This window comes from Stenella coeruleoalba, assembly GCF_951394435.1.
Source record: "Stenella coeruleoalba genome assembly, chromosome: X".
NCBI lineage: Eukaryota > Metazoa > Chordata > Mammalia > Artiodactyla > Delphinidae > Stenella > Stenella coeruleoalba.
Genome location: NC_137152.1, coordinates 37,220,697 through 37,363,186, shown reverse-complemented (window position 1 = coordinate 37,363,186; position 142,490 = coordinate 37,220,697). Strand labels below are relative to the sequence as shown.

At 45.0% G+C, this 142,490-nt stretch overlaps 6 protein-coding genes across 8 annotated transcripts; 4 read left to right on the top strand and 2 right to left on the bottom strand.

Moving 5' to 3' along the window:
- Nucleotides 1–8,843: 8,843 nt before the first annotated feature.
- Nucleotides 8,844–15,348, top strand: UXT (ubiquitously expressed prefoldin like chaperone). Of its 2 annotated transcripts, XM_079911120.1 has the most exons (7): nt 8,857–8,944; nt 9,122–9,228; nt 10,197–10,278; nt 10,415–10,482; nt 10,751–10,858; nt 14,976–15,039; nt 15,255–15,348. In XM_079911120.1, exons 2-7 carry the CDS (start codon nt 9,131–9,133, stop codon nt 15,303–15,305), a joined length of 471 nt encoding a protein of 156 aa, XP_079767246.1. In that variant the 5' UTR covers nt 8,857–8,944; nt 9,122–9,130; the 3' UTR covers nt 15,306–15,348. The 2 variants fall into 2 exon arrangements, with proteins under 2 accessions (XP_079767245.1, XP_079767246.1); XM_079911119.1 differs by lacking the exon at nt 15,255–15,348 and having other exon boundaries at nt 8,844–8,944; nt 14,976–15,114.
- Nucleotides 15,349–16,409: 1,061 nt separating this feature from the next.
- On the top strand, nt 16,410–30,638 carry ELK1 (ETS transcription factor ELK1). Its single transcript, XM_079911067.1, has 6 exons — nt 16,410–16,655; nt 23,855–24,098; nt 26,761–27,210; nt 27,905–28,372; nt 29,055–29,156; nt 29,242–30,638. The coding sequence occupies exons 2-6, from the start codon at nt 23,889–23,891 to the stop codon at nt 29,338–29,340; spliced, it is 1,329 nt and encodes a 442-aa protein (XP_079767193.1). The 5' UTR covers nt 16,410–16,655; nt 23,855–23,888; the 3' UTR covers nt 29,341–30,638.
- A 4,711-nt stretch (nt 30,639–35,349) lies between these two features.
- On the top strand, nt 35,350–40,925 carry CFP (complement factor properdin). Its single transcript, XM_079910354.1, has 9 exons — nt 35,350–35,663; nt 35,747–35,897; nt 37,080–37,255; nt 37,728–37,898; nt 38,036–38,227; nt 38,418–38,591; nt 38,843–39,034; nt 39,194–39,305; nt 40,721–40,925. Exons 1-9 carry the CDS (start codon nt 35,588–35,590, stop codon nt 40,869–40,871), a joined length of 1,395 nt encoding a protein of 464 aa, XP_079766480.1. The 5' UTR covers nt 35,350–35,587; the 3' UTR covers nt 40,872–40,925.
- A 4,072-nt stretch (nt 40,926–44,997) lies between these two features.
- On the top strand, nt 44,998–88,678 carry SYN1 (synapsin I). Of its 2 annotated transcripts, none has more exons than XM_079910769.1 (13): nt 44,998–45,532; nt 56,430–56,487; nt 56,591–56,682; nt 58,578–58,734; nt 58,906–58,995; nt 82,265–82,327; nt 83,630–83,772; nt 83,870–83,944; nt 84,033–84,135; nt 85,449–85,595; nt 85,950–86,037; nt 86,136–86,727; nt 87,726–88,678. In XM_079910769.1, exons 1-13 carry the CDS (start codon nt 45,156–45,158, stop codon nt 87,751–87,753), a joined length of 2,013 nt encoding a protein of 670 aa, XP_079766895.1. In that variant the 5' UTR covers nt 44,998–45,155; the 3' UTR covers nt 87,754–88,678. The 2 variants fall into 2 exon arrangements, with proteins under 2 accessions (XP_079766895.1, XP_079766896.1); XM_079910770.1 differs by having other exon boundaries at nt 87,688–88,678.
- TIMP1 (TIMP metallopeptidase inhibitor 1) lies at nt 74,342–77,931 on the bottom strand. Its single transcript, XM_079910271.1, has 6 exons — nt 77,792–77,931; nt 76,819–76,947; nt 75,987–76,066; nt 75,677–75,803; nt 75,304–75,428; nt 74,342–74,612 (listed from the first exon to the last, which is right to left on the bottom strand). Exons 2-6 carry the CDS (start codon nt 76,937–76,939, stop codon nt 74,442–74,444), a joined length of 624 nt encoding a protein of 207 aa, XP_079766397.1. The 5' UTR covers nt 76,940–76,947; nt 77,792–77,931; the 3' UTR covers nt 74,342–74,441.
- Nucleotides 88,679–88,739: 61 nt separating the features above from the next.
- ARAF (A-Raf proto-oncogene, serine/threonine kinase) lies at nt 88,740–99,086 on the bottom strand. The gene is made up of 16 exons (XM_079910772.1): nt 98,978–99,086; nt 97,486–97,640; nt 97,243–97,346; nt 96,379–96,481; nt 96,134–96,288; nt 95,923–96,021; nt 94,373–94,514; nt 94,241–94,268; nt 94,016–94,161; nt 93,719–93,921; nt 91,830–92,006; nt 91,681–91,727; nt 91,023–91,141; nt 90,653–90,784; nt 89,522–89,656; nt 88,740–89,316 (listed from the first exon to the last, which is right to left on the bottom strand). The coding sequence occupies exons 2-16, from the start codon at nt 97,579–97,581 to the stop codon at nt 89,182–89,184; spliced, it is 1,821 nt and encodes a 606-aa protein (XP_079766898.1). The 5' UTR covers nt 97,582–97,640; nt 98,978–99,086; the 3' UTR covers nt 88,740–89,181.
- Nucleotides 99,087–142,490: the final 43,404 nt, after the last annotated feature.

Sequence of the window (142,490 nt, the reverse complement as noted above, 5' to 3'; positions counted from 1 at the left end):
TTCAAATATATATATATTCCTCTGTTTACGCCCCAAACAGCATGTAACAATATTTGCTTTCCCACATAGCTGTCAAGTGCGGCCAACGTGGAGATGAGCCTGTCAGACTCCTCTTCAAGAAAGGACTCATTGCCCAGCTTCGAGAGGTATGGTTACTTGAGAGTCTCCAGTTGTTAGCTCTGCTGCGGTTCACCTCAGCTTTAGTGCCAAGGTCCCACTATCCCCAGCCAATTACTGAGCAATGAGGTGGTTCAAAGTGTGAGGCAGGACTCCTCTAACAGGTAATCTTTGCTCTGGAGCTCCTCGTTCGGCTAGCTGCAAATTTGTCAGGCTGGCATCATGGTCTGACAGCTTCCAATCCTGCCCAATCTTCCTTCCCCCCTTTTTCTTTCACAGGTGTTACTGCCCAATAAACCTGCACTTCTAACTCCATCTCAGCATCTACTTCCCAGAGAACTTAAGCTGTGACACCAACAGTATATAGCTGACCCTTGAAGAACACAGGGTTTGGGGTGCTCCCCATAAGAATCCACATATAACTTTTGACTTCCCTAAAACTTACCTACTAATAGCCTACTGTTGACCAGAAGCCTTACTGATAAGGCAAACAGTCGATAAACACATATTTTGTATGTTATATGTATTATATACTGTATCGTTACAATAAAGTAAGCTAGAGAAAAGAAAATGATATTAATAAAATCATAAGAAAGAGAAAATACATTTATAGTACTGTACTGTATTTATTGATAAGTTTAAATCATCTGTTTACAAGATGAATCGTCTGTCAGTACCTACATCAATATTGCCTTATATGATACAAAGCACTGTAGGGACTTCCCTGGTGGTCCAGTGGCTAAGACTGCACGCTCCCAATGCAGGGGGCCTGGGTTCGATCCCTAGTCAGGGAACTAGATCCCACGTGCTGCAACTAAAGATCCCACACGCCACAACTAAGACCCGGTGCAGCCAAATAAATAAAGAAACATTAAAAACAGAACACTGTAGATGTTATCTGTATTACTAACACTAGACATCAAAAATGAAAAGATAATGTGAAAAAGATATTCATATTTATTTATAGTTATGTTTCATGCATTGATAGTGAAGAAGCACAATATGATTGCTTTATGATAGGCTAGTATAACTGATACAATTGTTTCACAGTAGCCTAGCCTATACACTAATAAATGAATCATTATAAAATTTTTATGGCATACAGTATTTGTCATATTCATAATACAATATTAGAAACACTGTTACTTTTTTATTTTTACTTTTTAAAAATTTTTTAATTAATTTTTATTGGAGTATAGTTGATTTACAATGTTGTGTTAGTTTCTGCTGTACAGCAAAGTGAATCAGTTATACATATACATATATCCACTCTTTTTTAGATTCTATTCCCATATAGGCCATTACAGAGTATTGAGTAGAGTTCCCTGTGCTATACAGTAGGTTCTTATTAGTTATCTATTTTATATATAGTAGTGTGTATATGTCAATCCCAATCTCCCAATTTAGAAACAAGTTTACTGTTAAAAAACCAACAGTTACCTGTGATTATAGGCTGATACTCAGTTTCTCCAACTGAGAGAGGAGAGAGGAATACTGTATGGTAATGTTATTCTTTGAAAGCAAAGTTATAAAACAGTAAGAAAACTAACACTATTAGTTTTATATTTATATCACTCATCTTATGCCTGTGTAGGGATAGACCAGTATCTACATATATTTTACACATTCATGATATACCTTTTTCTTAATTTTTTCAATATTTCTAGGCTACATGTTTCATCTGCAAGTTTTTTCAAATTGTCGCAAATCTCCAAAAAATTTTCCAATATATTTATTGGACCCATGCAGATCAAACCCTAATCCTGTTGTTCAAGGGTCAACTGTATTACAAATCTTTCTGGTCTTTTCCAACCTGATAGATGAAAAACAGCATTTCATATCTTTATCTTGCATTTCTCTTTTATGACTTAGGATGAACACATTTTCATGTATTTAAAAGTGATTCGTGGGACTTCCCTGGTGGTCTAGTGGCTAAGGCTCTGTGCTCCCAATTGCAGGGAGCTCAGGTTCAATCCCTGGTCAGGGAACTAGATCCCAAATGCATGCCGCAACTAAGAGTTTGCATGCCACAACTAAAGATCCTGCATGCTGCAACTAAAGGTCCCGCATGCTGCAACAAAGATTGAAGATCTCGTGTGCTGCAACTAAGACCCGGCACAGCCAAATAAATAAATAAATAAAATTATAAATAAATAAAAGTGATTTGTATATCTATGAATTGTCTCTGTCTAGTTCCTTTTAAATTATTGGCCTTTTATATTGATTTGTAAGAGCTCTTTATATATTAAGTAAACTAGCCATTGATTGTATCTCTTGCAAATTTTTCTTCACATTTGTCATTTGGCTTTAAGGCTTTTTAAGTTAATCATGCATACATTAATTTTATGCACACAATGTATCAATATATTCTCTCATGACTTGAGAATTTTATGTCATGATTAGAAAGGACTTCACTCTGAGAGAATAATAAAAGATTCTTCCATTTATTTCCTTCTAGCACACTCATAGTTTTATTTTTACATTTAAATCTTTAATCCATCTGGAATTCATTTTAGTGCAGGAAGTGAAGGAGAGTTCTAATTTTATAGTTTCCTGCTGAGTGCCATGAAATATTTCCTTCTGCTGATGAACTGGTATGCTTTTCCTTCATAAACAATACAAATCACATAACTGATGAAAGAAATTTTCACATTCTGACTTACTTCACTCTGTATGACAGACTCTAGGTCTATCCACCTCACTACAAATAACTCAATTTTGTTTCTTTTTATGGCCGAGTAATATTGCACTGTATATATGTGCCACATCTTCTTTATCCATTCATCTGTCGATGGACACTTAGTTTGCTTCCATGTCCTGGCTATTGTAAATAGTGCTGCAATGAACATTATGGTACACGTCTCTTTTTGAATTATGGTTTTAAGTCAGAAAGAGAAAAACAAATACCGTATGCTAACACATATATATGGAATCTAAAAAAAAATGGTTCTGTTGAACCTAGGGGCAGGACAGGAATAAAGACGCAGAGGTAGAGAATGGACTTGAGGACACGGGGAGGGGGAAGGGTAAGCTGGGACAAAGTGAAAGAGTAGCATTGACATATATACACTACCAAATGTAAAATAGATAGCTAGTGGGAAGCAGCTGTATAGCACGGGGAGATCAGCTCCGTGCTTTCTGACCACCTAGAGGGGTGGGATAGGGAGTGTGGGAGGGAGACGCAAGAGGGAGGGGATGTGGGGATATATGTATACATATAGCTGATTCACTTTGTTATACAGCAGAAACTAACACAACATTGTAAAGCAATTATACTCCAATAAAGATGTTAAAAAAGAAAAAGAAATTTTCACATATTGAGGTATAGGGAAGTCATCCTGGCATATACATAAGTTAACTTGAATTTTATGCTAACTAAAACTGCCTGTGGCCTATCAAACTTATATTGTGCATCTGCTTTAATTATTAGGGAAAAGGGTGCATTGACCAGCAGTAAAAAATGTCCATGTTAAAGATAAAGATTAAATGCCTCCCCTCCTGGGTTGCCAATGGTTGTATTCCAATGTTTAAGACGCCCTTCCCAGGTGTCAAGGCTGTACTGACTCATTCTGTACGTGCTGATCTGTTTCTTTTTTTTTTAACTTTGAAGGAAGTATCCCTGACTTGTTTGATGTTCTTTCTTCTGACATGATATAAAACCAAGCTTCTCCGGAGCAGTTCCTCAGAGTTATCTGAGAGAGACTGCCTTCCAGGCTAGAGTCCTCAATTTGGCTCAAATAAAACTCTTTTCTATTCCTATTATATTTAGATTGTTTAATGATTATTTTCATCGACATAACTAACCCAATTTCCTTTTTGCTATGGCTGTGGGAAGATCAGAGAAAAATTCACAGCTATGCACAGATGTGAATTTCATACCTACTTCCCAATCTTCTTTGATGTTAATCTTTTACTTGCTTTATATTTTCTGTGATCCTACCTTTACTTTTCAATTTAATGGGATGTATTTTTATCAGGTTCCAAATATCCAGTGGAAAATAAAGTAGGTAGTGAATGAACAAATGAGCTATAACTCACCTGGGCCTCAGTTATTTCTTACTCTTCTTGGGTAAAGGCAAAGGCAGAGATCTCTAAGTCAGAGCTGGGGGAGGTTAGGGAATAGGAGGTTGGACGGGAGGAAGAGAAAATATAAATAGAGATATAAGAGCCTCATATCTCCCAGAAGCCTGAAAACGCCCACCCATAAGCCAGTAAGAGGTCACAAGTTGAAGCCAGGGAGGCCCGTGTGCTTATTATAGTCCCAACCTATGTATTGGTGACTGACATGATTGTATAGAGCTAGGATTGGCAAACTTTTTCTGTAACGGGCCAGATAGTAAATTCTTTAGAATTTTTAGGCCATATGGTCTCTTTGGCAACTACTCAACTCTGCCATTGTAGTGATGACAAATTGAAATTATAATGGAGTAATCACAGTTCAGACATACAAAAAATGGAGTCAGGCAGCTGTTGGGGATCTGGTCTCAGACACATCCCTGCACCACTGAGAACTTGAATTTTCTCTGAACTGTATCAAACTCAAGGACACCAGGGGCCCTTTTCAAAACAATATCTGCTAGCAGCTGCTACTTGCAACCTTGTAGTTTCAAAGTCCCCCCTTGCCGAGTTTTATATCTTGTCAGAACAAAGAATATCAAACAGGTCAGGGTTACATTCCTTCAAAGTTAAAAAAAAAAAAAACAGATCAGCACATGCAGAGCAAGTCAGTATGGCCTTAGCACCGGGGAAGGGAGTCCTATCACTGAAGGAGTACCAGCATTGGCATCCCAGGAAGGGAGGCATTTAATCTTTATCATTAACATGGATATTCTTTACTTCTGGTCAATGCGCCCTTTTCTTTAATAATTAAAACAGATGTACAGTGTAAGTTTGATAAGCCACAAACAGGCTGTTTTGTTTTAGTAAGCATAAAATTCAGGTTAACTCATGTATAAGCCAGAATGACTTCCCCATACCTCAATGTGTGAAAATTTCTTTCATCAAAGTAAATGAATGAGTGTGGCTATGTTTAAAACTTTACTACTATTGGCATTTTTCACAGAACTAGAACAAAAAATTTCGCAATTTGTATGGAAACACAAAAGACCCCAAATAGCCAAAGCAATCTTGAGAACAAAAAAAGGAACTGGAGGAATCAGGCTCCCTGACTTCAGACTATACTACAAAGCTACAGTTATCAAGACAGTATGGTACTGGCACAAAAACAGAAAGATAGATCAATGGAACAGGATAGAAAGCCCAGAGATAAACCCATGCACATATGGACACCTTATCTTTGATAAAGGTGGCAGGAATGTACAGTGGAAAAAGGACAGCCTCTTCAATAAATGGTGCTGGGAAAACTGGACAGGTACATGTAAAAGAATGAAATTAGAACACTCCCTAACACCATACACAAAAATAAGCTCAAAATGGATTAAAGACCTAAATATAAGGCCAGAAACTATCAAACTATTAGAGGAAAACATAGGCAGAACACTCTATGACATAAATCACAGCAAGATTCTTTCTGACCCACCCCCTAGAGTAATGGAAATAAAAACAAAAATAAACAAATGGGACCTAATGAAACTTCAAAGCTTTTGCACAGCAAAGGAAACCATAAACAAGACCAAAAGACAACCCTCAGAATGGGAGAAAATATTTGCAGATGAAGCAACTGACAAAGGATTAATCTCCAAAATTTACAAGCAGCTCATGCAGCTCAACAACAAAAAAACAAACAACCCAATCGAAAAATGGGCAGAAGACCTAAATAGACATTTCTCCAAAGAAGATATACAGACTGCCAACAAACACATGAAAGAATGCTCAACATCATTAATCATTAGAGAAATGCAAATCAAAACTACAATGAGATATCATCTCACACCAGTCAGAATGGCCATCATCAATAAATCTAGAAACAATAAATGCTGGAGAGGGTGTGGAGAAAAGGGAACCCTCTTGCACTGCTGGTGGGAATGTGAATTGGTTCAGCCACTATGGAGAACAGTATGGAGGTTCCTTAAAAAACTACAAATAGAACTACCATATGACCCAGCAATCCCACTACTGGGCATATACCCTGAGAAAACCGAAATTCAAAAAGAGTCATGTACCAAAATGTTCATCGCAGCTCTATTTACAATAGCCCGGAGATGGAAACAACCTAAGTGCCCATCATCGGATGAATGGATAAAGAAGATGTGGCACATATATACAATGGAATATTACTCAGCCATAAAAAGAAACGAAATTGAGCTATTTGTAATGAGGTGGATAGACCTAGAGTCTGTCATACACAGTGAAGTAAGTCAGAAAGAAAAAGACAAATACAGTATGCTAACACATATATATGGAATTTAAGAAAAAAAAATGTCATGAAGAACCTAGGGGTAAGGCAGGAATAAAGACGCAGACCTCCTAGAGAACGGACTTGAGGTTATGGGGAGGGGGAAGGGTGAGCTGTGACGGGGCGAGAGAGAGTCATGGACATATACACACTAACAAACGTAGTAAGGTAGATAGCTAGTGGGAAGCAGCCGCATGGCACAGGGATATTGGCTCGGTGCTCTGTGACAGCCTGGAGGGGTGGGATAGGGAGGGTGGGAGGGAGGGAGACGCAAGAGGGAAGAGATATGGGAACATATGTATATGTATAACTGATTCACTTTGTTATAAAGCAGAAACTAACACACCATTGTAAAGTAATTATACCCCAATAAAGTTGTTAAAAAAAAAAAAAAAACTTTACTACTGGACACTAAAATTTGAATTTCATATAATTTTCACATGTCACAAAGTATTCTTCTTTTAACTTTTTTTCAAGCCTTTAAAAATTGTAAATAGTATTCTTAGCTTGCAGGCAGTAGGAAAACAAGGGTCAGCAAACTGGGGGCCACAGTGTGCTGACCTCGATGTAAAACTTGGATGAGGAAGTTTGTTATTGGGAGTAGGTGTACAATTGTCACTTAACACTTGCTTTACAATACAGTGACCTCCTTTAGATCAATAAATTACAGTTCTAGAAATTTGTCACAAGAAAATAAACATGGTTGCACACAAAATTTTGAAAGCAAAGACTGTTATCTTATCCTGGATTATAACAATGAAAAAAACTGGACACATCCAAACATCGAGGAACAGAAGACTGGATCAAAAATCTGAGGCCATCCAAAAGACAGAATGCTATGCAGCCATGTCAACAATTATTGCGTGGTCTGAAACGAGAGAAAGCAAATGCTATCAAATATTAACATTTGGTGAATCTAAGTGAAGGCTATATTGGTGTTCAGTGCCCACTTTTCTGTAGGTTTGAAATGTAAAAAATAAAGTTGGAAACATTTTTAAAAAGAAAAAAAATGTTTTGGGGGGAATGTAAGTTAATAGACTTGCACAAACCCATCTCCAGCTCATCAGAACTCTGTGCTCTCCATGTTAAGTAAAGATAATAAATGTAACACTTTTTTTCACAAGAAAATGGTATAGCTTAACTCGATAATATTTGTCTAACTACCTAGTGTCTGTTTTGATCAAACTAAATGTAATTGTAACCATATGTAACATGAGAAGATTTACCAAAAAATTTTTTAACTCACAATACTTCCTTTGCAATCATCTTGTTCTAAGGGCAAAGAAAAGCTTGATTTGCTCAGGTTTTGAGTATTTGAAACAAAGCTTGCTTAAAAGACACATAAACCCGCAAATTATCTGGGGAGACTTCCCTGATAGGGGTGGGTGCTCTAGGCCCTGAAGGTGGGAATATCATTTGGGGGATCCAGCATCCAGGTTCTCCTCCAGGCTCAGGCTTGGACTTACTGGGTTAGATGCTATTATTTGAAAATTTAACGTGGGAAATAAATCCATTCGGTAATTTGAGCGCTTAAAAATAAAGTAATAAAAAGCTTACACATTTAAATAAAAACATAGGAACTATTTCAGCTACAGGATAACCTGTCTTGGGCAGAGGACTTCAGCGACCCTCCATTTGACGCCCCTATTAAATGACGTGATTAGACATAGTGCATTGTCAATCTCTTCTTGAACCTCAGTTAGATTTCGGGCCATAGAGCTGGAGTCATCAAAGGTGCATTTTAGAAAAACTGTCTCCTTTTAAAAACGTTTTTTTAATGCTCACAGTCATCTCCATTATCGGGAGTCAAACCCAAACTTCCCGTGTGAAAAATCAAAATCCAGGGCGATACAAGGATGTACTTTCCTTTTTACAGACCAGATCCATGATCGATTCTAGCCCGTCTGCTTCTGAAGCTCGGACTTATTTATGTATTTATTTATTTATTTTCAACACCTTTATTGGAGTATAATTGCTTTACAATGGTGTGTTAGTTTCTGCTGTATAACAAAGTGAATCAGCTATAGATATACATATATCCCCATATCTTCTCCCTCTTGCGTCTCCCTCCCACCCCAATCCCACCCCTCTAGGTGGTCACAAAGCACCGAGTTGATCTCCCTGTGAAGCTCCTACTTTTAAATACTAAACGCTTTACTCTCTCTACTTCCACCTGTGCGTCCCGCTTCCTCCGGAACCCTCCAAATCCCATTAAACCTCACCCCCACCAACCACGCACTGTCCTCATAGGCTCCGCGCTCAGTCCCGGTTCCCACCCTCTGCAGCCTTCCTTAATCTCATCGGATTTTGTAAAGCCCCGCCCTTCTCTTCTCTCACGCGTTTTCTTCCGTTCAGGACCATCCCACACCACCTGGTTATTTGGTTGGCCAGCACCCTCGTTGTACGTCATTTACCCGCGCCACCCGGAAGCTAAGGTTCTTACCAACCCTTCTTTTTGCCGGCGGCTCTCAGGTAACGGCCGTGTTTGGGTGTGCCTGTGTGACCGGGTCCCAGAGTTGGGAGGGGCAGAAGGCTGAACCCCCAGTTTGAGCCGGATGACCCCACTCCTAACGTTGAGAGGGTGCAGATGTACTGTGCTTGAGAGCAAACTGAGTGGTTATCGTGGTCTTCCCCCTCCTCATTCCTCAGGAGCCCATCATGGCGACGCCCCCTAAACGGCGGGCGGTGGAGGCCACCGCGGAGAAAGTGCTGCGCTACGAGGCTTTCATCTCTGACGTACTGCAGCGGGACCTGAGGTGAGTGACAGAATAGGGGGCGGGGCGCTTGGAGCGGTGCACGTGGTGAGCGGGGCGTTCGAAGTCAGGGCGTATCCTTCTGATTGGTGGGTGAGGCGTTCGGAACCCGGCCCCGCGCGCCTTTCGAGGGGGTAGGAGGGGCGATATCCGGGGTGCGACGGTGGGCGGGAGAGGGAAGACATGGCGGTCTTAATGGAAGGTGTGTCCGCGCATGCGCGGGTTCAGATGGCGTTAAGGGTTACGAGCGAGTTTTCAGGTTCGAATCCTGACTTGGCCGTTTCGTTTTACGTGTGAACACGTTGTACCTCACCTCGAGTTTCTGTGCCTCAGTTTTCTCATCTGTGAAATGGGGAAGTTAATGCAACCTTCCTCATGTGGTGGTTTTGAGTTTTCAGCGTGTTCAGTCCTTGTAAAGGATTTAACTTGGATACTAGAGGCTCAATGAGTATGAAAAATTATTATTCCTATCATTATTAATCTGAGGAGGAAGTAGAGTTTTCAGGTCTAGGATTATGAGCATCCTAAAAGGGATGGAGGATTTTTTTCTAGGGTGAGAATAGGGTATCCTGATTGGAGGGAGGCATTGGGAGTAGAGTGAAATAATACTAATAAATAATAGCTAACACATATATAGAGCTTCTTGTTTGGCAGGCACTATTCTAAATGCTTTTTGGTAAACTCATTTAATCTTTCTAATGACTCTGTGAGGTAATACTCGTTATTCCTATTTTAAAGATGGGGAAATTGAGTTCCAAAAAGGTTACTCACTTGCCAAAGTCTCACAGCTAGTAAAATGGAAAGCCTGGATTCAAACCGAAGTAGTCTGACCCAGAGTTCAAATCTTGACTTCTGCACTAAAACACCTCTTTAGGACATGGTGACATGAGAGTCTCAGAGGGTCATGATATGAGGTATTCCAAGAGAGACAGGGTTTCCTCTTGGTCACCATTTTACTCTTGTCCCATTAGAAAGGTGCTGGACCATCGCGACAAGGTATATGAGCAGCTGGCCAAATACCTTCAACTGAGAAATGTCATTGAGCGACTCCAGGTAAAGGTGCCAGGGTTAGGTACAATCTTTTTGTGGGCAAAGGAGGGGGAAGAGAGGAGATACCCGAGACCAAAACCTGTCACCTAACCTAAAACTTGGCCACTGATCCCTACCTCTTTTTCCCCCGGCCCCACAGGAAGCTAATCACTCGGAGTTATATATGCAGGTGGATTTGGGCTGTAACTTCTTCGTTGACACAGTGGTGTGAGTGTCTACCCACCCCTCTGAGCCCACAGGGTTCAGCTTCCCCTTTCCTTCATTCAACAAAAATTTTTTTTGAGTATTTGCTATGTACCAGACACTGCTAGGTGCTGGAGATGTGACAGTAAATAAGATAGGACAAAATTCCTGCCCACCCAGAGCTTCAATTTGGGGAAGGTGGGGGAGAGGGGAGTAAAAAAAATCTCAAACTGTGTGGTGTGCTAAACAGTGATAAGAACTTCCCCGCTTCCTCTAACCACTGTTTCCTTAGCCCAGACACTTCACGGATCTATGTGGCCCTTGGATATGGTTTTTTCCTGGAGTTGACACTGGCAGAAGCTCTCAGGTTCATTGATCGTAAGAGCAGTCTCCTCACAGAGTAAGTCCATTGCATGAGGATAGTGCCTAAAAAGCACTACCATTTGCCACACCCTTCTTCCCCCTTTCCCCATGGCTGCCTGGGATGATACTTAGGAACCCATCTCCCCTCCCCCTCAGAGCTAGGGCTGAGTAAAATGGGGATGCAAAGCTTAGTCCCAGGTGTAGAACATAATAAGCACTGATAAATGGTCTTTGTATTGTTCACTCACACAAAAATTTATTGGGCATCTGCTGTGTGCCAGGCTCTGTGCTTGGTGGTGGGGAGGCAGCAGGGAACAAGACAAAAGGGTTCCTTGAAGGCTTACCTTCTAGAAGGCTTACCTTCTAGAAGGACTAACTGTTACACATCAGCACAGTTTTGACCAGATCCTGGAGGTCTCAGCCTATAAATCAGAAACAATAAAACAAATTACCTCTGACTTCACCTGCTAATTTTCCTGCTCATCCACTGTGCTCTCACCACACTAACCTTCACAGGCTTCTTTAAACACCCTCAGAATGATCCCACCTCAGCGTGATTGCAGGGGCTCTTCTCTCTGCCTACAGCACTCTTTCCCCAGGTACCTGCATTGCTTCCCTTCTCCTTATTCAATTTAAGTCTTGCTTAAATGTCACTTCCTCAATGAGGCTTTCTATAACCTAACTTTAAAATTGCAACCCCTGGCACTCCTGATTCCCCTCCCTTGTTCTACTTTTTCTTTTTTTCCCTAGCACTTATGACCTCCTAATGTTTACTGTGTAATTTACTTCTTTACAATGTTCATTGCCTCCTCGCATTAGGATATAAGCTTTGCAAAGAGAGAGATTTTCTCTATATCCCAAGTCACTAGAATAGCACATAGCACATAGTAGGCACTCTGTTGAATGAATTTAAAAGCATATGCTGGAAATAGATTTAAGTGGGGATTGAAGCAGATCTCTGTTGGTGGTGATGGGGAGGTAATGTGGGGATAAAGGATGGGCTCCAGTTGAGTTTAAGGTTCTGTGCAGGGAACGGGAATTGGGAGTGTGGACGGGAGGTCTGAAATGTGGCTAGGGAAGGCCTCCCAGAGGAAGTGACATTTGAGTCACTTGGTTGAGTGAACAAGCCATAGGGCTCTCTGGGGAAGAGCATTCCTGGCAAGGCAACCAGTGTACCTGCCATGTTAGGAGGAGCTGCCGAGAATGGTGAGCATTCACTCACTCAGAAGGAGTGAGTGAGGGGATGCTGAGCAAATACACTTAGATTAACAACATCTCACAAGTGTGAACCCCACCGATCTAAGATTCCTTCTAGGTTATATTTCTCTTTATTCCTACATTCATTTCTTCCAGAGTTGCCTCCCTTAGGTTTCAGTAATTCTTCTCTTTTCAAACCTTTTCAGGATTTCAGTGTCCGTAGACCCAAATGAGCCTCAGACCCACTGGGATTTCTAAGTCTTACTGATCAGGCCAGTTGGTGAATAGTTTGGTCGAGGGACCTGGTTTCATAGGCCAATGCAATTCTGAACTTGGTGGCCATTTAGACCAAATCCAATTTTTTATGACAAAGCTTTCCTTGTTATGACACAGGATTCCTGAGCCTTTCAAATAGGTTTTAATTTTATGAAACTTGATGTCTTTCCCCAAAATGAGGTATTTGTCATTGCCTGCCCCCTGTCTGGTCTTTCTGATTTACTGACCTGGTCTATTAGTGTGATGAGAAATGTGAATCTCTTACTACTTTATGATAATTAGTAGGACTCCATAGTAATTGAATCTTTCTAGGAGATGAAGATTTGAGTCTGTGTAGCTCGCTCTCTTCTTTAAAATACTTGGTTATTCTGGACACATTTTAAAGTAACTTTCTTTCAGGTTATTTTATGTAACCGAAATGGCCTATCAGTCCTTCCTGTTCTTAGTCTGTTTCTTTGAGGAGTGGGAGGATCAGGTCTCTGTGTACATTCTTTCTGATTACAGAGAAAGGAGTACACATCCATACCCATAAGCAGACATGATTATAGAAGAAACAGAATAACCATATGACTATTAACACTGCCTTATATACTAATCAGTAGCAATAAATTAAACATATCCCTTTTGTGTTACAACTAGCATTTGGTGAACTTTATACTTTTCTCCTCCTTTTTTATTTTAAGCATTGAAACCTTTCACAGACTAAGCTTGTACATTGAGTGCCTACTATGTGCCACATACTGTTTTTGTTCCTGAGGATACAGCGGGAAACAAGGCAGACCAAATCTCTGCCCTTACGCAGCTTACATTCTAGTCAGGGAAGACAGACAGTAAACAAATAAGTAAAGGATGTAGTATGTCACAGGTTGACAATGTTGCAGAGAACAACAAGGATTGGAGGTGAGAAACATTGCCTCTGAGGGAGCAGTTGCAATTTTAAATAGAATACTTGATTGGATGTGGGGTGTGAGAAAAAGAGAGGAGTCTAGGTTTTTGGCTGAGCAACTAGGAGGATGGAATTGCCATTTTATGAGATGGAGCAGATTTGGAGGGGAAGATCAGGAGTTCAGTCTAGGACCTGTTAAGTGTGAGGTGCTCGTTAAACACTGAAGTAGATTTTCTGAAGATGTAGTTAAAACTCCTCAACTCGGGAGAGAGGGCTGCATTGAAAATATAAATTTGGGAGATAGTGATATATAAATGGGTTCATACTATTTTTTCCCAATTTGACATCCTATGTTGTTGCCTTCTACTTTTCTTAACAGTATTTTGTTTCCTTAAAACACTCCTACACTGACAGATAGCTCAGCCAATAAAATCCACATTCCTATCATGATATCAAGACCCTGCATGATCTAGCCCCTTCCTACCTCTTGGATTTTATCCTGTGCTTCTTTCCTTCCACCATTCGCTTAATTTCTAACACTGGTCTCCTGACAGCTCCTCAAAAAGCTCTTTCCTGCCTCTTGGACTTTTTGTGGAAAAGACCGTCTTACTGTTTAACTCCTACTCATTCTTCAGAAAGGCCTTCCTTGATCCTTTGTATCAATTAGGATTCTTTTGGGTGAGACTGGTCCCAGTTGGCATAGATATAAGGAATTGACTAGTTCACATAACTCAACAGTCCAGAGCCAGAGTGGTTTCAGGCAGCTCCAGCTTCCCAGTTGCTTAGGCCTTGGTGTCTTTCTTAAGTCCTCTCTCTCGTACCCAGCATCCTCCTTTGGTAAATCCTGTTGACTCTACCTTCAAAATATATCCCAAATCCAATCATTTCTCATCACCTCAACTGCTGCTGCTGTGGTGTGAGTCTGCATCTCTCACCTGGACTATTTCAATAGCCTCCTCACGGGGCTTCCTCTTCCACACTAGCTGTCCTTATCCCTAGTCAGTTCTCCGCACAGCAGCCAGATGGATCCTCTTAAACCCTAGTTGTTTCATATCCCTTCTCTGATCACAGTCATCCCCTGGCTCCCATCTCACTTAGAGTAAAAGCCAGAGTCCTTACCATGGCCTGGCAGCTTTTACATGATCTGTCTCCCCCACTTCCCTCTGTGACCTTACCTCCTACACCCCACCTTCGCTTATTTTTCTCCACCCATGCTGGCCTCTTTGCTGTGCCTCAGACATGCCAGGTACACTCCCACCTCAGAGCCTCTGCATTTGCTGCCCCTTGTGTCTGGAACACTCATCCTCCGTGTATTCACATGATTCGCCTCTTCATTTTAAGTCTACTCAACTGCTTCTCAGTGAAGCCATCCCTAAGCACTCTAATTAGAATTACAGCCCCCATGCCTGCACTCCTTATCCTCTCTTATCATTTAATTTTTTTTATTGTACTTATAACCATCTGACATACTCCGTGTTTTATTCCATCACTGTCCTTCTTAATGAGAATTTGAGCTCCACGATGCTGAGATTTTTGTTTGTTGTGTTTGCTGCTGTCTCCCCAGTACCTAAAACGACCCGGCAGAGAGTAGACGTTCAATAAATGTCTCTGAATCTGTGCCGTCCAGATGGCAGCCAGGCATCTCTGCATAGGAGCAGGTCAGGTAATCGGATGTCCTACCACCTGCCGTGTGGAAGTCATCCATGATGTAGGTAGTTCCTGAAATGATGAGGAAGCATCATCCTCATGATCATAAGTGGGGCCCACTTTGCCCTTTCTTGTTTCTTTTCTCCAGGCTCAGCGACAGCCTCACCAAGGACTCCATGAATATCAAGGCCCATATCCACATGTTGCTAGAGGTGAGAGCAACTCACCCCATTCCCAGACACTATCTCCAAATGTTTAGGGCGGTGACCTGAGGAAGAGAGAGAGCCAGAGATGGGAAGTACCATCTTTCCCCCTAAACTGGAGTCAAATTGGAGCCAAGCTGGCTCGGAGGGAAGGGAGTTCTGAGCAAGCCTGGGGTGGGGCCTGGACCCAGGCTCCATTCAGTCTTTTCTGTTCTCTTTTTCAGGGGCTTAGAGAACTACAAGGCCTGCAGAATTTCCCGGAGCCTCACCATTGACTTCTTCCTACCTCCCCTGACATTAAAGAGCTTGAATGTCTTTGAGTCATATGGCCCTTCTTTCCCCCCTTAACCCTTGCTGTTTGCGAAAGTGCCCTGTTTCTAAAGCACAAAGTTACTAGGAGGCCCAGAGATCCAGTCTGTGTGGAACCTTTAAAAACCACTGAAGTCCCGTCTTCATCCTGTCCCCTGGCAGAATGTGCCACTTGACTTTCTGATTTGCCCTCTATACCATCGCCTTGACAATCTGGGCCCCCACCTGACCCTTCCATTTCTTTTCCTGTACAATACTCTCAATTACCTTAGAGAATGGGCCGATTCAGGGTGGAGGTTTGTTCCCCAAGGCAGCCTTTCACTCCTGGCCCTAGGGTTTACCCTTCTCCCACACCCCAGTCGTTTCTCAGGTACCTTAAATTACACCCACACCCGTCTAGGCCCAACCTTGGCGTTGCCCCAGCTTCTAATTATCAATAGTTCCAGCTTCCAGCAATGGGCCTAGGGCTGGTCCAGCCCCTATTCTAGGTTGAGTCCAGCTTCCGCCAATCGATGCAGAGCCTGATTCCACTGCTTTATTACTGGCCGCAGCTCGACCCGCCCCCGTAGGCATTTAGTTTCCGCCACTCAACACTCCTTCGCTTGTCTGGCAGCTGCTCGGTTCTAAATTCGTCTTTTCTAGCCAATCACTACAGAGTTACCCTGCCCGCCTACGCAGAACCCTGGCCAGACCTCCTCCCTGCGGGCTGCTACGCCTGTGTACTTCTATACAAGTCCCGCTTCCGCTGATCTGCGTAGAGTTTGGCACCTCCCCGTTAGGGGTTCTGGCAGCTAAGAGTCCCTCGGCCGCCAATCAGCAGAAAGCAGGGCCTAACCACCCCTATCCTCGGACGCTGGCTGTCTTCCATCAATCCCATATAGGCCAATCAGTGCGAGGCAGGCGTCCCCCGAACCTTGTCTGTCGCCCTTGGCCTATCAATCTGTCTTGAACCAATCAGTGTGGAGCACCGGCGGGGCCGAGCACGCCCCCTCGGAACCCAGGCGGCCATCTGCGTTCCATCAGTTCCCCTCGGGCCAATCACAACATAGCTCTGTGGAGCAAGGCCCGCCTCCCCAGCCCTGGAAGCCGCACCGTTGATCCACGGTACTTTGGCCAATCAGCGAACAGCGGAACGTTCGGCTCCTCCTTCGTGGGCCCACGTGAGCAGTGGGGAAACGCAGGGGCGGCTTCTAGGTGCTGTCGCCGCCACCACCGCCACCACCGTCGCCTCGGAACCCGGGCCTGGGGGGCGGTGGGGCCGCGCATGGAGCCCCCGCCCCCCGGAGCTGCCAACACCGCCGCTGCGCTACACACAGGTGAGCCCGGGGCCTGGAGGGTGGAGGGCCCGGTCCGTGACCCTACGTATCCTTCCCGCCCCCGCGCGGGGGGATGTGGCTTGGCCCGTGGCCTGCTGGTGTTCGACTCCCCACCACCACCACCTCGGCTGGTGGACCTACCTGTGCCATTGTCCCCTCCCTTTGGCCCTTTGCCCCGTAGCTTAACCCCCCCTTCCTGTTTTATAATGGGTCGGTCTGCGTGCTTGAATTTCTCCCCACCCCACCTTACAGTAGACTCGGCCGTGGGCTTGCCCCAGATCCCCGCTTATAGGGAACCAGTCTCTGGCAATGTCCACCTCCTTGACAGTAGGTGCGTCTGAGTGTTTGTATTCTCCTGTCCTCAACTTTCAGGGGCCCCGTCTGTGGCCTTGTTTTTTCATCCCTACTGTTCCTGTAGTGAGTCAATCCGTAGCGTTGTACCCCCCCCGCAACAGTGAGTTAATCTGTGAATTTGTATTCCTGCCTCCAATCCCCCAATGCATCAGTCTATGGCTTTATCAAACACACACACACACACACACAAACACACACACACACACCATTTTACAGTGGATCAGTCTAAATGCTTGTTTTCACGTCCTCCTGCTTATCAGCCCATTGCCCTGTCCTCCCTTTTTTGTAGACTGTCAGTCCAGTCCTTGGGCTTCTTCTCCCTTCCTTTTACTAGTGGGTCAGTTTAGTGCTTTATATCTCCCCATTTTCAGTAGCCCAGTCCATGGCCTTGTCCCCCTCTCCTTTTAATCAGTCTGTGGGGTGGCTTTTCTCCCTCTCCACTATTGTGCATGAGTCAATGTGCTTTTCTTCTCTCCTTGCCCCTAGTAAATAAGGTGAGCCTTTACACACACACACACACACACACACACACACACAACTTTGCAGTGGATCTGTTCATTGGCCTTCCTGCCACCCATGTGCTTGCATTCACACCCCTCCAGTATACCCTCCTGTGAGTCCAGTGCTTTGTAATCCCTCCAGGAGGGTCAGACTGTGCTTTTATTTCCCGCCTCCTTTCCTTGTGCTGCATCAGTCTGTGGCCTTCCCTGCCACCTTCCCTCCTTAATAGTGGATCAGCCTGTGTGCTTGTTGAACCCAGGACTTTTTTACTCTAGAACACACCCTCTCATATACACTCTTAACCACTAAGACATCTTGCCTCCCTCCAGTAAATGAATACATTAGTGATAGTGATAATGCCAATAGGAGCTAACACTTACTGAGCACCTACTGTGTACCAGGCAAAATGCTGTATGTTAATGAGCTCATTTAATCCACCCTATGAGCTAGGTACTGAGGGAAGTTTGGCATAGGGAGGTTAAATACCTTACACAGAGGTGATCAGTAGGTACCAGGTTAGGTTACCCCTCAGAACATAGGATAACTTTTTTTTTTTTTTTTTTTTGCGGTACGCGGGCCTCTCACTGTTGAGGCCTCTCCCGCTGCGGAGCACAGGCTCCGGACGCGCAGGCTCAGTGACCATGGCTCACCGGCCCAGCCGCTCCGCGGCATGTGGGATCTTCCAGGACCGGGGCACGAACCCGTGTCCCCTGCATCGGCAGGCGGACTCTCAACCACTGCGCCACCAGGGAAGCCCCCTAGGATAATTTTTGAGGCTTTCCTCTCTCACTACATCTCACCTCACGCGAGGCCCCACTCCTTAAAAACCAAATTAGTTCCCATCTCCATGCTTTTGTTTTTGCTGTTCCCTCTGCCTGCAGAGCTGTCTCCATTCCACACCTTGTCTCAGCACCCATCCACCCCCGATCCCAGCAGCTATGTGACCTTAGTGGCTTAACCACTTTCTCTCTGCACCTCTCTCCTCACTGGTTAAATGGGGGAATCAGAACTAGAATACCCTCCAATGTAAATAAAGAATACCTGTGAGTTAATAAAACAAGTAACTTCTCTGGCCTTACCTCCTATGCGCCGCCCCCCCCAACTCTGTTCCAGCCACACTGGCCTCCTAACTCATCCTCAAAAACACCAGGTGCGACCCAGCCTTGGGGCCTTTCCCTTGGCTATTTTTTCTGCCCAGAACACTCTACCCCCCTCTCTGTGTGGATCCTTTCAGGGCTCTGTTCAAATGTCAACCCGTCCCTGACCATCTGAACCTGCACAGCCAGCAGGACTTAGACCCCTTCTCTGCTTTATTTGTGTCTTTGCCCTTTATCACTGTCAGGCACACTGTATATTTTACCAGTTTGTCATATTTATTGTCTTTCCCCGTTAGAATGGGAGTCCCATGAGGGACTCTTTTTGTCTGCTTATTTACTGCTGGGCCTCCAGCACCTAAAATTCTTATCCAGTACTTGATAAGAATTTATTGCACAAATGAATGGAAAAATATAATATCAGATAAATCAGGGTAGGGGGCAGATGGAGATGAAGAGGGCATAAGAGAGCTAGTTAAAAGAGGCTGGTTAGTTGGGACTATTCATTCAACAAACACTTACAGAGCACCTACAGAGCACCAGGCATTCTAGGTTCTGGGGATATGGGAGGGAACAAAACAGGCAGAAATTCCTGCCTTTGTGGAACAGACATTTGCTAAGAGTGCAGACTGTATAAATAAATAAGTCTAGTTAGTATGTTAGACAAGTGGTAAGGAGGAAAAGTGAAGTAGGGAAGGTAGGAATAGAGTATCAGGGTGGTTGAAATCTTAGGCACAGGGCAGGCCTCACTTAGAAGGTGCTTCTTGAATTAAGGCCTGAAGGAGTTCAGGAAGGGAGCCATAATGCCTAGGGAAAGAGTGTACCAGGCAGAAGGAACAGCCGGTGCAAAGGCCCTGAGGTGGGATTGTGCCTGGCATGTTCAAGGGCCATGAAGGAGGCCAGAGTGGAGGGAGAGGTAGGAGGCAAGGTCAGAAAGGTGGTGGGAGCCAGATGGTGAGGCCATGCTGATACATAAGATTGTGGGGGAGGGGCTGGGGAGGAAGAAGAGTGTCACGCCAGCTAATTGTAACATTTGAGTGTCTGCTGTGTCCCAGAGATAACTTTTCTAAGTCCTTTACATACACTGACCTTTAATCCTCACAAAGGCCTTTGAGAGTAGGTGTATCTTGCAGATACTTTACTTTGAGGGTGACATATCCCCCATTTTACAGGTACAGAAGCAGAGCCAGAGAGGTTGAGTAACTCGCTCAAGGTCACACAGCTAGAACAGGACAGGAGTACGAGGCTGGAGACCCAGAGAGAAGAACACATTTGCAAGGACAGACAGGTTATTCGACACATTGGATCACACAGAGGAAAAACTAATTCTGCCTAGGAGATACCAGAACTTGATGATGTGTGTAATAAAGGGTTCATCATGTGTGGGGAAGGGGGAAGGGCACTCCTGGCAGGGAGAACAGCACATACATATTTTCAGAGATGGGAACTGGATTAACTCAGGGTGCCCATGCCAAGCTTGGGCCCACCTTAGAGCCTTTGTGCACACTGTTCCTGTGCTTGAAGCACCCTTCCCACAGATGTCAGCATGGCTTGCCATCTCCCCTCCTTCAGATCTCTGCTTAAATGTCACTTCCTCAGGGGAGCCCCCCCGCTCACCCTGTGTAAATTAGCATTCCTGTCCCCCTGTAGGACCTTACCCTTCTGTTTTGCTCTATAGAGAGCTGGTGGAGCAAGGTGTCCAGGATCACTGCCTAGTGCCAAACTGCCTGGGTTTGAACCCTGGCTCTGCTAAATTCCAGCTGTGTGACCTTAGCCAAGTTACTTTACTTCTCTGTGCCTCCATTTCCTCATCTGGAAAACGGGAGAGTAATAATAATGCCCACCCATAGTGTTGGTTTGAAGATTGAATGAGTTAAGTGACTAAAATGGTTTGCAGTACACAGTAAGGGCTCTGTGACTGGTTCCTATTTTTTAGATTAGTATTATTCCTGGCATACACGTAGGTATCTCACAGGGCCTCTGAGACTGACCATCTCCAAAACTGACCTCCTGATCTCCCCTCAAAACCTGCTCTCCCACAGTGCTGCCATCTCAGGTGATCAGGCCACAAACCTAGAATCACCTTTGGCACCTCTCTCACTCCACCCCACCCCCATCCTATCTGCCAACAAATCCCGTTCACTCTGTCTTCAGATTTTATCCAGAACTCAGCCACTTCTCACCAGTTCCACTGCTGCCACCACCATCTCTTACGTGGACTATTGCAGTGGCCTCTTCAGCCCGTACAGTTGGTTCTTCTTACAAGAGCCAGAGGGATCCTGTTAAAATCCAAATCACAGGCTGTCACCCCTCTATTCACAGCCTTCTCATGGCTCCTGTCTCACTCAGAGTCAATGTCAAAGCTCTTCCGGGGCCCGAAAAAGCCTTACTCAGTCTGGCCTCTGCTGCCCCTCTGTTCTCATCTCCTGCTACTTTCCCGTCACTGCCTTCTCTCCGACTACGCCAGACTCCTTTCCCTTCCTCTGACCTGACAGGCTCTCCAGCTTCAGGGCCTTTCACCCTGACTATTTCCTCTGCCTGGATGGCTGCTCCCCAGGTTGTCACAGACCTGACGCCTTCACCTCTCTTAGGTCTTTCCTCAAATATCACCTCCTCGTAACTACCCTCCCCTGACTACCCTTTCAAAAATAACAACTCCTTCCCTGCTTCGTTTTGTTTTTTTTTTCCCCCGGAGCTCTTATCACCATCTGACATATTCTTGTTTATCTTGTTTCTTGTCTGTCTTCCCCACTAAAATGTGAATTCCGCCAGAGCAGGGATTTTTGACTGTTGTATTCACTGCTGTATCCCCAGCACCTGGCCCACAGTAGGCCCTCCAAAAATGCTTGCTAAATGAATGAAATAAAGAGAAGTAAACACATCTGAGTGAGGCATATGACTAGAACTCTTATTAGGGGTCACGTGGGAGATGTGATAATAAACAAAATACAAAACCCCATGTGCTGCTGAGGCTTGAAGCCAACCGTCAGGTTTCACCTTAAGTAAAAGATTCTGTGGCTGCTGAAAGGAACTGGTAAAATTGCCTGTTGTCGCCACCAGGAGTCACACTGGTCTCTTTGTGCCTCTGAAACAAACAGGCCTTCCAAATAAAAACCCAGCAAGGTCTCTGATGATGGGACTCTGATCTGGACACTTCGTGGCCTTGTGACTTACATAATTGCCTAAAATTGTGTCTGCAGAATGAACTTCAGAATGAATAGCTCAGACATAAGAGGATCAGACTGTATTTCATTACAGATTAAAGACTCAAGCTATAAATAATAGAGGGAGGTTCTTTGAAACCTTCCGATTTGGAAGGTCTTATTCTTAACCCAACAGTCCCAACAGCTGGGTGAACAGTTGATTGATGAAAGCTCATTCCTTAAGGAAAAGGAACTTCATGTTTATTTCCAATTCACACTCAGCAAAGGGAGCAGTTATGGGGTGGGTGGGGGCGCCAGGAGGGTCCTGTTCTCTGCTCGACATGCTGAGGGAGCAGTCAGTGCAAGGGGCAGTTTAGTCTAATGGTTGAAAAGATCAGACACCTGGAACTTGGCTGCCTGCGTCCAAATGCTGGCTCTGCCACTTAGGGCTGTGTGGCCTGTACATGTCATTTAGACATTTTGTGCCTCCGCTTCCTCATCTGTAAATTAGAGATAATAAGAGTACCTATTTCCCAAAGTTGTGATGAGAGAGAAATGAGTCAATAGCTATAAAAATAGCAATCCAGGTCTACATGCCCTTATCTAAAACCCTTGGGGCCAGATGTGTTTCACAATTTTGAATTTTTCAGATTTTAAAAAGGTGACAAGGTATACATACAAGATGTTACATAACACCCTTAGTGGGCTCTGTAATCAGCCACATTCAGATTTCTGCAGCAAGATAGATGTATGAACAGTCACACCAAGTGAGGATCAGTGAAGACCACAAAAGGCCTTATTTTGTTTCAGATCAGGTTTTGGCATAGCAGATAAGGAATTATGAACAAATTAGAAACTAATATTTCATAAGAGCTTATCATACCCCAGGCACAGTATATTTAATCTGTACGATAACCCTACGAGCTAGGTGGTATTATTATTATCCCTATTTTACAGATGGGAAAATTGAGCACAAGAGGTTAAAGAACATGCCCAGTGTCACACTGCTAATAAGTAGCAGAACCAGGATTCCAGCCCTGGCGGTCTGGCTCTGGAGGGGCTGATTGTCCAGTAGGCCATATTGCCTCTGATTGGTACAATGCCTGGCATGTATTTAGCACTCAGTAAATGTTCATTATTGCTGTTGTCAAGAAGGAGAACACAGAGGGACAGAGACAGGTCAGAGGAGCGTGGGATGGAGAGACAGAAGAGAGCAGACATTCAGTGTCAGGAATTTTCATAAAGGCAAGGCCCTTGGGGCTGGTAACTGAACAATGGAGAAGACTTCTAGGCAGAGGAAGGGAACCCAGCATGAAGTTAACAGCCTTTGCGAGGAGCTGGCAGAAGGAACCTCCTGGAAAACTTAATATTTGATGTGGTAGAAGATGCAAATGAAAATGTTCATGTGAGGGGCCTTATTCTAGTTTTCTATTCGTGCTGTAACAAACTATAACAAACTTTTAACTGCTTAAAACACAAATTATTCTCTTAGAGTTCTGGAGGTCAGAAGGCCAGCACAGGTCTCACCAGGCTAAAATGCAGGTGTTGGCAGGGCTGTATTCCTTTCCAGAAGCTCCAGGGGATGATTCATTTCCTGTTCGTTTAGGTTGTTGGCAGAATTCAATTCCTTGAGGTTGTAGGATTTGTATAAAATAAATAGGCAACAAGGGTATATTGTAACCACAAAAAAAAGTTCATGTGATGAGATTGAGCTCACCCAAATAGTCTCTAGCTTAAGGCCCATAACCTTAAATTCACCTGTAAAGTTCTTTTTGCCAGGTAACATAATATACTCACAGGTTCCAGAAATTAGGATGTGGACATCTTTGGGTGAGGGGCATTATTCTGTGTATCACAGTCTGCCCTCTGGACCCCAGAGGTTCACATTTGTCCCACACGCAGAAGACATTCACGCTATCCTAGTATCCCCAGAAGTCTCATCGCATTACAGGAGTCGTCCAAAGCCAGGCTGAGGGCGTTCAGGGAATGGTGGTGGCAGTTGGAGACAGAGGTGGAGGCAAGATGGCAAGAAAGGAATCCACCTCCTGCTGACCTCTTCCCCTTCCTGTGTCTGCAACCTCTCAGCTCTGAGCTTTCTGCCCTCCAGGTACCCCTGGGATGGCGTGAGCGCTTGCGCAGCAATGGACCCTTCTGTGACGCTGTGGCAGTTTCTGCTGCAGCTGTTGAGAGAGCAAGGCAATGGCCACATTATCTCCTGGACCTCCCGGGATGGCGGTGAGTTCAAGCTGGTGGATGCTGAGGAGGTGGCCCGGCTCTGGGGGCTGCGCAAGAATAAGACCAACATGAATTATGACAAGCTCAGCCGGGCCTTGCGGTACTACTATGATAAGGTAAGGTGTTTGAGACTAGGGCCAGGAACCCCACCCACTCGCCTGTGCCAAACATTTAAATCAGTTATGTCATTTTCTTGCCTAAATTGATAGAGCTCTAACTTTGAAAACGATATTAAAATTTACCATTTCTTACCCCATCCTCTGGTACTCTTACACGAACATGGGGGCCCCTAAGCATTTATCTCAGTTGTTTTATTGTATTTTATTTTAGCTTCGACTAGAACCTTCATAGCACCATTAACACTGACCCCCTACTCACTCCACTCTCTCTGAGATACCCAAAGTCCTGCTGTCGCACTGTGCCCCGCACGACATTTCATCTTCTCGCCTTATTCCTCTGGCCAAAACTTTTGAAAACTCTATTACTAATGACTCTTCCTCATCCTGGGCCAGTCCTGGGTTCCCCCAGTTATTTCATAATCTGCTCTTATCCCAGAATAAGAATTCTAGAATATCCTTATTCTTAGAATCAAAGCCTCCATGACAGCATTATACTAACCTTTCCTTACCTTATTCTCCAGGACCCTCAACATTTTTATCAATTCTTTTTATCTCTCACTCTGTTAGCTAAGACCTCCAAAACAACATGTATAATGCCTGCTCCACACCCCATCCTCTTGTATTCCCAGAGCAACACTGGTCCACTCCAATATTTATATCAATTATTTTATCACCTTATTCCTATAGCTAAAATTATACATTTTCCTTATCTTATCCTTTCAGACTCCCAAACCAGTGCTAGATACCCCCCCATATTTATACCAGTTATTTCAGTTTCTTATTTCTTTTTTAAAAAAAATATTTGTTTATTTATTTCTTTTTAATAAACCTGCACCGGGTCTTAGTTGTGGCATGCAGGATCTTCGTTGCTGCGTGCGGGATCTTTAGCTGCAGCATGTGGGATCTTTAGTTGTGGCATGCGGGCTCTTAGTCGCGGCATGCGGGATCTAGTTCCCTGACCAGGGGTCGAACCTGGGCTCCCTGCATTGGGAGCGTGGAGTCTTAACCACTGGACCACCAGGGAAGTCCCGTCAGTTTCTTATTTCTTTACCTGAAACTTCCAAAACAGTATTTTTCATCTTCCAGTTTTATTGTGATATAATTGACATGCAGCACTGTATAAGTTTAAGGTGACAGCATAGTGATTTGACTTACATACAGCAAGAAATGTTCATCATGATAAGTTTAGTGAACGTCCATCATCTCATATAGATACAAAATAAGAGAAAAAGGAAGAAAAAATCTTGTGATGAGAACTCTTAGGATTTACCCTCTTAACAACTTTCATATGTAACATACAGCAGTGTGGATCATATTTATCATGTTGTACATTCCATCCCTAGTACTTCTTTTTCTTATAACTGAAAGTGTGTACCTTTTGACTGCCTTCATCCAATTCCCCTTCCTTTCAACCCCCTTTGAAACTTCCAAAACAATATTAATGAACCTCCCTTTTCATTCCTTTTCTGAGAAACACAAACCCACCCTGTGATATACATGAACAACACTTAAGATGTTCCCAGGGTGCTCTAGTGCCCTCCAGATACCTCTTGTCCCCCAGAACAGCCCTGGACCTGTGCTGCACACCCTTAACTCATTTATAGCATTTATTCCATTTTTATATTTTAATCCTTTAGCTCAAACCTCCAAAACAATATTAATAATGAGGCTGCCCCACTCTGTACTCTGAGACCACCAGAATATCCCTGAGACCCTCCAGACCTGTCCTGAAATACCCCAAACGTGCTCTGTGACCCACCCAAGCCAGCCTTAAGATTCTCCCAATATTTATACCAGTATTTTAAATTCTTGTTAGTTGCCATCAGTGACTTCATTTTCCAATTGCCTCAGCTTAAACCTCCCCAATAGTATTAAGAATGAGGCTCCTCATCCTGTCCTCCCTGATGACCTTGCCCTGTTCCACGTCTGTGTCAAGAGCTTTAAATAATCCTGTAATAATTCATGTTTATTAACAATTCATCACCACATTCTTCTACATTCATTTAGTCTCTTCCAACATTTATTATCAGTGACTTCATTTTCCTGTCTTACTGCATAAACTAGACTCCAAAACTGTCCTGGCAGCCAGCCCCAGGGCCTGGCCCTGTTAGCCCACAGACACTCCCGGTTTCTGGAGCCAGGAGGAAAGCCTGCTCCTGGATCTACTCCCCTACGTGGGCCCCAGTGTGGAGAGGAGCCTGTGGGTGTGGCTTTGTGTATCTGAGGTGGGGGTGGGGGAATTGGACAGATAGAGATGAAGAGAGTGTGACAGAGGGAGACTTGGAGGGGGATGGACAGGAAGGAGATGTGGAGGGGAGAAGGGCATTAGACTAAAGGAAGGATTATGGGTGGGGGGGGACAGAAAAGGAGGAGAAGCTGGGGGAGAATACAGAGAGGGGAATCAGGTTGGGGGAGAGTGGTAGAAACTGGAAGAGAAGGGAGGAGACCCCAAATTAGATGAGTGAGCTGTGAAAGAAGCTGGGAGGGGGAACCTATGGGGAGGCAGACACTGAGGTGGGACGGTGTATATGTAAAAGGACAGGAGAGGGGCACGAGGAAAGAAAGGCACTATAGGAGACACACCCTTTCACCCCCTCACCATCCACACCCTCCCTGGCCCTTTCTTCTAAGACCCTCTATCCTGTCTCCCCCTTCCCAGAACATCATCCGCAAAGTGAGTGGCCAGAAGTTCGTCTACAAGTTTGTGTCCTACCCTGAGGTCGCGGGGTGCTCCACTGAGGACTGCCCGCCCCAGCCTGAGGTGTCTGTCACCTCCACTGTGGCAAATGTGGGCACCACAGCTGTACACGCCATCCCCGGGGACACTGCCTCTGGGAAGCCAGGCACACCCAGGGGTGCAGGAGTGGCAGGCCCAGGCGGTTTGGCACGCAGCAGCCGGAATGATTACATGCGCTCGGGCCTCTATTCCACCTTCACCATCCAGTCCCTGCAGCCGCAGCCACAGCCACCCTCTCATCCTCGGCCTTCCACAGTGCTCCCCAACACCGCCCCTGCAGGAGCAGCAGTGCCCCCCTCGGGGGGCAGGAGCACCAGTCCAAGCCCCTTGGAGGCCTGCCTGGAGGCTGAGGAGGCCGGCCTGCCTCTGCAGGTAAGGACTAGAGTATGGAAAGTCAGCAAGAGGAGGGATGTACAATTCCCAAGTGAGGAGGGGGCTGGGAGGAAGGGAGACATAAACGTCCTATTAAAGGAGATATAGTGGAAGGAGGGACACAGAAGTCCCCTTGGAGAAAGGGATGGGGAGGAAAGCTATGCAAAGCCTTGGAAGGAAGAAGGAAATTAAGCACACGACAATTAGTAGTACACCCAACATGTAGCAGGTGTCCTGAATGTGTCTGCTTAATGCACTGGTTCTCACACTTTTAGCACTCATCAGAAAGCACCTGGAGGGCTTTTTAAGCCACAGATTTCGGGGGGCCACCCCCCAGAATGTCTGTTTATGTGGGTCTGTGGATGGGTCTGAGAGTTTGCACTTTTAACAAGTTTCCAGATGAGGCGTATGCTGCTGGTCCATAAAGCAAATTTCTGAGAACCACTGCTTTCGTGAATGGGGGCAGTATCTCCTGGTGTCCCGCCCCTAAGCTGTGCCGCTATCAAGTGTCTCACCCCTCCCCTGCCCCCAGATAGGAGGACCTACTCCAGAAGGAGCCCCACTTCCTTGGCAAAGTCCCACGTCTTGTTGGAGGACCTGCTCCCACTACCAGGTCCTGCTTTCCAAGGGAAATAATTGGCTTCACTACCCCAGCAATCTTTAGGCACCCCCTCTGCACTTGTTCCTCTTCCAGGTCATCCTGACCCCACCCGAGGCCCCAAACCTTAAATCCGAAGAGCCAAATATGGAGCCTGGGTTGGGCCGACCACTGCCCCCAGAAGTCAAAGTGGAAGAGCCCAAGGAAGAGTTAGAAGCTGCAGCCACTGGGGAGGCGGGGTTTGTCCTGGAAGCCGTCAAGGCGGAGCCCTTTGAGCCCAAGGCCGAGCCAGAAGCCCCTCCCGCGGAGGGCGTGCCAGCCCGGCTGCCTGCGGTCGTTATGGAAACTGCGGCGCCGGTGGGCGGCCTTGCGGCTTCCACAACTTCCAGCACGGAGAACGCCCAGCCTCAGAAGGGTCGGAAGCCCCGGGACCTGGAGCTTCCACTCAGCCCGAGCTTGCTGGGTGGGCCGGGACCCGAACGGACTCCAGGATCGGGAACTGGTTCCGGTCTGCAGGCGCCAGGCCCAGCGCTGACGCCTTCCCTGCTACCTACGCACACATTGGTGAGAGCCTTTGAAGGGGCGGGGCTGGCACCTGGAATGAATGGGATTGGGGCCGGGTGGTGGTGGGAGGAGTTAGACTGCGAGGGCCAATACGGTTACCTCTGAGTGAGTGGGAGGGTGGAGCCTTCGAGTGGGGTTGGCTGCGCGGAGAGACGGGGCTTGATTGCTACAAGGCGAACGAGCCTGCAATGCCGAGGGGTCGGGTCCCCAAAAGAAGGCAGATCTGGGGAGTTCTGTGGGCAGGGACTGGGGGGCCCGAGAGGCTTTCTGCAGGAACTGTTTCTGGGTTGGAACATAGCTTGAGGAACCTAAGCGGGGCTTTGGGGTCTGGGATTTGCTTAGCGGGTTTCCTGTGAGGTATGCAGGTGGGGGATAAGAGTTGGAAGTTGACCCTGAGCTACTGGGATGGTGAGGTTTGAAAGCGGCATGTGGGTGGGGTCTTGTAGGTGGTCTTGCCCAATGAGGCTGGGATGGGCCCTCAGGAGTTAGGAGGGGTTGTCTGTGTAAAGCTGGAGAGCTGTCACGGGCATGGCCTTGGTAGTTATGGTCTAGGCCTGTGCTCTTCTGAGGAGTGATCTCATAAGTATGAGTGGGAAATCTGGCGGGGCTGGAACCAAGTTCCTTTGGTTTTCCCACACCTGCCCTCTTGCTCACTTGCGCCCTGACCACCCCTTCCCCACAGACCCCGGTGCTGCTGACGCCCAGCTCGCTGCCCCCCAGCATTCATTTCTGGAGCACCCTGAGTCCCATTGCACCCCGTAGCCCGGCCAAGCTCTCCTTCCAGGTAGGATCAGCTCCCCCCATCTCGGAAAGGGTGAGAGACCCTAGCACGGTCCCAATCCATGACCTCTCCCTATTTTTGTCCCCAGTTTCCGTCCAGTGGCAGCGCCCAGGTGCACATCCCTTCCATCAGCGTGGATGGCCTCTCAACCCCCGTGGTGCTCTCCCCAGGGCCCCAGAAGCCATGACTATCACCACCACCACCACCACCCCTTTCTGGGGTCACTCCATCCATGCCCTGAACTTCTCTCCAGCCAGCCGTCTCAAGGAGAAACGTAGTTCAGCTGACAGACTCGTGCTGTGGTCGTGGTTGGGTGGGGATTCTTAGGAAAAAGGATCTCTCAGTAATCCTTCCACAGAAAACATACAACTTCTCTTTTCTTGGTCAGTCCCCCAGTGGCCGCTCTTACACGTCTCCTACTGCAGTGGTGGGGACGGTTTATTTATTTATTTTTTGAAGGCCACTGGGAAGAGCCTGGCCCAACTCTTTCGTTGGGGGGGGGGCGGTTGGCGAGGGCATCTCCCCCATCTCCACATTTTTTCCCCAAGGTGAGATAGTCAGGGTCTGGCTTGAGAAGGAACTTTCTTTATTTATTTCTCAGGCTGCCCTTGGGGAGCTGAGGGAGCCCTGTCTCCATTTTGGGGTGTGGGTAGAAGAGCTAGATTGCTGTAGTTTATTATTCCTGGCCCTCCCCAAGGGTCCAGGAAGAATTTTTGCTGTTTAACATTTTGGGAGTTTTGGCCAAGGAAGACTCACACCCTTGGGAATGGGAATTTCCACCTCCCCGGCCTTTCTCTCAGACAGCTTGTCCTTTTTCAGCCACCTTTTTTGGCCGGGGAGGAATGCCCCTTTTGTTGTTCTTCCCCTGAGAAGCCATTCCTGTGTCTGCCAAACTCCTGGGGTCCTGCCTGTTACCTCCCAATGGAGGGTTTTTTTGGGGAGTGGTTCCCGTCTGGGGGGCCCCCTCCAACCAGTACTCCAGGTCTCCCTGTCCCCCACCCCCTGCCATTTTGATAGTATAATCTATTTTTAAACAGGGCTTTTCAATAGGGGAGAGGGAGGCATCTCTTCCTATATCTGAGATAGGGTGGGTGGGAAGGAAGGGATTTGGGGGGGGTCTTCCTGCCACCCCCAAGTGTTTATTTTTGATACCAAACATGTATTTTCAGCTCCCTCCCAGCCCCCCAATTTCCTGCGGGCGGGTACAAAGGACCCTTTAAGTGTCCCTGGAGTTGGGAGGGAGGAATGAGGGACATAAAGCCTGTCCTGTGTGAATTCCAGGCTGGAGAAGGGCGGGTTCAAAGGACTCCTGGGTTCACTTCCCGTCAGCACCGGCCCAGCCTGGGCCTGGGGACCTGGGGGTTGGTGATTTGGGGGACGGTGCTACACCTGTCTCCACTGTTTGTTTTACTTCCCCAAAAATGGATCTTTTTTTCTAAGAGTCCCAGAGAATGGGGAATTGTTCCTGTAAATATATATTTTTAAAGGTGATGCTGGAGACTGCTAGCATTTTTTTTCCCCTAAAGCCGTTGGGAGTAACTGTGTGCAAAGGCGTGACTATGTGAAAGGCGGTGAGGGTGTGAGATTGATCGTGAGAGCGAGAGAGCATAGTGGTGTGTGTCCGAAACAGTGGTAGAGACTGTAGATTGGCAACCAGGTGTGTGAAAAAGAGAAAACTCTGGAAAGCTGTGATTGCGCACGTTCGTTTGTGAAGCCATGTGTTGAGAGAGTGGAAGTTGTAACCACAAACTTGACATTGTGCCTATGTGAGAAATCATGGCTGGGTGGCAGAAAACCACTGTAAGACTGAATGTGAGTGATTAAGGTACTATACGAGAAACTGGTGGTGTGTGTGAAATAATGTTTATGAGAAGGAAGTGGGGACTGCGCATCAGTCACTGTTGAACAGGCTGATGGTGAGCAAAACAGACTGAGTAACCAAAACGTGTGAGAGCCGGTATGAGCACGAAAGTGCCATAGAGATCGTCAGGGACCGTGCCGTAGGTAAGGAACTTCACTGTAAGTAAGCGGGTGACTCAGCGTTTGGGAGATGGCTTGTGCATGAAACTGTTCACGCAAGGCTGTTGGATCAACTAAAGTAATGGGAGTGCATGTGTGAGAGGCTGATGGTATGAGAGAAAATGTCTGTGAGGCCAGATGGGTGCCTGAGATGAAAGACACCAGAATACGCAATTGTGTGTATGAAAACCATTCCTGTGAGACTAAACTAGCAAAGACTGCGTGAGAGACTGAGAAAATGTGGCTGCGACTGGAAGAGCGTGAGAGGCTGTAATTTGTGTGTGTGTGTGTACGTGTGTGGGTGTATACCTGAGCCTAGTGGCAGATTGATTTGCAGTTACTACTCCAGTCTAGCCCACAGGTTCAGGGACTCTGTAAGAGAAAATGATGGTGAGACTGAGTGAGCGAAAGTAAGCTAGAGACCACCTCACTGTGAGTGAGAGGCGATGAGTAAAAAAGAAGGAAGTCAGTGCCGCTGGAGAGAAAACTGATGACTGAGCAGCATGTGAGAGTGTGAAAGGTTTCATGAGAGACTGTAAACCAGAGACTACATGCTGGTGAAAGAGAGAAAATGGAACAGAGTAAATGAGACATAGAGACCATGTGATCAGTATGTGTGGGAAACCGATGAGGCTGTAATTGTGTCTGAGGGTACACAATACACTGGCTGGATGCAGCAGATGAGGGTGTAAACGACTAAGACGGGCCATGAAAGGCTCTGTGTGTGAGACTTACCGAGAGCCTAGTAACATTGGTGAATTAGTGACAACAGGATGTCAGAGGCTGAGTGAGGGCAAGTGACCGTGACACTGATTAGGTGACTGAGAGTGAGAAAACGAGTGACTGAGAGTGTCTGAGAAACTGTGTGGGTCTATAAAACTGCAAGAGACTTTATTAAAGGATGTAGAGCAAGGACTGGACATGTTGGAAGCTGCTTGCAAAGAAATGTGAGACGAGGCGACTAAGACAGTGTCTGAGACGCTGTGCGATTGTGTGTGTGTGTGAAACTCTTACCATAGTGACTCTGGGTGTGCAGAATGGGTGTGAGTGTGAAGAGGGGAGAAAGAGTGATTGTGGGTGTGGGTGTGTGCACGAGAAACTTCCAGAGAGACCAGTGGTGGCTATAAATCACTAACCATTTGTGTATGTGAGAAAATGACGGCCCTTGTGAGCGGTGGAAACATCCTATCAAAAGGCGTGACTCCGGGGGCTTCCCTGGTGGCGCAGTGGTTGAGAGTCTGCCTGCCGATGCAGGGGACACGGGTTCGTGCCCCAGTCCGGGAAGATCCCCCATGCCGCGGAGCGGCTGGGCCCGTGAGCCATGGCCGCTGAGCCTGCGCGTCTGGAGCCTGTGCTCCGCAACGGGAGAGGCCACAGCAGTGAGAGGCCTGCATACCGCAAAAAAAAAAAAAAAAAGGCGTGACTCTGTGTGGATCTGCAAAACTGACCCGTAAGGGTAACTGTGGTCTTGGCCGAAGGAGACCATAGTAAGACTGGGGGCCAATGACAGTAAACAACTCCCTGAGTGGCTGGGAGAGGCTGTGCATTTGAGTATGTATGTAAGCTTGTTCGTAAGAGACTATAGTAGAGAGAGACTGTAAATTCAGAAGTGTGTGTGTAAATATGCAAAAAAAAGAAAAAGAGAAAATGACTGAGGCTGAATTCGTGTGTGAGAGCCCATGGATGGAATGTGCCAGGCCTAGGGGAAAGCCCTCTTCCATCTGTCCTCTTCCTCCTCAGGCCCCTGGGCTGGCTTCTCCCAGTTCTCCAAAACGTGAAATGCTGGAGTTTGCCGGGGCTTTGCCTGGGCTTCCCTTCCTTCTTCTCACAAGCCAAGCCCTCTCCAGGTGGTCTGGTCCAGTCCCGGCACTTGAGACACTACTTCTCCCTGCCGTGATGCTCGCATTTTTACCTCCAATCCAGATTATTCATCTTCACGCTTATCAGAATCTCTAAAGCTCTGTTTATTGCATTTATTTACTCATTCAGCAGAGGTTTATTGAGCACTTACTGTTTGCTGGTGCCCATCCAGGACCTCCAGACACAGCAGTTAACAAAACCAAACACAAATCCCTGCCTTTGTGGAGCTGGCATTTTAGTGAGGACAACAGACAAACAAATACATCATATTAGGTGGTGTTGCAATGATTACATGAGATACGACTCAGTCTTTGTTTAAATAAGAACTCTGCAGTGATTTTATTGCCCAAACGTGTAGGAGAAGATGAAAGTGGTGACAGTCCTCTTCCCAAGGGAATCCAGTGAGTAGGTATACAGTTTAGGAACAAAGGAAGTATCGATTATAACATTATTACCAGGGCAACAGGTGATTAGATAAAGCAGCCAACCAGAATTACAGGTTTCTTGGGGAGTTTGTTTTCATAGGATAACCACTGATGTCTGAAGTCCTAGAAGCATAACAAGACCCCTTTGTTCAAAGCACACTTTCAAAGACAGGCTCATGTTATCAGGAAACAGTACATCTGTAACGGATACGAATGTCAACACACCTTATCACCCATGAAGCAAGACCAGTATTCTTGAGAAAGTTCTGTTTTAACGCCTGACCAAATCAAATCCTTCAACCTTGTTTTAATTTGCAGAATGGTGTTCCTCCTTGGATGCAGGGGAAATGAGACATTGCCTTCCTAATTCTTAGACTCCTTTTTGTTGATTAAAAAGATTCCTGTTTTTATTTTATTTTATTTTATTTGCGGTACGCAGGCCTCTCACTGTTGTGGCCTCTCCCGTTGCGGAGCACAGGCTCTGGACACGCAGGCTCAGCGGCCATGGCTCACGGGCCCAGCCGCTCTGCGGCACGTGGGATCCTCCCAGACCAGGGCACGAACCCGTGTCCCCTGCATCGGCAGGCGGACTCTCAACCACTGCGCCACCAGGGAAGCCCAAGATTCCTGTTTTTAAAGCAGGCTCTGGAATTTCACTCATTAGGCCTTACTTAAAAAAAACAAAAAAGGCTCTGTGGAGCATGGAAAATGGGCTGCATTGGAATTAATTATTAAGAGAAGGATTATGAAGAATAATTTTTCTACATGAGATCCACAAAGAAAAGTAAAGGGTCAGGAACTAGAATGATGGATCTTAAAGTGTGGTCCCCGACCAGCAGGATCAGTGTCACCTGGGACGTTGTTAGAAATTCACATTCTTGAGCCCCACCCCGGACCTACAGAATCAGAAACTGGGGTGGGGCCTGGCAATCTGGATTCAACAAACCTTCCAGATGATTCTGATACACATATAGGTTTGAGAGCCACTGGCATAGAGAATGAGAGGTGCCCTACAAAAAGCTGAGGAAGGCTTCTGTGAGGGAGGTGACATTTATTGTCTGCCTCTTTTAGAGCATAAATCCCTTGAGGGCCAGGATTTTGGGCTGTCTTGTTGTCTGTTCCAGCCAATGCCCAGAACAACTGGCACCCAATAGTTGCTCAGTAGATGTTGCATCAGTGTATTTAACAAACAGCACCTGCTGTATGCCAGGCACTGGGCTAAGGACTTTTAAAAATCTTAACTCCCAGTCTTCGCAACATACCCTAACATGCCCTGTGTATGGAGTGGGGCAGGGTGGCAGGTGTTACCTACCCAAGATACTTGATGGAACATGGCCAAGCCAACCATCCCCTTCCTTGGGCCCTGAGGGTGTCCCCAGCTGGCCCCTGGGGCAGTGGATATACCCAGTTCAGTCCTTCTGAATTCTCCACCCCATACTCTTGCCACTTCCCCTTCTCACTTCCCTTGTGCTGACCTCCCCTCCACATTGCTGACCACAAAGAACCTCACTTTTAGGAAAGAGGAGGGTGGTGGTGAAGTCAGGATGGAGGATGAAGTAGTTACCTCGATGCCCACTCCACCCCATGAGGAGGGACACGCTAAGCATGCCACGCTCACTTCACCCTTGTTCAACACCCCCGTGAGGTTGGCGCTGTCATTGTGGTAGAGGGCGTGCATTTTACAGGTGGAGAAACTGAGGCTCAGAGGTTCAAGTGACTTGCTCAAGGTCACACAGCGAGGGAGTTCAATCTTGCTTCCAACTTCCAGGCTCCACTTCCCCCTCAGTAAGAATTTGTCCAAAGAGCATTGATTGAGTGCCACTGGGCTGCTGGGCGGGGCCTGGGGTGCTGGGGACACAGTGACAAACAAAACAGACCAAGCATGAGGCAGGAAGTAGGGAGGGGAGAGGAGAGGAGGAAGCTCAGGGACCGGTAGCAAGGGAGAGGTCGGAGCTGAAGAGACCTGCACGATACCCTCCCCTCCCCGCCACCCCCCATCACCACCACTGCCCTTCACCCTCCTAGTTCCTCCTGCCCCTGGTTCCTCTTTCCCACTGACTCTAGGATCAGATAAGCCCACATAAAGCCGGACCTCCTTTCTGGCGGGGCTGCAGGAGTACAGTGCCCAACATGCCCACCCGAGCGCAGGCCCATCGGTTACTGCTGCTACCGCTGCCGCTGCTGTTGCTCACCCTGCCAGCCACAGGTGAGTGGGTGGGGGCCCAGCTGGCCCCCAGGGGTGCCTGGGCCCTCCCACACTCCTGACCGTGCTCCCCCAACCCGTTACAGGCTCAGACCCTGTACTCTGCTTCACCCAGTATGAAGAATCCACGGGCAAGTGCAAGGGCCTCCTTGGGGGAGGTGTCAGCACGGAAGACTGCTGTCTCAATGCTGACTACGCCTTCCAGGAGCTCGGCAGCAAGCTCTGTATGGCGTGCAGGTTAGGGGGAGTCTGGGGTTTGAGGGGGGCAGAAAGGACTGTCTGCAGGGCGACCCAGAACTTGGGCTCTGGCCTTCTCGGAGATTCTCAAGCGTGGCTCCAAGGCCCTGATCGTGACCATGGCTCCGGGTCTCTCAGCCTTGGCTCTGTTGACATTTGGGGCCAGAAAATTCTTTGTTGTGAGGGCTGACCTGTGCGTTGCAGGATGTTTTGTAGCATCCCTGACCTCCCACTAGATGCCAGTAGCAACTTGCAACAACTAAAATGTCTCCAGACAGGTAAAAATCATCCCGAGTTGAGAACTGCCATGGCTTACATGTATTGAGCGCTTCCTGCATACCAGAAGCATTGTGGGTGGGGTGCAGCTCAGGTATTTCTGAAGGTAGCTCAAGTCCCCAGATGGTGATGACAGCTCATACGGAGCATTTACTGTATACAGACACATTGCTGGAGGGGGAGAGTTTGGGCAGTTCTGAGAGCAGCTGCAGCTCCCTAATTATAACGACACTTCATATTCATTGAGCACTTCCAGCATACCAGATGCATTGCAGAGGTTGGGGGTAGCCAGAGGATTTCTGAGGGTAACTCTAGTCTCCTAATCGTGATGCCAGCTTACGTGTACTGAGCCCTCTCTGTATGTCAGACATATTTTCTAACTCTTTACTGTATATATCCCAGGTACACCATGGGGATGGGGAGCTTGGGGATTTTTGAAGGCAGCTCTGGGCTCCTGGTTGTCAACAGGTCCCATCTGTCTAGCATTATGCCGTGCAGGGGCTTGGACCTGGGGTATTTCTGATGGGGTCTCTGAGCTCATTGGGATGATGGCTCCTATTTATTATGCACTTCCTGTTTGCCTGCTACCGTGCATGGCTGTGGCCTGGTAGGCTTCTGACAGCAGTTCTGGGCCCTTAGTCCTTGTACTTGTTTACTGCGTGCCTGGCACTGTCCTTGGGGGACTTCAAAGGGTAACTCCAGGTTCCTGATCATGAAGGTAAATGATATTTAAGTATTTGCTGTGTGCCCACCTCCTCCCCAACATCACGAAGAGGTAGATACTCTCATCACTCCATTCCACATACGTTTATCCCGCACCCCTGTCTGTGCCTACCCACCCTCTGTGGTCCCATACACCATCCTTGTCAGAGCGTGCCAGGATGGGACATGTGCTTCTCTCTGCAGGCTCCCACAATGGTCACCGTGGTCCGAGTGGGCCCCCTGCTCAGTGACCTGCACGGAGGGCTCCCAGCTGCGGCACCGGCGCTGCATAGGCTGGGGCGGGCAATGCCCCCAGAAGGTGGAGCCTGGGACCCTCCAGTGGCAGCTGCAGGCGTGTGAGGACAAGCCGTGCTGTCCTGGTGAGAAGGAGCAGCAAGGCGGGCGAGCGCTGTCAGTTACCCGGCACTGGGAACTATCAGGGCAGAAGCCCTGAGGGTGGGAGTGTGCTTCATGTTTGTGAGGTCGAGGAGGAGGCTGGCGTGGCTGAAGGAGAGTGGTGGCAGGTGAGGTCAGAGGGGGACTTATCCCTGTGGGCCACAGTGAGGATGTTGGCTTTTACTCTGAGTGATGTAGTGATGGTGGAAAAACATGATCTGACTTGAGTTGTGACAGATCCCTCTCACTGTCAGGACGACAGACTGTATGTGGTGAGTAGTGAAGCAAAGGGACCACTGTGAAGGCTACTGCAATAGTCCAGATGAGCAATGATGGTGGGCCAGGTGTGGCAGAAACAATGGGCACAGGATTAGCTGATGTGGGATACATGAGGAAGCCTGGACCCCTGAATGACACCACCACCTCCATCTTGTCCCCCTCTTTTCTCTCCTACAGAGATGGGCGGTTGGTCCGACTGGGGGCCCTGGGCATCTTGCTCTGTCACCTGCTCTAAAGGGACCCGGATTCGTCGTCGAGCATGTGATCGCCCCACCCCCAAGTGTGGGGGCCACTGCCCAGGAGAGGCACAGGAGTCAGAGACCTGTGACACCGAACAGGTCTGCCCCAGTGAGTGAGGGCAACCACAGAGCAATGATGTGGGCACCCAGGGTGGGTCTGGGGGTTACAGCAGAGAACTTCCAGGGTGGGAGGACTTCAGCATGCATGACCACACTTGGCATCTCCCCACCCCCACCCCATCACAGCACACGGGGCCTGGGCTGCTTGGGGCCCCTGGGGCCCCTGCTCAGGCACCTGCCTCAATGGACCCAAGGCATCTGAGGAGAGACGAAGCCGCACATGCTCTGCACCTGAGCCCTCCACGCAGCCTCCTGGGAATCCCTGCCCAGGGCCATCCTCTGAGCAGCGGGCCTGCACCGGCCTGCCACCCTGCCCAGGTACTCGGGGATGAGGCCTCTGACACTCTGCTCTTGATTTAGGCACAGATGCTCTGCCATTTCAAGGGACAGCGATCTGAGACCGTGTGACCATGGAGCTCTTCGTTTGGGGGCAGTCCGTCTCAAGGGTCTAGGGGCTGAGGGGGGAGATTGAGGTGGCCTTTCTCCTCACTCCTGTCTCCCCCAACAGTGGCTGGTGGCTGGGGGCCATGGGGTGCTGTGAGCCCCTGCCCTGTGACCTGCGGCCTGGGTCAGACCCGGGAACGACGGACATGTGATCACCCTGTGCCCCAGCACGGGGGCCCCTTCTGTGTCGGTGATGCCACCCGGACCCACATCTGCAACACGGCCGTGCACTGCCCTGGTCAGTACCCCAAGATGCACCATTTCTGTGCCTAAGCCCCCCACCCGTCTCTGCTGCCCAGTTCCCGCTGTTAATACCTTGTTCCTGTCTCTAATTCCTCCATTCCTGGCTCCGATGCCTTGGTTCCAATTCTGATCCCCCTTTCCCACATCTGATCATTCCCACCCCGTCTCCCAGCCCCCATTCCTTCCTCTGAACACCCTTGCTGGCTCCTTTCTTTGGTGCAAGCCCAGCTGCCCCCATCTCTGCAGTGAACGGAGAGTGGGAGCTCTGGGGGGAGTGGAGCACCTGCATCCGCCGGAGCATAAAACACATCAGCTGCCAGGAGATCCCAGGCCAGCAGACCCGCTCCAGGCTCTGCAAGGGCCGCAAGTTTAATGGACAGCGATGTAGCGGGGAACAACAGGATATCCGGCACTGCTACAACATCCAGCGCTGCCCCTGTGAGTGCCCCCAGAGACCATGCTGTGAGCGTGCGGCAGCCCGTGCAGGGACAGGGGCTTTCTGACTCTCTGCCACAGACCGCATGTCCCTGCAGCCTCTCTCTCATCACCCCACCAAGACCTCTAATTCTGACTCGGGAACCCCTCCCCTCCTGGCAGGGAAAGGCTCCTGGTCGGAGTGGAGTACCTGGGGGCTGTGCATGCCTCCGTGTGGACCCAACCCCAACCGCACCCGCCAGCGCCTCTGCAAGGCCATGCTCCCCGACTTCTCGTGAGTGAGGGGGCAGTGTGCCTTGGAAGGGGTCTTGATATTGATATGTCAGCAGTCAGGGTGGGAGAGTTGGCCACCCCCAACCAGGGCTTCCACCACTGGGTCCATAGGTGCCTTGTCTGGCCGAGTGCCATCTCCCAGCTGTAGGAAGAGGGGAGAAACTAAAGAAGAAGCTGAGAAAGAGGATGTTGAGGGGAGAATCAGTAGCCTCCGTGCTCTTCAGTGACTCATTCAGTCACTCAGCCATTCTCCCATTCACTCCATCCTTCCTGTGTCCATGTGCTCTGCCCCCTCAATTACCCAAGCTTTGACTTGCTCGTTCAGTCACTCATGCCTCCATTCACTTTCTCATTCCCTCAGTCACCCGTGCCCCAAAGCACTCTAAGGCCTTTTGGGTAACAACAGTTGCAGACACACAGAACCCAGATCCCATGGATTCCCCCACGGGATCCAGGTCTGCTGGGCCCTGACAGAAGGCATCTGAGAAATGGTTGGTGTGTGGAAAAGGGACTGCCACCTCAGTCTGGGTCCAGGAAGCTGACTGGGCCTCCCCTGGCAGGAGGGGGTTGGGGAAGGCTTTCCCACCATCAAAACTGTGTGAGCAGAGTCCTGGACACAGGTGATCAGCCGCCCGAAGTGTTTCCAGGTGGCCAGGGTGGCCCAGGTGTTGGAGAGGGTTAAAACACTGACTTATCCCTTCCCTATTTCCACATGCATCAAACTACTAGATTAAGTGGCCTCTTCCCAACTCGTGGAAAGCCTGCCATCTGGTCTCTGGGTGTGGGGTGTAGAGTGGGTCCAGAAGATGAGTTAGGGGTCTTGAATGGAGGCATGAAGGGCTTGACAGAGGGAGGGAATGAATGGAGAAAGGACTGATGGAGAGAATCGGAATGGGAGTGAGTGGAGAGCTTGCCTAGTGGGACAGATAACCCAGGCAAAGACCATTTTGGACATGCGGCTTTGAATAAAGTGGAAGAGAGAACTAGAGATTGACTTGGGGGCAGGGATTTGTGCCTAACAGCAAGGCTTGAATGCCAGGGCAAGGCATTTGGGATTTTTCCAGTGGGCAATGGGGAAATAAGTAAAAGGTTTTAGAGGTGAGAGAAGGTAGCTCATATCAACAAATAATTACCAGCATTTATTGAGCACTTATTGTGTACCCGACATGACTCTGAGCACTTTACCTGAATCAACTCATTTATACTTACTCAGCCCAGTGAGGTGGGTATTACAAGTATTCCCATTTTTCAGATGAAGAAAACTGGGGTACAGGGGAGATAAAGAAATTGCCCAATATCTCACAGCTTAAAAATAAATAGTGTTGGGCACACAGTAGGCACTCAATAAGAGTTTGTTGAATGCATTCTTGCCTTCCCTGAGCTTCTCGCCTTCATCCCCCGCCCCTAACGCACCAGGCCCACCGTTACCACGGTCGAAGGTCAGGGTGAGAAGAATGTGACCTTCTGGGGGAAACCGTCGGCATTGTGTGATGTGCTGCAAGGGCAGAAGGTGGTGGTGGAGGAGAAACGGCCATGTCTACACGTGCCTCCCTGCAAAGAACCCTGAGGATGAGAAGCTCTAACATCTCTCTCTTCCACTCTGACCCCCTGACCTCTCAGACTTCAATAAACCAGTCTCTTCCCCAGGAGTGGGGCCATGGCATCTTCTAGGCCAAAGAGCGCAGCACAGGCAAAGTCGCAGTGGCCTGTGGTGGAAAACAGTATTTTCCACGGTGTGACAGGAGTGAAGGCGAGTGTCCGTTCCTGCTGTAGCCCTGATATCTGCCCCTCTTCCCCGCAGTGCCCCGGGTCACCCAGCACGTCCCTCTGCAGAGTCCCGATTTACGAATTACGGGCTTCCTGATTGGCTACCCTCCCTGGCAGGCACTTTCTGATTGGTCGGAGTGCTTGTTTTCCATCTCCCCGCTCCTAAAGCTCCCTCCGCTGGCGGATTCCGCGTCATTTGGCAATGAGGCCTGGCAGGGGTTGGCGCCCAACTGAGCGGAACACCTGCACCCACCCACTCCCAACAGCCCAGCTCCAACGCTGCAATTAGCGGCGACAAATAGCTCCCGCGAGGCGGGGGGCGGACCGAGGAAGTGCCTACGAGGTGCTTTGAGCTGGGACAGGGGCAAGGAGAAGCTAGAGTCAGCATCTGCCAGGAGGAGCCCCCCAAGACACTCAGACACATTCCTTTAGCATTTGTTCATTCATTCAACACTTATTAGCATCTACTGTATACTAGAGCTAAGTCTGGGCATCGGGTGGAGGAGGGCTGGTAGAAGGGGAGGACATCTAAGCAAGGGAACAGACTAGAATGGGTGATCCTTTCATTCGAACATTTTATTCAACACTTACCAACGCCTACTGTATACTAACAATAGCGCTGGACATCATGGGGGATGGGGAAGAAGAGTCAGAGCCGTATGTGTCTCCACAGTGAAGGGAACAAACCCAGGCTGCGTGCCTGGTAGTGTTTTAAGACTTTCCATAGCATGAATTCATTTAATCCACAATGAACATATGAGGTCAATATTATTATCCTCATTTTACCAAGGAGGAAACAGGCACAGATAGGTAGTGGGCTGGACGTTTTTGAAACACCATGTCAGGAGCAGAGTTTAGGACTTTGTCCTATGAGTGGAGGGGCACCTCTGTGTGGGGGGCTTCAGATGGGAAATCTGTGACACCTGGAGTCTGTCAGGGTGCTCACTTCTCTGGGTCGATTTTCCCTCGTGTAAAATGGGTCAACTGATGGATTGGGGTGAAGATGAAATCGATGGATATTCGGTTATCTTGGAAGGAATGAGCCTAAGTGAGGGGTTCCGGTGCTACTGCCAGGGTATGAGAAAAATATGTGTTTATAAGAAAGTGGAAATTTGGCTCTATGTGTGCTTTATGAGGCACATATCTCTGTGAATGTGTGATATGCAGACCTATGGGTCTGTGCAGGAATTAAGTGTATGTGGAGTGCGTGTGAAGTTACAACCGTGTGCACATAACAATGTGTAAGTTATAGGAGTGTGGGTGTGTGTGCATGCTCATTAAAGTGGCATGAATATGTATGTGTGAGTTATAAACATGGGTACAATACTGATTACGAACATATGTCAAGTGTGTGTGTTTCAGAGTCATTGCTCACCAATGCACAACAAAGAAACACATTCTTGGAGCCCCTTCTGTATGTGCCTTCCTGTTGGAGAAGATGAAGCCAGTACAGAGGAGCCTTACCTCTGCCTCAGGGAGTTGAGACACTCCTTGGGTGGGGGTCGGGGGAATCTTCGTTCTTCTGCGAAACAGTCTACAAAAAAATTAATTTCTGGAAAATGAGCCACCTGGAGAAAGGGAATGACACTGGGGGACATGAGTACTAGGAACCTGGCAATGGGGCTACTGGGAAGAGGCAGACTGGAGACAGATTCCTAAGGAGCCCAACTTCTCACTCCCAGAGGAGCCAGAAAGATCTGTAGACCTGCAGCTGCTCCCATCCCCCAGAGAGGGCACCACGGGCCCAGCAGAGCTTGTTTGCTTGTGTTACTGAGCAAAAACTGGGGAGCACATACTTCAAAATGTTGGGAGATACCCAGTTTCCGGAGAGCTCCCCATTTGGGGAACACTGGGATATGGGATGCCAGAGAGGGTATCCATGAGAGGGGGAAGGAATGGCCAAAGCAGAGGCCTGCAGGTGGACTGAAGCTGGCTGCGATGGAGGAGGGAACAGAGACAGTGGACTGTGAGAGCCTAAGGGAAGAGGGGACTTCCTGGAGACCTAGGCAAAAGATGATCCTTGAGAGAGAGAAGGAAAGGACATTCCTGGCAGAGGTCACAGCACTCCCCCACCCCCACCCTCTTAGAGTTGGGTCGGGTGATCATTTTTACAGATGAGGAAGCCAAGTTTCAGAGGCCGGTAAGTTACTTTCTTAAGAGTATAGTGGAGGCCCAGTTTGAACCCAGGCTCTCCGACTCCAGACCTCACACCATGACCTTGTTTAAACAGGCCAAAGCTTTAATGAATGAAGAATGTATAAATGAATAAGTGGATGATTCACTTGAAAATCCTGATGGCACAAGGGACTCTAAATCTGCCTACTTCTTGCCATATCTTCTTCCGCCTCACTTGGTCCACCATTATCGCTCACCAGGGCCCACAAGGCCCTGCTCCATCTGGTCCCTGCTAACCTCTCTGACCCCATCTCCTGCCACAATCTCCCTCACTCACTTTGTTCCAGCCACACTGACATCTCTTTCTGGCACATTCTTAAAAGAAAGTAACAAATGTATGGATCACAAAGTGAGCATGACCCTTTGGGAATGAATTGGAGTTTGTGGATTCCATCTGTAAAATGGAAATCATATTACCCGCCGCATAGTATTGTAGTGAGGGTTGGGTACAATCGGTCAACAAATGATTATTTTTAAATGGATTTGTGTTTTCATTGTAGTCAGGATCTTACAGGAGCTTCCACAGCCCACCTCTGCCCAACCTACAAGGATCATTTGCTCACGTGGCAAACACTATTTGGCACCTACAGTTTGCATACCCTAGGATGGGTCTGCCTCTGTCTGTGGAAAGTTCTCTGGTGCAGAGGAAGATGGCCTTGGGCACTGACAATGCCAGATGGTTATTATCGTGGTTTTTGACTGTGTCCAGGGCAAACGGATGGGGACCTATAGGCCAAGTGTGTGTGTAGGGGGGTGAGGTGGGGAGGTGAACACACATCAAGGCTAGAGCTTCAGGAAATGTGCCTGTGTGGAGATCTAGGTTTGTCCATGATTGTCTGTGGGTGTGTTTTGTCTCGGTGTGCATGCTCATGTGAGTTTCCCTGGGTCTCCGTGTGTCCGAGTGGTGCCTGTGTGCGTGTTTAGGCATATTTGCATGCATGTATGCATGCATGTCCATGACTGTTACCCTGGGCTTGTGTGTCTGTATAGATACCTAGATCGGTGTGTTCTCTCTCTGCACATGCCTCCGTATGTTTCCTTACTTTTGTGTGTGTCTATGTTTCTCCACATATGTGGCATTCCCTGTATGCCTCCAGCCCCTCGCCCAGCGCAAGCGTATGTACTCCCCACAAGTGTCCACGTCCCCCTGTCTGATGCTGTCTACACCACCCCCGCATGCATCTCTCTGCCTAGCTGAGCCTATGTGGACGTGGGAAACTGATCTCGCGGAGTACTGCATGTGACCCCCAACCCTCGCCGTGAGGGGGTTATTTCTCTACTTTTGAGTCTCCGGGTCTTCCCACCCCGCCAAATGCCTCCTGTGGTGAATATCAACACTGGAAACCGAGTATCTGCGGAGGGTCCTGTGTGTGAGTGCGAGTGCGTGTGAAGACCAGGATGAGGCGGGGTGGGGGCATGCCTGACGCACCCACCCGGACCCTCCGGACAAACACCCACCCCGCCCCCACTCCCCAAATTGCGCATCCCCAATCAGAGGCGGGGGAGGGGAGACAGGATGCGGCGTGGCGCTTGCGCAATGACGCCTTCAGCACCACGGACAGTGCCTTCGCCCCCGCCTGCCGGCGCGCGCCACCGCCACCCCAGCCCTGAAGGCGCGCTGACGTCACTCGCCGCTCCTCCGCAAACTCCCCTTCCCAGTCGCCTTGGTCGCGTCCGCGCCGCCACCGGCCCAGCCGGACTGCACCACGCGGGGCGCGAAAGAGGGGGTCACGGGCGCGACCATCCGCGCTGCGGCGGCGGCGGCGACTCAGCTCTGCCTCAGTCTGCAGCGGGCAGCGGAAGAGTCGCGTCGTGCCTGAGAGCACAGCTGTGCTCCTGGGCCCCGCGCGGTCCGCCCCCGCGGTCCTGACCAGACTGCTCCTAGGACCCCCTGCCCCGCGTCGCAGCCATGAACTACCTGCGGCGCCGCCTGTCGGACAGCAACTTCATGGCCAATCTGCCAAATGGGTACATGACAGACCTGCAGCGCCCGCAGCCGCCCCCGCCGCCGCCCGCTGCCCCCAGCCCGGGAGCCACGCCCGGTCCTGCGACCTCCACTGCTGAGAGGGCCTCATCGGCAGCCCCCGTGGCCTCTCCGGCTGCCCCTAGCCCCGGGTCCTCTGGGGGCGGTGGCTTCTTCTCGTCACTGTCCAATGCGGTCAAGCAGACCACGGCGGCCGCGGCCGCCACCTTCAGCGAGCAAGTGGGCGGCGGCTCTGGGGGCGCAGGCCGTGGGGGCGCTGCCGCCAGGGTGCTGCTGGTAATCGACGAGCCCCACACCGACTGGTAAGCCACTGCTGTGGACGTCCCCCCGCGGTTCTGGGTCCCCAGATCATTCCATCATGAGCAATTATCGAGCGCCGCTTGTGTGCCCCGTGCCTGGCCCCCTCGCCCAAACCCTTTTCCTTTAAATTATTATGCGAAGCGCTTCATGTGTGCCCCGCCCTTGCCTCCCCCCTCCCCCCACCCAGACCTTCTAGATCTATACAGGGAGCAGTTATCGGGCGCCTGCTGTGTGCCTCCTTCCCAAAAGCCTTGACTTCAGTATATCCTGTGAGCAATCAAGAGCCCGATGTGCCCTGCACCCCGAACCCGTGCCCAAAGGTCTTGTCCTCTAATGGATCTTGTGAGCATTTATCAAGTACCTGGAGTGTGCCTCAGTGGGAGCCCTTCCTCAAGGCCTTTGGCTTACGTGAATTTTGTGAACATTCGTTGAGAGCTTGATATGTGTCTTGTCCCCCTCGGTCCTTGCCCTAAGGCCTTCTCTGATCTTGTGAGCATGTATCCAGAGTGCGCTATGTGCCCGCAACCCAGCCCTCACCTCAAAAACCTTTTAAACTATTCACTAAACACTGATTGAGTGCCTGCTGTGTATCCCATCCCAGATTCTCGCCCAAAGCGTTGCCTTTAATGGATCCTGTGAGCCTTTATTGAATGCCTTCTGTGTGCCCCAACTCAGTCCCCCTCTCTAAGAGCCTATTTCTCCAAAGGATCTAGGAAGCATGTATTAAGTGCCTGGTGTATGCCCCACCCCAAGCCCCTTCCTCAAACATATTTTCCTCAAATGAGTTCTATGAGCATTTTTGAACCTTCTGTGTGGGGCTAATCTTCAGACTCTCTGCTCCAAATCCTTTTCCTACAACGGATCTAGAAAGCATTCATTTGAGTGCCTCCCTTATCCCCTGTTCTCAAGCTACTTCTTCAAAGACCTTTCCTTTGGTGGACCCACTTAGCATTTATCAACTGCCTGATCTAAAGGTGTGAGCCTTCTCTAAAGGCTCTTTCCTTCATTGTATTCAGCAAGCAATTATTGAGTGCCTGCTGTTTACCTCACCCCAGACCCTTTTCCCAATGCCTTTTCCTCCAGTGGCTTCAGTCTGTATATATTGAGCACCATCTGCATGACCCAACCTTAGACCTTCTCCATAAAGGTCTTTGCCTCCAATTAATAGTGATCATATATCTGCACTTACTGCGTGCACCGTTTCAATCTTTCTTTCCAAAGACCTTTTTAAAAAATCACTCCTGGAGCATCTGTGGCACACCCACTGTGTGCCTGATTCTGTGCCTTCTCCATAAAAGCCTTTCCTCCCAAGAATGGAGAATCAAGCTTACATAAATCAAGTTACTGTATCCCCATTCCCCTTCCCCCAAAGACTTTTCCTCCAATGGATCCAATGATGATATGCCCATCTCTAGCCACCCCCTTCCCCAAAGACCTTTTCTTTTAATGGATCCAGTGAGCATTTAGTCATTGTCTGCCAGGTGCTCGATTCTAAATCACCTTCCCCCAAAGGCCTTTTCTTCTAATAGCTCCTGTGAGCATTGATGGAGTGCCTTCTGTGTGTTCTATAGTCACACCTCCTCCCCAAAGTGCCTTTCTTCCAGTGGGTCCAGTGAGCACGTATGCAGTACCTGTCGTGCGTAGGAAGTAGATTCCCCTTCTTTACTCCTAGGATAACCTGTGCCAATCATAAAGCCTCTCCCCAGGGTCCTTTCCTTCAATAAATCTAGAACCAAATTTAGAAGGGTTACCCTTTTCCCACTCCCTTCAGTATCGCTAGGATTCCCTCTCCCAATCTTAAGTCTATACCCCAAAGGGCCTTTTTTTCTATTTAAGCCAGTAAACACTTACTGAGCACCTACTATATAAGAGCCATTCACAACTTCCTCTTGCCAAGCTTGGAAGTTCCTTCCCTTGTCTCAAGAGCTCTCTCTCCAGGGGTCTCTTTCAGCCTGAATTTATTGAGTACCACCTCTTTACTGGTTAGTCACCCCTCTCCCCAGGAGCCCTTACCCAGAAGCCTTTGGCTCTATTCAGAGCTCTCTCTATTTATTCATTCTACAGATATTTATTGCATACTTTCCATGTGTAAGAGTATGGGAGGCATTTACTAAGCACTACTATATACTAGGATGAACCCTCCTCAGTTCCCTTTCCTTCTAATCCCAACCACCAGCTGTATTCTCCATACTTTCTCCTCCACTCAGCCCCAACAATCTTTTAATGAACACTTACTGTATACTACTGAGAACCCCATATTCAGTGCCTCTTCTCCCCCTCCTGTAGCCCTAACTCCCCCTTCGACAATCTCCACCCTGCCTTTCACACGACACAACCGAAAGCTCATGATGTGTACCTACTATTTTCTGACTAGGTTCCCTCCCCCACATAGTAGCCATCTTCCCAACTGCCCTTTTCCCCCAATTAATCCAAAAAGCATTTATCACTCTTTTACTGTGTCCCGTTCAAACAACGACATTCCTCTCCCTGCAGCAGACTCCTCCACTCTCTTCTCCCTCAATCCATAAAGCATTTATTGAACACATGTTCTAATTCCTTCACTAACACCCACTCACACAGATGCCATCTTCCTGGCTAAATTTGCTCTATTGAAGTCAACAAACCTTAATGAAGCCCCTGCTGTATATTGGTAACCACCCTCCTTTTGACTTCCCTTCTTCACTTCGACCCTCCAGGCAGGTCCTTTGCTGCCTTTTCCTTCGTTCCATCAAACAACTCCAGTGTTTTCCACTTTTTTCTTCTAACTTGTCTAGCGAGCATTTATTGAGCATCTGCTGAATTCTGTGAACAATTCTTCCCTTCCACTTCTGTATCCCAAAAGCCCTCCTTTATCCCAGCAGCCACTCCAGTCTTTTCTTCCAGTCAACCTAGCAACCATTTATTTAGTGTCTGCTATAGGTGGGGTGGGATGGGCAAAGGGAGAGAGCCTGTGTACGCCAGGTTCAGTGTGAGGAACAGAGACCTCTGCATCACCAACTTGCAGACATTCAGAACCACGCAAGCTTAGGGATTTCAGCCTGGAATAAAGGAGGAGTTGTGCAAACTCTGTAATGGATTGTACACCTAAGTACAGTCTGATGCCTTTCCCACCAAACCTCACCACTCTCATTCCTTCCTGGGTCTTGAGTCCTGTGTGGTTTAAAGTTGCAGACTCAGTTGAGACTTGTCACCTCTTTTTACAGATAATTTAGTCCAGTGTTTTCTCGGCTGTGGGTCACCTCTTGGCTTGTGACCAGCATTTCATTTTCTTCATGAAATGAAAGTAGAACTATGATAAATAATAATATTGATACATGAAAATAGTAAGAGTATATTGCACATAGTAAGCACAATTAATATTTAGTGAAACTGAAACTGTTACTCCAATAAGAAATGTAATCAATAATGTATACCATATATATTATGTATATTCTCTAATACATTTGTTATATAATGAGTTTATAGTATATAATACATATATATGTGTATGTTTTTCTTCATGAAATGGAATAGAATAGGAAATATCAGACTCCATTGCAAATACTAAAGGTAATTATTTACTGAAACTTTCATTCTAATATATGCATATTTATACACATTCTAGGTAATGTAACACATAATATATAATATGCAATATGTTATATAAGACATCCTATATTAAATTTTCTGTACATTATATGTCTTATATAATATATATTACATATATAGGATGGGTTATTATGTAAATATGTATATGGTGGGTTATATATTTCTTCTTGTGGCTTCTTTTCTTAGACTTTCCTGGAAGCAGACCCTGAGACTCTGATATTTGTGTGCAGATTGATCGGAGAGAGCTCTTGGGAATAACACCTGTTGCAGGGGAGGAGTGGGGGAAGCAGGATTTGGCAGAAGGAAAGGCTGAGCTCTGATGCTTCACAACAGTTGTCCCAGCTGATCATCTGGGGAGCTCTGGAGCTGGGATGACACTTCAGAGTTGTCCCAGTTGAGATGGGGTGGCCAGGCTTTTGTAGTCCTGCATCAGTCAGTCATTGGCTGCAGGCTGCCCTCTGGGAGGAGGCATAATCTTGCGGAAGGTGAGTCCCTGCTGCAGAGGGCAGTTCCCAGGGACGGACAGCACTGTGAGCCTTCAGCAGCAGGTATTCCCAGAAGCTGGGGGACAGATGTGACAAGAAGGAGGAGTGTGAAGATCTGGGTGGAGCGCACAGCCTACCCCCTGGACTGCTCAGATTCACTTGCTTTTTAGAAGTAAGTTCACCCATCTGGGAACAGCGTTTCCAGGATTCTAATTGATCTTGTTTTCTGGGGGACACTTGAAAGAGCACAGTTAGTTGGACAAACTACAGCCTCCACTGCCATAGTTGATAAATGTGGCATAAGTAAATGATGCATTGTTTCCTTCCTCTACCTCACATTCTAGATTCCCCTCACCCTCGGCTAGCACCCCTCCTTGGTCTCAGTGGCTTATCTGGTGAGTGATCCATTCCCTCATCCTTGAGGGATCCCTGAGCTCTTGCTCCCCATCCCCTCAGGCTGTGGCTGCTGTACTCGTCCATTTGCCATCAGTGTTAAGCAAGGAGTACTGACAGATGCCCAAGCAGATCACCTGGGGGCCAAACGTGTTCCTCCCTGCCCCCACTGTGTAACAGCAGCCCTATCTCCTCCTGATGATTAGGGTCACGTGCCCCTGCCAAGACAGTGACTCGTGTTCCGTTCCGTTGGCATGAGAAGCCTGAAGTGTCCAGGTAGCAGTCAAGGCTTAGAAGGTAATGGGATTCTTGCTGTGTCCCCTGGTAGCAGTGTTCCCCCTTGGAAAACCAGGACCTCTAACCTTGCAGAACCCTGAGTGAACAGGAAGCACACATTCCAAAAGTGGATCACTGGAATTGATGGTAAGCTGGGCCACTCCTACTTTCACCTCCAAGCCCCCAGACCGGTGTATTCTACCTCTAAAGAGCACAGCACAAACAACAGATTTAGCGTGTACACTGTGTTTTGGAGGATGGTATCCCATTCCTGCACGGTATCACCTGCAAGCTTAGGTCTTAGCTGTGGCTACACCAGGTTGTTCTTTCACTCTATCAGGCCAGCAGCTTCTGGGTGGTGCGGTATATAATGTCATCAGTTGATTCCATGGTCGTGGGCTTACTTTTGCACCTCCTTTGCTGTAAAGTGAGTCCTTCAGTTTGATGCAATGTTATGCGGGATCCCATACTGGTGGATCAAATATTATGTAAGCCCTTGGACAGGGATGCTGGCTAAGGTCCTGTAGTCAGGAAGGGCAAACCCATATACAGAATATTCCAGTCAAAATCAGTCATTACTCTTTCCCGAGTGGAAGGAGCCCAGTGTAGTCAGTTCGCCATGGAGTGGCCGGTTGGTCTTCTTGAGGGATGGTGCTGTGTCAGGGACTCAATATTGGTCTCTGGTGCTCAGAGGTTGGTCATTCAGCAATAATGCCATAGGCCTCACATGCTGCCTCTATCTCTGTTACCCTTGCCACTTCATACGTGTGCCCATCTGCCAGCACTGGCTGATTCTAGAAGCTGGCTGACGTCATTTGGCTGAGTCATTCTGTCTACCTGGTTGCTTAGTGCCACTTCCAGGGTGGATGCTATCTGGTGGGTGTTAACACACAATACAAAGATCTTCAATCCTCACTCTGTTTCATCTCCACTCCCGTACGTCCACCCACATTTCGGTGTCCCAGACCTCCTCTTCCTGATCTTCCAATATTGTTCATTCAAGGCCTCTGTCTAATCAGCCAAGCCATTTACCACTGCCCATCAGTGAATATGTATTCGAATCTTGGGTCACTTCTCTTTCCCCACAAAATAGATGACCAGGTGCACAGCCCAAAGCTCTGCCCATTGGGAGCTTTGCCACTGTTTTTCAAGACCACTCCGAGTGGGGCTATAGCATCGTCACTGTCCATTTTTGGCTTCCACCCACGTACCAAGCCAACCCATTTGTGAACCAAGCTTAGGCTTTTTCTTCCTTCATCTGCTGGTTGTAAGGTGTTCCCTTAGTGAGCTGAGGGAGGCACTAACACAACAGTGTGGATGACACGGGCATCCGGGTTACTTGCTCAGGCAGCTTGCATGGTCCTGCTGGGGTCGATCCTGGCTCCTGGGCCCATCTGACTTCATTACTTGGTGGGCCTGGCAGGACCCAGCTCATAATAGGCACCAGGATACGTGGTTCCTTGGTACCCCACGGTCAAGCATTCTGTCTCTCTCAGGGCCCAGTACTGCACCAGGATTTGTTTCTCAAAAGCGGTGTAATTCTCTGCTGCAGATGGCATGGCCTTGCTCCAGAACCCCAGGGGCCTCCCACTCAGGCATCCCATAAGCTCCACACTACATTTTCCTCACTATCCAGTATTGTAGGATCTGTCAGATCATATGCCCTGAGTGGCAAGACTGCTCACACTACAGCCTGGACCTGCTCAGGGCTGGCAGCCTTACGTGTCACCTGAAATATGGATCGGAACAGCATTTCCAGGTGTGGAATACGCTGCCTCCAAAACCTAAAGAGACCTCTCCTTTGGACCTGAAGAGGCCTTCCTCATGGTGGAAGGTGCAAGATGCAATGCTTTGCGTGATTATTTGGAGGGGCTGTCCTGGCATACCTTGGCCCACTGAATCCCTAAAAATCGCACTAATGTGGCAGGACCCTGAGTCTTTTCAGGGTTTATCTCCCACCCTCTGGAGTGCATGTGTCTTATCAAGGCAATGTGCTAACCATCTCTTGCTCATCTTGGCCAATCAATATGATGTAATCGATATAGTAGTCCAGTGTGATATTCTCTGGGATGTACAGGTGGTCCATGTCCTCTTGGACTATATGATGACATAGGGTGAGAAAGATAACATAGCCCTATGGCAAGACCATCAATATATATTGTGGTCAGTCCCATATGAGTGTGAAATGTCTCTGATCCTCTCTTCTGATCAGGATAGAAAAGCAGTCATTCACTAAATCAGTGCCCACCTGCTGTACCTGAGATCCTTTAATTTGCTCCAGCAATGACAGCATGACCAGTACAGCAGCTTCAATCAAGGCTACTACTTGGTTGAGCTCACAGTAGTCTACATTCTTTAGGATCCGTCCAGCCTCCTCAGGGCCCAAACTGGTTAATTCAGTGGAGATATTATGGGACTAACACCCCTGCGTCCTTTAGCTCTTTCAGAGGAGCACTAATTTCCACCATCACCCCTAGGATAGACACAATATTGTCTTTGATTTACAGTTTTGATCAGGGGAGGTGGGTATAATTTCCGAGGCATCCATTTGAACTTCCCCACTACCATAGCTCTGCCCCGGCAGGCCAAGGAACTCGTGTAGGGGTTCTGAAAACTACAGATATGTCCATTCCAATTATGTATTTGTGAGCTGGGGAAGTGACCACTAGGTGGACCTGTGGACCCAACGTACCCACTGTGAGCAGGACCTGGGCCAGGACTTCATTTATGACCTTATGTCCACTGTGCTTCTCAACATGGCTGGTGCCACTCTCACCAACATATTCCTCACTTTGTAAGTTGGGTATATCCTCTGGGCCCTCCCATAGAATAGAGTCAGCTGGTTGGTCTTCCAGACTTAAGTAGTGTATCTACTCTAACACATCTGCTCCTCTGAGCCCTTTGATCCTTTCCTCCACAATCTGCCATGGAAGTCTGGTATTTCTGCTTCACTTGGTGTGGGCCACTGTTTTTTCCAAGCTACCACAAGTCATCCAAAATTGTATCAGCAACATTTCCTGGAGTCGTTGCCACGGTTTTAAGTTCTGTGTCCTGGGAGAGTGCTCCAAGTTCATGCTTCACTCCCTTGGTCCACTGTCCTCAGCATCCAGTCCCAGGCATGCTTTCCCAGCTCCTGCTGATACATGTTAGCCAGATTCTTCAGCTTCTGTGTATCATTCCTTTCCTTCCTTTGCAAGCTTAGAACCTCTCCAGTCAGGTTGTGCTAGGATTTGACCCTGTTTGTTGATCTGGTTGCCGAGAGGGGAAGGGAAGTTGATTCTGAAAGGGGTAAGAATTGTTTTATAAGACACATGCTTCGTTCGAGGCCTCTGCATTATTGTCAAGCAAAGGGAAGTTTCTGTATTCTAACAAGGAATGGGCTACTCCAGCAGACCCAGTGGGTTCAGGTGAATCTGTAAGTTCAAGGTGTTACACGCATCTTCCCAGATATCCCCATCACAATCTCAGGGCTCCACTCCTGTCCTTTTAGGGCCCTGAGCATGGCATAGGAGATGTACTGGGCCTGAGAATTCAACCTTCTCTGAAGTTCGACTACACTTACAGTTAAGTCCTAAGTCTGATCTTCTCCTCTGTCTGCCCTCTGGTTGCAGAACATTGGGGTTTCCTTAAGTACAGCCAAGGAGGTCTTCTGCCTTTTACATTTTGCTTTGAATTGGTGATTATTCACACTGAGCATGTCATATCTTTCTTCAGCTAATCAAGGGTGTTTAGCGAATAGTCACCCAAGTCTGGTTACCATTTCCCTCACACCTCTCTAGTACCAGGAATATTTCACCAGCTAGTGCATTCCCTTCCACTAGTATCTCATTACAGTCCACCATCAGTTAAAGTTACTTCTGCTTCAAAACCCCATAGGCCTGCACTATAATTCTCCCACTCAGGAGAATCAACTCCACACTGCATCTTTTCTCACTACAGACATCTCCAGTATCATAGGGTTTGCCAGATCATATGGTTCAAGTGGCATCCTGCTTGCACCACAGCGCAGACATGTCACAGGGCGCTTTGTGTTGCTACAGCACATCAGGGACTATTGTGCTCCACCCCCACAAATGATGCTTCGTTATTGCCTGCTGGCCGCTGGGTGGCCCGGCTCCAGAAAGGCAGTAGAGTCTTCTTTGTAGTTTGACTTCTCTGGCCCACTGTTTTAGATTGGGGTCTCTGAAAACAGATTTTGAGACAGAGAATTGCACGCACAGGCTTATCGGGGAGTGCCTTTGGAATCAGCACCTGTAAGGAGGGCAAGGTTGAGCAGAGGGAGAAGTGGGTCCCCAATGCGGTTGCATCCAAGGCCTCAGCTGATCCTAAGGGGGAGCTCTAGAGCTAGGATGGTCCTTCAGAGTCAGCCTATATTGAGGCAAAGAGGCTGCCCTTTGTACTCACTCATAGACCACATATCAGCCATGGGCTGCCAGTACGTAAGTATAACCTTGGCCAAGGAAGTTCCCTGTGACAGAAGACAATTCCCAAGGGGACACAGCTGTGATCTTTCAACAGCTGATATTCAGGGTGCATTGACCCTGAAGAGGAGATCTGAGCAGAACACCACAGTATCCACTACATTTATGGTCAAAAAAGTTAAAAAAGTTTTTTAAAAAAGTGATATATATCATATATATATACCACAGTATCCACTACATATACGGTCAAAAAGTGATATATATATATCACTTTTATTTATTTATTTATTTATTTTTCCATTCATCTAATTTTTTTTAAAAAAATTTTTATTGGAGTATAGTTGATTTACAATGTTGTGTTCGTTTCAGGTGTACAGCAAAGTGAATCAGTTTTACATATACATATATCCACTCTTTTTTAGATTCTTTTCCCATATAGGTCATTACAGAGTACTGAGTAGAGTTCCTTGTGCTATACAGTAGGTCCTTACTAGTTATCTATTTTATATATAGTAGCGTGTATATGTCAATCCCAAATTCCCAATTTATCCCTCCCCCCTTTCCCCCTGGTAACCATAAGTTTGTTTTCTACATCTGTGAGTCTATTTCTGTTTTGTAAATAAGTTCATTTGTACTATTTTTTTAGATTCCACATATAAGCGATATCATATGATCGTCATCATTTTCTACATGAAAAATGCACAGGTCTAAGAGATTCTCTTCCAACATCTGTGAGGGGACAGTGTCAGTGATGGAGTAGGGGGTAGGAGGGAAGAGGGAGAGAGAGGAGAAAATAGCTGTGCTTGGGGTCTTAGGGGTATGTCAGTGAAATCACTAGGGCCGGTTGTGCTGTGTATATCAGAGATCCTGATTGTGTGCATGTAGGCAATCCCAGGAGTGGCTCCTCCCCTCAGCCTTCTTCTATGGGAAACCTGATTGGGGATGAGCTTCTGTCTGTGGAGAAGTCTGTCAGGAAGGAATCCTGGGCCTGGGGGAGAAGCCCATATGGGAATGGGCCCAGGGACAGTGACTTAGCAGTTCGTGATGTATCTACTGCTGTTCCTACGCCTCTCCGATCCTGTGGCTTCCCCTCATCCTCAGCTGCATTCCTCCTCACCCTCATCATGGCTGACTCTGGCTTCTGTAGAACCCCCACCAGCCTGCACCCTTCAATCTGCTCCTCCTTTTCTAGTGCAGCTGCCCACTCATGGCTGCTGTGTCCCTCTCAGTGCACAACCACACGTGGTGAATGTGTTCTTCCTTGGGAAAGGGCTAGAGAGCAGAGAGATGCTTCAGGCCACACAAGCAGACATAGGTGCTGACACATACCTGGGCACACTCCATATATATATACCCCCTAAGGTTCTTTACCATTTACAAACCTCCATGCAATTTCAAAGTATGTTACACTTTACAAAGCACTCCTTGTTTTGCAAAGCTTTTCAGATAGCAGTGTGACAAGCAGACCATACTTTGGGAAATGCCTGCTCTCTGTGTTTTAAGAACTTGTTTTATAGTTTGCAATCTCCTTTGACATTTACATACCTCCACAAGGATTACAACAGACTTCATTGTTCACAAAGAACTGTTAGGTTTTTCAAAGTATTTCAACAATTATAAATCACATTATAGTTTCTCTAGTGGCACTGGAGGGGCAAAGGGGTCAAAGGACCAGCCTGGGTTTCGTCTTCCTGAGATTGGAGCATTGACGGATGTGCTCTGCTTTTCCTCTTCAGGGCGAAATACTTCAAAGGGAAAAAGATCCATGGAGAAATTGACATTAAAGTAGAACAGGTTAGTTGGGGCAGGTGGACATGGGGGTCAACTGTCCAGACTGCAAACTGAGTGGTCTTTTTTGTGTGATGTGCATGAATCCCTGATTTTTTTTCCTTCCCAGGCTGAATTCTCTGATCTCAACCTCGTGGCTCATGCCAATGGTGGATTCTCTGTGGACATGGAAGTCCTTCGGAATGGGGTGAAGGTTGTGCGGTGAGTGTAAAAAGGTTACCTTGGTATTATGGGGGAGGCAAAAGGGCTCCCTTAGAGCTGAGGGAGAGTCCCTACCTCCCCTCCCATCCTTCTGTGAGCAAGAACTTAGGCACATTGCAATAGCCAACCTAAGTATCCATCAACAGATGAATGGATAAAGAAGTGATACACACACACACATACACACACACACACACACACACACACACACACACAATGGGATGTTATTCAGCCATGAGAAAGAAGGAAATCCTGCCATTTGTGACAACATGGATGGATCTTGAGGACATTATGCTAAGTGAGATAAATCAGACAGAGAAAGAGGAATACTGTATGCTATCACTTATATGTGGAATCTGAAAGAGCCAAACTAATAGAGACAGAGAGTAAAAAGGTGATTGCCAGAGGCTGGTGGGTGGGGTGGAAGAATAGGAGAGATGTTGTTTAAGAGTACAAACTTGCAACTGATAGATAAATAAATCCTAGAGATCTAATCCACAGTACGGTGGATACAGACAACAATATTGTATCATAATCAGCAAACCTGCTAAAAGACCAGATCTTAATTATTCCCACCATGAAAAAAGAAATAATTATGTGACATGGTAGAGGTACTAACTAATGCTACAATGGCAATCATATTATAATATATAAATGTATCAAATCAACATGTTATACACCTTAAACTTATAGAAGAATTGACATATAACGTGCCAATTATATTCCAATTTTTAGAAAAAGAACTTAGGCACAGAATGTAAGGAGATAGCTTCTCTTGTGGAGAAGAGCCAAGGATCCCAGAAGACCACAAGCCAAACTTTTCAGTTATTGGATTGGCCAAAATGTTCGTTCGTGTTCTTCCATAACATCTTACAGAAAAATCCAAACGAACTTTTTGGCCAACCAAATATTAATTCAACAAACATTTCTTGAGCATCTACTGCATGCCAGGTGCTGCTCTCAGCATTTTACATTCAACAAATATTTATTGAGTATCTATTGTGTGCCAGGAGCTGTTGTACATACTGAGGTCCTGGCAGTGAACAAAACAGACCCCAAAAAAGACAAAATAAAAACCCTCTGCTCGGGGCTTCCCTGTTGGCGCAGTGGTTGAGAGTCCGCCTGCCGATGCAGGGGACACGGGTTCGTGCCCCAGTCTGGGAAGATCCCACATGCCGCGGAGCGGCTGGGCCCGTGAGCCATGGCCGCTGAGCCTGCGCGTCCGGAGCCTGTGCTCCGCAACGGGAGAGGCCGCAACAGTGAGAGGACCGCGTACCGCAAAAAAAACAAACAAAAAAACCCCTCTGCTCTCGTGAAGCTTACATTCTACTGTGGGATACACACAATAAACAAATAAAGAAGGAAATGTCAAAGTGCTCAGAAAAAATATCAGCAAAGGGATATAGGGATTGGTGAAGGGATTGGGGAAGGGTCTGCAGTTTGGTTGGGGGTAGACCAGTAGTGTGAGAGACATTTGAGGAAAGACTTGAAGGAGGTGGAGGAGTGGGGCATGTAGAAATCTAGGGAGGAAGCGTTTCAGGCAGAGGGAATAGCCCATGTAGAGGCCCTGAGGCTGGAATTTATTCTGGGCAGCATCCTTCGTGGACAGAAGTAGTCTGAGAGATTGTGACTGGGAGCTGTGAGAGCTGAGCGGGCAAGTTGCAAGCTCACCTTGGTGAGGAGAGGAGCAGGCAGGAAAGGCTTAAGAGGGCCACCAGATGAGGAAAGGGTAGGAAGGGCACATGTGGTGGAGGGAACAGCTTGTGTATGTGGCTGAGGTGAGAAACCACTGTGTAGTTTCTAGGAGCTGTGGAGATTTCAAGACTTGACCTTTATTCTAAAGGTGGTGGGGAGCTTCTGGGAGGACCATCTACACTCTACCCTTGCCACCCCAGGTCTCTGAAACCAGACTTCGTGCTGATCCGCCAGCATGCCTTCAGCATGGCACGGAATGGAGACTACCGCAGTTTGGTCATTGGGCTGCAGTATGCCGGAATCCCCAGCGTTAACTCTTTGCATTCTGTCTACAACTTCTGTGACAAGCCCTGGGTGGTAAGTGACAGAAGGGTGCTACTGGCAGAGGGAACAGCTCATACATGCATGCGGGAGCTTGAAACCACTGTGATCTGGGGGAACGGAGGAAGTTTGGAAGCTTGGAGTCCCAGCTTGGAGACTCCCTCCAGGTAAAGGGACTTGCTGACCCGTCTCTCCTGCCTCTCATAGTTCGCTCAGATGGTTCGACTGCACAAGAAACTGGGGACAGAGGAATTCCCTCTAATCGATCAGACCTTCTACCCCAATCACAAAGAGATGGTGAGTCTGGGGAAAGGGAGTGAGCTGGAGGGAAAAGCATCGTGCCTATTGCAATAGTATTGCCAATGGATGTATTACCAGTGGTATGCTATCAGAGAGTGCAGCCGGCACATGCACATGGAGGGTGACGTTGCTTCGTGATACGGTTTATTACTACCAGGAATTTACTGTGTAGTTACAAGTGTGATTAAATCATTGATCCTGTTATAGTATCTATTCTCACCAGTATTAAAAAACTGATTTCTAGTGTAAATTAACAGAATTAATGTAATGATTCAGATTATGGTGCTCACTTCGGCAGCACATATACTAAAATTGGAACAATACAGAGAAGATTAGCATGGCCCCTGCGCAAGGATGACACGCAAATTCATGAAGCGTTCCATAATTCTAAGATCCCACATGCCTCACGGCCAAAATACCAAAACATAAAACAGAAGCAATATTGTAACAAATTCAATAAAGACAAAAAAAATGATGCACATCAGATTATGTTACATATACAAATCAAGTCATTGTTACTAACGTTACCAAATATTCCTCCTGATAGAAATGTTAATAGTGTTTCAAATTAGGATTGCCAATAAAAATTATCAGTAGCAATGTTAAAAATTAGATTGTATACAAATAGAAAATTGGATTGTTGGCTACTTTTACCACAAATATAATCACTAATATTATAAATTATAACCAGTATTACAAATTACTGTTATTGATAAAAAATTGTGAGTGCCAATGTTATGAATTAAATTATAGTTCCTAATAGAATTTGAGTAATTATTACTAGTATCATTGAAGATTATAACTATTATTACAAATTATTATCAATATTATAAATTATGCTCTAATATAAATTATAAGTCCCTGTTTTGAATTATATTATACTTAATAATAAAAATTGTATTACCATTACTAATATCATCAAATATTACAACTAAGATTACAGTTTATTACAGTGTTACAAATTAAGATCATCAATATAAATGATTAGTGCCTATGTTGTGAATTAAGTTATAATTACTAAAAGAAATTAAACTATTAGTACAAACATTGTAAAGTACTGTTACAAATTACTGCCAATGTTACAAATTAAGATTACTAATATAAATTATGAGTACCTATGTTTTGAGCTATCCTACAGTTACTAACAGAAGTCATTATTAATATGGTTAACATCCAATTGATATCATAAATAATTACTAATATTAAAGTTACGTTTACTAGTATAAGTTATGAGTACCACAGTTATGAATCAGGTTTTAGTTACAAATAGAAATTGGAAAAAAAAAGAAATTGAATCACCATTACCAATGCCATCAAGTTTTATAACTAATTTGACAAGGTTTTTACAATGTTACAAATTATGTTTACTTATATAAATAAACATCACCAGTTTTATGAATTAAATTACAATTAAATATCAATATTGACCCAGCTTTACCAACTTAAATAAACATTGGTACTAATGTTAAAAATTCTTACAAGTATTACAAATTATGGTCACTGATATAAGTCAACAGTACTATGAATTAAGTTTACTAACAGATGAAGATCAAATCATTAGTTCTTAGGAAACCAAGTTTGTTTATCATTATTATTATTTTACATTCACTGAGAGACAGTATAGCTGACTATGGTTAAGAACATGGACACTGTAGTCAGAATTTCTGTATTGTAATCCTAGCTCCACAACTTATTAGCTTCCGAACATAAGAAATGTTAGTTAAATGCTCTGTGCCTCAGTTTTCCCATCTGTAAAATATGGCTAATAATAGTTCCTGCCTTACAGAGTTAATGTGAGAATTAAATTATTTAATGAACATAAAGTGGTTACAACAGTGCATCTGACATTTATTAACTGCTACCTAAGTGTTGATGAAGTTCCCTTCTATTCTTTATTTGTTGAAGTGTTTTTATCATGGAAGGATGCTGGACTCTGTCAAATGCTTTTTCTATGTTTATTGATATGATACGGCTTTTTGTCCTTTATTCTATGAATATGGTGTATTACATTAATTGATTTTCATGCAAATTGAGTCACACTTGCATTCTTCGGCCAGATCCCACTTGGTCTGACATATAATCCTTTTTATATGCTATGGGATTCAGTTAGTATTTTGTTGAAAATTATGGTATCAATAATCATAAGGGATATTGATCTGTAGTTTTCTTATGATGTCTTTGTCTGGTTTTGGTATCAGGGTGATAGTAGCCTCATAGAATGAAATGGACAGTGTTCCCTCCTCTTCTATTTGTAGGAAGAGTTAATGAAAGATTAATGTTTATTTTATTTTTAATTTTTTAATTTTTTTTATTTTTTTGCTGTGCCGTGCTCATGTGGGATCTTAATTCCCTGACCAGGGATCAAACCCGCGCCCCCTGCAGTGGAAGCATGGAGTCTTAACCACTGGACCTCCAGGAAAGTCCCTAGTGTTAATTTTATTTTAAATGTTCGGCATACTTCACTGGTGAAGACATCTGGTCCTGGGTATTTCTTTGTAGGAAGTTCTTTTGTTTTTTTAAATACTAATTCAATCTCTTCACTTATTGTAGGTCTATTCAGATTTTCCATTTCTTCTTGAATTAGTTTTGGAAGTTTGTGTCTTCCTAGAAATTTGTCCATTTCAACTAGGTTTTCTAATTTGTTGGCATAGAATTGTTCATAGTGTTCTCTTATAATCCTTTTTATTTCTTTAAGGTCAGTAGTTATGTCTCTTTCATTCCTGATTTTAGTAATTAGTTTTCTCTGTTTTAAAATCTTAGTTTAAAAAATAAATAAATAAATAAATAAAATAAAATCTTAGTCTAAAAGTTTGCTTATTTTGTTGATCTTCTCAAAGAACCAACTTTTGGTTTCATTGATTTTCTCTATTGTTTTTCTATTCTCAACTTCATTTATTTCCACTCTAATCTTTATTACTTCTTTCCTTCTGCTTTCTCTGGTGTTTGTTTTTGTTTTTTGTATAGTTTCTTAAGAAGATTAGGTTATTGATTTGATATCTTTCTTATTTTTAAATGTAGATGTTTACAGCTAAAATTTCCCTCTAAGCAATTTTTGTATGTTGTCTTCATTTTCATTCATCTCAAAGTAGCTTCTAATTTTCATGGTGAGTTCTTCTTTGACCCATTGGTTATTTAGGAGTGTGTTGTTTACTTTCCACATATTTGTGAATTTCCCAAATTTCCTTCTGTTATTGGTTTCTAATTTCATTCAGTTGTGGTCAGAGAACATACTTTGTATGTTTCAGCTCTTTTACATTATTGAGATTTGTTTTGTGGCTTAACATATAGTCTGTCCTCGAGAATGTTCTATGTACACTTGAGAAGAATATTTATGCTGCTGTTGTAGGATGGAATGTTCTATAGATGTCTGTTAGGTCTAGTTGGTTTATAGTGGTGTTTGGGTCTTCTCTTTCCTTGTTTATCCTCTGTCTAGTTGTTTTATCCATTATTTAAAGTGAAGTATTGAAATCTCCAACAATTATTGTTTTTTTGCTTTTTTTTTTTGGCTACATTGGGTCTTTGTTGCTGTTCATGGGCTTTCTCTAGTTGCAGCGAGCGGGAGCTACTCTTCATTGTGGTGCGTGGGCTTCTCATTGCAGTGGCTTCTCTTGTTGCAGAACACGGGCTCTAGGCACACGGGCTTCAGTAGTTGCAGTGCATGTGCTTAGTAGTTGTGGCTCATGGGCTCTAGAGTGCAGGCTCAGTAGTCGTGGTGCACGAGCTTAGTTGCTCCATGGCACGTGGGATCTTCCTGGACCAGGGATTGAACCTGTGTCCCCTGTATTGGCAGGCAGATTCTTAACCACTGTGCCACCAGGAGAGTCCCAACAATTATTATTGAACTGTCTATTTCTTCCCTTCAGTTCTGCCTGTTTTTTTTGTTTCATGTATTTGGGGCTTTGTTGTTAGCATATATGTTGACAATTGTTATATCTTCTTGATGAAATGACCCTTTTATCAGTATAAAATGTCCTTTTTTATCTCTAGTAACAATTTTTGTTTTAAAGTCTATTTTATCTGATGTTAGTATAGCCATTCCAGCTTTCTTTGGGTTACTATTTGCATGGTAAATCTTTTTCCATTCATTTACCTTCAACTTATTTGTATCTTTGAATCTAAAGTGTGTCTCCTATAGACAGCATATAATTATGTCATGTTTTTCATCTATTTTGCCTATCTCTGCCTATTAATTGGAGTGTTTAATTAATTTACACTTAATGTAATTACTGATAAGGTAGAATTTATGCTTGTAATTTTGCTATTTGTTTTCTATATTTCTTATGCCTTTTGTGTTCCTGTATTCCTCCATTAATGCATACTTTTGTGTTAAATAGCTATTTTCCTGTGTGCCATTTTAATTCTCTTGTTGTTTCTTTTTCCATGTTTTTTAAAAAATTATTTTCTTTGTAGTTTCCCTGGGGATTACAATTAACATTTTAATTTATACCACTCTCATTTTAATTAAAACCAATTTAATTTCAATAGTATTAAGAAAATCTTTGCCTTTTTATAGCTCTATTCCCTCACTCTGCCTTTGTGCTATTATTGTCATACAAATTACATCTTTACACATCATATGCCCATGAATATAGACTTATAATTATTGCTTGATGCAGTTATCTTTTAAATCAGATAGGAGGAAAAAAGCATTACAAATAAAAAATGCATTCACACTGTCTTTTATATTTATCTATGTAGTTACCTTTACAGGTGCTCTTTATTTCTTCATGTGTATGTGAGTTACTGTTTAGTGTCATTTCATTTCAGCCTGAAGGATTCTCTTAGTATTTCTTGTAGGAGAAGTGTGCTAGTGACAGATTATCTAAGTTTTTGCTTATCTGTGAATGTCTTAACTTTTCCTTCATTTTTGAAATATAGTTTTGAAGGATATAGAATTCTTAGTTGACAGTCTTTTTCTTTCAGTGCTTTGAATAAGTTGTCCCACTGCCTTCTGGCCTCCAAGGTTTCTGATGAGAAATCAGCTGTCAGTCCTACTGAAGATCCTTTGTATGTGAAAAGTCACTTCTCTCTTACTACTTTCAAGATTCTCTCTTTGTCTTTCACTTTTATAGGTTTGTTTATGATGCGCCTAGATGTAGATCTCTATGAGTTTATCCTATTTGAAGTTCAGTGAGCTTCTTGGATGTACAGATTAATCTTTTTCTTCAGATTTGGGAGGTTTTCAGCCATTATTCCTTCAAATATTCTTTATTTCACTTTTCTCTTTTCTCTCTCCTTTTAGGACTCCCAATATGTGTGTGTTGACATGCTTGTGGTGTTTCACAGGCCCCTGAGGCTCCAGTCATTTTGGTTATTGTTTTCTTTCTGCTCCTCAGATTGGATAATCTCAGTCGGCCTATCTTCAAATTCACTGATTCTTTCCTCTGCCAGCTCAAATCTACTGTTGAGCCCCTGTAATGAATTTTTCATTTCAGTTATTGTGTTTTTCAATTCCAGAATTTCTATTATTTTATAATTTTTATCTCTTTATTGATAGTTTCTGTTTGTTAGAACACCATTCTTATACTTTCATTTAAATATTTAGACATGGTTTCCTTTAGTTCTTTGAAAATCTTCCAAGTAGTTGATTTATAGTCTATTAATTCCAACATCTGGACTTCCTCAGGGACAGTGTCTACTGACTGCTTTATTTTTCTGTGTTTGGGTCATACTTTATTGTTTCTTCGCATGTCTTATAAATTTTAGTTGAAAACTGAATATCTTAAATAATATAATGCGACAACTCTGGAAATCAGATTCCCCCTCTTCCCCAAAGTTTGCTTTTGTTTTTCTTTGGGGGTTTTTTTAGGGACTTTCTTGAACTAATTCTGTAAAGTCTATATTCTTTGTCATATATGGTCATTGAAGTCTCTACTTTATTAGCTTAGTGGTCAACTAATGATTGGACAGATATTTCTTTAAACACTTGGATCTAGTAAGTCTCCCAGCCTTTGCTGATGAGCTCTGAGGGCACGTTGGGGCATGCCTTCAATGTTCAGGCAGGCTGTTTACAACTTTGCCTTAACCTTTACTTCCTGCTTGTGCAGAGCCTCAAGGTCAGCCAGAGATCCTAGGCATGCACACAGCATTATGCATATTTATGGCTTTCTAGATTCCTAGGAATATGTCAGAACTTTTCAAAACCTCCTATGAACATCTTATTACTCAGATTTTTCTGTTAAGTTTTGGCCAGCTTGTTGATTGTCTTAACTGTAGTCGTTGCCTCAAACAGCTGCTGTGTTAAACAATTGCTGCTGATTATTTTTGAAAAGCACCCCCAAGAAAAACTGTTCACACCAGGTGAATTCTGAGTCAGGTCAAATAGACAAGTCCTGTGAATGGAGTTTTCTGGGGAAGTGCCATACAGGTCAAATAAAGATAGTTTCTGGGAATGGGGCTTTGGAGGAACTCCTACCCTGTTCTGCTTCCTCCATTGGCTGCTAGCCAGCCTGCTGTGGTTTCATCAGAATTGCAAGGGTGTTGATTTTAAAATCTGTTGTGGAAGTGGGAAGAAGAGAATGGGAACAGGAAAAGTTCAAATGCCACAAAACTTACTGTTCTTAGTGAGATTCAGCCTTTTTCTTCAATAAATGCTTCCTGAATTATTGTAAACCTCTGGTCAGTTTCCAGAGTTCTGATAAAGTTGATTGTGGCAATTTTTACCAATATTCTCATTGCTTTTATGGAGGAGAGGATTTTTATAGGCCCTTACTTGGCATTTCGGCCAACGTCACCTCCAGGCATATCTTGTTCTTTCACAACCCTAGGATAACGGTATTTCAAAGCCAGGATCTGGGAGCTAGATGTACTCATTGCTACTGGAATGTCCTTGCTTCTAGATCCTCTCATTGTGCAGAGCTTAGGAAATTTCATTATATATATATGAAATATATATATATGAAATTTTATATATACATATATATGAAATTATATGAAATGTGTTCATACTGATACTTTTTGGGGTTTTTTTTTGGCTACACCATACGGCTTGTGGGATCTTAGTTCCCCAACCAGGGATCAAACCTGGGCCCCCAGCAGTGAAAGCGCCAAGTCCTAACCACTGAACTGCCAGGGAATTCCCCTGATACTTTCTATTTTTTTTTAGAATTAAATTGTTTTATTTCTTTGTAATAAACTTATCAACAGTAGTGTGAGCAGTGACTGCCTTCTTTTCATGGCATACCTGATGACAGGGAGCCTACATTATTTCTATGCTTTGTAAATTGTCATCCTCCTTGCCAAGTTTGGATCAGCCTTCCACATTGGATCCTTTGTGTTTCCAATGTCATGAAATTCCCCCAGAGTTTTGTTAGTCTGAAATTTCCTGGCTGTGTCACTTCATCTGGGACTTCTTCAGAGTTTACTTCACACACTTTCCTCCTTCCTGCATCTCTGGGAGACGGGGGGATGTGAGCCTGAGAGGAACAGAAGTCATGGAGAGAGGGTCGCCCTTGACTGGTTCAAGATCACACGCAGGAAAATGGAGGGAGAAGGGTCTGAATTTACACGCCTTTTATCCACAGGAGGTGCCTCACCACATTGTCTCACTGTGCAGGTTGGCTCCACTGAAGGAGAAAGGGCGCAGATCAGCAAGTCACTGGAACAGCAGGAGGGAAGCATTCCTACCAGTATTAGTGTGGTGTATCTGATGAAAACTGTTTTTTTCATTCTGGGCAGAAACTCACAGGATCCTGGTGATCAGCAATCAGTTGGACCAGGGAATTGGGAGGAGTTTCTTCTCTTTGAGCTGGGATCCCCGATACTTTCAATTCTAATCCGACACAACATAGGGTTCCTTCTAGCCTTCCCCCTTTCTATATTTATATTTCTCTTCTCTAACATTGAGAACCCTAGCTTCCAGCATCATCAATATATTTACTCATTTGCTCAATCCTACAATACACAGAAAGTATTTTTAGAATTTCAACACCCGTACCACTGTGAAAAACAACTGCAGTAAGGTATAGCTTGAGATTTGTTTGCCCTTTTTATGTCTTTAGATGAGGATATACAAAGTACTGTATTCAAATGTTACATGGTCTAGTTCATTTTGTCATTCAACATGGTTATATTACTCATGTTATTTCAAATATAGTTTGTTTCCCTTTATATTAAATTTTAGGTTTTTTCCCATCTATACTGACTTAATTTTATGCATTTAAATGTAATATGTTAGCATGATTCCAAAAGTTAAAATAAAAGGCATACACAGATAAAATTTTAAACCTACAGGAAATGGATAATTTTCTAGGGAAACACAGTTTACCAAAATCGACCCCATTTGAGCTTAACAGGTCAATTTCCATAAAAGCAATAAAGTTATTAAGGAACTACCCCCTAAAAAAGCATCAGGCCCAGATGGTTTCACAGGGGAATTCTACCAAACTGTTAGAAACCAGTTAATCCCAATGCCACATAAATTGTTACAAAGAACAGAAAATGAAGAGAAACTTCCACATTATTTTTCTAAAGCAATTATAACATTGATAACACAAAAAGGAAAGCATAGACCATTTTCAATCATAAATATCAATGCAAAAATCCTAAATAAAATATTAGCAAACAAATCCAGAACTAAATTAAGAAAATAAGATAGCATAACTGTGTAAGTAAGTTTCCTTCTTGGAATGCGAGGATGGTTTGTTATAGGTAATGTATTAATATAATACAACATATTAATAGATCTGAGGAGAAAGTCATATGATCATTTCCATAGATATTTTAAAAGCCTTTAACAAAGTTCAGCACCCATTATGATAAAATCATTCAAAAATAGAAATCAACTCATGCCTTCTTAACATAATCAAATTTGTATACTTCAATCTGAAAGTTATTATCAACTTAATAGGACAACCTTGAAAGCATTTCCACTAACGTGAGGAACAAAGCAAGGTGCCCACTGTCTCCATTCCTTTTCAACATTGTACAATACTTAGAGGTATTAGACCAATGCAGTTAGACTAGGCAAAGCAATTATAGATGCAAGAATGGGTAAAGAGGATGTAAAAATGTCTCTGTTAATAGATGATATGATAGTATATCTGGAAATCCCCCAGAGAACCAATAACAAATTCAAACAATAAAATAACTTAATAACATAGCAGAATATAAAGTCAACATACAGAAATCAGTAGTTTTCATATACACAAACAACCAGATAGAAGAGAAAACCCCATTTAAGGTAACAACAAAAAAGATGATAAAGTATTTCAGGATAAATTTAGCAAGGGGTGTGCAAACTTATATGAGGAAAAGTTTAAAACACTCCTGAAAGACTCAAAGGTAGACTTACACAACTGGAAAGGCATTCCTTATTTGTGGATAGGATTAATTAACATCATACAGATGTCAGTTCCCCTTCTTAGGTCTCTATTTTTAATTTATAAATATAATGTGATCCCCCAAAATATACCTATAAGCTGTTATCTGGAGCTGGACAAGTTGATAGTAGAGTTCATATGGAAAAGAAAACATGCAAGAATAGCCAGGAAAACCCTGAAAAAGAAGAGCTATGAGAGGGGACTAGCCCTACCAGCCTACAAGGAGTTTAATGCATTTGCCAGCAAACATTTTATGAAGCTTTTCTAATTTAAACAATATGATGCTGACACATGAATAGATAGACTAACAGAGTAAAAGAAGAAAAATTAAAAACCCAGATTTAGATCCATGTACATATGGAAATTTAGTAGATGATAAAAGTGGCAAGCTTTGTTTTTGACATTTAAGTTCTTCATCCATCTGAAGTTGATTTTCTTTTTCTGTTTCTTTTTAGCATTCTTACAAACATCTTTATTACATGTTTTCTTTAACGCTTCTCTACATGCATTACAGAGGGGTCATCACATCCATTCACTTACATTACACTGTTCTCAATGTAGCAATCAAGTAGCACTCTTCCAAACATCTTTATTACATGTGTTCCTTGAAATTGATTTTCACATACAGTGTGAGATAGGTAGGGATCCAGTTTCATCTTTTTCCTTATAGGCAACGCTTTTTTCCCCACTGATCTGGTATGCCACCTCCGTCATATCCTAAAATCCTATATATGTGTGGGGTAAGTTCAGGACTCTCTGTTCTACTCCATCGGTCACTTTCTCTATACCTGTTCCAGTGCAGTACTGTCTTAATAACTATATTTTCTCATTAATTCCTGATATCTAGTAGGGCAGATGCACCTCCTGGCTGTCTGTAGCTGTGCAGAGGCTATTTTTGTCAAGGGACAGAAAGAACAGGACTTCAGAGGCCAGGAAGAAGACAAAGTTAATGGTGGGTAATGGTGGCGAGTGGTGGCAGAAGCATTAGACTTCCCACAGGCCAGCTTGCCTCCCCTGTTTCCTCTTTTGTCCCCAACCCCACTGTGCAGCATGGAGGGGCAAAAGCTAGGCCTGGATTTGTGGGAGCAGTCCTGCGCCACCCCGTACTTTGAAGCTGGAAGACACATATCAGGACTCTGGCCCCCCTACCCCATCTACTCCCATCCAGTTTGGAGACCACCAGGAATCCTCAGGGATACTCAGCTCAATGTGTCTAAATAGTCACCAGTCAGGGGTGGGGCACAGGGAAGATCTTGTGAAGCACAGTTTGACTTCTTTTCACCCCGACTTTCCTAGCCTGGTGATCTACTTACATCAACTTGGTCATGCAGACCTAGAGGGTGGGGTGCTATGGGAATAAGGACTTCCCTTCCCTTGCTACCTACACTCCGGGTGATTTGTGGCTCAGCAAATATTTGCAGAGGGTTCATGATGCGACGGGTGGAGTCCAACACCAAGGTCTCTCTGGATCCAGTCCCCTCTCTGGGCCCAGGATTCATGGTCCCTGTGCTATGAGGAAAGAGAGGGTGCCTTGGGGTGAGAATCAACAGGGTCAGGGATGTGGGGATTGTGTGAAAAGAGAGAGAGCAGGAGTGAGGGAGCAATTGAAGTAAAGAGCGAGGGAGATATGTCAAGAGGCTGGGGGTTTCTTTTTCTTTCCTTTCTTTTTTTTAACTTATTATTTTGTTATTGAAGTATAGTTGACTTACAATATTATATTAGTTTCAGGTGTGGAACATAGTGATTCACAATTTTTATTGATTATACTCCATTTACAGTTATTATAAAATATTGGCTATATTCTCTGTGCTGTACAGTATATTCTTGTAGCTTATGGGGTTTTGTTTTCAGGGGCCAATTTCATTGAGGTATAACAAGTTTGGAAAAGGGGACATATCATAAGTGTACAGCTCATTGAATTTTCACAAAGTGAACACACTCCTGTCTTCTGCACCCAGATCAAGAAACACAACACAAACCAGATAGATCCCTAGCACAGTTAGAAGCTGGTGGTCTTTGGGAGGCTTGAGGGGGTGGTGGGGGGAGGTTGATGGGCTTAGATTTGTTTGTGATGTTGAAGGAGGTGAAGCGTCCCCAGCCCACTGTGGCTGAAGAGAAGTCTGGGTCCAAGGCCAGAGGCTGTTGTACAGGAAGATTCAATAGCAGATATCAGGTCACCGGGGAAGGCAGCCAAGTTCATGGCTTCATGTTCTTCTTGCCAGTGCTCAGATAAACAGAGGTCCCTCCACGGACACTGTGCAAGGTTGGGACTCAGGTATGTGGCTTTGCGGGGGTGGCAGGGAGGCACCTGGGGGTGGTTGGGCAGGGCACTCCTCCACTCGCTTCTCCTCATAGCTTCTGCTCCTGGAAGAGAAGGGCCACAGACGCTAAGGATAGGCAGGGGAGCCAGGGACCCAAGAAAGGGAATAGCAAACAGCGAGGAAACAAAGAGGAGTGGGGAGCAGAGAGGAAAGAAGAGAGCGAGAAGAGGGCACAGCAGCGGGGGGAGGGATAGAACACAGAGAAGGAGCAGGGGAAGGAGATCAGGAGAGGAAGTAGGGACCAGCAAACAGGAACAGGGAGCAGAAAGAACAGGGCGGAGCTGTGGCTGCAGGCATACCTGAGGGGCACACTCAAGGCCCGGGCATCCTTACCTGTAGATATTCAATATACCTTCCTGATATACTCCTCCCCGAGCCCCTTCCAAGGCTACACAACTCAGTGCAGGTTCCCAACCCTCAAAGAGCCTAGAGGGGATGGATGCCATATCCTGATGGTCAGTAAAGTGTGGACCAGATGTCATTTGGCTGAGACAGATTGTGATCCCCAGGTGGTCAGTCCCAAAGATCCAGGGCATTATGGGTCAGGGACAGAATTTGCTGTGGTTGGCTGAAATCAGGAGCACAGTATCCTGAGGTTGGGTGTATTTGGTGGAAGAATGCCCCAGGGAGGGACACTTTGTTCCAGGGCTGGGACAGAGCCAGAAGTCTGAGGATGAGGAGTCCACGCAGGGTGGGGACAGGCTGGCTGACCTGAGATAGAAGAAAACTTCTCCCCATGGATGTCACCACCACTGTTCTTGGTGGGTGTGTAGATAGATACAACCACATTGCTCTTTATATTTGGGTACTTTCATGACCCAGAGTTTCAGGACCCCTTTCAGAATGTTGATTGTCTGTGAGGGGGGAAAAGAGAGAGGGACACTGGGACTGAGGAGCATTTATGGGGTGAGGGGCTGGGTCTTAGTATCGCATCATTAGATTTTGGATCTCAAAGACCCACCCTATTCCCTCAGTCAGAGCAAGGTAGGGGCTTGTATTTTGGTGGGGAGGTGGGTACAGGGAAGAGGTGAGCAGGGAGCCCTGGTTACTTGAACTCATAATGCCTCATGGTCTCAGTGAGAAGACCCAGGAATTAAGCCACAAGGACTAAGGATGGGAGAAATGTGTCAGGGGACCCCTTGGGGTTCAAACATTCAAGATTTTCCCTGTCCCCAAGACTCTTGGGAAAAAAAGGGTTTGCAGAGCAGCTACCATCCAGGTTCAACCACCTCAAGGGGCTTTATCCACCCTTCTGGAACCTCACTGTGAGTCCCTGCGTCGGAGGCTTCTCTGAGGTCTACCCAGACTTACCCACGTCTGAGTTACAATAAACAGTATGAGGGCCAGCCCAAGGGTGGTCAGGGACAGAGCCAGGAGCAAAGCAGGGACCAGCAGGAAGTCGGAACTCATGGCAAGGACCTGGAGACACAGTAGGGGTGGGGGGAGTTGAAGCATGACTTTTCCCTGGCCCAGCTCACCCCCAATCAAGAGAAGATTCAGGGAACATTTAATTAACACTACTACTTTCCAGGGGCCTGGGGTCAGGGGAGGCCCCATGGTGTGGTGGCGGGGAAAGGACACTGAGACTGGGCCTCTGGTACCAATGGCCCCACGTCCATTCATCAGAGCTGTAGCTCTCCACAGAGGTTCAGCAGGAGGCCCAAGCTCGGTGGTGGATAAATAGTCAACAACAGGGAGGTGCGGCCTGGGCATTCCTGCCCATTTGAACCCTCTGTTTTACTCTTATAAGAGATCATGTCTTCAGCCTTCTATTGGAGTGGGGATTGGTATTTGGGGTGTGTCTGGGGTTCTCACAGCTTCTCATGCAGACTTTCAACTAATCTCTTTTTTAAACTCCACCTTCACCCCTACATCCAGAGAGAACTTGTGCCCTGATCATTTCCTTTGGTGGGCGCTCTACAGTATAACTGGGGTTGGTCCTCAGATTTCACCACTACTGGCATAGTAAGTGTCCAAGGCTGGAGAGTGAGACGTAGGTGTCAGTATTGATAAAAAGGAAGGGTTGTTCGTATAGAAATCTACCTCTTCATCTGTCATTGGGGGGTGTGGAGAGATGTTTCAACATATAGGGTAATATATTGGGAGCTGTTCCAGCAGGGAGATTTTCCAACTAGAGATATCTAAGGATGGGGAAATGTGTCAATGGGGGGAGTCAATCAAGAGGAGCTATATGGATGGATGGGGTTTTATGAATGGAAAGGTTTTAAAGTGGGCTTATCAATGAGGTAGATATCAGTGGTGGGTATTTCTGAATAGGAAGATTGACAATGAGAGCATTTTGATGGGCATGTCTGAATGGGGAGATATGCCAGTAGAACACATGGGAAGATTTGTCAATAGAGGTTGTCAATGAGAATTATGTCATAGAAAGGTATTTATGAATAGAGAGATTTGTCAACTGAGTGGTCATAGGAGATATGCCAATGGATTAGGTAATGATGAAGAGAGATATTTGTCACTGGGGTCCATGAGTGGTGATAGATTACTGCTGGGTATTTGTGAATGGGGATATTTGTCAATGGGGGGGTCTTCAATGGAGATATGTCAATGGGATATTTATGAATAAAGAGGGTAGCTCAACAGAGGTATTTGTTAGTGGGGTATTTGTGAAAGAGGTATTTGTACAATGAAGAGAGGGGACTTTTCAAAGGAAACATTTACCAAGGGCTTAGAGATTTGTCACCTGTAGTTTTGGCAACAATAGAGATTTATAAATGTGGTGATATGTCCACAGTGAGAACTTTATAGTGGGGAATGTTATCACTGGGGAAGGGGTTGTCCTCAGAAGTCTTTTTAAATGTTGGTATTTTTAAGTGGGGTGAGTTGCACACTGGGAAGCAGTGTAAAAGTTTCATAGTAATAAGAAAAAACAAATGAGCATATTAAATATTTGTAACATCTGTGGGGGAGATTATCAGGATCACGAGTTAAACTAAAGTTTCCAGGGTGCATTCAATTATTACTACTGATATTATACATCATTTCCAATATTGTAAATTATCATTCCTGACATTTAATGTAATTTTCAATATTGTAAATAATCATTAGTGAGAAGAATGATCACTACTAAAGTTACACATTAAATTACATTTATCTTACTACTACTAACTAATACTTGTAAGTGCTATGTGCCTAACACAGTTCCAGGCACTTTACACATAAAGTTACATTGTCCCTAGGAGTTAGGCATTCGTTTTATACCAACTTTACAGATATGGAAACTGAGGCATAAAGAGGTAATATGATCTCCCCAAGGTCTCAGAGCTAGTATATGGAAGGGGCAGGATTTGACTGCAAATGACCTGGCTCTAGTGTTTAGGCTCTTAACCACTACACTACACTGCCAGTCTAGAAATTAAAATCACTGTTAGTAATCTTACACAGGAAGTTATTGTTATGAGAGTTTCATGTGTTTTGACCCCCCCCAAATACCCAATGAATGAATGCACCCATTAATCATCCTCCAACCCTAGCACAGACCTCGGAAGGATTCTGGGTAGGGACTGTGAGACCCATTTTTCAGGGAGAAGTACTGAAGGTTGGGTGAGGGTAGGGCCAGCCCCCAGGCTACCCATGGAGCTGGACCCCATGCCACACCCCCTCAGCATTGGTCCCAGGGTGCTCCCACCAGGTCGTCTGACATAGGTTTGTTCCCAGACACTACACAGGGACACTGCCTGCTGAGTGGTAGTTCTTTATTGCATTGTCTTGGAGAAAGAAAGGCGGGAGTGGGAATGGGGGTGAACACTGTGCAGGCTTCAGCTTCTGCTGGGGGCAGGATTCAGGCCATCCGGGGCCGCAAGGACTGCCAGGTGCACAACCCTGGCTCCCGGGGCAGGCAGGCAAGGTGGCGGCTCTGGAAGCCCTTGTCAGAGCCTGTGAGGAGCTGGTCCGTCCACAAGCAATGAGTGTCACTCTGCAGTTTGCAGGGGATGGATGAACAGGGAAACACCTGGAGGAGGGGAGGGAGACACATCTCTGAGGGCTTCTCCTCCTGCCCCTACCTCCCCTCCAGAGGATAACTTTCTGCTCCTCAGATTTTAACTTGGAGCTGCTGGGGAGACCTGGTGTCACCCCACCTGGGTACAGACTCAAGAACACTCCCTCCCATTGTGGGGAACAGTCATTGGGCTTGAGGAGGTGACAGCAATCCAGGGAAATGATCAGCTTCCCGGAATGGTGTTGCGGGAACAGTCAGGCAGGTCTCCTGGGGACCTGTCCCATTGGATAGGGAACAGCTGGCAGTAGCAGGGAACAATCGGTGGGCAGGAAACTTAAGCATAAGGAGACGTGGGGCTCAGAGATAGTCACTGGGGTCAGAGGACATTCAGGGCCATCAGGGAGCAGTCTTGGAACAGAGTGGCCGAGCAGTCACAAGGGGGAGTCAGAGGGACAGGAAGCAGCCAGAAAGTCCAGGAAACAGCGGATTCCCAGGTATCAGACACAGGGCAAAGGAACAAGCAGAATGTCCAGGGGAACAGTCTCAGATTTGAGGGAACAGCAAGAGAGATCAAGGACATCCCTAGGGTTTGGGAAGCAGCCATAGGGACAAGGAATAGTCAGAGGGAACCAAAAACAAGCCGTGGTTTGGGGAAGACCCCAAGGACTGCTCTCCAGGCGGCGGGCAATGTCCAGGGACTCACTGTGCATTCCTTACAGCCAGCAGCATAGGTCTTGGTGAAGCCCCGGCGCTGAGCGGAGCTCAGACTGTTCCAAGGAGCCACGAAACTGCACGTGGTGATGTACAGGTTCCCGTTCAACAGTTGTCCTGCGTGGGTGGGGGCGGGGGGGTCAACAGGCAGATTCTGATTGGCTGGGCCAGGGACAGAGTGGCGCCAGATTGGTGTCCCAGGACCACAGACCCCGCTGGACAAAGCCCCAGCCTTCTGATAGGCTGAAATTGGGGCGGTCCCCATTTCAACTGGGACCATTCCCACAGAGCCTCCCCTCCCTCTTGCAGTTGCCAGGCAGCAGCGGAGGAGTGGCGTGGCACAGGGCGATGGGGCGGGGCCTCACCGGCTATGAGAAACTCCTCACTGCGGTTCTGGGACCTGTGGGAGTATCCGCAGACGCTCTCTGTGGCGGCGGTGTAGATGAACCGGATGTCAGAGGCATCCCCCAAGGCGTTGAACCCTTTGAACATCTGTCAATGGATGAGGGGAAGAATCTTTTACTGACATAATCCTCCCACTCCACATTCTTCCCTGAAGTCGTATAGCACTCTGATATCACAGCTAATTTCCTCGCCAAACCAGTGGCCAAAGGCTTTTATTTTGACAGGGAGGAAGATTTTAGGAACTGCTGGGGGAAGGGGCAGGAGGGATACCTTGGTCATCTTGATCTCGTAACGCTGGTATGAGGTGGTCTGGTTGACTTCTGCAGTCCCCACAAACTTGGCCCTGATGACTGCAGGAGAACAGGGGAAAAAAACGAGTAAAAGGGACTGCATGAGCCAATAAGAATAATCACAATGATAATACTAGCAAAGCACATACTTAAATAGGGATTGCTGAATGCCGGACAGCACCCTAGTGACTTATGCATTTGTTAATTGCTTCATCTGTATGTTGGTGCCTACTGTTAGCCAAGCACTGCTTCAAGCCTTTTTTCACATATTCATCATGTGTTCGTTCACTCAACAAATATTTTGGAGTGCCTGCTCTGTGCCAGGCACTGTTCTTGGTGTCAGGGACATAACAGTGAACAAAACACAGAAATCCGTTCCTTGTGGAGCTCACATTCTAGCCAGGAGAAGAGAGACTAAACACAAGCAAAATAATTAAGTATATAGGAAGTTAGATGGTATTGTGATGGGGAACTTCAGAGCTGGGTGAGGGGATCAGGAGTAGTAGGGGACAGGGGCTCAAGTTTTGAACAGGGTGGTCAGGGAAGGCCACCCTGAGAGGGTGACATTTGGATATCCCCATGTGGATACCTGGGGGGACGGGTATACCAGGCAGAGGAAGTAGACAGTACAAAGGCCCTGAGGTGGGATTGGGCCTTGAGTAATCAAGAAAGTGTGGGGGTGGCAGAGCGGCTAAAGCAGAGTCAGTGTGGGGCTGAGTGGAATTGTTCTAGAGGTAGGCACCATTGTGAACCCCACTGGACTGAGAGGGAAACCGAAGCCCAGAGTGTGTGGGTAGGGCGGATACACTCACCGAGGTCGGAGTTGCAGAAGGCCATCTGTGGGTGGGGTGGGACGCAGGTACAGGCTCGGCTGGGGGCTGTCAGCCACAGCAGCAACAGGATGCCAGAGGCCAGGGGTGCAAAGGGGGCCATGGTGCGTTCTGTGGGGGTGGGGAGGAGGGTTCAGAGGGCCCCCAGCTCAGCCGATCCATGTACCTGGGCAGGCCTCCCACCCCATTCTACCCACACACACACCGGGTTGGGGAGTTTGGGGATTTTAAGGGGCTTGGGGATTTGAGAGCCCAGGGGAGTCTAGGGGGGTAGGGAGTCAGGAGAGTTTAGGAGTTGTGGAGTTTGAGGGATTTAGGGGACTAGGTGAGTGGGGGAGTTATGGGGCTTTAGCGTTTGGGGAATAAGGGGGCTGGGGAGTTTGAGAATTTAAGAGTGTTGAAGAAGTCGGAAAGTGGGGGGCTGAGGAATTTGGGCTTTGGGGAGCTGGAGGAGTTTTCGGGGAGGCTGGGAGTTTGGGGGTTGCGCATATTGAGAGGTGGAAGAGGTGGGGGAGTTGAGGGAAGTTGAGGAATTTGGAGGAGGTTGGGGATTTAAGGAGTTGACGGAGTTTGGGGGCTTAAGGGAGTGGGAGTGTCTGAGGGATTTGGGTTCAGAGGAAGCTTTGAGTTTAGAGATTTGGGAGGCTGGGGGAGTTTAGGGAGCATCAGGGGTTTGGGTTGCTGGGGGACAGGGAGGGAATTTAGAGGAGTTGGCAGCTTGGGAGGCATCTGATGTTAGGGGCTCATGGCTTTCGGGGAGCTGAGGATGGATGTCAAGGGTTCAAAGGAATTTGGAGTGTCGGGATTGGGGGAGCAGTTCCAGGCCCCCACCCTCTTCCCCTGGACCAGCCTAGGCTCCCAGTACCCGCTGGCCAGGCTGAGCAGCCGAGTATCATCAGGCAGGAAAGCTCCAGCCCAGTTCCAGGCCCTGCGGGCCGCCCAAGCCCCTGCCTACCTCTGGTGTAGCCTCTCTGGGCGCTGGGTCTTCGGCGATGGCGGCAGGGCCGGAGCAGCGGAGGATAAATATCCAAGCGAGGGGCGGGGTGGCAGCTGGTAGGAAACCACAGGCCTCCAGGCTTCCTGGATGCATTACTCATCCGCCCACCATCCGTGGAGGCCAAGGGGCGGGCCCTGGGCTGCCGAAAAGGAGATGCACCCTCCTCCTCTCCCTCCCCCTGAGCCTCGCCCTGACCATCCCCCTCCCCCATCTCCACGTCAGGCACCAGTCCCTCCAGGCGGTCTCACGGAGGGCTTACAGGCCGGATTCCACCCAGTGCAATTCCCTAAAGACTCCAAAATCTATCCGATCACCCACATTCCCGAAAATCCCCATGGCTAAAGCCCAAATTAGTTCATTCCTTCAATAAGAATTTCTTGTGCACCTACTGTTTTGGGGGGGGGCGGTGAGCGGCAGAGCAAACAAGTAGAAGCAGTGAAGGGAGATAGGGCAGGTGAATGGAGGAAGGATACAAGGTGGGGAAACTGAGGCACAGAGAGGTTAAGTGATTTATCCAAGGTCACAGTTAATAAGTGGCAGAACTGGGATTGGAATTCAGGAGGCCTGGATGGAGCCAGAGCCTGGGTCTTACCCCTTCTCAAAAAAAAAAACAAAACACAGGCAAATAGTCCGCATTTATATAGCACCAAGTACCGGGCGGCACTCGGCATAATTTATCTCACTTAAAGCTTACGATAAGCCTCTGAGATGGTTATCGGTATTATTCCCATTTCCCAGATGAGGCATAGAGGAATTGAAGAACTTTCCCAGGACCACAGGGCATGGCTGGGATTTGAACCTAGGCTAACTGGCACCAGGATCTTAACCCAGGCTGGGCACAGTCCTGGCAAGCCGGGAGGTTGCTGGTGAATGAATGGGCATTGGGGTGGGGGAGTTGAATGGTGGTGAAAGAGGCCAGTGAGTCAGTAGAAAACTGATCCCCTCCCATCCTGCCCTGCCCCTTCCCCACCAACCCTCCCACGCCCCTGGTGGGGGTCAGCCGTGAGGCAATCTCTGTCCACCAGCTTCCAGATGCTGCCTGAATCTTCCCTGGGGTCCTGGGAAAGGGCTCTGAGGGCCGATTAACATCCTTGGTTAGGTCAGGGAGGACAGGCCAATAATAATAATGATGACGGTAGTGATGATAGGAGCCACTTATGGAGCGCTTACTGTGTACTGTGCCCTGAAGCCTTTGTGTAGTTCTCTCATCCAATCCCCATTACCCCCTTGCTAATTAAGCTTGATTAACTCAGAGTGGTGAGCACAACCATCACCACCAACACTACCACCACAACAGAAACTACCGCCAGCACTATGAAGTGCTTACTATTACTATGCATCAAACACAGCTCTAAAATCTTTGGAAGTACTTTATCTGTCAGTCAATCCCGATTACCTCCTTGTTAATTAATATTGGCTAACCTAGGGATATTAAACCAATAATAATAATAGTACCCAACACCTTTTGAGGATGGAGGCTTCCTGTGTGCCAGATACTGTGCTAAGCATTTTGCCCAAAATAACTAATGTGTTCCTCACAACATCTGTGAGTTAGAGACTGTTCATGTTCTCATTATACCAATGAGGAAAATGAGATACACAAAGGGGTCAAGTGATCTGCCCAGGAAGGAGAGTGAAGAAGTGACTCTTTGGGGGGGCGGGCAGGACCAGGTAAGGGGGAAGAGAAGTAAACCAGGAATCTGGAGAAGCTGATTGTGAAAGTGGGGAATGAGAGTGAATGAGACGGGGGCTAAGTTGGTGGTGGGTGCAAAGGGGAAGTCCTGCTGCAGCATCATGACTTTGAAACCTGAGTCAGCACAGAGTTTTGCCCACTGTCTACATGTGAGGGGTTATGTGGACCCGGGTTATTGTGCAGGTTTTGAAACTGGTGGGGTTTCATGGATGGGTGTCCGGCTGTATGGCCACCTGGCGAGCTGGATGGGTTTGGGGGGCGTGGGGTCCAGCTGGGTGTGCACAGCAGACACCTGGCAGTCCCCACACACACCAAGTGCTTGGGCCTGATTGTACCCTTTATACAGATCAGGAAACTGAGGCCCAGAGAGGGTTAAGTGACCTGCCTGGGGTTGAACATGGCCTTAGGAAGAGGAGAGGCCAAGATTCAAACCTCGGGTTGGCCAGGGGATCCCAGTATTCAGAGCTCACTGCATGCACACATGTGTGGGCACACGCATACACATATACACAGTGTTGTGTTCAGGCTCAGGTCCAGAGAAAACAAGGAAGGTTTGTGAAAAGAGCCTAAAAACCTTGGGGCGGGGGGCGGTGTGCATGTGTGCTTGCACACAGTTTCCTGCTGTGTCTCTGCCTCTGAGGGTTGCGTGTGTGCCTTTAGGTGGTGTGTGCCCCTCTGTGGTGTGTGTGTGTGTGTGTACTTGAGTGTACCTGAGCCCAGTATGGTTTTTTTGTTAGTGTTTTTTTTTTTAATTGTATTATTTATTTATTATTTTTCGCTGCATTGGGTCTTCGCTGCTGCGCGTGGGCTTTCTCTAGTTGCAGAGAGCGGGGGCTACACTTCGTTGCGGTGCATGGGGCTTCTCATTGTGGTAGCTTCTCTTGTTGCGGAGCATGGGCTCTAGGCGCACGGGCTTCAGTAGTTGTGGACGCAGGCTCAGTAGTTGTGGCACACGGGCTCAGTAGTTGTGGCACGTGGGCTCAGTAGTTGTGGCACACGGGACTTAGTTGCTCCGCGGCAATGTGGGATCTTCCCGGAACAGGGCTTGAACCCGTGTCCCCTGCATTGGCAGGCGGATGACTAACCACTGTGGCACCGGGGAAGTCCCAAACCCAGTATGTTTTGTGCTGCTTCTGGAGTTGTGCCTGCCCATGTAAAACAGGTCTGGGTTGCGAATGGAATTGAGGATGTGCTGTCACCTCTGTGAGCTGTGTGTGTGCCTGTGTTACGTCACCTGCCATTTCAGCCTGGTTTCCCTGGAATGCTAATCAGAGCATCCCGGTAACAACTCAGTGCCTCTCAGCGCCCCATCCTGACGCCAGTCATTTGGGAAATGAGGAGGGTGGGGGGGCGTGCAGAGGAAGGGTGAGTCCTGAAGGCCAGTTGGTCACCCTGACCCTGCGGGCTTCCTGTGCCTGTCGGGAACTGGGAACCGCCCCCGCCCCCAGCAGCCCCTCTGGGGATGCCATCCTCTACCCTGTCACCCCTGTCCGCACAGAGGAGGGAGGGTGAAGCCCTGCATGTTCATCCGTGTATGGTGGCGCTGGGGTCGGCCAACTAGGCCCCCTCTACTCCACCCAGGGTTGGGGGAGACGAGGTATCCCCATGCCTGAATGTGAGTGTGTGTGCATGTACACACCCCGGGGTGTTGTCCATGTAATTAGGAGGCTGTGGGTGTCTCTGGTCGTGTGCACGCCTCTCCATCTGTATATATGGCAAGGCACGTTTTTTGTGTGTGCGTCCCTACGTACACTTTGCGTGTGCCCAGGAGTATGAGTCTCTGTGTTGTGGGTCTCGGTGGTTTTGTGAATACCTAGAAGTGTGAATACCTGGAAGTGTGTATACCTGTCCATGTGCTGTGGGTCCTTCTGTTTGTTGTGTGTATGCCTAGGAGCATTGCATGTGTATCTGTCAGTGCTGAATATGTGCCCATTTCTGTTGTGTGTGCCTGTCAGAGTTGTGTGTGCCTCTGCATTCTGTGGTTATGCCTCTGAGGGTTGTTCGTCTCTGTGTTGCATGGATAACCTTCGTGTTGTGTGTCCCTCTGTTACGTGGATTTGGGTGAGAGGAGGAGGGCTGTGTGTATGTCTCTGCCCAAAAGTGTTGATTGCGCGTCTACGAGTGTTGAGTGTGTGCTGCTGGGCTGGATGGCTGGCTGTGAGGGTCTCTGTGCAGCCAAACAGCAAGGCATGCTCCGGAACCGGTGTCGGTGGTGGATCTTTCCATCGCGTGGGTCTCAGCATGTGTGGGAAGCTCTGGGTTTGGCTGTGTAGATCTGAGTTCTGAGGGTTTGTGTGTCTCTGCGTTGTGTATGTGTGTGGAGGAGACACACACAAGGCCTGGCTGAGGGGTCCAGTTGCTACATGCTCGCCACTACACCCCCACGCACGCACATGCACACTCACTTCTCTGTCATCCATTCACTGTAAAAACAAACTTTCCCTTTTCTGGAAAAGTCCCCCACCCCTATCCCACGCCTCTTCCCAGGAAAGCAGAGGCGGGAAGTCTGGGACTTGTGGGTGGTGGAGGGAGGGATAGGCAGGCAGGGCTCTGGGTTCAATTCTGGGCTCCGGGGTATTGTGTGACCCCCAGCTGGTGGCTGGCTGTCTCTGACCCACCTCTTCTGGGAAAATCGCTCTCAGTGTGGCTCCCACTGGATGGGCTCCCCTCAGCACCACCCCCAGCCATGGCTGTCAGCCCTCCTGCCCTGACCATGCTCTCCCTTTCCACCCTACCAGCTCAGCAGCACAACGTACCCTGTGGTTGTGAAGATGGGGCACGCACACTCTGGGATGGGTAAGGTAAGTCCTCGGGTGGGCTTTGTATGTGCGTGCTTGTAAATGATGCATGTTCCTGGCATCGTGCGGATATAAGTACAGGCATACCTCGTTTTATAGCACTTCGCTTTATTGCGCTTCACAGATACTACATTTTTTTTTTTTTTTTTTTGCTGTACGCGGGCCTCTCACTGCTGTGGCCTCTCCCGGTGCGGAGCACAGGCTCTGGATGCGCAGGCCCAGCGGCCATGGCTCACGGGCCCAGCCACTCCACGGCATGTGGGATCTTCCCGGACCGGGACACGAACCCGTGTCCCCTGCATCGGCAGGCAGACTCTCAACCACTGCGCCACCAGGGAAGCCTGATACTACATTTTTTTTTTTACAAATTGAAGGTTCGTGACAACCCTGCGTTGTCAGATGATGGTTAGCATCTTTTAGCAATAAAGTATTTTTAAATTAAGGTATGTACATTGTTTTTCTTAGACACTTAGATGTATTGCACACTTAACAGATTACAGTATAAACATAACTTTTATACGCACTGGGAAACCAAAAAATTTGTGTGACTTGCTTTATTGTGACCTTCGCTTTATTGCGGTGGTCTGGAACTGAACCCACAGTATCTCCGAGAAGGTAGGCCTGTTAGAAGTATATTGTGTATTCAGTGCACACAATAATTCTGTATAATTGTGTGTCCTTTATCTATTTGTATTTTTCCTCATATTCTTACATTTTGGTGGCCCAATTTTCTATCATGTGTTCAGCCAGTTTTGTGTGTCCTGTTATTTTGTTAGTGTATCCAGCACTGTGTCTGTATATTAGGCAGGCCTCTGTGTTGAACACACACTACATCATCTTTTATATTCAAGGGTCTTGGGGTCCTGTATGCTGTCCATCCGATTTTGTCTGTATGTCCATAGAAAGAAGACTTGTAATTTGTATGTTTGAGTGTGTCCATGCTTCTGTATGTTTATATATTGTGTGTACAATTGATTTTGTATGGGTGCCCACATGCATATACTGTATATACACACAATTTTTCCCACAGCTTTATTGAGATATAATTCACATACCATACAACTTAACCATTTAAAGTAAACAAGTCTAAAAATCGGGTTTTGTGTGTTCACAGAGTTGTAGACACCCAATTTGGTGTCTGTGTGTACATGTAAAAACCAGGAGACCCAGAATTAATGCATGCTTGAGTGCCTTGGGGTGTCCACCGAATTTCTGTGCACTCACCTCACCTGTGTCATTTGCCCTAAGGCACCCCAACTGCCGCCCCCTCCTGACCGGGCCCTGCTCCCCACCCCACTCCCACAGGTCAAGGTGGACAACCAGCACGACTTCCAGGACATCGCAAGTGTCGTGGCACTGACCAAGACATATGCCACTGCCGAGCCCTTCATTGATGCCAAATACGATGTGCGTGTCCAGAAGATTGGGCAGAACTACAAGGCCTACATGTGCGTAAGGAGACCAAGGCCTGGGTAGGGGTCCCCTGCCCTGCCTTGTGCAGCCCAGGCCCCCCAAGCCTCTCTCCTGTCTCCTCTTACTCTCCAGGAGGACGTCAGTGTCAGGAAACTGGAAGACCAACACCGGCTCTGCGATGCTTGAGCAGATTGCCATGTCTGACAGGTGGGCGGCCTGAACTCGGGGGTGGGGGGTAGAAGTGTGGCCGCCCAGACCAGGCACTGACGGGCTGCCTTGCCTTGTGTCTTGGCAGGTACAAGCTGTGGGTGGACACGTGCTCAGAGATCTTTGGGGGACTGGACATCTGCGCAGTGGAAGCACTGCATGGCAAGGACGGAAGGGATCACATCATTGAGGTAGGAGCACCCCAGAATTTTGTGGGGGCACAGAGGGGGGAGCAGGTGCAGGGCAGCAACACTGTGAAGCACGCCAGGGCCTAGAAAGCCCTCAGCGAATGGCAAAATGTAAAACTGTAAAGTGCCTTGTGAACCAGGACATCCCTGGCAAATGGCAAAATACTTACTAAATTCTAAACTGCTCTGTGAACTTGGACATCTTTAGTGAAGGACAAAACACTTGTTAAGGTATAATGTCCTCTGTGAACTGAGACACTCTGGTGAATGACCAAGCACTTAGTAATCTTTAAAGTGTTCTGTGAATTTGAACTTGGCCAACAGCAAAGTACTTTGTAAGCTATAAAGAACTTTATAGAGAGTGGCGGTTGATACTAAAGCATTCTGTAAACTGTAAAGTACCTTAGGAAGGTACTGCTTGGTGAACAGCAAAGTACTTTATAAAATTATTTTAAAGAGGAGCTCTGTAAACTGGGAAATCCTCGTTATTGAAGCAAAGCGCTTTCAAAATTCTAAAGCTCTTTATAAGCAGCAGTGTCCCCGGTAAACAGTAAAGCAATTTGCAAACTGTAAAATACCTTAAAACTTCTGAGTGCATGGTAAATGGTAGCACTTTATACATGGTAAAGCATCTTGTAAACAGTGGTGCCCTTTGCAAAGCACTTTCCAAAGTCTAAACACACCATATATGTAACAGTCCTTTGTAAAGGGCAAGGAGCTTTGTAAACTGTAAAGTACCATGTAAACCACAGAGTTCTTTGTAAAACACAGAGCACCTAGCAAACTATAAAGCAGGGATTGGCAAACGTTTTCTGTCGAGGCCAGACGGTGCATATTTTAGGCTTTGTGGGCCATACAGTCTCTACTGCAGCTCCTCAATCTGCAAGAGCAGCCACAGACAATATGGCAAGAAAGTAAGGGTGGCTGTGTTCCCATGAAACTTGGTTTATGGACAATGAAATTTAAATTTCATATAATTTTCACGTCATGAAATCTTTTGATTTTTTTTTTCAATCATTAAAAAATGTAAAACCCATCCTTAGCTCCAGGGCCTGGGGCTGCACAGAAACAGGTGCTGGGCCGGATTTGGCCGGTAGGCCTTCATTAGCTCACCCCTGCTAGTTATGTCCTAAGCTGTAAGGTATCTTGTAAAAGACAAGCCTTCCCCACACTGCGTAATAGGTGCTTCTCATACTGAAGCTGGTTTCCTGGGCAGCCGCCAGTCATACCTTTTCCCAACTTACAGCACTTCGTCATCGTCACCCTCCCGTGCACTTCCTGCTTCTCTCCTCACTGGATCCCTTCTCCTCCCCCAGGTGGTGGGCTCCTCCATGCCGCTCATCGGTGACCACCAGGATGAAGACAAGCAACTCATCGTAGAGCTTGTGGTCAACAAGATGGCCCAGGTCCTGCCCCGGCAGCGGCAGCGGGATGCCTCTCCCGGCAGGGGCTCCCACAGCCAGGTCAGGCCCCTGGCTCTGGCCCTTGGAGGCTAGTGGTGGGCAGGCCAGCCCTTGGTCATACTGTGTCACAGAGCTGATAATCAGAAGGCTAAGGGCATCGCCATGACGCACCCGTGTCGCAGCAGTTACCAACTATTTTAAAAAATGATAAATAGCTGCTACCATGACTTCCCTGAGTGCCTCCTGACCCCTCCCCTGGGAATGAGTCCCGCACCCCACAACCTGCCATCCCCTCAGCTCAGCCACAAATGCGGCAACACCCAGCACACAGGGAACCCATGTCATTCTGATTGGCTGATGCTCCACCGGCTGGTAACTATTTTTAACCTCTCCTGCTCCACTCCTCTGCCGCAGACTCCGTCCCCAGGGGCCCTGCCCTTGGGCCGCCAGACCTCCCAGCAGCCCGCGGGGCCCCCAGCTCAGCAACGACCCCCGCCACAGGGTAAGTGAGGGGCCAGCTTCCTCGGCCCCGACCCCGCCGGCAGCCCCCCACCTCTCACTTGCTTGCTCTCACGTGTGCACTTTCTCTCTGTCCCTCAGGCGGCCCTCCACAGCCGGGCCCAGGCCCCCAACGCCAGGGACCCCCGTTGCAGCAGCGCCCGACCCCGCAGGGCCAACAGCACCTTTCGGGCCTTGGACCCCCAGCTGGCAGCCCCCTGCCCCAGCGCCTTCCGAGTCCCACATCAGCGCCCCAGCAGCCTGCGTCCCAGGCCACACCGCTGCCCCAGGGTCAAGGCCGCCAATCCCGGCCAGTGGCGGGAGGCCCCGGGGCACCTCCAGCAGCCCGTCCACCCGCCTCCCCCTCTCCCCAGCGCCAGGCAGGCCCCCCACAGGCTACTCGTCAGACATCGGCCTCTGGTCAGGCTCCGCCAAAGGCCTCAGGGGCTCCACCGGGTGGTCAGCAGCGCCAGGGCCCACCCCAGAAGCCCCCAGGCCCTGCCGGCCCCACACGCCAGGCCAGCCAGGCGGGTCCCATGCCCCGCACTGGGCCACCCACCACGCAGCAGCCGCGACCCAGTGCCTCCGGCCCTGCTGGACGTCCCACCAAGCCACAACTGGCCCAGAAACCCAGCCAGGATGTGCCACCACCTGCCACTGCCGCTGCCGGGGGACCCCCACACCCCCAGCTCAAGTAAGGGGACCCCACAGCAGCCCTCGCCTTGCTGCTCACAGAATGCGCTCCTGCACCTGGAGGGCAGCCCCAGCTCCCAGGCTCCTCAGACCCAGGTCCTGTACACGGCTCCTGAGAGCTCTCTCTCCAGTTCCAGTCTGGGCCAGACCCCTCCCAGTTCACAGAGGCTCCTGCCCTCCATCCCAGAGAAACCCCCTCTGAAGTGCAGAATCCTCCCAGTAGGCCCTGGGAAAGACCCCCAGCCCAGCTCCTCTCGGCCCACCCCAGGCGCCTTGCTGACCCTCCTTCAGTACTTCCCTGCCAAACCCATCCTCCTTGTGCCCCACCTGATTCCCCCCAGCCGAACCCACAAACTCCTCCCGGCCCAATCCACAGTCCTCCTATGTTACTTCACTCTTCCCAGTCGTCCTCATGCTTTTCCTACAGTCTAGGCTCCCTTCTAGCCCATCTCAGTCTCCTCCCAAATCACACCATCCTCTCTGCCTCTTCTGGTCCATTCCAGACCTCCTCTCTTAGCTCAGAAGTCTGTCCTGCCCCACCCAACTGCTCCCCCTTAGATTTGCCCCTTCCAGCCTGTCCTTGGTCCAAGCACCACCACCCCCTTTTCTGGACTCCTCACCCTTACACTGGAAACCTCCCTGCCCATCGTCACCTTTATATCAAACTCCTCCCAATCTAGGCTAGAATTATAAGAGAAGATTCAGCCCAGAACTCTTCCCATCAATCCCAGGCTTCTTCACCTTGGATCCAAGTCCTCCCAGCCTGGCCCAGGGCTCCTCCATTCGTCCTGAGAATCCCTCCAGGGTCCAGGCCCGTGCTGGGGGGTGGGAGGGTCACAGGCACAGCCCCAGGACCAGAGGGGCAGGGCTGGGGCCGGGCCTGGGGTAACGTTGTGTTTCTCTCCCCCTCCTCCCTTCCTCTCCCCCCTTCCTCCCACGCCTCCACCTTGTTTCTCTCTAGCAAATCCCAGTCTCTGACCAATGCCTTCAACCTTCCAGAGCCAGCCCCGCCCAGGCCCAGCCTTAGCCAGGACGAGGTGAAAGCTGAGACCATCCGCAGCCTGAGGAAGTCTTTCGCCAGCCTCTTCTCCGACTGACACCCCACCCTGAGAGCCCCCAAATCCCTGGGCAACCCCTGTCTGGGCCCTGAATCTATTTCTCACTTTTGGAATCTCATCCCTTGAGAAGCCCTCTCCTGGATCGCCAAGATCCCTCTTCTCACTCCTCAGAATGCCCAAGTCCCTGGGGAAACCTCACTCCCGGTCCTAAATCCAGTTCTCATGTTCAGAATTCCCAAGTCCTTTCAAAAACTGAGACCTACTTCTCAGTTCTAGAACCTCCAAATCCCTGAAGACCTCCACTCCTGGTGCCCTCAGAGTGCATTTTCCTTTCTGGAAGCTCTCCCAAACACCAGGCAACCCCTCCCGGAGCCCTGAAATTCCTGGAAAACCCCACTCCTGGTACCAGAGCTCTCAAGCACACCTTGTTCCCCATCAAAATTTCCCAGATCCTTAAGAAACCCCTACCTTTGAGACCCTTTCTATGGATCTCCCATCTCTGGAGATCCACCTCTTCACCTGCCCCCACCCAGCTCCCCAAGGATTTCCCTTCACCCCCCCCAACCAACCCCACTCAACACACTGGGAGCTCCTCCCACTGCTAGGACCCCTCAGTTCCCCAGGGACCCCTGCCCCACTCTCCTGCCTCTGACAGCTGTCTTAAATATGCAAACTCCACCCATCCTCCCAGAATCCTTTGCACACAGGCCAGCGGTCCCCCACTTCCCCACCTTTGCAGTGATGTCTGTGTCTGTGACTGACGTGGCCTCCTCTCGTGCCGTGCTTGGCATATGTGGTCCTCGTTCATCGTGCCGCCTGTGGTGATGCGTGCAGTGGCGCTGTTTGTGTGGTCCGCACCTCCCCCCAACCTCCAACCCTTGCCTGGACTCACCCTCACCCCTCAGCGGCTCTGAACCCCATGAGAAGAGTCGGGAAGAAAAATAAACAAGCAAAGGCCCAGCAGAATTCTGTGCTTCTTGGTGAAGAAAGAGGGGAGTCCTTGAATGGTGGGAGACAGAGGGGACCCCCCAAATCCACATGGGGTGCTGGGGACCCCAAAATCCAGTGGAAGGCACATCAGGCACAAATTCCAGAGAGGTTCTGAGTGGAATCCCTGCCACAAATCCCAGCCGTTGGAGATGGAGGAGCTCCCGAATTTAGAAGTATCGCCAAAGCCAAGAGGAAACCGAATTATGGAGGAGGCAGGGGTCTCGGTCTTCGAGGGTCCCCCAATTCCAGAGGAACTTGAAAAGTACATGGGCACCCCCTCATCTCCCAGGGCAGGGATGGGGGATCCTGAGGCAGTAACGGGGCAGAGACAGACATTGATTGGTTGGTGGGCAGGGCTCCTTGGCGTGGCAGGTTGAGATTGGCTCCCTGGTGGCTGGGGGTGGGACCTAAGGCACAAGGCGGGCTGCGCTGAGTAGGCAGGCAGGCAACTCATCAGCCTGGGTACGGTGCAAGGAGGGTTCGGAGGCACTCCGCTCAATCTTGGGGAGTGACCGCTGCAGCAGCTCAATCGTGGCCAGGATCTGGGGGCAGGGGCGGGTGAGGAAGGGTGTCCAGATCCGCGTGGGCACCCCGACACCCCCAGACCCCAGCCTAATGGGGAAGCACACACTCACACACATTGTACACCTCGGAGCCTTGAACACAACACAGTTCACATTCACACCTCAGAGTCCTTCTCCTCAGAGGCTCCCTCCCCAGGGTGTCCAGCCCTCCTCCTCGGCCCACCTGGGGGAAGAGGGGCCGCTCCTCCCGCTGGAACTTGAGGCAGTCAGACAGCAGGCGCCTCATGGCCTTGGGGCAGTTGCTGGAGATTTTGCTGAGGTCCGGGGATAGATAGCCACGGCCCACCATAAAGATAATCTGGGAGGGGAGACAGGAATGGGGTGATCTGGGGGTCTGGGCTGGGAAGCCCAGGGAATTCTGGGTCTTGAGGGACCTGGAGGGCTCCTTTTAGGAGAACTGGGGTATTCTGGGTATTGGGGCCCAGGAGATTGTGGGTATCTTGTGGATCTAAAGATTCTGGGTCTCTGAGGACTTAGAAGGATTCTTTGCTTACAAAACAGAAGGATTTAAGCTTGGGGGAAGTCAAGGACTGTAGGTGTCCGGGGCCCAGATGATTATGGGTCCACAGGTTTCTAGGGGGCTTAGGGGCCTAGAAAGTACTGAGTCTGGGGGAAACATGAAGTTCTGCGTCTGGAGGAAGCTAAAGGATTCTAGCTCTCAGTAGTCTGTATTTCTGTAGAGGTCTGGGGCCTACAGGACTATGGGTCCACGTGGTCTGTACGACTGTGAGTGCTCAAGACCCAAAGACTATTGGTACGTGAAGCCTACAGGATCCTGGGTTTCTGAGGGTCTGGGAGATCCCAGGCCTTGAACCTGGAGAAATGTCTGGGGCCTAGAGTACTGTGGATGCAAGGGCCCTGAAGTCTGACAGATACCTAAGGCCTGAATGGTTGTAGGTATCTGTGAGGATTCCAGAAGTACAAAGGGATTGTTTCTGGGAGAAATGGGATTCTGGGCTTTGGGGACTTTGGAGTGTTTGAGTAACCAGGCCAGAGGACTGTGTGTGTCTAGGGATCCAGAGGGCTTCTGGGCTTTTGGGGGCCTAGGGGGATTCTGGGTATAAGGGATTCAGGAGATTCTGGACTTTGAGGACCCAGAGGAGTAGATGTGGGTGAAGGAGGGAATTCTGGGTACGGAAGACCCAGAGGAATCTGGGAATCCTCAGCTCAGAAAACTTGGGGTTTCTGGGGGAAGTGTGGTGTTCTTGGTCTATGCAAAGGTGGAGATCTGAGGTTTGGAGGCTGAAGGGATCCCTTGGCCTGGGAGATAGCAGGTGTAAGGCATGGGGCTCACCTGGTCACGGCTGCCAATGTGGCTGTAAGGCAGCGAGCCGGTCATGAGCTCGTAGAGCACAACCCCATAGGCGTAGACATCCGACTGGAAGCTGTAGGGGTTCGGGTCCTGCATACGGATCACCTCAGCTGCCTTCAGTAGGCCGGACCGGGCAGGAGGAATGTGGAGGTCAGCAAATGACTGGCCCATAGGCCCAGGGCCCACCAGCCACACTGGGTGTAACTCAGAGCCACCCACACGGGGTGAAGCATGAGCAGTCCAGACACCCACACCTCGGCGCGCAGGCATCCCCGGCCCCACTCGGCCTCCCACATCCTAGCCCAGCAGCCCATGTCCCTATATGCCCCCAGTCCAGCCTGGCCCAACTCACCATCCATAGCACAGAGCCCGAGGGCTGCTCCAAAGGCTGGGCGCCACTCCACCGCGTCTTCACTGTGGCCAGGCCGAAGTCCCCGATCTTCACCGTGAGCCCCTCGTGTAGGAAGATGTCCGCCAGGGTCAAGGGCCACTACAGGGACTCCCAATAGCCAGGCTTCTCGCCCTGACTGGGAGGCTCTCGTTGACACCTCCACGCCAGTCATGCCTCTAACCCTGACCAGAAGCCCCGCAATGTCACACAAACTAGCCACAACCTTGACTTGGGTGGGGAGCTCCAATGAATGCCCCCTACACTTGGCCCTCCTGTGACTCCTGACTAGGAAGCTCCTCTAATGGCACCCACACTCACCATGCCTGTGACACTGGTCAGGAGCTCCCCCTAACACCCTCCACAGCTGCCGCTCCTCAGACCCTGACCAGAGTCCCAAAGAACAGCACCTGAACCAGTCAAAACCCTGACTCCTGACCAAGAGACTCCCATTGAAGGCCCCTCACCAGCCACAGCTCTGGCACCTGGCAAAGGGAAATGCCACATGTGCCCCTCCCTGTTTGCCCCCAGAAAGCCTCCCACAAGAGCCATCCCTCTAAGCTCTCATCCTGTTTGATGCCCCCCACCCAAGCCCAGCCCTCAGAGAGGGACATGTAGATACTGTTAGACTTGAGATCTCGGTGGATGATGTTCTTGGCATGGAGGTAGCTGTTGGGGTACAAGCAGGTGTCAGACTGTCTGGGGGCTACCTCATCTCCCCACCCCCAGATCCCCCAGCCCCCTCCCTAGTCCCTGGGCCAGGACGCTCACTCCATGCCCTGGGCAGTCTGCCGGGCCACATCAATGAGCTGGACCATGTCGAAGCGTGTGTCGGCCACGTGCAGGTGGTGGTAGAGACTGGAGCCCTCGCACCACTGTGTGATGATAGCAAATCCCGGCCGGGTCATGAAGCCCATGAACAGCAAGATGTTGACGTGACGTGTCTTCCTGCAGGCAGGGCAGAAGGTATCAGGGCAGGGAGGGTAAACAGCAACTTCCTGAGCATTGGGAATGGCGCTGTTCACTGCTGCCTTCTGCCATCATTCCCACCCTGGCTTTCAGGAGGCTCAGGGCCAGACTATGGCCAGATTCAATGAAGTTGTGAGACATGTTTGCTGGGCTATGATTCCACGCTGGGCGCTTATGTCCTGGGCTTCCTCATCCATGTCTCCCAACAAAAGCAGGAGGGAGAGATTACCCCTCACCCTCTACTGACCAGGAGTGTCTTAATCATCAATACCTGCCATACCTCTGACCAGGACCATGACCTGAGCCTGTGACCATTTGAGATGAGAAATGGTCATCAGTGATATATCAACATAATATTGATAAATGCTGGGTAAAAATATCAGTGATGTGTGACTATATCCTGTTAACCATGAGAGGCTTAGAGGTAAAGAGCTTGGGATTTGGACTCAAATTAGATCCTAAGTTCCAATCCAGGCTTCCCTGGGTACTCACTGTACAATCTCAGGGAAGACACTTAACTTCTCTGTGCCTCATTTTCCTCAACTGAAAAACTGTGATAATTCTGTGAGGTACCTGACAGGGGTGTTGGGAGGAATATGTGAGTAAATAACCTGTAAGGTGCTTATTAGAACAGCTGAACACAAGCAAGCACCCTGAAAATATCACTGTCCTTGCTGTTATCACTACTGGGTACCTAGGTTACCTGACAGAAACTCTGTCCTGTATGAATGGAGCCACCCTCATTTAGAAGAAAACTTTCATTCCTTATAGAAGTATTAACTGCAGTTACGATGGTAACTTACACGCAAAGAACATCAACAACGCTCTGCAATTTTGCTCACAGCGCGTTAGTATTCTTCACAGCAGTTAGGTTATAGTTTCAATACGAACACAACGCAAATTCACAGCCCACTCCAATCATTGCCATTTCATAGAGAGGAGCAGAGACTGAAAATTTCCTTACTGTGGCATCCATTATGAGGATGAGTATTAAAATAGCACAAGGAATTATGATAACGTCAACTCTGCAACATAATTGTGCCCACTTGTCAGAGGGGAAAGCCCACACTGGCAACCCCAGGAGTGGTAGGAACTAGGGTAGCAAAAAGGGAGCGCCAGGGTTTCTTAGCACAAATGAGTTAATATAGTATGAATGATATATTAGGTAGAGCAACCACAATCATTAATCAAACAATGATTAAATTATGGTTCTGATTATAGTTCTAATACTGTTCTTTAAAGTACAGTATTGTTATAATTAATAACAAGAAGGCAACACAATAAACATATACTAATGATGCAGAACAAGCAGACGAGAGGCAAGGATGCCAGGCTGCCTGGTGATGCAGTTAACTCACATTATGCTATTGATGTAAGTACCACAGTAACACTGGTGATACCCATTTCACAGCAGACAACTGAAAAGACCCACATTTTGGAGGCAGAGCCATTAATTAATATCAGTATTTACACAAACACAAACACCAATGTGACTAGAGGTCCTCCAAACATACCCCTTCCCAGAGGGGAAAGGGGCTTCTCTGATAGAGAAGAAACTTACCATTATGGTTATAACACCACACAAACACAGGGGATGTGCAGGAAATGCCTTCAGTACGGCCTTTACCCAGAGAGGCACCAAGGCGGTGCCCACCGCCCCTGCCCCCATCCCTGCGCGCGAGCAATCTCACCTGAGCACCTGCATCTCGTTCTTGAAGGCCTGGGCCTGCTCAGCTGTGGGTTGGGCCACCTTGAGCACCTTCACGGCCACATCGCCGTGCCACCGCCCACGAAACACGGTCCCAAACGAGCCCGTCCCGATCCTCTTCAGCAGCTGCACCTCACTGGGTGGCACCTCCCAGTAATAGCCCGAGTCCCGGTACCCCAGATTCTTCTGCGGGCCACAAGGGCGGCATCTCAGGGGCCTGCCCACACCCCTCATCACTCGGCCTGCAGTGCCCCCACCAAAGGTGCCCCCTGGAGCTCACCACTTTCTTCTTGTCATCGGCCAAGGACTTCCGCTCCCGCTGCTCTGACGGGGACTTGGAATGTGGGGACTTCCTCCCCGAGGACATGCTGGCTGGGCTGGGGCTCCCCCGGGGGGTTCCATCGCCACCACCTCTATTCCCGGCAGCTGCAGTTGCGGAGAGGATGTGAGTGGAGCCGGGTGGGGTGGGGTGGGGGACTCAGGGTGCAGGTAGCGGGGGGCTCACCGTCAGTGTTGAAACTCTGGGCAGGGAGCTGGAAGAAGAGGGCTGGGCGTCAGAGAGAGGACATGGAAGACAACAGGAATGGCCCTCCCCTCTGCCCGGTGCTCCCCTGTGACCTCCCGCCTCGACACCAACCTGGATGAGGCCGGAGTCCATGGGGGCCGTGGTGCTGACCATGTGGACGTTGGGGGTGGATGTGGAGCGGATGCGCTGGAGGGGGGCGTTGGCCGGGGCAGGGAAGGGGAAGTGCTTGGGGTCGCGGTGCTGGGTGCAGGAGCTGGCAGGGGAAAGGTTGTGAAATCACTGTCGAGTGAATGAGAAAACCAGTAGAGCTGCCACCACCGCCCACACCCCGCCCCGTCCTAAGTGTGTGTTTAGCTCACACAGAGTAAACGTCCACTGTCATTACTATTATGCATTTGTTCAAGAAGCATTGACTGAGTGCCTGCCATGTGCCAGATACCACTCTAGGTAGTGGAAATAAAACTGTGGACGAAACAAATAAAGGTTCTACACGCATGCTGATTTGAACTGTACTAAAATTTTTAGATTAAAAAAAACCCAAAGAAACAAAAAACAAATAAAGTTTCTTGCCCTCATGGGGCTGACTGCAGCAGGAAAAAAGAGAAATAAAAAACAAAGAATATTTAATATGTCCAATGGTGACAGGTGCAATAAAGCAAAAACTAAAGCAACATAAGGAGACAGGAAGTGTCCCTGGTGATGTCAGGAAAGGCTTCTCTGAGCAAGTGACATTTGAGCAAAGACTTAAAGGAAGGACAGCAAGCCATGCAGATAGTGGGGGAAGAGCAATATATAATATTGTATAACTATATGTACTATTCAAATATATTATGTATTATATAACATACAGTATGTTATCTATATTAAAATTACAATGCTTTACACATATTATAATAATGTTATATGTTATACATACACATCTGTTATACATGATATATACTAAATATATTATAATGTTACAAAAATATTTCTTAATGGTCCCTTCACTATCCTGAAATGCTATTTATAGATAATTTATTCACATATACCCATAATTAAAAATAATATAATGCTCTAACTTTACTATTTCATACATTACATAAAAATGTTTGATGTTCTACATTATATGAAAATATTATCAACATAACACATAATACAATAGCATAAATATATCATATAAATATTGACATTATAAAATATAGATATATAAAATGCATATCATATGAACATGATATATTAGAGCAATAATATATTTCAACATTGAAATTGAAAGGGAATTTACGATAAAATAATATGTATTTCAAAGTGGACAGGCTTGAGCATGGTTATAATGGAAGAATTAACTAAGTAGTTAGATGCATATATATATAGATATATATTATAATTAATAAGAACTTATCTTATACCAGATCTTGTTCTAAGCATTGGACATGTCTTAACTCATTTAATCCTCACCAGAACCCTATGTGGTCATTATCTGCTCTTTACAGATGAGAAAACTAAGGCCCAGAGAGATTAGGGGAATCACCCAAGGCCCCAGAGCTCCATGCCCTTACTCACACTTGTAGGTGCTAAATAAATGTTCATGGAGTAAACAAATGAATTAAGTATGGCTTGTACTCTACAGAGGCCTCCAGATCTTTTTCTTCTGACAGCAGCCCTTCAGCTAAGGCGTTCCCTACCTGGGACCCTGAGGGGTGAGTGGCTCATTCAGGGGGCGGTTCGAGGGAGCCTCATGCTGTCTGGAGCCTCCGGACAAATCCTGGACACTGTGGTAGAACCTTGAGGGCATTCAGGGTGTAAAGCAAGGGAACATGGGTCAGCTGTCTGTAAGAGCCTTGTGGCTGGGCCTCTGTCCTCCCCATCCCCCTGCCCACCCCAGGCCAGGCTCACTGTCGGCGGTTGGTACTCATGTCAACACAGACTGTGGGGACCTTGGAGGAACAATGCTGGTGGAACTTGTATCCACAGGTTTGGCAGCGGAAGCCATGGAACAGAAACTTAAGGCAGAAGTCACAAAAGACCAGGCTGAAGAATGTCTTCCGTACCTGCTGTCACAGAGTAGAGAAGATTGAGGCCTGGTCAGGGACCCTCCCGCCACACCCACGGTCTGCCCCCAGTTTCTACCCTGCACTCACAAAATTGTGCATGGTCAGGGGGACGTCTTCGAGGACCTCCACAATGAGCTCCTCGCCATCCAGGGGTGCAATGGCTGTGTCCCAGGCGGTGACTGTCTTTCGACTGCAGAAGGCATGGAAGGGAGTGAGTGGGAGGGTGGATGGGGCCATGGGGAAGAAGGGAACCCCCCAAAAGTCCCTCCAAGCTTGCCATCCATGCAATAATAGATGGCATGTTTCATTCTCAGTACAGCAACTCTAGGAACTAGTACTATCCTTGTCCCCATTTTACATATGGGGAAACTGAGGCTCAGGGGGATGAAATGACTTGTCCAGAGCCACAAGGGATTGTAAGTGGCAGGACAGTGCGAAGAGTCCATGCTCTTAGCCACAAGACGAGGAGCAAATGAGACTGAAGAAACAACTAAATCTTAGAAGTCCTGAGCAAGCCCCCAACAAAGCAGCTGGTGAGGCACTGAAATAACAAATAAAAAGCAATGCGTGAATTGAATACAAAAAAGTTAAGGAACTCTAAAACAGAGGAATAAATGGAAGGTCAGCGAGGCCCACACAGCAGACAGAGAACAAGGAAACAGAGGAAGGAGAGGGCTGACAAATTGATAAAACAGTGAAAGATGAAACAGATGAATTCCGGGAGGACATGACGGAGCACGGTGAGGATTTGGGGTGCAAGAAGAAAATGAGCTGCTGACCTTACAGGCCAATAAACTAATGAAGTAATGAGACAAAAGCTGGATGCACTCACGGAGTCACCGAATGAAGGGAAGACTAACGGAGACTGCACAGCAGAGTGGAGAGTCCCATGACTCTGAGGAGGGGCTGGAAGGCTGCGCGCCCAGTTGGAGGTGGCAGTGCCACACTTACCCCTTGATGAGCCGGTAGACCACACAGCAATCCTGATTGAGTCCCCGCACCTTGAGGGCCTTGTCTAATGAGTCGTAAACACTCATGCCATCCCGGACAGTCACCTGTGTGTGTGTAGATGTGAGGAGTCAGCTCTCAGTGGAGTCCCCAGCTGACTCTCCCAGCCCTTGTCACCTTTCTGATCCAAGATTTACAACCGGGTCCATGCCTACCCCTTGCCAGTTTTGCTCCCGTCAGACTCACCACCGTGCGTTGCTTGTTGGGCAGGTACACTTTGACGGTGCCCACCGCCCGGGATGGCTCGGCCCCGTTGGCAGGGGGGCCCCGTGGTGGCTCCATGGAGCCTAGGACTTTGTCAAGACGGGCTAAGGTGGGGCTGGGCAGGTGCCATGGGGCTCCTAGAAGACAGAGGTAAAATTCAGAGGTCCCATAATGATGGTCTGGAAGCAAAGTGGCAGAGGACAAAAATTCAATCTCCCAGCTCCACGTCACCCCTTGTAGCCTAATTTCCACACAGCCCAAGGGATCCAGTTCCTCCTCTGCTCAGCCGCTCCTGTTGTCTGTCTCACACTTAAGTGCCAAGGTCTCGGATTCACTGCGTAGGGCGGGGTGGGGTGGGGGGTAGGACATAGTGAGAGGTACACACACTGTCCCGGAGGGCACAGGAGCACGTAAGTCTCCGTGCTAGGGACTAACGGGGAAGTCAGCACGCACTGCACTGGGGCCTGTCAGGTACGTAATGGACATGAACAGGCTGCCCTGGCTTTCTAATGGAGAAGGGGGTTCAGATGCTGTGGTGTGGGGTGAGTCACAGATAGGGTGATGGGGAACTAACAGAGGATCATCAGATACTGCCCTTAGTTTGAGGGAAATGGGAATTGCACCAAACAGTGTTCGTAAGGGCACTGTGGGCATCCCAAAGCCCTGAACTGTAATGATGGTAGGTTCATGGATACTGTGTTAGGTGGCTAATGGGAGTCACCAGACTATGATGGGGAGTTCATAGAGGCTCAGCAGACACTACGCTGCGGGGAGATGTAACAGGGGTCACTAGGGACTGTAATGGGTAGAAGAGTGGATAATGGGTGTCACCAGACACTGTCATGGGGGAAAGGAGGGTAATGGAGCATCACCAGACATGGTTGAGGTGAGATAAATGGGGGTAAGGCGCGGGTGGGGCGGAGGGCGCTCCAAAATTCTCCCTGACAACTAATGAAAGGGTCGCAGTTATATTACTGGTGATAATGGAAGGAGGTTGGGGAGGGTTAAAGAGGAGGAATGGGGGAATCCTCAAACATTCTCCTAGTGAGCTAGACATTGATCCAGAATAAGGAAAGCGAGAAGTGAGCTTCATCTTCACGCATTCCCCGTTGTCGGTAAGCAAGGGTCATCAGATACCTTAAGGAGGTTAAGAGGGACTGCACATGACAAGACACCACAACCCAAGCCCCATTCGGCCTGACCCCGCCCACCGAGGGCCTTCCAGCTCTGCGCAGGCGCGCTGCCACACGCGACGGGCGAAACCATCCCCCGCAGCCTTGCACCCCTATTCCAGTCTACCCCCCCCCCGCGTTGTCGAAGATGGTCTCACCCCGGGTCAAACCACTCCTCCGGTTCCGGGCGGGGGGCATCGGGGCCCAGGCGCAGCCATCCTGGAGCTGAGCTTTCGGTCCCGGCTCCCTACCCGAGCCCAGCAGTCTCTCCAGAAACCTAACCCTGCCGGGCCTGCCCTCACCTGTCACGCCGCTACAGCCGCCGCCGCCTCCATCTTGGGCCTGTCTTCTTGTTTCCTTACAGAGTCCGCCTCCACCGCCCCTCGGGCTTTGGCTATTGGCTCCGGAGGACTCAGCCCTCCATTCTTATTGGATTAGGGTCACGCCTGTCAAGGCAGGACCGGCGGAATGTGGGTCGTGTTCCGCATTAGGAGGGGCTGCCTGAAACGTCAGGGTCCAGGGCAAATTCGCACGTCCTGACTCGCGCAGGCGCAGTCGGGAGGAGACCAGCGTTCCATGGGCTTTAACCCCAATCGTGCCGTAGTGGAATCAAGCAGGGTGGTTTTTTTTGTTTTTTTTTTTTTTTGGTCACCTGGGGCTGACTTTAGGGATCCCCGAATTTGGGCGGAGGATCCTTAAGCGTCCTTTTTGCTCCAGTGTGACCCAGCGCCCTAAGTACCCATTTGGGATTTTCCTATGTCTCAGTTTTACCGTCTTTGAAATGGGTTAGAATCAGACCAAATATCTGCAAAGTTTTCCAATTCTAAGAGACTGTAGTCATAGCCCTTGATAACAGCGAGTCTCTAGTGTGGCCGTGGCTGTGGCTCTAGGAGTAGCGGCCTGCTGTTTGGGGAGGCTTCCTTTAGGAATGGAGTTGATAAGGATTTTGAAAGACTAATAGTAGAAGGTCAGGGGAAATTGTGGACCTGGAGTAGGGCATAACTCAGGGAAGAGGGTGGAAGTATCGTAGGGTAGACACAAAGTTTTTAAAAGTTGAAGTTTTCCTGGTGTCACAAGTGAAAGAGACTTTCCATCCTCCCTTTTCTTGGAGTATTTCCTTCAGAAAACGTGTAAATTTTTTCTCCGTACCTTCAAGATATATGTAACTCTTAAAAAAAAAAGCTAAATAGGCCTCCAGCCAGTTTTACAACTCAGGAATGTTGTTCTTGAGGGCCTGGGAGCCATCTCTTTGAAATGTAAACGTCAGCAGAGATAGTGCCCTATCTCCACGACCCTAGGAATTTGACCTAGGAGGCTGGTTCCAAGTCGTCACCTGCTTGTCAAAGAGATATGTGTTTTATTCTTCCTTTGCCTAAAGGCAGATAGCTACACCGATTACCAGGGAATTTGAGATGACCTGTGTGTAGTAAATGGTGCTGTCAAGTTCTCTTGAGGGCAAGTTATCATCTGTCTTAAGAACATGTATGCAATGGGTTGTATCTGCCTGGCTATATAAAAGGATGAGGTTTCTTTCCTTCTCTGAAATCTGTTCAGTGAATTGCTTGTGATGCACATCACGAGCTGGTTTAATGCTTATTCGACAATAAAACTATTTCGTTCTTTTCTACCTTTGTTGAGCGAATTCACTGGGTTGGCACAAGATTTTATTTTTAATTATTCCCCAACAGTATGAACGCGGCCTGTTGTGCTTGAAGTGACTACCTTCTCCCATTAGGAGCCTCAGCATTCCTCTGCGATGAAATGGGAAAGATCAGGGAAAGGGCATTATGTGAGGGGATCTCAACATGCTTCAACTTGTATTTACTGAGGACTTTCTCTGTCTATAAGGAGAGAGACAAATGTACAGCTTACTGGGCTGCCATATAACCTCCATTTCCCATCACCCCTCTTCTATTCAGATCTTCATTAAATGGCTAAAATTAAAAAGACTGACAATACCACGTATTCATGAGAATGTGGAGCAACTGGAACTTTCATATGTTGCTACTGGGAGTGTAAAATGTTACACCACTTTGAAAACAGTTTGGCAGCTTCATATAAAGTAAACAGACATATCATGCAATCCAGCAATCTCACTCCTAGGTATTTACTCCAAAAAAAAAAATAAGAAAACGTATGTCCAATGGTGTGCTGGTAAATGTTTACCAACCAGCTCTCCGGGGGGGGGGAAAAGCTCTAATTTGTAGTGATTGTCAACTATGGTGTAAATACTCCCATCATGGCTTATTTCAAACTGTGTACTAATATGACGTCAGAGAACCAGAGTTGAGAAGAGATTTGCAAAATTGGCTCTGGTGAGCCAGCCACAGCATGCTACCGCAATATGTCCACACAAAAAACTTGTGCTCAAATGTTCACATTAGCTTTCTTCATGATAGGAAAAAAACTGGAAACATCCCAGGAGTCCAACAACATAAGAATTGACAAAGAAACACAACAATGGGATCATGGAATACTACTTAGCAAATGAAAGGGACAAACTACTTCATATGTTTGTGAAGTTCATAAGCACAAGGTTGAGTGAAAGAAGCCAGACACAAAATAGAAATACTGTAATTATTCCATTTGTATGAAATTCTAAGCCAGGAAAAATAATCTGTAGTGAAGGAAATCAAACTAGTTGTTGTCTTGGGGGAGAATGACTGGGATGAGCATGAAGGAATTTTGGAGGTTGATTGGGCCGTTCTCTATGCATTTGTCAAGATTCATTGAAGTCTATACTGAAAATGGGCATATTTTATTGTATGTAAAATGTACCTTGATTTTTTAAATGCATGGCAAAAAATGGCTTCAAACGTAATTCTGAATACTTGATTTCTTATGAATTCTTATTGATTAGAGGATTTAAAAAACAAATTATCTATTCTGAAATTGGATCCCTGGACCAGGCATGCCTGTCTCCCAGTGCAGGAGCCCTGGCGGCCACCTTAGCGCCACGTGGGGTAAGGAACAACTCCAGCTGGAGCTCAGTGAGGGGCTCCAAAATGCTCACCAGGAGAAACAATAATTTCATGGATGGGGATAGTGTATTTTAAATTTCAATTCATTTAAATATTATTTAATTTGATTAAAAACTTTAATTTCTAGGCAGTATTTGAAGACAGATTTCTGACTCCTTTGCACAACGTTTATAAAAAGATGAGCAAAAAAAAAGATGAGCAAAATCTCAGGGTAAGCTCACTGCACAGTGCTGTGTGGAGAAGAGGAAGCATGGGGCGGGGGGATGGGGGATTGGGGGGGGCGAGGCTCACTCAAAGGCAATCCGTTCTCTCCAAAGACTCATAGACTCACTCAAAACCCATCCCAACTAACACGACTTCAGCCATGTACCTCACAGGTACCTGACAAGCCATGAAGGCCATTAAAGGGATTTGGGTTTTTAATCATCATCATCACATTAAAATCATCAGAAGCACCATGTATTAAAACAAAAATTAAAACCCAGACTAGCTGATTATGGTTTTCAGACATCACCCTCGAAATTATCCACCTAAAACTTTTAAAAGATTTTAAACTCGTTGTTGATTTTTGTTAGTGTTGATTTTAAATTCTGAGAAACATTCAAAACCTGAAGTGTTCACCGACTGCTGTTGTAAGGCTACCCATTTTACAGCTGAGCAAATTGAGGTTCAGGCTGCCCTTACTGGAGAGAGGTGAGGGAGCCCCAGGAATAAACGTTTGGTTAACAAAAAATGTTGAACAAGGATGAAAGCCAGGGACACCTCCTTAAGGAATCTTGGATCTACCCCAGCAGTCCTGCGTGCCTGAGGCTCCCCTCTGAAACCCGCCACTCCCATTTCCCAAGGCCACTGCTCGCCCCCGTGGCCGCCAGGTTAACGCCACCTCTGAAACCCCATCACCCTGCCTCCCGCTCAGCAACCCATTACAGGAGAGATGACTGCGGGAGGGGACTGCGTATACACATTTTGCTGAGTGACAAACCAAGACTTAGCCGGGAGTCCCACAGTCCTGGCTCAGCGCCCTCAATTATCGGCTCCTCTAGGCCACTGCAGTGGTCTGCAGGGAGTCACTCTGAGCCCAGGTGGTCTTTGGGCCGTCCCAGCCAATGAGAGGTGGTGCAGGCCTGAGACTTGCTGCAAACCAGCTTTAATGTTGCTCTTAGATGAGTGCCAGTGCAACTGTAATTGTTCCATCTAAAGCAGAGTGTGGAAGTTTCCATTTCTGAATATTTCTTGAAGACATTTTTAATATACAACCCAGGGGTCAGAAGTGTGGGAAATTTGCAAGTGAACCGAAACACTACCTGTAACATTAATATTCCTTATTAAAAAGTCTGTCCTACAAGATGCATTGGGTGGTAATTTGAATTTGCTATCCCTGTGATCCAAATGGATGAGAAGCATACCATTAAACCAACAGACAGGGTTCTTTTGTTTTAAATTAATTTTTTTTAAGTTCCTTATATGTTAAATATGATACTTCCATGTTTTCATAAAACGCGCGGTTTTGTATATTTTCAGTTTCCAAACTCAAGGACCAAATGAGTTAAAAAAAAAAAGAAAAAGTCAACTATTTCTCAATAAAGCTGGGGGAAAAAAGAAAAAAATAATTAAACCAAATAACAGGTCCTGTAATTCTGTTATTAAAGTTTACTCTGATGAGGAAATCCTTCGGTGGCTATGTTTATTTCTTAGAAATAAAGCAAAACTCGAATATGAAAATATTTAATAGTCAAACAAAGGGATCAATATAAACCTACAAACTGATCAGTGGAACCATCTTTGAAATGCCATGAACAGTGACACACACCTCTGGCCCTCCCTGGGCCAGCTCCTTTGGTAGGGATTGCAATTCAATATGTTCAGCAATTATTTTAAAATTTTTAATTAAACAAACAAAAAGCAATTTCCCCAAAGGAAGTGATTCTGAAATGTTTGCTTTTGGTTTTGATCAGAAATGCATTTGGTAAAAAATTTCTCAAGGTTAACATATTTATTCCAAGCACATGTACACTGACCCACAGGTCCATCAAACGTGAAAAAAAAAGTTTAAAATCTGTTGGTTTACTTCACATATATTCAATAAATTTTTATTCAATTTGTAAAACCATTGTAAATGAGATTTCAGACAAATATGCCCCAAATAAATTTTCACTATTTCTGGATAAATGACCCACATGTGGTCTTTGCTATATCATTCTTCATATTATATATGTATTATATTTAGTCCTTTGTATATATAAAAATTCCTCATAGTTTTTGGGCCGCCCACATACATGTTGTGTACCATCATGTAGTATGAGAAAATCAATTCTGAAGTTACCCAGAATGTCTTAAGAGTTGACCTTTTGTCTAGTTAGAGTGTGTGAGTATCCCCATGTCCTGCTATGTAACTGTGTGACCTTGGACGAATTGTTTCCTTTCTCTGTGTCTCGGTTTCCTTATCTTTAATATATATATTTTTAAATACTTCCATCATAGGGTGGTTGTAAGATTCTGTGAACTAATCTATATCAAACTTTACACAGTGCCTGATGCATAGTGGCTGTGCAGTAGCTGTTAGCTATTCCTATTATCACTATCATCACCACTGATATTAATAAAGTATCAAAGCAAAGATCTATGTCCCTTGGCAGAACTTGATGTATGATCCAAGTTCAAGGACACTGACAGGATTACGAGAGATTAAACATCTCAAAGAATCCAATACGAAGGCTAGTTTCATTTCAGAAGGCTCATTCCCAGCACTGACAGATGTTTTAGCAATCCTGGTGGCCTGCAGGTACCCAGCTTCGCCAGCCAGGGCTATGGCCTTGAGGAGCTCTGCTCCTTTTTTTCCCTTTCCTTTCCCTTTCCCAGATACCCTATGAAGTTCCCTGTTATCCTAATTTTCTGGGGGTTTTGTCAAAATGAGTATCAGATTTTGTGAAATGCTTTTCTGCATCTATTTAGATGATCATATGGTTTTCTTTTTTACTTTGTCATTGTGGTAATTGTGGTGAATCACACTAATTGCTTTTCAAATGTTAAACCAATTCTGCATTACTGGGATAAATCCCACTTGGTCACAATGTATTATCATGTTAATATATTATGGAATTCGATTTGCCAAAAATTTGTTTAGAAATTTTATATCTATATTACTGAGGGATATTGGTCTGTAGTTTTCTGGTAATGTCATTGTCTGATTTTGGTATGAGGATAATGCTGGCTTCATAGGATGAGTTGGGAGGTATTGCCACCTCTCCAATTTTGGGGAAGAGTTTGTGTAGAATTGTTATTATTTCCTCCTTAATATTTGGTAGATTCACCAGTGAAGCCACAGCCTGAAGTTTTTTGTTTTTTGTTTTTCTGTAGAAACATTTTAAACTACAATTTCAATTTCTTTAAGGCTAATCAGATTATCTTCTGGAGTGAGCCTTGGTAATTTGTGTCTTTCAAGGAATTTGCCCAGTTCATCCATGTTGTCAAATTTATTACCATAAAGTGGTTCATAATATTCCCTAATTATCTTTTTTAATGTCTGTAGAATCTGTAGTCATGTCACCTCTTTCATTCCTGATTTTGGTAAGTGGTGCCTTTTTTTCCTCATCCTCATTTTTTCCTCATTTTCCTCATTTTATTGATCTCAAAAAGACAGCTTTTGATTTCATTGATTTTCTCTATTGTTTTTCAGTTTTCTGTTTCATTGAGTTTTGCTTTGATCTTTATTAATTCCTTCTGTCTGCTTACTTTGGATTTAATTTTCTCCTCTTTTTCTAGTTGCTTAATGTGGAAGCTAAGCTCATCAATTTGAGATCTTCTTTCCTAATATAGATATTTCCTCCTAAATACTGCTTTAGCAGCATCCCACAAATTCTAAGATTTTTAAATTTTTCTCTTGATTTCTCTTTGATCCATGGGTTATTTAGTTTCCAAATAATTGGGGATTTTCCAAGGATCTTTTTGTTATTGGTTTCTGCCTGCTGCATCTGTCCATTTATGAGAGAAAGGTGTTGAAGACTCCAACTACAATAGTGGATTCATCTGTTATTGGTTTCTAATTCAATTTCATTTTGGTCAGAGTACATACTTTGTATGACTTTAATCTTTATAAATTTATTGAAATTTGTTTTATGGCCCCAAATATGGTCTATATTGGTAAATGTTCCATGTGCACTTGAGAAGAATATATTCTGCTGTTATTGGGTGGATTGTTCTATAAGTGTCAGTCTGGTCAAGCTGGTTAGTAGTGTTGTTATAAACTGAATTGTGTTCCCCACAATCATATGTTGAAGCCCTAACCCCCAACATGACTATATCTGGTGACAGGGCCTTTAAAGAGGTAATTAAAGTTCAATGAGGTCATAAGGGTTCGTCTTAATCCAGTATGACTGATGTCCTTTTAAGAAGAGGGATAGTCACCGGGAGCACACACACACACACACAGAAAAGACCATGTCAGGACACAGTGAGTAGGTGGCCATCTGCAGCCAAGGAGAGAGGCCTCAGGAGAAACCAAATCTGCCAACACCTTGATCTTGGACTTCCAGCTCCCAGGACTGTGAGAAAATAAATTTCTGTTGTTTAAGCCACCCAGTCTTTTTTGTTATGGCAGTCTGAACAGAATAATACAGTGTTGTTCACATCTATTATATCCCTGTTAATTTTCTGCCTACTTGTTCCCTCAGCTTTTGAAAGAAGGGTATTGAAATCTCTATTTCTTCTTGCAGTCCAATCAGTTTTTGCTTCATGTATCTTGATCCACTGTTATTAGGTGCATAAATGTTTAGGATTGTTATGTCCTCTTGATTAATGGGCTACTTTATCATTATGAAATGACCTTTTCTGTGATATATTCTTTGCTCTGGAATCAACATTGTGTGATATTTATATAGTCACTCCACTAGTGTTCACTAGTATTAGCACAGTGTATCTGTTCCCACTCTTTTACTTTTAACCTATTTCTGTTTTTATATTTAAAGCGTTTCTTGTAGGAAGCATATAGTAGTGTCTTGCCTTTTTATCCAATCTGACAATCTGTGCCTTTTAATTTGGATGTTTAGACCATTTATGTTCAGTGTGATTATTGATATGGTTAGGTTTGAGCCTATCATCCTGCTATTCATTTTCTGTTTGTCCCGTCTGTTCTTTGTGCCCTTTTATCTCTTTTTCTACCATCTTTTGGATTGATATTTTTATGATGATTCCATGTTATCTCCTTTGTGGACTTATGAGCTATAACTGTTATTTTAGTGGTTGCTTTAGGTTTCATAGTAAGCATATTTAACTTATCATAGTCTACATTCAAGTTACGATATACCACTTCATATATGGTATAAGAACCTTACAATAGCATACTTCCATTTCTACCCTCCTGAAACTTATACTATTGTTGTCATGCATTATATTTTTACATGTTATAAACCCCATAATGCATTATTATTATTTTTGTTTAAACAGGCAATTTTTTAAAGAGATTAAATATACAAAATCTTATATATTTACATATGTAGTTTCCAAGGCCAGTGTTCATCATTCCTTTGGGGTTTTTTAAATATTTAATTTATTTATTTGTTTTTTGGCTGCATCGGGTCTTAGTTGCGGCACACGGGATCTTTCATTGCTGCGTGCAGGCTTCTCTCTAGTTATGGCATGTGGGCTCAGTAGTTGTGGCATGAGGGCCTAGTTGCCCCGTGGCATGTGGCATCTTAATTCCCCAACCAGGGATTGAACCGGCATCCCCTGCATTGGAAGGCGGACTCTTAACCAGTGGACCACCAGGGAAGTCCCTCATCATTCCTTTGTGTAGGTCATGATTTCCATCTGTTATCATTTGCTTTCTGCCTGAAGGACATGCTTTAACATTTCTCATGCTGCAGGTCTACTAGTGATTAATTCTTTCAGCTTTTCTATATCTGAAAGCACCTTTATTTCTCTTATTTTTAAAGTTAAGGTTTTTTAAAACTTCATCTTGACATAATTGTAGACTCACAGGCAGTTGTAGGAAATAATACAGAGAAGTCCATGTACCCTTTTCCAAATTTCCCCCAATGGTAACATCTCGCAGAACTGTAGTACACTATCACAACCAGGAGATCTTCTCAACTCAAGGAGTCTACTGGGCTTCATCTCATTCTCTGACGCTTTGCTGGGCATGGAAACTCTCTCAAGGCAGTAAGCTGGGGCAATCACAGGTCTCATCTTGTTTATGTTCCATATCTCAGGGATCATTGTCCTTCATTGCCTGATATCCAGTGTCTTAAAAAACCATTGTTTCATTTATATTGTCCACTGTCATTTATATTGTTTAATTTATTTTGGTTCTTTCAGATGGGAGGTTATATCTGTTACCTGTTACTTCATCTTGGCTGGAAGCAGAAGTGCCTGCTCCTTTTCTTAATGACTCCACGCAATCCCCCAAACCAAGACCTTGGGTGCTTTTTCCAAAATAATGATATAACTCTGGCTAAAGTCTCTTTAAAAGCTGCTGTTTCCCTGAAACTTTTGGGGTTTGTTTGTTTTTTTCACAGTGGCAGACGTTTTGCTACACACAGCATCCTTCCTCTTGAAAAGGCCTGTCTGTTATTCCTGGATTTAATTCTAGGTTAGCAGTTAAATGCTTAATATAGAAATAGTCTAGGTATACAATATGCTTCAGCACAATATTTCTGTCAATCAGATATTTTATAGGAAACATAAATACCTTCAGGCATAGAGAGAATATTCTCTGAGCCTTCTGAAAAAATTTTACTATGCTGTGGAATTCCATCTTTAGCTTTAATATTTAAAGAGATTTTACCAATATATTTATGGGGAACAAGTACATCCAGTACATTCAGCTCGTTATTTATGGAAGAGAATGAAGGCATCTTCACCATATGTTATGGAGTGAATGTTGCGTCCCCTCAAAATTCACATGTGTGGCTAACCCCCCAGTGTGGCTATACTTAGAGATGTGGCCTCTAAGGAAGTAATTACGGTTAAGTGAGGTCATAAGGGTGGAGCCCTGATCTGATGGATTAGTGTCCTTAAAAGAAGAGACATCAAAAAGTGCTCACGAGCTTTCTCTCTCCCTCTCTCCATCTCCCTCTCTCTCTTTCTCTCTATCCCTCTCTCTCTCTTCTCTCTCCCTCTTTCCCTCTCTTCCTCCCTCTCTCCTTCTCACTTCCCTCCCCTTCACAAAGAAGAGGTCAGGTGAGCACACAGTGAGATGGCAGCTGCCTACAAATCAAGAGAAGAGGTCTCAGAATGAAATTTACTTTGGGAGCAGCTTGATCTTGGACTTCCAGCCTCCAGAACTGTGAGAATTAAATTTCTGTTGTTTAAGCCACCCAGTCTGTGGTATTTTGTTATGGCAACTCCAAAAGCTAAATACACCATATTTCTCATTCAAGGATAAGGATCTGGGAACATTTCTTTCCTCTAGATTACACAACATTTTTGTCTCAGTTTCATGTTCTCAACAACTATGTGAGCAAAGATGATGTTAGCAAAGGGCATGGAAGGAAAATATTCAAAACATCTTCTTATCAGCGTTCCCTTGAGAAATCACTGAAAAATAACAATTCTTGGCATTCAGAAATGCACACTCACTTGAAAATATTTACAATTTTATAGATAATGCCTAACTTTCCAGTCTAAAGGTCATTCTGTCTCATGCGAAACCTCTTCCAATGCAAAAGGAAAAAGAGATGTCTTAAGGCATTAATGTAGAGTGAGGTGCCCAAAGGTTGAGACAGTCTAGGCAGAGGCTGGTAAACATGAAGTTGGAACAAGTAAGGAGAATAAGACTCCCTTTCTTCCCTCCCTGGTCCTAAGGATGAGGGGGCTAAAATTGCCAGGGACAGAATGAGGGGGCCTAGACCCACCCTTCCCAGCAGGGCCTAGCCTAGCTCTCTAAACCTGTGTCCACTCCTTTATTCCCAATCTTGCTCCTAAAACAATGTAATTTGCATTGTAATACTAGAAGAAATTTAATTGATGCTAAAAACGGTGCCAAAGCTTTTAAGAATGCCATAGAAGGGTGAGTTTCTTTTAACCTTTTTTTCTTTAAAAGTTCAGGCTCCCATGAGAAATGGTACTTCTTAATCCTGAAGAGCAGTATTGGCCCTGTTAGGCCCTAGGACATCTAAGATTCTTCCTGTAACCCATCAACACCTAATGCTTTGTTGTCACTGTCTACCTCTCTCTCTCTGTCTCCCTCTTTCTCATTTTCTTCGCGCAAGTTATTTTCTATCTTAAAGTTTTTAAGGCTCTTAAAACCAGCAATTGCTAAACCTAGCAACCTCTGTTATACCAAGTGTTTCCTAAGGTGCAGGCCCTCTAGTGGCACTGCTGAAAGATTTCAACAGAGACTTAGTCATTTATACTGCACTAAAAATGTCTATTTCAAAAAGATGCAGGGCGGGGAGGTATAAATTAAGGGTTTGGGATCAACAGATACACACTACTATATATAAAATAAACGACAAGGACCTGCTGTATAGCACAGGGAACTATATTCTGTATCTTGTAATAACCTATAATGGAAAATAATCTGAAAAAGAATATATATATGAATATATGTGTGTATATATATACATATATATGTATATATATATAACTGAATCACTTTGCTATACATCTGAAACTAACACAAGGTTGTAAAAGGATGCAAATATTTTGCTCTGAGTTCAAATATTTCTGTTCAGATTAATCTTAAAATTTATGTCACACTAAAGTATAAGAAACAAAAAAAGCTAAGATGGTAAAAAAACATTTCATCCTCAATATGAAGTTTTAATTCAGATAAAATTCTTACATTTCTAGATCACCAGATTTTTTCTTTTCTTTTTCTTTCTTTCTTCTTCTTCTTCTTTTTTTTTCCCAATTAATGGGCAGGTTTTCAGGTTTAATCCAAGAATCTGAGTGCCTTAGTATTCGTACAAACTAGTTGAAATCTAAGCTGAGTTAAAGGATTTTTTTCCATTTATATCTTCAAAATGCACACGTTTCACAGTAGGCCGAAGCTTTGCAACTTGAGGTGTAGTCTAGCTGTATAATATTAGCTATGTTATATATAGAAGTTTGTTGAAACCATATGCCTTGAAGCCAGAGACTCATCCATCTGACCTGGTAGTTGCAATGTTTGTCATTTCCTTTAAAACCTGACAGCATAGGCAGCAAGATAGGAAGGTGGTATTGCAGGTGGGGCTCTTTAACAAGCAGACCCCACGATGGAGTTTAGTGTTCAGACTGTTTGTTCTGGAATGTTCTTGGTATCGGCGCATGTGGAGGGGAGGTGCAGAGGCCAGACTGGACAGAGGGACATGTCGAGTTGTTACGTGCAGTCCCTAAGATAGTCTTAGCTGATTACACAGGAAAGCTCTGGAGATAGGTTGGCCCATCAGAGATTTCCCAAGCTGGGCTGAAGGTAGCCAGGCCTTTGTGCCCCCATCCCCATCCTGCATTGGTCAATGACTGGGTGGGGACCACCATGGGAGGGCATGGCCTTGTGCAAGGAGCCTCTCTGAAGGGACTGATGGCTGAGGACTGCGCTCCCAGTGCTCCCAGCAGCTGGGTCCACAAGTCCTTGCTTGAAGGGGGATCTAGGTACCACATCAGAGTGTCTACCATTGGTGGGTTGGTTTTTTCTCCCCTAGCTTTATTGAAGCATAATGGACAAAATAAAAATTATATGTATTTAAGATGTACAACCTGATGATTCGATATACCTATACATTACAAAATGATTACCACAACCAAGCTATTTAACACAGGTATCACCTCACAGAGTTGGCATTTTTTTTAATAGTGAGAACATTTAAGATTTACTCTCTTAGGAAATTTCAGGTATATAATACAGTATTATTAACATAGTCACTATGCTGTTCATTAGATTCTCAGAATTTATTCATAACTGTAAGTATGTACCTTTTGACCAACATAGGTGGGTTGATTTTAATTGACACCTAGGACAACAAGTTGTTCTAACTGAGAATTCCCACAGCAAGGACAGTGAGCTAGCATTTGTTCGGAAAGGCCTCACTCTGGTTGTTCATCTATATTATCTCTGATCAACACTTGAAGCTTTGCTAATTTGTATAATGAACATTTAAAATGTCTTTTCAATTGCAAAATTAGTGATTGTTATTAGCTTGTGAATGTTAAAAATGGGCTTTCAATGGTCAGATTACTGAGGTTCAGGATATATACACCAACTGAACTATTTAGGGAAATCCCTGCACTGGCATAGATTAAGCTGCAGCCAGCCTATCCTGAGGGATGGCTCAGACAGACATGTATTTGCACCTCTGTGTCATAGAGAGTACATATCCTTAATGTCATTAGATAATGCCAAGCTGTTTCCTATAAATGTGCACCTTTTACAGTTCCATCACACTTTAAAATACTTGACAATCTGTTGGATGTGTAGTAACATCTTATTGTGGTTTTAATTGACAATTTCCCTACTACTAGTAAAATAGAACCCTTTTTCATATGTTTATATACCATCTAAATTTCCTCAATTATGAGATGCTTGTATAGACCCTTTTCATTTGGGTTGCCCGTTTTTATATTGATTTGCAAAAACTCTTTTCACCTTCTGGATAAGAGAACTTTCATAGCTATGTTACAAATACTTTCTCTCATTCTGTGGCTTGTCTCTTTATTTTAATTATAGTATAATTTGATGGACAAATTTCTTAATTTAATAGAGTAAAATAAATCACACTTTTCATTTTAAGTTTTGTGATTTGAAGTTTTTGTTTAAAAAGAAATTCCTTACCACCAAGTCATGAAGCTATCCCCATGTCTTATCTATTAAAGGATTTATAGTTCTGCCTTTCTTATTTAGCTATAATGCCCTGTTAGTTGATGTTTAGTGGATAGTGTGAAATAGGGAACCAATTTCAGCCTTTTTCCATGTAGATACACAATTGGCCCAGAGCCACTTATTGAAAAGGCCTACCTTCCCCATTGCTCTGTAATAACACCTTGATCATAGGTCAAGGGTCTGTATTGGACATACTGCTATACTTTCCATTCAACTTCATTTATTTGCTTGCCTATCCCTGCACTATTACCACATTGCCCTAATTTATATACATTCTGACATCTGGTGGAACAAGTCTTCCAAACTTGCTTTTCTTCAAAATGATCATCTACACAATCTAAGCCCACCTCCAGCAGGTCCTAAAGCAAGAATGCATACACACACACACACACACACACACACACACACACATACGTATACATATATATACACACATATATATATATTCATATATATACATATATGTATATATATTTAAAAGTTATAAATCAAACTAAACATTTAAATAAACATGTTGTCTCTTCCAATCTTGACAAATAAACTTCATAATGACCAACTACAGGTTTTTTACTTTTAAAAAATTAGTTTTAAATTTACAGAATAGTTGAGCATGGAGTTTCATATACCCATGGCCTCCACATCCCTACTGGCACTGGTACAAGTTTCCCCTATTACTAACATCTTGCATTAATGTGGTACATTTGTTACAAGTAATAAATCAATATTGATACATAGGTATAACTAAAAGTTATAGCTTACATTAAGGTTCACTCTTTGTATTATATAACTTTATGGGTTTTGACAAATGCATAATGATATGTATCTAGCATTATAGCATCATACTTGGTAATTTCACCACCCTAAAAATCCCCATGTGTCACCTATTTATCCCTTTCCTCCCTTACCCTGAACCCTAGGCAACCACTGATCTTTTATTGTCTCTAGAGTAGTTTTGCCTTTTCCAAAATATCACATACTGGGTATCATACAGTAGCCTTTCAGACTGGCTTCTTTCACTTGGCAATGTGTGTTTAAAATTCATCTATGTCTTTTCATGGCTTAATAGCTCAGTTATTCTTATCACTGAATCACATTCTATTATATGAATGTACTATGGTTTGTTTGCCTATTCACCTAGAGAAAGACAGTTTGATTCCTTTTAGTTTTTGGCAGTTATGAATTACAGATGCTAAAAACATCCACGTGCAGGTTTTTTTGTCTGTGGACATAAGTTTTCAACTCAATTGGGTAGTATGGTAAATCTATGTTTACCTTTGTAAGAAACTGCCAAACTGTCTTCCAAAGTGACACCATTTTGCATTCCCACTAGCAATGAATGAGCATTCCTGTTGTTCTGCATTCTCACCAGTATTTGATGGTGTCAGTTTCTGGATTTTAGCCATTCTAATAGGTATGTAGTTGTGTCTCACTATTGTTTTAATTTGCAATTCCCTAATAACATATGATGTTGGGTATCTTCTCATATGCTTATTTGTCAACTATGTATTTTCTTTGTTCTTTATTCTGCTCAGGTATTTTGCCCATTTTTAACTGAGGTGTTTGTTTTCTTATTGTTGAGGTTTAAGAGTTGTTAGTATATTTTAGATACAAGTCTTTTATCAGATATGTGTTTTTTAAATATTTTCTCTGAGTCTGTGGCTTGTCTCTTCATTCTCTTAACAGTGTCTTTTGCAAAGCAGAAGTTTTAAATTTTAATGAAGCCCAACAACGATTTTTTCTTTCTTTTTTAAAATATTTTATTTATTATTTATTTATTCATTTATTTATTTATTTTTGGCTGTGCCCAGTCTTCGTTGTGGCACATGGTACCTTTAGTTGTGGCATGTGGGCTTCTTAATTGTGGCATGCATGTGGGATCTATTTCCCTGACCAGGGATCAAACCCGGGCACCCTGCATTGGGAGTGTGGAGTCTTACCCACTGGACTACCAGGGAAGTCCTCCATTTTTTCTTTCATGGATTGTGCTTTCAGTATTATATTTTAAAGCTCACTGCTAGGCCCAAGGTCACTTAGATTTTTCTCCCATGTTATCTTCTCGAGGTTTTATAGTTTTGCATTTTACACTTAGGTCTAAGATCCATTTTGAGTTAATTTTTGTGAAAGGTATAAGGACTGTATCTAGATTTTTTTTTTCTTATTGATATCCAATTGTTCTGGCACTATTTGTTGCAAAGACTATCCTTTCTCCATTGAATTGCCTTTATTCCTTTTCCAAAGATCAATTGACTATATTTGTATGGGTTTATTTCTGGAATCTCTATCTATTCTGTTCCATTGACCAATTTGCCTATGCTTTCACCAATACCACACTATCTTAATTAATGTAGCTTTATATTAAGTCTTAAAGTTTGGGAGTCAGTCTTTGACTTTGTTCTTCTTCAGTATTGTGTTGGCTATTCTGGGTCTTTTGCCTCTCCATATAAACTTTCGAATCAGTTTGTCAATATCCACAAAATAACTTGCAGGGATTTTGATTAAAATTGTGTTGAATCTATAAATCAAGTTGCAGAGAATTGACATCTTAACAACATTGATTCTTCCAATCCATGAACACAGAATATCTCTTCATCTATTTATATTTTCTTTGATTTTTTCATCAGAGTTTTGTAGTTTTCCTCATATATATTCTGTCTGTATATTGTTAGGTTTATGCCTAAGTACTTTTTGATGTTAATGTAAATGGTATTGTGTTTCTAATTTCAAATACCAATTGTTCATTGCTGGTACATAGAAAAGCAATTGACTTTTATATATTAATTTTATATTCTGTGACCTTGTTTAACTGCTTATGAGTTCCAGGGTTTTTTTGTTGATTCTTTGGGATTTTCTACATAGACAATCATGTCATCTGTGAACAAAGAGTTTATTTCATTTTTCCCAATCAGTATAACTTTTACTTCCTTTCCTTACTGCATTAGCTAGGACTTCCAGTACAAAGTTGAAAAAGAGTAGTGAGAGGGGACATCCTTGCCTTGTTCTTGATCTTAGTGGGAAAGTTCTAGTTTCTCACTCTTAAGTATGATGTTATCTGTAGGTTTTTGTAGATGCCCTTTATCAAGTTGAAGAAATACCCCTCTGTTCCTATCCTGCTGAGAGCTTTTATCATGAATGAGTGTTGGGTTTTGTCAAATGCTTTTCCTGCATCTAGCAATATGGTCATATGATTTTTCCTCTTAGGCTGTTGATGTGATGAATTACATTAATTGATTTTCAAATATTGAACCAGCCTTACATACCTGACCTAAATCCTACTTGGTCATGGTGTATAATTCTTTCCTGGATTCAATTTGTTAATATTTTGTTGAGGGTATTAGCATGTATGTTTATGAGAGACATTGGTCTATAGTTTTCTTTTATTGTAATGTTTTTATTTGATTTGGGTATTAGGGTACTGATGATCTCGCTGAATGAATTAGGAAGTATTCCCTCTGCTTCTATTTTCCCGAAGAGATGTTAGAGAATTGATGTCATTTCTTCTTTAAATGTTTGGTGGAATTTGCCAGGGAAACTATTTGGGCCTGCTGCTTTCTGTTTTGGAGGGTTATTAATTATTGACTCAATTTCTTTAATAGAAAGAGCCTATTCAGATTATCTCACTTAGTGTGAGTTTTGGTAGATTGTGAGTTATTTTGTTTGTTTGTTTGTTTTGTGGTACGCGGGCCTCTCACTGTTGTGGCCTCTCCCGCTGCGGAGCACAGGCTCTGGACGTGCAGGCTCAGCGGCCATGGCTCACAGGCCCAGCCGCTCCGCGGCATGTGGGATCTTCCTGGACCGGGTCATGAACCTGTGTCCCCTGCATCGGCAGGCGGACTCTCAACCACTGCGCCACCAGGGAAGCCCGGTATACCGATTGTGTTTTTTAAAGGATTTGTCCGTTTCATCTAAGTTATCAAATTTGTGGGCATAGAGTGATTCATAACATTCCTTTATTACCCTTTTAATGTCCATGGGGTTGGTAGTGATGGTCCCTCTTTCATTCCTAATATTAGTAATTTGTTTCTTTTATTCTTTTTTTCTTAGTCTGGCTAGAGATGTATCAATTTTATTGATCTTTTCAAAGAACAAGCTTTTGGTTTTGTCATTTTTCTCTATTGCCTTACTGTTTTCAATCTCATTGAATTCTGCTCTAATTTTTATTATTCCTTTTCTTTTACTTGCTTTAGGTTTATATTGCTTTTCTTTCTCTAGTTTTTAAAGATGGAAGCTTAGATTATTGATTTTAGATCTTTATTCTTCTCTAATATATTCATTTAATGTTATAAATTTCTCTCTAAGCACTGATTTTAAAGCATCCCATAAATTTTGATAAGGTGTTTTTTTCATTTAATTCAAAATACTTTAAAATTTCTCTTGAAAATTCTTTTTTTTGACCCATGTGTTATGTAGAAGTGTGTTTTTTAATTTGCAAATATTTTGTCATTTTCTAGCTATCTCTGTTATTTGCTTCTATTTTAATCTGCTGTAGCCTGAGAGTATACTTTATATGATTTCTGTTCTTTTAAATTTGGTCAGGTGTGTTTTGTAGCTCAGAACATGGTCTATCTTGGTGAATGTTCTATGTGAGCTTGAGAAGAATGTATATTCTCCTGTAGCTTGATGAAGTAGTCTAAGATGTCAATTAGATCCAGTTGATTAATGATGTTCAACTATGTCCTTACTGATTTTCTGCCTGCTGGATCAATTACTGGTAAAAGGGTATTAAAGTCTCAACTATAATAGTGGATTTGTCTATTTCTCATTGCAGTTCTATCAGTTTTTACCTCATGTATCTTGATGCTCTGTTCTTAGGAGCATTCACAGTAAGGATATCTTCTCACAGAGTTGACTCCTTTATCATTATGTAATGTCTCTCTTTGTCCCTGATAACTTTTTGTGCTCTGAAGTCAGTTTTGACTGAAATTAATATAGCTTCTTCACCTTTCTTTTGAATAGTGTTAGTTTGATTTATCTTTCTCCATCCCTTTACTTTTATTCGTATGTATCTTTATATTTAAAATGAGTTTCTTTTAGACAACATATGGTGGAGTCTTGGATTTTTTCATCCATTCTGACATTCTTTTAATTGGTATATTTAGACCATTCACCTAAAAGTGATTATTGAAGTAGTTGGACTAATACCTACCATGTTTGTAATTTTTGTATATGTTGCACTTGTTCTTTGTTTCTTTTTTTAAAATATTCCCCTTTTTTTTCTGCCTTCTCTGGTTTTAGTTGGGCATTTTATATGATTCCATTCTCTCTCTTTCTTCACATTATCAATTATGCATCTTTTTAAAATTTTATTTTAGTGGTTACCTTACAGTTTTCAATATATACTTATAACTAGTCCAAGTCCACTTTCAAATAAAGCTATAGTGCTTCACAGGTAGTGCAGGTACCTTATAAGAGTATTTCCAATTTTTCCTTCCCATCCTTTATAGCATTGCTGCCATTCCTTTCACTTATTATTCATGCTTTAATCACCTAATACACTGTTGCTATTATCACTTTGAATAGTTATCTATTAGATAAGAATAAGTAAAATATTTTCTTTTGACTTCATTTATTCTTTCTCTGATGCTCTTCATTTCTTTATGTATATCCAAATTTGTGACCTATATAATTTTCCATCTCTCTGAAGAATTTCTTTTGACATTTCTTGCAAGTCAAGTATACTGGCAACAAATTCCCTCTGTTTTTGTTTACCTGATAAAGTTTATTTTTCCTTCACTTTTGAAGGACAATTTCATTGGATACAGAATTCTAGGTTAATGGGTTTTTTCTTTTGAGGTTTTGAATATTTCACTCCACTCTCTTCTTGGTTGCATGGTTGATGATATGCCTAGGTATAAATGTTTGGGAGTATTTATCCTGCTTGGTAGCCTCTGAACTTCCTGGATTTGTGGTCTGGTTCATATCAATAAATTTGGGAAATTCTCAGCCATTATTATCTCAAATATTTCTTCAGCTTCTTTATTCTCCTTCTGATATTCCCATTACATTTATCTTACATCTTTCATAATCGACCTACAGTTATTGCATATTCTGTTCTGTTTTTCTCACTCTTTTTTTTCCTCTTTGCATTTCAGTTTGGGAAGTTTCTATTGACATCTCTTCAAGCTCACTGCTTCTTTCCTTGGTCCTGTCCAGTCTACTGATCAGTGTGTCAAAGGAATTCATTTCTATTACAATGTTTTTGATTTCTAACATTTCCTTTTGAGTCCTTCTACAGTTTTTATCTCTCTGATTACATTACCTATCTGTCCTTGCATGTTGTCCACTTTTTCCATTAGAGTCCTTAGCATGTTATCAGAGCTATTTTAAATTCTTGGTCTGATCATTCCAAATCTATGCCATATTTGAGTCTCGTTCTGTTGCATGTTTTGTCTCTTCAGACCATGTTTCTTCTTGCCTTTTAGCATGACTTGTAATTTTTTTGCTAAAAGCCGTACAGATATAATGCGTAATTATACTCAGGAACTGAGTTAGACACATCTTTAATGTGAGGTTTTATGTTGCTCTGGCTAGGAAGTAAGCTGTGTTTACAGTTTGTTGTAGCTTCAGGTTTCAGTGTCTTCAATTTCCTCTAGTGTCCTTGTTTTACCTCTCCTGCTGCCTTTGGGTTTCCCTAGAAACTTCTTCTTAAATGGAGACTAAGACTCGAAGTTCTTTCAGCTTAATTCACTATTATTAAACAGGAATGCTGTTCATGTGGTGGTTAGGTGTGGGAGGAAGAGAAACATTCTATGATCATATGATTAGGTCTCTGTCTTTTAGTGCCCCTGTGCCCCTGACCTGTGACATACACAAGTGTTTCTCAGCTCTCCCCCACAACCCTTAGTTGAGACACAAAGCCTGGATGGGACTAAAGTTGGGTAATTTCCCTTCCTCCAAGTTGGATAAGGCTCTGGCAAAGACTTTTCCATTGTGGGGTAGTTCTTCGCTATGGGATTAACATTATGGGAGAACATTCTGGGGTTATTTCTGAATGGTTACTTTTTGCCCTCCCCTGGCCAAACACAAATTATTTATTTGCTCCAGTGGCTTCTGCTTCAGGTAAACTGACTTGAATTCTCTGTATTCATGGGTCTCTCCAGTTTGGGGGGTGGAAGTTTGTCCTGTGACTTCAGTTCTCTGATGGATCTAAGAAAAGTCATTGATTTTCAGTTTGATCAACTTTTTTCTTGTTGTATGAGAGAGATGTCTTCCAGTTCTTACAGGTTGGAACAGCTGTAGTTTTATTATGACTGAAATTCAGCAAAATATTATAGGTGACTAAATGTAATTATCATTGCCCATATGTATTCTGTTGATGGATAGCTGATATTTGGATGAATACTAAAATATGAATTCACATAAAATGTTTAAATTATTACATGTACCTTCCATATAATTTATCTTCCTTCATTTTAGCAAAAATACTAAAATCAAGATTTTGTGAAATTTTGGTTGTATTGATAGTAATGAACGAAAGGAATAAAAATAAAATGCAATTGAAATAAGTGTACAAAATTTTATGTATATTCCATCACAATATAAATTAAATGAAATAAGAAAAACTTTTTTTACATTTAAAATTATTTGCTTCAAAAATACTCAATATTAACTGTTAAAAGGAAAATGTAAATTATAACTGACAAATTATAAATAAAGAGCTTTAATGCGCATACAAATCTTGATTTCTAAATTTCATTCCCCATTAAAAGGAACCCGGGGAAGGGGAAACAAATGAAGTTGAAACATCTTGTTGTGCAATTAAGTAAGGATGTGCTCAAACAATGATGAAGACGTGTCAAAAGGACACAAAAGCCAGCTTGCAGAGGCTCCCATGGGCCAAATATGGGATCATTTGAGCAAATATGGGATCATATGAGCATCAAAATAGATGCTCATCGTAATAGATTATAACCATTTAAATAAAATAAGAATCCATGAATCCATACTATATATATAATCCATGAATCCATACTATATAACATATATATTATGTGTGTATATGTGTATATATATATATATATGTTATCTTAGTCTGTTTGGGCTGCTAAAGCAAAATACCACAGACTGGGTGGCTTACAAATAACAGAAATTTATCTCACACCATTCTGGAGACTGGAAGTCCAAGCATGGGTGCCAGCATGGTTGGGTTCTGGTAAAGGCCTTCTTCTGAGTTACAGACTGCCAACTTGTCTCTGTGTCTTCACTCGGTGGAAATGAAGCGGGAGCTCTCCGGGGTCTCTTTTATTCCATTCATGAGGGCTCCACCCTCATGACCTAATCATCTCCTAAAGGCTCCATTTCCTAAAACAATCACATTGGGTGTTAGGTTTTCAACATATGAATTTAGGGGTATGCAAACATTCAATCTATACCAGGTGCCTTACATTAGAAAGCAATTATTAAATGTAGAAAAATAATGACAGAGTTAGAAAATCATCATTTTAAACCATTCTTGATTTAGGCAAGAGTAATCAATGAATACTAAATGGGAGGGGGGGACTTTTAGTCTACAAAATATCCTATTCATCATCAAAGTGTCTCCCTACAAGATGTTTATTAATTAGGAAGAGACAAACAGTAACTTTATAATAGAGAAACCTGGCAATCATCACCTTACCCATGTGATCAAAGCTAATATTGCAACAAATATATTGTTCCAGATTAAAAGTAGCTAAAGGGCTTCCCTGGTGGCGCAGTGGTTGAGAGTCCGCCTGCCGATGCAGGGGACATGGGTTCGTGTCCTGGTCCGGGAAGATCCCACATGCCGCGGAGCGGCTGGGCCTGTGAGCCATGGCCACTGAGCCTGCGCGTCCAGAGCCTGTTCTCCGTAGCAGGAGAGGCCACAACAGTGAGAGGCCCGCATACCGCAAAAAAAAAAAAAAAAAAAAAAATTAAAAAAAAAAAGTAGCTAAAAAGAATTTGACAATTAATGCAATGTGTGATTCTGGATTGTATCCTGGACCAGGAAAAAATTGCTTTAAAAGGCATTATTAGGAAAATTGGCAAAGTTTGAATAAGGACTGAAGATTAGATAATATTTGTATCAATGTTAAATTTCCTGAATTTAATAACAGAATTGTGATTTTTGTAAGAAAATGCCCTTGTTAATAGGATATACACTCTGACGTATTTGATAAAATTTTAATATTTGTATTTATTCGTATTATACTGAAAGTAAATATAAGATTTCAGGCAGGTTATTATTACTTACAAGAATAACTACATCACTTTCCCTTTGCCCCATTCCTTCCCCCTTCTGGGGCAATGCATTCAGAGCCAGATGGACAGACCTGCAACACAGGGGTTGGACTCTAAGGGAGGCGCACCAAAATTAGGAATCTTGGAGCTTATATAGGAATAAGACAGCTGCCCAGCCACTTCCTTTCTAAGAGAGACAGAGAGAACCCATTGCACCATAGTCCCAGTCTTTCAGAATCCTCTGGAACGTAAACAACTGGCTCTGGGTTTCATCTCACTTTGAAATGTAAACACATACCTTTGGGATGCCAAATTTCTCCCTATGATTTCCTACTATCTATTCACCCTTTAGCTTCCAAGTCTTGTCTTTTAGCCCAAATTTCTTTTCTCAGAAAACCCTAACTACGCAGAAACATGAAAATATTTTCTTTACAGTCCCACAGAATTTAAGGGTAAATGGAAATCATGCCGAAATATTATATGTACAATTGGAGGGGATGGAAAGAGAGAAGGATAAAGCAAATGGGACAAAATGTTAACAAGTGAAGTATCTGGATGAAGGGTATACAAGAGTTCTTTGTACTATTCTCACAAGTTTTCTGTTAAGTTTGAAATAATTTCAAAATAAACATTTAAAAATGTAAAATAGAAAGCAAACTTATGGTTACAAAAAGGGAAAGGGAGAAGAGGAGGGATAAATTAGGAGGTATGGGTTAATGGATGTAAACTACAATACGTAAAGTAGATAAGCAAGAAGGATTTACTGTATAGCACAGGGAACTATATTCAATACCTTGTAATCACCTATAATGGAAAATAATCTGAAATATTTATATCTATATCTATATGTATATAACTGAATCATTTTACTGTACACCTGATTTACATGTTGTAAATCAACTATACTTTGATTTTTAAAAAGTAAAATAAAATATAGTGGGAAAGAGAAGAAAGACCCCATATCAGAACTAGAGAATGCTTACAAACCTACTTATTCTATAAGTACAGTTCACTTACACATACATGGGACTTCCACGTCAGCAGGTTTGGCTCAAGGGTTTCCCGGTCCTTCCTTCCTGGTGCCCACAGTTCAGCAAATGACCTGGTGGTATCTGCAAGGAGTTTGATAAGGGCACGCATCCAAGAATACTGAGGAAGCCAATGTCCAGAGGGCAGAAGCCAGTTGCAGTGGGGGGAAGAAGATCTCCCTGAAGAATAGTTAGACAGTGAAATCTAAAAAATAAAACAAACAAATGAATACAGCAAAAGAGAAACAAACTCACAGATATAGAGAACAAACTAGTGGTTACCAGTGGGGAGAGGGAAGGGGGGAGGGACAAGATAGGGGTAGGGGATTAAGAGGTACAAACTACTATGTATAAAATGAATAAGCAACAAAGATATATTGTACAGCACGGGGAAATATAGCCATTATTTTACAATAACTTTAAATGGAGTATAATCTATAAAAATATTGAATCACTATTGTACACCTGAAACTAATAAAATATTGCAAATCAACTATACTTCAATTTAAAAAAAAAAGAATAGTTGGAGAACTTAAGAATGAAGGAGGCCTAGCTAAGTCACAGTTGGAGTTGGGGAGATAGGGGACCTACCTAGAGGGGATAAGATAGTAACAGTTCTAGTTTCCTGATAACAAGGGCTTGTGATCTAGATTAGTGAGGCAAACCTTTTTTGTGGGTTTGATGGGGGAGCCGTTCAGGGTGTGAAAAGTGCTTGGCACATAAAAGGAATCTAAATATTTGTGGAATAAAAGAGTAAATGATCCTTTAATTCAAAATATACTTTAATGACAGAAAGTCATCAGACAGGGTTTTCCCCCCTCCTTGAAATCGAGATAAAAACAACAGCAGTTTTTAAACTTTGTTTCTGGAAAAGAGATCCATTCCTTCTTCAAATAAGTATATTCTTCTACTTTTTTTCGCTAAAAGGATAAAAATGACCAATTAGATAAAGGCTAAATGAATCACTTTCATGTACACCACTTTATACTGTTCTAAAAACTCTTTCAGTAAAGATTGCTTAAAGTTGCTCCAGATGGTTTTGTTTTGTTTTGTTTTGTGGGTTTTTTTGTTTTGTTTTTTTGGCCGCATGGTGGGATCTTAGCTCCCCAACCAGGGACTGAACCTAGGCCCCTGAGGTGAAAGCACTGAGTCCTAACCACTGGCCTGCCAGGGAATTCCCAAAGTTGCTCCAAATGTTTAGAATCTTTTTGATAAACATTATTTACTTCCTATCTCTTGCTTTTTCATTCTTCTATATTTTCCCGTTTTGAAAATGGAGTATTCAAAACAAAAGAACTGCACAAACTGTAAAATCCAGGAAAAAAAAGAATGTAGCAAAATCGTCCATAATCTCTTCGTTAATAACCATTGTTTACCACAGTGATGTATTTCTTTTTAATGTATTTTTCCTGAGCGTTTATGTTATATGTCTGTATATCTTTCAAATACATTTTTAAATTAAAATAGGAATCTTAGGGGAATAAAAGCTGCAATATAAAACACTTGCATGGCAATTCACATAATAGGGATACTTTTCTGAGCTGCTAGTTATTCTTAGAAACCATTTCTTCTGCCTCCTTGGTCAAATAAGGAAGTGCAGACACCATCTGTTGTTCGCTGAACAGCTGTAACTGGAAGCTGATAGTCCCGTGGGTGGTGTGTGGGAGGTAGGAACCCTCATTCCTGATTCCCTAACTGGTGTCTGCAGCGTCTTCTATGTATGCCTGATTGTGGCTCAGAACACAGAGCCCTCTGCTGGGCTATGTGCAAAATTCCATCCAGGGAACTTTCTGGAAGGAAAAAAGCCAAGGAGAAGGTAGGGAAAAATTTTTCTGAGAACCAAAGAAAACAACTAAGTATACATTTGATTTTGTATACAATTTGGAAACTGCTTGGAAGATACAATATTTATATCATGAAATTAGAAATCTAATTTTTCCTCTCCTTTTTGTTAGCAACACCTGAGATGTATTGGTGTGTTAAGTTTATTTATTTTTTTAACATCTTTATTGGAGTATAATTGCTTTACAATGGTGTGTTAGTTTCTGCTTTATAACAAAGTGAATCATATGCATATATCCCCATATCTCCTCCCTCTTGCGTCTCCCTCCCACCCTCCCTATCCCACCCCTCTAGGTGGTCACAAAGCACCAAGCTGATCTCCCTGTGCTATGCGGCTGCTTCCCACTAGCTGTCTGTTTTACATTTGGTAGTATATGATACGTCCATGCCACTCTCTCACTTCATCCCAGCTTACCCTTCTCCCTCCCCGTTTAAAAGTTAACTACTAACATGGTGCATTTTATCATCACTCTGAAAAGCAAAACTATGTAATTTTCAACATCTATAACTTTATAGTCTTCAGAATCTGAATTACTTTTTAAAAATATTAAACTTCATATCCACCTGTGGGTGGTGTAAAAAACTTATGCTCCATGACTCAGCAGTTTTCTTTTCAGAATCACTTATCTCCAGCCACTTGCTGGAGTAGAGGAAGTCATGAAAGCATTGGATTAGGTGCTTTGAAACCCTTTGATAAGAATCTCTAGGCGTTATAAGTGTTGGTATAGGCTTACTCTTTGTTCCTCCTATAACCTAGTTAGTTAAGATATTAACAAAAGAGAAGAATACAAAAGAGAATACATTATAGATTTCCATATAATGAGATACTTACACATTCATTAAAACAAAGGCACTGATTTGGAAAGATGCCTTTATTTTATTGCCTAGTGAATAAAAATAAGTTGCAGAGCAATAATTATTCACTGATCTCATTTTTTGTTAAAAAAATTACGTTGGTATAAGAATAGCAAGATGTCCAGAAGCACACACAAATAATTATATTTTTAGGAGGCTTAATTTATCAATATTTTTTCTTTCATGACATCTGATATGTCAATTATAAAAATATTCAGCCTTGTTTTAATTTATCACTTTCAAAGACTTTTTCTTTCCTTTAGTTTTCTTTTTTTTTTTCTTTAACATTTAAAGCTTCAAACCAGATGGAATTTCTTTTCTGGTACAAGGAGAAGACAGATCTCAAGTTTTCATTTTTTTTCCCCAAATAACTACCAGATACCCTAGAAGTATTGGAAATATTTCATTTATTTTTTATTTTAAAATCTGCAGTCTTATAAGTAGTGAGATACAGAGAAAGAAAATGCCATAGAACAGGTAATTAAAATAATCACTACCAAAAATAGAACCCTGTCAGGACATTACTTGAATAGGGAAAAGTCACAGCGCCTGGAAATCATGATACATGCTATTTTGACATCAAAATCTCCAAGTTGGTAGGGAAGGAAAAGGTTTTCATTGCCTTCATCTTAAGTTTATAAGAGAAGAGTTGTTTAAAATATTAGTAGTACAAGTAAATTTTGCTCTCTGGCTTTGAGCCAACAGAATGTAAGACAGCTAACTGAAATATGTGTTTCTTTTATCCATTTGTTGGGTAAAACAATATTGCTGAACATACACCACTCACAACAAATGGACTCAAAATGGATTAAAGACTTAATTTAAGACCTGAAACCATAAAACTCCTAGAAGAAAAGATGGGGGAAAAGCTCCTTGACATTGTTCTTGGCAGCAATTTCCTGGATATGTCAGCACAAGCAACAAAGGTAAAAATAAATAAGTGGGACTATATCACAGAGAGGAAACCATCAACAGAATGAAAAAGCAACCTATGGAATGGGAGATGATATTTGCAAATCATTTATATGATAAGGGGTTAATATCCAAAATATACTAAAAACTTAAACAGCCATGAGTAAGAAGGACTTTTTGTGATGACTTGGATGGACCTTGAGGGCATTATGTTAAATGAAATAAGCCAGACAGAGAAAGACAAATACTGAATGATATCACTTATATGTAGAATGTAAAAAAGCCAAGCTCAGAAACAGAGAGTAGAGTGGTGGTTATCCAGAGTTGGGGGTAGGAAAATGGAGAGATAGTGGTCAAGGAAGCACAAACTTCAAGCTTTAAGATGAACAAGTTCTGGGGGTTCTAATATACAGCATGATGAATATAGCTAATGATACTGTTTCATATACTTGAATGTTGCCTAGAAAGTTGATCTTAAATGTTCTCACCACAAAAAAGAAATGGTAACTATGCAACAGGATGGAGGTGGTACCTAACACTATGTTATGTGCCGGTTGTTGACTGAAGAAAAAAGCACAACCTGAAAGTTATGAGTTATGTGTTATTCAGGGACCTTACTGAGGACTATAGCCTGGGACGCAGCCTCTCAGATAGCTCAGAGGAACTGCCCCAAAGAGGTAAGGGAGGAGCCAGGATATATAGGAGTTTTTTGTTAGGGGGGAAGAAAACATATAATCAAACATCAAAAGATTATGATTAACCAGAAAAACAGACATCTCAAGTTAATTATTTTAGTGCTTTTCTATGTATGGGAAGATGCAAGAATCTAGATTCATTGAAATTATTCCTTAGATATGCATCTTAACTATCTAGGGCCACTGTCCTGTTTTTCTCCATCCTGAATTCCCCTCAAGGCGCCCCCGTGGTGGTGGATGCAGTGGCTGAGGCTAGATGGCAGGCAACATTTATTGTTTCCTGGAATGCCAGGCAACATTTTTTGCCTGCACAATTATATCTCAATAAAGCTGTTAAATTAATTAATTAATTAATTAACTAATTTAAAAATATTGCTGAACAGGTTTGGATCACTATGAAGATTAAACTGTGGACTGTATTCTCAGACACTTTAGCTACATTTACTCATATGATATTGAATATACTAGTTACAAATCATTTTTATATGTATAATAAGGAAAAGAATCCTTTTCTCATTAAATGGGTTTCACAGTATTGGAAAATCTCCAGTATTGGATTAATAGCACAATGATACCACCTCTGGTTCTTTATGAGGTTTTATTCATGAGGCTGAGCATCTTTTATGTGATTATTTGCCTCTTTTCTCAATTGCCTGCTTAAATTTCTTACTCTTTTTTCTATGTAGTTGTCCATCTTTTTTCTTAAGGATACTTTATATTCTGGATACTAATCCTTTGTCCATTATATGCATAGAAAATATCTTTTCCTGGTCTGTGTCTTTTCTTTTCACTTTTTTTTTCTTTTCACTTTTTGATGGCGTGTGTCAGTGAGAAATTAATCAGTCGATCTAAGAAAGAAATGGAAATTTTTGTTCGAGCCAAATTTGAGGTTATAACCCAGGAAGAGCATCTCAGAAAGCCCTGAGAACTGTTCTGCCAGTTCAAAGTCAAGGCACAGTTATATAAGTTTTTTGAGACAGAGGGTTGTACATCAAATGACGTATTACTGACAGTTTACATAATCCAGATCTAAGCAGCATCGTGGTGGGTCATGTACCCCTTACAAGATCAAGAAGGAATGTTACCTTTTTTTTTTTTTGCGGTACGCGGGCCTCTCACTGTTGTGGCCTCTCTCGTTGCGGAGCACAGGCTCCGGATGCGCAGGCTCAGCGGCCATGGCTCACGGGCCCAGCCGCTCCGTGGCATGTGGGATCTTCCCGGACCGGGGCACGAACCCGTGTCCCCTGCATCGGCAGGCGGACTCTCAACCACTGCGTCACCAGGGAAGCCCAGGAATGTTATCTCTTAAGGAGTTGTCTTGTTGGTGCTAGGAGAATATTGCTCTTTATGGTTGAGCAGGTACTCCTGCTGATGGGGCAGATCTGGTAGATGCATAATGCAGATACACAATGCACAGTGGGGGAAGTGAGGAGGCCAAAGGGCAGAGAAGATTTTTTTGTTTAAATCTCTCTTGTCTTGCCATAAAAATATGGCTTTTATTTCATATGTGTTTAGATGAATAATTTTATTTTGCTTTGTTTTAATAGTTTTTATGTGAAACTATCTCAAGCATACAGAAAAGTTCCAAGTAAATAAAAGTAACTTTTTTCTGAACTGCTTGAAAGTATGTTCCAACCTGATACCCCATCATCCCCGAATACTTCAGTGTTTTCTACAAACAAGGACCATCTCCTACATAACCATAGGACAACCAACAAAATCAAGAAATTAACATCCCTACCATCTAATCCTCAGACCCCATTCAGGTTTCACCTATTGTCCCAACGGTGTTCATTATAGCAAAAGAATCCAATTGGGGATTATGTTTAGCCTTTAGTTTTCATATCTCTTTAGTATTCTGCGATCGGGAATAGTTCCTCAGTCTTTCTTTATCTTTCATAACCTTTTGAACATTACAGGGCAGTTATTTTGTAGAATGTCCCTCAATTTGGATTTGTCTGATGTTTTCTCATGATTAGACTCAGGTAATGAATCCGTCAGGGATAGCACAGAAGTGATGCTGTGTCCTGAGTGCATCCAATCAGATGGCATATAATGTAAATTTGCCCTGTAACCAATGATACTCACTATGATCACTTGATTAAGGTGGGTCTGCCAGCCTTCTCTACTGTAAAGTTACTCTTTTCCCCTTTGTAATTAACACGCAATTTATGGAGAGGCACTTTGAGATCATGTAAATATCCTGTTCCTCATCAAATTTTCAATGTATTCATTTATATCAGTATGGACTCATAATTCCCTATTTTATTCTATGGGTTATAATCTTACTGTTATTTATTTTTGTTTTAAAAATTTATATTATTTTTATTATACAAATTAGGATAAATATGGAGAAGAATGAAGTAATAAAAAAAAGCAAATCTGAAGTCATTCAAATGATTACATAGATGTTAGTTATCCCCAGAGCATAAATAGTGAAATTCTCATGAGTTAAATATTCATGTGATATGATTTTATGGAATTATTTTAAGATGTCAACCTAGTATTTCTTTAGCAATGTCAGAAGTTGAGCATATCCTTCCTAGAATAAAAATAATAACAAACCTTTGGGTGCTAACTATGTGTCAGTTGCTGTTCTAAGTGATTTGTGCATATTAATTCATCCACATTTTACAGTGAGGAAACTGAGGCACAGAGGAAGTGAGTAACTTAGACAGGGCTGTAGATCTAGTATGTGGAAGAGTCAAGATTCTAGCCCAGGTAGTGTGGCTCTCGCCACCAAGTGCTTGCTTGTTCTTCTCTTCTGCCTCCAGAAAATTTCCTCCTTCTTTGCCTTATTCTCACTGCCCTCTGTCATTACATTAGATCATTACTACTTTGTCGCCATAATCTAAACCAGAGATACACAGCTATCATGTGTGAGCTGTGCATTTTTAAAAATGAAACTTTTTTAACTTCGAGATCACTGTAGAATCGCATGCAATTGTAAGAAATAATACACAGAGAACCTATATATCCTTTATCCAGTTTCACCTAATGGTAACACCTCCCAAAATGACAGTACAATATCATAACCAGGGAATGAACATTGATACAATCCACAGGATCTCTCCTGCTACCCTTTTACAACCACACCCACTGCCCTTTCACCCTCCATCCCTTCCTCCATGACCCTAACCCCTGACATTAATTTGTTCTCTATCTCTATCATTTTGTCATTTCAGGACTGTTATATAAATGGAATCATATACTATATGACTTTTGGATATGGCTTTTTTCACTCAGCACAATTCCCTGGAGATTCATTCAAGTTGTTGTGTGTATCAACATTTTGTTCCTTTTTATTGCTGAATAGTATTCTAGAGTATGGATATACCACAGTTTGTTTTCCCATTTACCTGTTGAAGGACATCTGGATTGTTTCCAGGTTTTCACTATAACTAATAAGGCTGCTATGAACATTCATGTACAGGTTTTTGTATGAACAGAAATTTTCATTTGTCTGGGATAAATGCCCAAGAGTACAACTGTTGGGTCATTTGGCGATTGCATGTTTAGTTTATATGAAACTGCCAAACTTTTTCGGAGTGCTTGTAGCATTTTACATTCCCACTTGCAATGTATGAGTAATGCAGTTTCTCTGCATACTCGCCAGCATTTGGCATTATGATTCTGCATTTTAGCCATTCTGAGTGTGTAGTGATAGCTCATTGTGATTTTAGTTTTCATTTCCTTAATGGTTAATAATGTTGAATATCTTCTCATGTGGTTATTTGCCATTGTGTATCCTGTTCAGCAAAATGTCTCTTTATACCCTTTGCCCATTTTCTAAAGAAATTGTTTGTTTCTTTAATGCTGAGTTTTAAGAGTTCTTTATTCTAGCATATTATTGGATCGTGTTTTTTAATCCACTCTGCCGATCTCTTTTAATTGATGACTTTAGACCATTTATATTTGAGGTAACTATTCATATGTTAGAGTTTGTTTGCCATTTTAATATTTATTTCCTGCTTGTTTCCTCTGTTTCTCATTCTCTTTTCTTACCTTCCTGTGGGTTACTTGAGCATGTTTTGGATTCCATCTTGATTTATTTATAGTGTTTTGAGTGTACTGCTTTGTATAGATTTCTTTGAGTATATCTCTTTGTATAGATTTCTTAGTGGTTGCTCTAGGTAACCAGTAGGTATGTAACTTATCTACTGGTATCAATGTTTACCACTCTGAACGAAGTGCAGAAACCTTATTTACTTTACCTTCCCCACTTTAAAAATATAATTGTCTTGGGCTTCCCTGGTGGCGCAGTGGTTGAGAGTCCACCTGCTGATGCAGGGGACATGGGTTCGTGCCCCGGTCCGGGAAGATCCCACATGCCGCAGAGAGGCTGGGCCCGTGAGCCATGGCCACTGAGCCTGCGCATCCGGAGCCTGTGGTCTGCAACGGGAGAGGCCACAGCAGTGAGAGGCCTGCGTACTGCAATATATATATATATATATATATATATATATATATATATATATATATAATTGTCTTAAATATCCCCTCTACATAAATGAGGACCACATCAGATCCTACAAGAAACTCACTTCAAATACAATGGCATAAGTAGATTGAATATTAATCTTTAAAAAGGCAGCAGTGGCTCTATTAATATCAGATAAAGTAGACTTCAGAGTAAAACAAACAAACAAACAAAAAATAACCTTACTAGAAACAAAGAGGGACATTGCATAATGATAAAAGGATCAATCTACCAGGAAGAAATGACAATCCTCAATGTGCACATTTCAAACAAAAGAGCCTCAAAATACCTACAGGCCTCCATGTAGGTGGGTGGGACACAGACTGACACCATCTCCTTACCTCTGTGTGTGGGTGTAAGCTCACTTGCCTTCTGGGTCCTGCTGACCTCAGAGGTGAGGGGAATGGGAAATCCTGATTAGAACTAACCGGTACTGCCTTGTTTAGTCTGTGGATGCTAGGTGAGGCGGAGGCGCTGAGGGGTGGGGTGGAATACCAGCTCCCTGCTCTCCTGATGAAACATGGTAGTGTTGGGGGGGATGTTGATTTTTCCATTGCTGTTTGGCGGGTGTAGGGCTGGTATTGTCTAAAAGGTTTTTCTGTTGTTAAGCCACCCTTTGCCCCGACCTTTGGCGAAACAGACTTTCTTCGTAGCTTTTTTTTTTTTTTTTTTTTTTTTGTCTGTGCCTGTTGGCAGTTCCAGATTGGAGGCTTCTGGAGCCCCGTGTCCAGGATTTATGAGCGGCAATAAGGAAGCTGAGGAAATTCACTGCTGTGTTATTCCTCAAGTCCTGAGGTCCCTAGACCATCTATCTGCCTTCTTTCCACCTTCCAGAGTCTTCCTTTGCTTATTTGTTGTTTTGTGTACAGGGGGTTTTAGTTGTAAGAGGGAGGGTTTGCGAGGGATGGCCTACTCCCTCTTGACCGGAACTGGAAGTCGTTATTTATTTCGGGGCTCAAACTGTCCAAACTTGGCCCAGTGAGAGCCCCTTCAAGCTGCCTCCTGTATCATTCTATGTCCCCGTTATTCTCTGAGCAATTCACTACTTTCTGGCGCAAGATGTTCTAAGCACATCTTGTACTTTCCCTGCTCCAGCCATAGAATAAGCCATTTCTTCGAAGAACCCTGTATCCTTTAGCAGAGAGTGGTAGTATTTAGAAACCATTAACGATGAGGGCTAGCAGACACTCTCCTCATCCCTCCGGGACTCCAACACTCAGCTTTTCCCGAACGAAGATGTGTGAAGGACAAAGTAAGATGTGCCTCTGATCACAGTAAATGCCCCTCTTGCAGCACCTGAGGTCCCCACCAGGCGCTCAGTCACCCTGGCTTTGGTCGCTAAGAAGGTATGAGCTTGGCTCTAGGGGGATGAGCTTGCACTTTGTCAACTACAGACAAAGCTGGAGAGTTCGGGAAAGACCTAAAGGCTGAACCAATGAACGCCTTAGTTTGCTGGGGGGTGGCGGAGGGCGGAGGGCGGGGACAGGTTACATATGCAAGGAGACTGCTCGAGGGATTGATTGGTGCGTTGCGCCGGGTCAGGAGTTTGCAACCTGTCAAGCCACTGCCGGCTGTTGGGCCCAGAGGGATCTGACTGGGAGCAGCCAAGAACGCTGGCCCGGAACCTGCTCCCGCCGTGGGCGCCCTGTCACCCTCTCCAGGATCTTCCCCTCTTTCGGCCCCTCTGCCATACTTCTCTCCCAGCCTCTCGGTCTCCGGCTTCTCCGCCGGCTCTTTAGTCCTTTCCAGGTCGCCTCCTGCCCTTCCCGATTGCCTGCCCTTTCGAGACTATGGGCGCCTCTCATTGGTGCTGCTTTAGCCGCCGAGACAGGCTGGGACGCGCCTGGCTGCGCAGCCCAGGAGGCGCCTTCTCTGCACTTGTTCCCTCGGCAACAGGGGCGGGGTTTGTGGGACCTCAGGGAGCTGCGGGGACATTGAGTTAGTCCTTAACCTCTAGTTAATAAACGGGAGAGTATTGAGGGCTTACTAAGTGCCGGCCACCATAAAAGTCCGGTCCTTTAAGACCTCATGAAGTCTCATGTAATTACCCGCATTTTCTTTTCTTTTTTTTAAGCTTTATTAAAGGATAATTGACATACAAAATGAACATATTTAAGGTACACATCTTGATGAGTTTGGATATATGCATACATCAGTGATACCATCACCACAAGCAAGGTACTAAACATATCTATCACCTCTAAAAGTTTCCTTGTGTTCTTTTGTGGGTTTTTTTTTCCTTTGGTGATAGGAACATTTAACATGAGATCTAGACTCAGTATAGTTTAAAGTGTACAGTGCCTTATTGTTACTTACATACGGTGTATATGGTTAACTATATATTGGTACTGTGTTATACAGATCTCTAGAATTTATTCATCTTCCATAACTGAAACTTTATATCCATTGAGCAACAATTCCCCATTTTCCCCTCCTCTCAGCCCCCAGCAACCACCATTCTATTCTCTGCTTCTATGAGTCTGAGTTTTCTTTCTATGAGTTTACTTTACATACTCATATAAGTGGAGCCATGCAGTGTTTATCCTTCGGCAACTGGCTTATTTCACTTAGCATAAATTCCTCTAGGTTCATCCATGTTCTTGCAAATGGCAGGATTTCCTTCTTTATTAAGGCTGAATAATATTCCACTATATGCATATACCACATTCTCTTTATCCATTCATCTGTCATGAGTGTTTGGGTTGTTTCCATGTCTTCAGTATTGTGAATAATGCAGCAGTGAATATGGGAGTGCAGATATCTCTTTGAGATCCTGATTTCCATTCTTTTGGATATATACCCAGAAGTGGGATTGCTGGATAATATGGTAGTTCTATTTTTAATATTTTGAGAAACCTCCATACTGTTTTCTCTAGTGGATGCACCATTCTACATTCCCATCAACAGTGTACAAGGGTTTCAATTTCTCCACATCCTTGCTAGTACTTGTTTTCTTTTGTTTTGTTTGATAATAGTCATCCTGACAGGTGTGAGGTGATATCTCAGTGTGGTTTTGATTTGCACTTCCCTGATGATTAGGGATGTTGAGCACCTTTTCAGGTACTATATATATATATATATATATATATATATATATATATATATATATGTCTGGTGGCCATTTGTGTGTCTTCTTTGGAGAAATATCTATTAAAGTCCTTTGCCCATTTAAAAACTGGATTATTTGGGTTTTTTAAAAAAAACATCTTTATTGAGATATACTTGACATACAATAAATTGCACATATTAGAGTGTACTGTTTGCTAAGTTTGTTGTATACATCAGTGAAACCATCACCACAGTCAAGAGCGTGAACTTATCCTTTGCCCCCGAATTTTCCTCTTGCCCCCTTTTTATTCACTCCTTTCTTCTCCTCTCTGTTCCCACAATCCCCCAGGCAACCACTGACCTGCTTTCTGTCACCATAGATTAGCTTGCGTTTTCTAGAATTTTATATAAATGGAATCATATGATATGTACTCTTTTTTGCATAAGTTCTTTCATGCAACTCTATTATTTTGAGATTCACCGATGTCATTGTGTGTATCAGTATGAATTCCGTTGTATTGCTGATTAGTGTTCTGTTGTCTGGCACAGTTTGTTTATTCATTCACCGAGATATTTGGGTCATTTCCAGTTTGGGTTGTTACAAATAAAGTTGCTGTAAACATCTGTGTTCCAAACGGTATATAATAGCTTTATTACTCTGATCATTCTTGTGGGTTAACATGTAAGACTTAGCATTTGAAGGACAATATCTAGTTTATTTACAACATCTATTTTAACACCATGCACAAATATTTTTTGTAGAAGTTTTTTATGATGTTACAAATCAAGTTTAGAAACCTTTTACAAATAGATCATTTTTGAAAGTCACTGGAGTCATTAACGTATCAGAATGGTATTTTTGAAGTGAGGCATGGTAGGGGTGATAGAATCACTCCCATGGCTCCTGGGACACTGATTTTTCTTACATCTCTCTGAGTTGCTCATTCAACGTTTTATTCATCAAATAATTATTGGACAGCTACTCTGTACCAGACATTGTTCTAGGTAGCTGAGTAGATAGCAGTGAGCAAATCAGAGTCCCTTTTCTCATGGATCTAACATTCCCATGGAAGGTAGCTCCTCCTTGGAATTATTTATTTTTGCTGGTAATGTTGTTTCTTTTTTAAAAATTTTTAAATTGAAGTATAGTTAATTTACAGTTGTGTTAGTTTCAAGTGTACAGCAAAGTGATTCAGTTATATATATGTATATATATATATATATATATATATATATATATATATATATACTTTTTCAGATTCTTTTCCATTGTAGGTTATTACAAGATATTGAGTATAGTTGCCTGTGCTATATAGTAGGTCCTTATTGTTTACCTATTTAATATATGGTAGTTTGTATATGTTAATCCCAAACTCCTAATTTATCTCACTCCAACCCCTCCTTGGAATTTTTTAATGAACTTCTCATACTAAGCACCGTCCTTATACCCTTATACATGGTTTCCCCTAGGCTTCTGTTCTTGACCCTCTATCTTTCCTCTGCTTTCCTTGGGCGATCGCTTCCTTGCTCATTACTTTAAACTTCCACCTACATGCTTCTCACTACCAAATGTATGTCTCCAGCTCTGATCTCTCTTCTGCTTGACTGATGGGAATGTCCCACAGATCTTTTGAGCTTAATGTATCTAGCATGATCTTGTCACCTTACAGTCCAATCTTCTCTACTCCCCTTCCCCCCATCCTCCTCCTCTGGTACTGATACCCAAATAACCCTGAAATGGAAGTACTCCAAACCTGGAAGTTGAACTCTCCTTCCCCTACATTTCATGAAACAGCAAGACTTGTGGATTTTACATCCACAAATGAATTCTGTCCTAGCCCCTCTATTTTGTCTGTCCTTCCACAGTTCAAGTCCTAGGCTCCTAATCTATTCTCCCCTTTTGTTATGGGCTAAATTGTGTCCTTGCAAAATTTGTATGTTGAAGTCCTAAGCCCCAGTACCTCAGGATGTGATCTTATTTGGAGATAGGGTCTTTACAGAGGTAATCAAGTTTAAATGAGGTCATTAAGGTGGGCTCTAATCCAATATCATGTCCTTATAAAAAGATGTCCTTATAAGAAGGGGAGATTTGAACACAGAGACATGTACACGGGGAGAACACCATGTGAACATAAAGCCAGAGATCAGGGTCATGCTTCTACAAACTAAGGAACGCCAAAGATTGCCAGCAAACTACCAGAAGCTGGGCAAGAGGCATGGAACAGATTCTCCCTCACAGCCCTCAGAAGGAACCAACCCTGCTGATACTTTGATCTTAGACTTCTAGCCTCTGAGACAAAAAGTTTCTGTTGACAAGCCACCCAGTTTGTGTTACTTTGTTACCGCAGCCCTAGCAAACTCATACATCCTTCTATTTTGGATCTCTGTCCTATTCACTGTAAACACTGCAGCCGGGAGGAATCAAATCTGAAGACAAATATTCCCATGTCATTCTCCCGCTAAAAGCCATTCACTAGCTCTTCCTCATCTCCAAAAAGTGGTCCAAACTTCTTCAAGTGGAGTTCAAGGGTATTCATACTCTGACCCCTCCTAGCCCCAACTGCCCCATCTTTCAAGCCCTCTTGCTCCCCCACCTCAGCCTTAAGCATCTGCTTTTCGGGCTCTTCACCACCTACTATTGGTTCCTGCCCCTGGGCTTTTATCCCTGTGGTTCTTTCTGCCTGTAAATTCCTCCATGTTTTCTTCTGTTGGTTCATTCTTATTCCTTCAGTACTTGGTATTTCCTTTCGGGGGAAAATGCTCCCCTTCCCCATGCCTGATGCAAACCCCTGTCTTACTATAATATTGAAATGATCTCGTTAGCAGCCCTGCCTTCCCATGAAGAGTGTCATCTGAAGGGTAAGGCGTGTGTTAGCTTCATCTCCGTACTGTTGGGACCCCACAAAATTCCTGCATGATACCAAGTAGAAACTCATTAAAACTTAATTGAACAGAACTTAAAAAAAAAAAAACAACCCAGTAGATATTCCAAAGATAAAGTGGCAAAGGGCCTGAACAAAAAATTATTAAGGTGACTTAAAGCTATGGGAAGGGCTTCCTGGTTGGAGCAGTGGTTAAGAATTCACCTGCCAGTGCAGGGGACTCGAGTTCGAGCCCTGGTCCAGGAAGATCCCACATGCTGTGGTGCACCACAACTACTGAGCCTGTGCTCTAAAGCCCACAAGCTACAACTACTGAAGCCCGTGTGCCTAGAGCCCATGCCCTGCCACAAGAGAAGCCACCACAATGAGAAGCCCGCGCACCGCAACTAGATAAACCCCGCATGCAGCAACGAAGACCCAGTGCAGCCAAAAATAAATAAGTAACTTAATTAATTAATTTTTTAAAAGCTATGGGAAAATGTTCACCTTACTTAGGAACAAAGAAACTAAAATGAACACAATCATAAAAAATCATTTTCAAATATCGAAGTAGCATTAATGAGAAATAATGATACGCAGCACTGAAGATGGAGTAGAATGCAGGTTGGAAGTAGAAAACAACTCACTTGGAAAGAAATGAACATTTCCTTGACAGGTGAATAAGAAACCTTAAGGAGGATTATGCCCTTGGGCCTAGTAATCCCTCTTCTATGGGAAAAAATGGAAAAAAACAGGAAAATCTTTCCAGATGAAAGTGATTAGCTCCTGCTCTTTACTACCTCATCAGTGTTCATGTCCTAGTCTGGCCCTGGGTAGGCCATGAAGAGAACACCTAGAATGAGAATTAGACCAATGTGACACTCAGCCTTCTCTGTTGGCCAATGGGTCAGGGAATATATGTGGAGTGTGTGTGTGTGGGTACTTTCTTTTGTCTTCTTTTTTTAAAAATTTTATTTAAGTATAGTTGATTTACAGCGCTGTATTAATTTCTACTGTAGAGCAAAGTGACTCAGTTATACATATACATATACATATTTTCTTTTCCACATTCTTTTCCATTATGGTTTATCATAGGATACTGATTATAGTTCCCTGTGCTGTACAGTAGGAAGGGGGGAACCTTTCTTTTTATTTATTTAAATTCATGAACTTATTTATTTATTTTTTGGCTGCATTGGGTCTTCGTTGCTGCCCGTGGGCTTTCTCTACTTGTGGTGAGCGGGGACTATTCTTCATTGGGAAGCACGGGATTCTCATTGTGGTGGCTTCTCTTGTTGCGGAGCATGGGCTCTAGGTGCGCAGGCTTCACTAGTTGTGGCACGTGGGCTCAGGAGGTGTGGCTCGTGGGCTCTAGAGCGCAGGCTCAGTAGTTGTGGTGCACAGGCTTAGTTGCTCCGTGGCATGTGGGATCTTCCCGGACCAGGGCTCGAACCAGTGTCTCCTGCATTGGCAGGTAGATTCTTAACCACTGTGCCACCAGGGAAGCCCAAGACCTTTCTTTTTGATTGTGGGGGGCTGAGTAAGGAAGAACCAAGGAGAGAGGCCCAGGATGCAGCAGCTCATGTTGCTACACTGAACCAGCTTCCCTAGTGAGAGCTGGGGAGGGGTCCCAAGTACCAGCCTGGCCTCGGGCTGTGGGGGCCGTTGTCACTCACAAGGGGGTCAGGAAGGTCCAGAGCCAGTTACAATGGAAGCCCTCCTGGAAGGGGGGGAGTTGTCAAACCTGGGTCTTCTCCAAGCCACACTGGGCTCTGAACCCTGGGTATAGCCGCACCAGAAGCTTCCAGTTAGGCAGGATTTCCTCCCCTATCAACCTGGTACAATCTCCTGGACCAAAGGAGAAGGAAGCAACCAACTTATGGGCACATTCCTCCTCCTGGCAGAGACACCTGGCTTCTGGGAGTGGGCTCTCAGAGTGCGCGGGTGCTGACTTGGGGGCCATAATCCCCCAGATAAGACCTGCCTCTTCCCATGCACTTCTCATCCATGTTCTCCCCAGATGGGGCCATGGTTGCCTTCGGCACAAGATGCTGACTCCTTCAGACTGTCAGCAGGAGGACAGATCTACTGTACCTCCAGTTCCTCGAGGAGAGAGCTGCTCTTTTTCCTGGAGTGTGTTTCCAGAACAAGTCACAGGGGGCTAGCATGCAGTAGACACTCAGTACATGATGCTAAAGAAATATCTCTGGGATATGGACCCTCACCCTCGAATACCCCCTCTTGCATTGTAAGCCATAATTTTGGAGTGGAAGGTGCCCTAGAGCGGAAAGTGTTGTGGGGGGGATTATGGCGGGTCTCAGACAATCTCTGGTACTCCCTGCGCTTACACTCCACTGAAGAGATGTTGAGGTTAATTCCACTCCTGGGTATATATCCGAAAAAACCAAAAACACTAATTAGAAAGGTACAGGCACCCCAATGTTCATAGCAGCATTATTTACAATAGCCAAGATATGGAAACAACCTAAATGTCCATCAACAGATGAATGGATAAAGAAGGTGGGGTACATATACACAATGGAATACTACTCAGCCATAAAAAAGAACAACACTTGCAGCAACATGGATGGACTTGGAAGGCGTTATGCTAAGTGAAATAAGTCAGAGAAAGGCAAACACTGTGTGATATCACTTATATGTAGAATTTTAAAAATACAGGAAGCTAGTGAAGATCATGAAAGAGAAGCAGACACAGATATAGAGAACAAACTAGCGATTATCAGTGGGGAGAAGGAAGAGGGGAAGGACAAGATGGGGTAGAGGATTAAGCGGTACAAACCATTAGGTATAAAATAAACTACAAGAGTGTATTGTACAACATGGGGAATGTGGCCACTATCTTATAATAACTATAAATGGAGTATAAAAATTATGAATCACTATATTGTACACCTGTAACTTTTATAATATTGTACATCAACTATACTTCAATAAAAAATAAACAATTTTTAAAAAGAGAAATGCTGAGGTTACTGAGGCATCATGGGTGAATCCAAAGGGAGAGCTGGGCCAGAGACCTAAGAACTCCATCAGCCTCCATCTCCTCTGGCTACCTTCTGAAAGATCTCCCCTCTCTTTGCCTCCATCCTCCTTCTCTGGTTCCCCCCTCCCTCTGTCTTTCTCTTTCTCTCTCTCCTCCTCTTTCTTCGTTCCTTCCATACTTTGTCTCTAGACCTCATTCATTCTTTCATCTTCTGCATCTCTCCTTTCCTCCCTCCCTCTTTTCTCTCCTCCTCCTCCTTTTTTTTTCTTTTTTAGAGACAGGGGTCTGGGTGGCAGTTTCTATTTATTTATTTATTCATTTATTTATTTGGCTCTGTTGGGTCTTAGTTGAGGCATGCGGGATCTTTGTTGCCGCGTGCGGGATCTTTAGCTGCGGCATGCGAACCCTTAGTTGTGGCAAGTGGGATCTAGTTCCCTGACAAGGGATGGAACCCGGGCCCCCTGCATTGGGAGCGCAGAGTCCTAGCCACTGGACCACCAGGGAAGTCCCCTCCTCCTTCTTCTTTACCCTCTTCTCTCTCTCTCCCCCTCCTCCATTCCTTCCATACTTTGTCTCTAGACCCCATTCTTTCTCCTTCTCTATCCCTTCCTTCCTCCCATCCATGCATCCATCCTCCTTCCTTCCCTCCTTCTGGCCTTAGTGAAGGGATGAGCACTCCTTAGGCCCCCTGGATAGCTCAAGTTTGTGTTGTTGTGTGAAAGAGCATGGTCAGGTTGGGAGGACAAAACTTGAGCTGGGAGATACGGCAGTCTCTGCCTCCTGTTTCCCGACATCCACTTCACTCCCTGTGTTTTAAAACCTCATGCCAGAGTGAGACTTTTTCTGGGAAGAGGAGGTAGTTGGGAGGCTGCCAAGGTAGGGTGAGGGGCCACTGCGGCAGGAGGGTGAGGGTCTTGAGAACCTCTCAGAGAACAGGCAGAGGCTTCCACAGCAACCCTCACCCTTGGAGGGAGCCCTTGAATGGCAGAAGGGTGTGTCGGCCTGGCTAACTTGGTCACCTCCCGTGCTCCCTCGCCTCCAGAAGCCCTCTCCAGAGCTGAAAAGGGCATGGTATCCCTCTGGAAGCTTGCTGTAGTATCAGGAGCCAGGACAAGGCCTTCCTCCTGGCCTACACCCACAGAGAGCACCCATGGGCCTGCTTTCCGACAGAGTCTATCCCAGGGAGGGAAAATGTGGCAACCCAGCACTTATTTGACACCTACTGTATGCTGGGCACCATGCTGGCTGCTTTTCTCTAGCCTAATTTCAAATTCACAAGAAGCTTACAGGGGATGCGTGTACCTGCCTCCCCACACCTCTTGCCTTAAGTCTTCATCCCCTCTCACCTGGATTACGATTTTTACTTCCTAAACTGTTCTCTTTGCTTCCAGACTTTTGTTTTGTTTTATTTGTCTTTATAGATAAGGTTACAGCATTTCAAACTTTATTCAAACACACCAGTGGTGACAAAGAGCACCAACAAGTGACAGGCACGGTTGCTAATGTGGTCAAAGGGCAGGAGGGAGCTCAAGAAAGCCTGTTGGTCCCTGCCCCTTCCTCCCCCTACATCTTGCTGTCACTTTTGACATCAGTTAAACACAGGCAAGAAACAAAATCACTTTCAAGAAGGCTGGGCTCCACTTCATTACCAAGAAGACCTTCAGGCTCTGAGGAAAAGCAGAAATTAGAGAGGCCAACCTGCTCCCTGCCCTTGGCCTGCTCCATCCACATACCACGGTTACCCAGGTCCTGGCTGGGACTTGGGACAGAGGAAAATCCAGGGAGACACTCTCCACCTGGCAGTACTGGGAAGCTGGAGAGACTGTGGGTCAATGACCAGATGAGATGCCCAAACCAACAGGTGGAACTCTGGGTGGTTACCAGCTTCTTCTGGGGGAAAAAGTCATTCAAGAAAGAACAGCAACTTGCTTCACACATGGCTGGGGTAAAATACCTTTGCAGAAATCCTAACCAATGACTCATCCATCCTCAGATCCCCAGAGCACTGAAATATTTACAAATTGTCATTGGGTTGCAGTGAGGGGGAAAAACTTGGTGAAAACCTGTCCTCTAAAGGCAGAAAGAAGGAATTCCCTGGCGGTCCAGTGGTTAGGAC

Bases quoted from the DNA above. Each gene is read 5' to 3' on its own strand.
- ARAF (XM_079910772.1), bottom strand. From the start codon at position 97,581: ATGGAGCCACCACGGGGCCCCCCTGCCAACGGGGCCGAGCCATCCCGG. The intron at 93,922-94,015 runs GTGAGCTCCAGG...TGTGGCCCGCAG, and splicing joins CCGATGACAAGAAGAAAGTG to AAGAATCTGGGGTACCGGGA. The intron at 89,657-90,652 runs GTGAGCCCCATG...CTCCCCTCCCAG, and splicing joins ACATTGGCAGCCGTGACCAG to ATTATCTTTATGGTGGGCCG.
- TIMP1 (XM_079910271.1), bottom strand. From the start codon at position 76,939: ATGGCCCCCTTTGCACCCCTGGCCTCTGGCATCCTGTTGCTGCTGTGG. The intron at 76,067-76,818 runs GTGAGTGTATCC...GTTCTCCTGCAG, and splicing joins CTTCTGCAACTCCGACCTCG to TCATCAGGGCCAAGTTTGTG. The intron at 75,804-75,986 runs GTATCCCTCCTG...ATCCATTGACAG, and splicing joins ACGAGATCAAGATGACCAAG to ATGTTCAAAGGGTTCAACGC.
- CFP (XM_079910354.1), top strand. From the start codon at position 35,588: ATGCCCACCCGAGCGCAGGCCCATCGGTTACTGCTGCTACCGCTGCCG. The intron at 37,256-37,727 runs GTGAGAAGGAGC...TCTCTCCTACAG, and splicing joins GGACAAGCCGTGCTGTCCTG to AGATGGGCGGTTGGTCCGAC. The intron at 39,035-39,193 runs GTGAGTGCCCCC...CCCTCCTGGCAG, and splicing joins CAACATCCAGCGCTGCCCCT to GGAAAGGCTCCTGGTCGGAG.
- ELK1 (XM_079911067.1), top strand. From the start codon at position 23,889: ATGGACCCTTCTGTGACGCTGTGGCAGTTTCTGCTGCAGCTGTTGAGA. The intron at 27,211-27,904 runs GTAAGGACTAGA...TTCCTCTTCCAG, and splicing joins AGGCCGGCCTGCCTCTGCAG to GTCATCCTGACCCCACCCGA. The intron at 28,373-29,054 runs GTGAGAGCCTTT...CCTTCCCCACAG, and splicing joins TGCTACCTACGCACACATTG to ACCCCGGTGCTGCTGACGCC.
- SYN1 (XM_079910770.1), top strand. From the start codon at position 45,156: ATGAACTACCTGCGGCGCCGCCTGTCGGACAGCAACTTCATGGCCAAT. The intron at 58,735-58,905 runs GTAAGTGACAGA...TGCCTCTCATAG, and splicing joins TCTGTGACAAGCCCTGGGTG to TTCGCTCAGATGGTTCGACT. The intron at 83,773-83,869 runs GTGCGTAAGGAG...CTTACTCTCCAG, and splicing joins CAGAACTACAAGGCCTACAT to GAGGACGTCAGTGTCAGGAA.
- UXT (XM_079911119.1), top strand. From the start codon at position 9,131: ATGGCGACGCCCCCTAAACGGCGGGCGGTGGAGGCCACCGCGGAGAAA. The intron at 10,279-10,414 runs GTAAAGGTGCCA...CCGGCCCCACAG, and splicing joins ATGTCATTGAGCGACTCCAG to GAAGCTAATCACTCGGAGTT. The intron at 10,483-10,750 runs GTGAGTGTCTAC...CTGTTTCCTTAG, and splicing joins TTCTTCGTTGACACAGTGGT to CCCAGACACTTCACGGATCT.